General features: G+C 41.1%; 3 protein-coding genes across 11 annotated transcripts; 1 reads left to right on the top strand and 2 right to left on the bottom strand.

The window, feature by feature from the left end:
- Positions 1-4,614: 4,614 nt before the first annotated feature.
- On the top strand, positions 4,615-50,921 carry GNE (glucosamine (UDP-N-acetyl)-2-epimerase/N-acetylmannosamine kinase). 7 transcript variants are annotated; one of them, XM_057498843.1, is made up of 14 exons: positions 17,334-17,553; positions 22,324-22,529; positions 29,795-30,246; positions 33,878-34,030; positions 36,176-36,388; positions 39,697-39,784; positions 40,515-40,725; positions 42,718-42,847; positions 43,215-43,436; positions 45,283-45,465; positions 47,988-48,104; positions 48,637-48,881; positions 49,045-49,081; positions 50,453-50,921. In XM_057498843.1, the coding sequence occupies exons 2-12, from the start codon at positions 22,366-22,368 to the stop codon at positions 48,870-48,872; spliced, it is 2,169 nt and encodes a 722-aa protein (XP_057354826.1). In that variant the 5' UTR covers positions 17,334-17,553; positions 22,324-22,365; the 3' UTR covers positions 48,873-48,881; positions 49,045-49,081; positions 50,453-50,921. The 7 variants fall into 7 exon arrangements, with proteins under 7 accessions (XP_057354829.1, XP_057354827.1, XP_057354826.1 ...); XM_057498846.1 differs by lacking the exon at positions 17,334-17,553 and adding exons at positions 4,615-4,769; positions 29,219-29,300 and having other exon boundaries at positions 48,637-50,921; XM_057498842.1 differs by lacking the exon at positions 49,045-49,081.
- A 4,278-nt stretch (positions 50,922-55,199) lies between these two features.
- CLTA (clathrin light chain A) lies at positions 55,200-75,197 on the bottom strand. 3 transcript variants are annotated; one of them, XM_036888407.2, is made up of 7 exons: positions 74,882-75,197; positions 68,951-68,988; positions 66,763-66,880; positions 62,173-62,284; positions 57,714-57,767; positions 56,585-56,620; positions 55,200-55,628 (listed from the first exon to the last, which is right to left on the bottom strand). In XM_036888407.2, the coding sequence occupies exons 1-7, from the start codon at positions 75,087-75,089 to the stop codon at positions 55,457-55,459; spliced, it is 738 nt and encodes a 245-aa protein (XP_036744302.1). In that variant the 5' UTR covers positions 75,090-75,197; the 3' UTR covers positions 55,200-55,456. The 3 variants fall into 3 exon arrangements, with proteins under 3 accessions (XP_036744302.1, XP_036744304.1, XP_036744305.1); XM_036888409.2 differs by lacking the exon at positions 57,714-57,767; XM_036888410.2 differs by lacking the exons at positions 56,585-56,620; positions 57,714-57,767 and having other exon boundaries at positions 74,882-75,196.
- Positions 75,198-92,345: 17,148 nt separating this feature from the next.
- Positions 92,346-96,303, bottom strand: CCIN (calicin). The gene has a single exon (XM_036888454.2). The coding sequence runs from the start codon at positions 95,678-95,680 to the stop codon at positions 93,914-93,916; it is 1,767 nt and encodes a 588-aa protein (XP_036744349.2). The 5' UTR covers positions 95,681-96,303; the 3' UTR covers positions 92,346-93,913.
- Positions 96,304-101,118: the final 4,815 nt, after the last annotated feature.

Here is a 101,118-nt window from a genome sequence, read left to right as displayed (position 1 = left end):
ACCCAGGGAAAGCTAAAAGCCCCTCCTCCTCATTGGCACAACTAAAAATCCGTCCCCCATGGGATTTTTGAAATATACCCCCACGGGAACAGAAGTGCCTCCCTTGAAAAAGACTGCCACTAGGAGTTGACAGAAATTATCTGGGACATTCAGCTCAAGCTTCCCTCTGCCTGTGTCACACCACTGATTTCACCCCAGCAGCCACCCTGTGTGGATGCGGCAGGGGAGAAGGGGGCCCATCCTATAAGGCTTGTTATGAACTAAATGTTTGAATCCCCCCAACACAAATTCATATGTTGAAACTCTACCCCCGCTCCACCCCAGGTGATGGCACTGGGAGGTGTTCAGGATTAAGTGGGAGGTGATGGGGCTCAGAGGAGGCCATGAGGTGGGGCCCTCACGACTGGGGCTGGCGACTTCATAAGAGTCAGGAGAACGCCAGCTTCCCCTCTGCTCTCTGCCCACCGAGGACACAACAGATGGAGACGTGGACAGTCTGCAACATGAAAGAGGGCCTTCCCCAGAACTTAGCCATGCCAGTCCCTGTTCCCAACCACCAGTCTGCAGAATTGTGAGCAAGAACTTTCCGTTGTCTACACACCACTAAGTGCTATGGCAGCTTGGCACAGCGGCCCCAACAGACCAAGGCAGGCCTACCGAAACCCAAAGGCAAGTGAAGTGTCCTCTTTTTTGGCATTGCTCGTAACCCCCAACAGGCACACTCCAGAGTGCAGCCCGGAGGGGGAGGAACGCAAGTCTCACTTGTTCACCTACTCACGCCCCCCCAGGCTCTCCTTCCTCCCACCACTCCACGTGGCCAGAAGAAGGGGACTTTTTCCTTCTTGCAAGAAATTTCCCTGCATCTTCTCCTTGCTGTGGTGGCATTTATCCTCTCTCCTCCTTTAGGGTCACAGTGGCAGATGCAGTGAGAAGATAAAGTAAGTCTGCAGATATGTAAAATTTTTATTTTATGTTTTGTTTAGAAAATCTTGGTATCACATGTTGGCATTGGCTGGGTACTCCCCGTTTTGGAGGCAGGCTGGGATGGCCGGAAGGTTCTCGCTTTCCCCTAGAAGTGTTTCTACTTGCTTCCCCGGCTGCCTCCTGAGCTCCCTGGCAGCCGGGGTGGGGAGGCCTGCAGGATCCACTGAGCAGTTTCTGTGGAGGGAGGAAGCAGTGGTCCGGAGGGAGCTTCTGAATTGCTGGTAATGTCCATTTTCTCGACCTGGGCAATGGTTACACAGTGTGTTCACTTCATATTAATTCATTGAACTGCGCACCTTATGATTTGTGACACCACCACCCCTTTTTTTGTATGTACATTATACTTAAACAAAAATAATGTGGGTAACTGTTGAACCACTGTGTTGTATATTTGAACCAATACAATTGTATATCAACAATACTTCAATAAAAAAAGGAAAAGAAAATGCAACAGGAAAAAGAAAATCCCATTCACAAGAAATACAAAGACAATAAAGTACCTAGGAATTAACCTAATAAAAAATTTTCAAGACCAATAATTTGCAATCACAAATAAGTTGGTCAAGGGGATAATAGTGGAGCATGGAGAATATAGTCAATGATTCTGTAACATCTTTCTACACTGATAGATAGTTTTTAGAGTTTTAGAGTTTTCTTCATATAAGTCTTGCACATTTTTTTATTGAAGTATAGTTGATACACAATCTTATATTGGTTTCAAATATACAACACAGTGGTTCAACTTAGTTACCCCTATTATTAAATCCTCATTCCAACTACTGCAGTTACTATTTGTCAACATAGAAAGATGTTATGGAATCAGTGACTATACCCTCCATGCTGTACTACCATCCCTGTGACCAACTTATATTATGATTGAGAATTTTGTGCCCCTTTATCCCCCTCACCCTTCTCACCACTGACCCCAATCCCTCCCCCATGGTAACCACCAGTCACTTCTCAGTGTCTCTGAGTCTACTGCTGTTTTGCTCATGTTGTTTTGCTTTGTTTTTATATTCCACAAATAAATGAAGTCATATGATACTTGTCTTTCTCTACTTGGCTTATTTCATTTAGCATAACATCCTCTAGGTCCATCCATGTTTTTGCAAGTGGCAAAACATTTTTTTTAATGACTGAATAATATTCCATTGTGTCTATGTACCACATCTTCTTTATCCATTCATCTACTGATAGATATTTAGGTTGCTTCCGTATCTTTGTTATCATAACTAATGTGGCGATAAACATGGGGGTGCATATATCTTTTCAATGAAAGATTTTGTTTTCTTCAGGTAAATTCCTGGAAGTGGAATTACTGGGTTGAATGGTATTTCTATTTTTAGTTTTTGGAGGAACCTCCATATTTCTTTCCACAATGGCTGCACTAATTGACATTCCCACTAACAGTGTAGGAGGGTTCCCATTTCTCCACATCCTCGCCAACACTTGTGATTTCTCATCTTTTGGATGGTGGCCATTCTGACTGGTGTGAGGTGATAACTCATTTTGGTTTTGATTTGCATTTCCCTGATGATGAGCAATGTGAAGCAGGTTTTCATGTGCCTATTGGCCATCTGTATTTTTTCTTTGGAGAAATGTCTATGCAGGTCCTCCATCCATTTTTTAATCAGGTTATTTGTTTTTTGGATGTTGAGGCATATGAGTTCTTATGTATTTTGGATGTTAACCCCTTGTTGGATAAATTGTTTATAAATATATTCTCCCATACTGTAGGTTGCCTTTTTGTTCTGCTGATGGTGTTCTTTGCTGTACAGAAGCTTTTTGTTTGATGTAGTCCCACTTGTTCATTTTTTATTTTGTTTTCCTTGCCCAAGGAGATGTGTCCAGGAAAAAATTGCTCATGCTTATGTTCAAGAGATTCTTGCCTATGTTTTCTTCTAAGAGTTTTATGGTTTCATGTCTTATATTCAGGTCTTTGATCCATTTCCAGTTTACTTTTATGTATGGAGTTAGATAGTAATCCAGTTTCATTCTCTTTCATGTAGCTGTCCAGTTGTCCGAACACCAGTTATTGAAGAGACTGTCTTTTCCCTGTTGTATGTCCATGGCTCCTTTATCATACACTAGTTGACCATGTATGCATGGGTTTATATCTGGGTCTCTGTTCCATTGATCTATGGGGTCTGTTCTGGTGCCAGTTCCATACTGTTTTTGATTACTGTAGCTTTGTAGTATAGTTTGAAGTCAGGGACCATAACACCCCCCCAGCTGTGTTCTTCTTTCCCATGCATTTTCTTATTAGTTATTACTGGGGATTTTGTACCCAGTCACTTTAGTAAATTCTCATTAATTATAATACTAATTTTAGTTAATTCTCTTGGGATATATAGGTAGAGAACCATGCAGTGTACAGATAAGAATGACTTTAATTCTTACTTTCCAATATTTATGCTTGTGTATTTTTCTTGTGTTGCTTACAACCTTCAGTGTCTGTGAATAGTGATGACAATAGCATGAGATTTGTTCTACCATCACATGTGATGCTTGCTGTAGATTTTGGTAGTTTTGTTTTGTTTTTTTTAATGAGTTTTGGAGGTTTCCAGATACCCTACATGCCAGAAAGAGCTTTGGTTTTGGTTTTGGTTTTTAAAATTAGTAATGGGTATAGCAAATATTTTTTTCAAAATATAACTTGTAATCTGTTGTATAGTTTTTCTCTTTTGATAGTATATCAAAAGATTTTCTAAAACCAAAGGACCCTCATGGTCCAGAGACAAACATTATTTGGTCATTTGGTTTGCTTTTCAAACATTGTTGGATTTTATTTACTAGTATTTTATTTAGGATTCTTCAATTTCATTTTTTTGGTTTGTGCTGGCCTATGCTAATTCAGTAAATGCGTTACCAAAGCTATATGCATCCCATCCTGTTCATTAGTTCATTTTTTGGGGAAGTATCATTGATCTGTTCATTAGTTTTTAAAAACAACAGTATTAATGTTCTCTTCTTAAAAATGGATTATTTTTTATTTTAGCTTCTCTAAAGTAGAATGTAAAGTGTCTAAATAAGGCTAAACTGGTGATGCACTCAAATGAGCATACACAAGTGAAACGGAAACAAGTAGATCATCAGCCTATATTTCTTGCCACAAATCTGGCTGTGGGGGGGGTCCTTCAGCACCAAAGCGCAAGGTACATCCTTTATAAAATGTAACAACAGTTTTCTATTCTACTGTAGCTTAGATAAAATGCAACAATATTGATTTTTTCCCTTCAATCTCATGAAACTAAGAGTTCTAAATATGTTGAGGTCTGTGACTATTATGGAATCTTAAATCTTCCAGTTTAATCTATTTTTCTTTGCACAAAGTAGTATATCAATAAATGTTTTGAATGTACTGTGAGAAAACAATGTGAAAAAGACTGCTGAGATTTTGATTATAGATTTTTGTTTCTACCTTCAAGAAACTCAGAAGAAAATAATTTTCTAGTGGAAATAAACTCAGGTAGAATGGTGTATCAAAAACAGGAAAGTAATGCTGAAACATTGACTGTTCTCCTACTTGGTCAAACTACCCCGTCCAGGAATTCAGGAAGAATTGAGACCCACATTTTTTTTTCCTTCCTTTACAGAGAGGCGGTGCTCAAGATTTTGTCTGCCTGTTAATGACTGCTCTCAGGCAGCTAAATCCAGAGAACAAACAGCTGCTGTGGTCATTAATTCAAACAACGCCGGTAGGCAGCTTGTGCCTACAGAGTGGGTGCTACAGGATGGAAATCAACATATATGCGCACCGGGAGTTCTGTCTTCCAGGACCTCACGTAAGTAACTTAGCAATCTGACAGAGCTTTATCACTGAAATTGCAATCAGAAGAAAATGAGGACAATTACACAGAGGGAGAGGAAAGCTTTGGTTTTAAATCTGTCACAGCCATCATTTTTTTGTCATTTTTTCTTACTGCTCACTCATGTTGGTCATTCTGTGGTTACTACGTGTTTCTTAGTTGCTCTGCTGAAACACCGTCTCATCGCATTTCTAAATTGAGGGCTGAGAGTAAACTCCTTCAGATTCCTGGTGCTTTCATCAGATAAGGTGGGCTTGCTTTTACTTTGAGAATTTTCTGCTTTGTCAATGTAGTTTATTTACAAAAGTACAGTGTTTGCTGCAATTTTTTTTTTCCTTTGCTTTTGAACACGGTATACGGAACTGCCTGACTTGTACTTCTTTTTCTCCCAGGTTTAATTATTGACTAACCATACTGGGGAGTGGAGTGCATTTACTCTGAGTTAATTGGTATCTAAGACAAAATGGAAATTACCATGTTTATCAATATGTCAATATGTCAGTGTGCTATATTATAATGTAGTTTATTTAACCTAAAATTTTTATGGAAGCATATGGAAATCCGGATGTTTCAGGACATCATTATCACATTTCAATTTAGTGATTAAAAGAACATATATATAAAATATTTAACTTAAAGATCATCTTTAGTTGCAGAATGGCTACAAGCACTTTTCAATCAAATGATGTCATTTTTCTATTATTTTTCTATTACCTCTAGCTGGACTTAATGCCTAATTTCAATTTGCCTTCTTCAGTGAGAATTATTTTTATTTCTTGGTAGAGCATACATTTAAATTTGAGGTCAAATTTTCTTAGTTTCTAGTTGCAACTTCTTAGTTTTTCTTTTTTCTTATGTCTTCAGTAAAATCAAAGAAATGGCTGTCTCTAGTTAAATAGTTGCTGGCTCCCATTTTTCATGCAACTGACTTAAAAAATTTTTTTATATACCCTGAAATTACCATTTTATTCATCTGTCTAATGTTTAGTAGGTCTCTGACCACATTCACTCTGAAACACTCTCTATGGCCTTTAAGTCGTCTTAAGGTACTCTCTCAGATAATACAGCCATGTTTTTCAAAATTTCTCAACAAAACTCTCCATCCAGCTGGTTTCCCCCATATGCTATTCTCACTCTCTTATTATTCTCAGTCATATGTTCTCCTTAAGGAAAATGATCATTTAAAATGTAAAATTGATAGGATTTCATTACAGACTGAACTTGAGAAATAAAGGAAGAGGAAAGTCAAGGATGCCTCCCAGTTTGCTGGGTGCATGATAATACTGTTCACTAAGAATAGAATAAAGAGCCCAAGTTTCTGGGGAAGAAAAGTTAATTTGAAGTGCCTGTGGGACACATTTAAATAAAGATGTCCTAAAAGGAGTTGGATATTTGGGTTTAGACTGAAAAGACTAGGTTAGAAATTCAGATTTAGAAACAACTTAAAATGGTTATTTGTTCAGCCACGCAAGTGGTTAAGGTCACACTAGGTGTATATTAAAATGTAGTGTGGATAAAAGGAAGGCTGAAGAGGAAATACTAGGAAATACTAACTTTTAAGTAGGTGTTTGAAGAAATATAGCAGCCAGAGATGTCAGAAGTACGTGGGAAGTCAAGAGGTATCATGGAAGCCCAGGAAGAAGAAAGTTTCAAGATTGAGGCAGTGACCAAGAACATAAAGAAAGGGTTAAGAAAAGAGTCACCGGAGGGCAGATAAGACTAGGTGCGTGGGCAGTTGGAGAAAGTGAGTTAGGAGGAAGCATGGACAGGAAAGCACCATTGCATGTTTAACATAATTCACAACAAACGGAAGTTCCTAGGTTTCTCCAAAACTACACATCCTATAAAATTCAATAATGTCTTAGAGTCTAATTGTCTAAACTTAGATAACTGCTATAATTTCTGAACTTGTCAAGAGTAAAGGTATAACAAACTGGGCTCCAGGAGCCTTAAGAAAATCTGGTGAAACAGGTAGGACAAGAAAGGTAGGGTGGTTGGATGCTTTGGGCTAAGAGTGAGCAGTGTATTTGAAAAGAGGTGTAACTTACCCAATAAAACTTCTATTACAAATATGTATCTCCAGTCCACATCTTTCTCTAGCTCCTCACTCTCATAAAAATGTCCTTTAAGTTATGCAAATGCAACACATCCAAATTGGAGCTCATTATCTTCTCACCTTCTCCAACCCACCCCAAGCCTGCTTACTTCTCCTCTATTCCAGGTAACAGCTTTGCCAGGAACCCACGTGTTTGAATTAGTACCCACAGTCATTCTTTTCCATTATCATCCCTTTGATTTTATCTCTGCCAGCAAGTTCTGGCCATTCTTGCTCTACATTCTTTTGACTCCAGCTCCTTCCACTTAATTTCTACTACCACCCCCTTAATTCAGGTCCTGAAATAGTATTCCTAACTGGTCTCCCTTCCTCCTTCCTCTCTTCTTCCTCCTCTTCCCAATCTATCTCCCACGATTCTAGTTAAACAAATATGATCACATCACTCTCCTGGTTTAAAAAAGCTTCCAATTCTAGTGAGAAGGAAAATCTGACCTCTTTAGCATGACATCATGCAATGCCCTCGCTGACCTGGCCTTACTCCCATCTTAGGGGCATCTCTGGTTTCTTTCTGCCTCCACACATCTACCTTATAACACTATGAAGTTTCTCCTTGTTCAACTCACCACGCCGTTTTACACTTGATTCACTGTAAAGACTGAGCAGAAGTGTTCCGCTACTAGGACCATAAGCTTGGGCCCCTGGAGGAGGGGAGATGCGGGGAACCGGGTGCAATGACTCGGCCCAGCCACAGAGGGGTCAGCTCGGCAATAACTCTTTTCAGAGACGCGATCCCCCAGTCTGACTCAGCACTTGTGAGACTTTCTTTCTTCCATAAGTCATGATTCAAGGAACTATCAGGGAGACAAGATACCTAAGAGAGCTAATGTCAAGGTACTTACGATCTGATGAGAGAAATAGGACATACAGAGTGAGCCATTCAATGTGACTGATATTCTTGGGTTCCTTATAAAACATCAGACCTTTCACTTAACAGTCATAAATATATACAAAGATATTAGGTAATTAATAGTAAGTATGAGATGAGTATACAAGACAAGTACTATAGCAACTTAGAGAAGGAGGGAATTATTTGGGGATAGGTTGTTTAGATTACGTGTCACAGCATAGATAGGACTTGAAGCCTGAGTAGGGTGTAAGTGCAGGATTCAAGGAATAGGCTTCTGATTCTGGGGAATGATCCAGAGGCAGAAAAAGACCTGTTCAGGGCAGAAGGATCTCGTTAGGGAATGATGTTGGGAAGGGCAGAAAGAGGACGGTAAGGGGTCAGGGCGTGATTGCAGGGGACCTTCAATGCCAAAGTTAATTCCCTAGGCACACTTTACCTAGCAGGGAATGGGAGCCATTGAAGTTTTTCCTAAGGAAAAAAATGACTTAATGAAAGCAGTTTTTTAAAGAGATTAATCAGACAGTAGTGTTCAGGACAGATCAGAGAATCAAGGGAATGCAGACTGACAGCAAGTAGAAGGACAATGATCTAGGCCTCAGATGTCAGTTTGTCAGTTCTAAGACATTATTGACAACAGATTTTTAATGAAAAACTTTACATTAAATGTATACATTGATTATAAAATCTTGATTGTAGGTTTGTAAAATCATGAAAATATAGGCATCCCAGAATTAAGGAAATAAGAGAATGAACTAATGTGGTGATGGTAGGAGTGGGAAAAGAAGAGTAGATACAAAAGAAACAATTTGAAGAATTTGAGAAATTGGATGTTAAAAGTCAGAGAAATTAAAATATGACTCCGTGATTTTGAGTCTGAATAGAAGTGGTTAGTTGGTACCATCAAAAGACATGGGGACATCAAGAAGGAAAAATCAAACTCAAGTTTATATACGGAGTTTTAGGTGAGGAAATATCTAGCAGGCAATTGAAGATACAGGCCTAGAAGTAGGAAGATCAAGCGGGAGCGGGCATCCGAGGCGCTGTCTGCACCCAAGTCCAGGTGGGAGGGAGTCTTGAGAGTGAATGAAGCTCTGACACACAGAGGGGGCGGGGCCAGGGGCGGAGGTGTCCCCACAAGGGGCGCCGGCGCGTAGGGATGGGAAGCAGGGTGGGGAAGAAAACCAGAAATGATTTGAAAGGTTGAGTTGGGTTCCTTCCAGAGTAGGGGTTTGAAAGACATGAGAAGAGAGAGGTTGAGGCCTATCTTCATGCTTGCTTCGGGTTTACAGGCCCCAGTTGCATGTACTGGGACGTGCCCTGAGCATTCATACAAGTATTAAGAAGCCCACTTCAGTACTCCAAAGGAGTAGCCCTGTGGGACCCACCTTCATCCTTAGCTGCATGCTGCCTACCAAGTATGGACTAGTCCTCAGCTCTAGGAGCTGTGGGTTCATACTGTGACACATGTTGAGAAATCATGACATTTTTCCAAAGGCTTGTTGCTGGTATTGAGTATTGTTGATCTTAGCCAGATCCTTTAAAGTCCATAAGGACATACTTCCCACATAACTCTCTAATGAACAAGTTATTTTAGAACATAATTTTGTTGATCCAACATTTTGTAATAGAGCCATAGTTAAAGGCAAACTCATTTTTAACACTTTTCTACTTCTCCTGGAACAGCTGTGCCAATTAAACTTTCTGATCTCCAATTAGTCAGGGATGACTGAACACTCTCTGGCTTATCTCATTTTCCTAGCAGATACATAAGAAATAAAATAATTTACTGGTTTAAAATGTGATACTTATTAAACAGAAGTATCCAGCTCAATATAGTAATTGCTCTGTTTTTTCTGTCTTTTGATTTCTTCATGATATTGGCTAAGGTCAGGAATGGCAAGTATGCAGCACCATTCCTGCCTCCCTTCCATCCCCCGCAAGAACAACATGGCAGACATCACAATAGTCTTTTCCTTTGAACTCAACCTCAAAGTCGTTTTCCACATTTCCAATTCTCTAGGTAGCCACTATCAATCGATTGTAGTTGGGAATCAGAATTCCTCCTGACTTGTGGTTTTGTTCTTAATATCTTCTGATTGCAAGGAATAGAATTGGATTGAAATGTCCAGGATCCAAGGAGAGTCAGGGACTGGATTCTGTCCCTCTGGTCCACCTGTTTTTACCTCTAACTGCATATCTGTGTCTGTTTGTAACATGTCCCATTTCCCAACTCACTTCCAACTTGGAATCTTAGTATCTGGCACTCGAAATGCCTCAGAGTGCTACTGTGACATGCTTAATCAGTATCCTTGTGTCTATTACTAAGCACAGCCTTGGCAGTAGGTCTTTTTATGGGTCGTGGGTAGGCAGCCCTTGGATAGGCAGCCTAATGATGCTGGTAATGTTTCCTTTATCTTACTGGCTATCTAGGTGTGTTCACTTCATGAAAATTCAGAATTCAACACATGCTTATTACGTTAGTTTATTTCCATAAAAAATTTAACAAAAAGTGCCAAACTAATCTTCTACATTCTTTATCAAACGAGTATATCAGGAGAATAGAGATGTTCCCAAGGAGCCTGGATGAGTATCGGCCAGGGGTGCTGTGGACGGCTCTCCTCCTTTGAGCAGGTCACGTTAGATGACTTTTATAAGGTCTAGGATTCTTCGATAGTCTAATTATGCCCTGAATACTTGAAGTTATAATTCTGATTATGGAGTAACTGACAGAAAAACCTGATTTTAAGCCATAAATACTTTTTTTGCAGCTTGTAGAGCACTCAGATTAAAGCCAAAGAAAACCAAACCAAACAAACCTTAATGACTTGAGAAGATTTTTTATGTTAATTCACACTGTTTAAATGGCAAAGTAACAGAAATCCAACAATGTAATATGTATACATAGAAAAGGGAAGCCCAAAAAGCCAACAGAAAATGCTTCTTATGCTCCTTGCTGCAACTTTATCTCAAGAGAACACAGGGGAAGTTCTAAAAAGGTCACTTAAAGTTAAGTGACTATAAACATAGAAGTACTTCGATTAACATGTATACTGTGGAGGGGGGCACGGGGAGGGCTGTGCAACACAGAGAAGACAAGTAGTGATTTTACAGCATCTTACTATGTTGATGGACAGTGACTGTGAAAGGGTATGTGGGGGGGACTTGGTGAAGGGGGGAGCCTAGTAAACATAATGTCCTTCATGTAATTGTAGATTAATGATACCAAAATAAAACTAATAAAAAAAAACATAGAAGTACTTGACTACATATGGAAATATAAAATTCTCAGTATTGGTCAAACATACACAAGATCTACAATTGGCTTAATAAGTACACAATTCTCAAAATTTATTACTTATTGAAAATACTTATATTTCTAGTTAATTTTTCCTAGCTATAATCTTTTTTTTGTATCATTAATCTACAATTACATGAGGAACATTATGTTCACTAGACTCCACCCATCACCAAGTTCCCCCCACATACCCCATTACAGTCACTGTCCATCAGCGTAGTAAGATGTTGTAGAATCACTACTTCTCTGTGTTGTACAGCCCTCCCCGTGCCCACCCCACATTACACATGCTAATCATAATGCCCTCTTTCCTCCCCCCACCCCTTATCCCTCACTTCCCACCCATCCTCCCCAGTCCCTTTCCCTTTGGTAACTGTTAGTTCATTCTTGGGTTCTCTGAGTCTGCTGCTGTTTTGTTCCTTCAGTTTTTGCTTTGTTCTTATACTCCACAGATGAGTGAAATCATTTGGTACTTGTCTTTCTCTGCCTGGCTTATTTCACTGAGCATAATACCCTCTAGCTCCATCCATGTTGTTGCAAATGGTAGGATCTGTTTTCTTCTTATGGCTGAATAATATTCCACTGTGTATATGTACCACATCTTCTTTATCCATTCATCTACTGATGGACACTTAGGTGGCTTCCATTTCTTGGCTATTGTAAATGGTGCTGCGATAAACATAGGGGTGCATATATTTTTCTCAAACTGGGCTGCTGCATTCTTAGGGTAAATTCCTAGGAGTGGAATTCCTCAGTCAAATGGTATTTCTATTTTGAGTTTTTTAAGGAACTTCTACACTGCTTTCCACAATGATTGAACTAATTTACATTCCCACCAGCAGTGTAGGAGGGTTCCCCTTTCTCCACATCCTCCCCAACATTTGTTGTTGTCTTTTGGATGGTGGTGATCCTTACTGGTGTGAGGTGATATCTCATTGTGGTTTTAATTTGCATTTCTCTGATTACTAGTGATGTGGAGCATCTTTTCATGTGTCTGTTGGCCATCTGAATTTCTTCTTTGGAGAATTGTCTATTCAGCTCCTCTGACCATTTTTTGTTTGGATTATTTGCTTTTTGTTTGTTGAGGTGCATGAGCTCTTTATATATTTTGGATGTCAACCCTTTATCAGATCTGTCATTTATGAACATATTCTCCCTCCTAGCTCTAATCTTAACCATTATTTTTAAAACATATTGAACTTGTACACTTAAGATGCCTGCATTTTTTATGTATAGTTTGAATTTTCACAAACCAAATACATCCATATAATCACCCAAATTTTTTTAAAAAATGAACATTAAGACTGATTTTGAAATTTCTTTAACTTTCAAGAGAAAAAGCTTATGTTCCACTGTCTTGCCAATGGGTTTCTGCCCTGGGCAAGTTTGCTATGGATTCAATGTGACCAAAGAAATGACCACAAAACGTTCTTGGGGTGAAAGGGTTATACCCAACTTTATTTCCAGGTGGCAGGTCAGTCACTAAAATCCCCTTCACTCAGAGTGAGTTTGCATGCAGCAAGCCGGTCTCTGCCTCTGGGCCCCTCTGTCCACACAGCTGTCCTCTGGGCCTCTCTGCCTGCACAGCCGTCCCACACACCTGTCCTCTGGGCCTCTCTGCACAGCCATCCCACATAGCCATCCTCTGGCCCTCTGTCCTCGGTGCTGCCACCACTCCAGCCTCTGCTCTGCTGCTGTCTTGCAGCTGTGCCATCAAGTCACACTCAGAGCACTGGGCGGAGCTCTTTATATAGAGTCAACAGCCATGTATTGCCCAAAGATCTCTGTTACTTTGCCATTTAAACAGTGTGAATTAACATCAACTTGCCCGGGGTGGAAAATTTCAAAATCAGTGTTAATGTTCATTTTCTTTAAAAGTTTGGGTGATTACATAGATGTATTTGGTTTGTAAAAATTCAAACTATGAATTTCAAACAGTGAGCTAGTCAACCAGGTTCAGGTGAGAATCCTGGCCACAGGAACTCTCATTTTATCCACACTCCACCCCTCCAGGATTCTCTCCTCTCAATCTATGTGCCCTTAGTCCTCTGCAATGGTCCCTGTGCAAGGAAGCTCAAACATTGTTCTCCAGCCTCTCCAGCAAAAAGTCTTGCAGACACACAGGCCAGACTTGTGGCTCTGTCTCTGACTTCTGCTACTTTAGTCTTAATGGCTTGAACTGCTGCACTGGTTTCAGTTGTTGCCATAGCTCCAATAAGATCCTATTTGGCTTCCCGTCTAATTTCCTTCTATCTACTCCTGCCCGTATTAAATCAACCTACTTCTGAGTACTCATAACCTTCATAAGGCCCCTTAAATTCTTCCTGTGAGTGACCTCGCATTTTGTAATTGCTGCCTCAAGGCGGGCTGCACTGTCAGGGAAGACAGCTTTCCCATCTCTGATCCCAACAGAACAATTCAATCCACCCCTAAGTCCCACAGCCACCGGCTCAGCCTGAGTATAGGGGCAGACCATAGAGTGCTCCACGACCTGGGGAGGGGGCCACTCCTCTCCTTGGGGAACTTTCAGCTGCTGGGTCTTTATTTTCTTTACAACCATTGGGTGTGCTTTCAGTACAGGAGGGGCCAGTGCCTCCGGCACCACCCCTTCATCCTTCCCCAGCTCCTCCATTTCTGGAGCTGATGGTACCTTTCTCTCCACTCTCCCAAGTGCCTCCTCTGTTACAGTGCCTCGCAACAATGCTAGCTTAGTCTTCAGAAGCTCTTACCTTCAGCTCAATGCTTCGCAGCTGACATTCTCGCCACCTCCACCTGTGCTTCCCTCAGGAGCTCGTCTTTTTTCCTTGATGGCCTCTTCCACCTTCAGAACACCTGGCAGCACTGCCATATCCTCCAGTCAGGAATTGTTTACCTCTCCAGGGGCATCTTGCTGCAGGCATTCTCATGCTGCCTCCTCTCACATCAAGGCCACTTCCTTCTTCAGGGAATCCACAGAAGTCTGCAGCTCATATTCTCATGCCACCTCCTCTTGCATCAATGCCATTTCCTTCTTCAGGGAATCCACAGAACTTTGCAGCTTGTGTTCTTGTGCTGCCATTTCTTGGGTCTCTTCTGTAGACCTTTTTAATACTGTGAGAAGCAGCCAACCCACAGTCCCCGCTGCCTCACGGGCACTCTGCTTCTCAAAGGATCTGCTTACTATTCTAAGAGCCACCCCTACCCCCTCAGGTGTCACCTCCACTTGCCTCCAGTCCTGGGGTGGGGCCCAGTCCTCTAGGAGGCAAGCCACCTCAGACCACATACCCACTGGGGGACAATCCACTGTTTCCCCATTCACAGGGGCAGCCCGCTGAAGCACCCCTCCCATAAGGGCAGCCTTTTTCTTTGGTCAACAATGAATCCTGCTGACTATGCCAATTGTCTTGCCAATGGGTTTCAGCCCCAGGCAAGTTCACTATGGATTCAATATGATCAAAGAAATGACCACAAAACATTCTTGGGGTGAAAGGGTTATACCCAACTTTATTTCCAGGTGGCAAGTCAGTCACTAAAATTCCCTTCACTCAGAGTGAGTTTGCATGCAGCAAGCCAGTCTCTGCCTCTGGGCCCCTCTGTCTGCACAGCCATCCTCTGGGCCTCTCTGCCTGCACAGCCATCCCAAACAGCCATTCTCTGGGCCTCTCTGCACAGTTGTCCCACACAGCCATCTGAATCTTGGTCCTCGGTGCTGCCACCACTCCAGCCTCTGCTGTGCTCTCCTGCAGTCTTGCAGCCATGCCGCCATGTCATGCCCAGAGCACTGGGCGGAGCTCTTTATAGAGTAAGCAGCCATGTATTGCCCACAGGTGTGCAGTGAGCTAGTCAACCAGGGCCAGGTGAGAATCCTGGCCACAGGTACTCTCATTTTATCCACATCCACTCTGTGTATTTGTTGTTATGTCAGGTAACGTTAAAAGCAATATGCTCACCTTGAAGATCTCCTGGGAGCTACAATACCACTAGTGGTAGGCAGAATAATAGCTCCCCAAAGATATCCATGTCCTAATCCCCAGAACCTGTGAGTATGTTTCCTTACATAGCAGAAGAGACTTTGCAGATTGGATTCAATTAAAGATTCTGGGATGGGAAGATTGCCCTCAACTATCTGAGTGGACTCAGTGTAATCACAGGGGTCTCTTTAAGTGAAAGAGGGAGGCAGGCCTGTCAGACATGTGATTAGGGAAACAGAGGTCAGACGGAGCATGGAATGTGGGTAGCCTCTGGAAGCTGGAAAAGACAAGGAAGCAGATTGTCCCCTGCAGTGTAGGGAAGGCAGACCTACTGGTGCTTAAAAAAAAACAATTGACATATAACATTGTATGTTTCCAGGGTATGACATGATTCAATATACGTATATCTTGCAAAATGATCATGGTAATTCTAGCTAACTGTGGGGACAATGAAGTTCCTATGGCCAGGATCCTCACCTGAACCTAAACTACTTGATGTAACTGGCCTGCTGCTAGGCTACTGCTTCCACACCATAGGCAATAAGCTATTATTGAGCGAGTCACTGTATAAAGAGCTCTGCCCAGTACTCTGGGCGGAGGCAGGGACAAGGAGGATTATGAACATGCAGACTGTTGGATGCGGATGTAATTCTAGTGCTGGACCTATCCCCGGGAGAACAAGCCAGGTAATAAGCCCTTTTACCCCAAGAATGTTCCACTGTCATTCCTCAGTCTCACTGAACCCACAGTGAACTTGCCCAGGGCTGAAATCCACTGGCAAGACACACCCATCACCACACAGAGTTACAATTTTTTTCTTTTGATACCTACACAGCTAGATTTACCTGAAGCCCATTTCAGACTCCTAATCTCCAGAACTGTAAGACAATACATTTGTGTTGTTTTAAGCAACTAAGTTTGAGGTAATTTGTTACAGCAGCAATAGGAAACTAATAAACCGTCTGGTTAATAATCTCTGTGCAGATTCATATATCTAATTACTTAATAGCTTCATGTTACTACCTCATAGGCATCTCACAACATAACATCCCTAATTAAAACTTTTAACTTCCCAAATCTGGTCACCCTCCCAGGTTTCCTCTCATCTTGGTAAATGGCTCCAGTCACCCAAGTACTAATGCCAGACACTTGGAAGTCATGTTTTCTTTTCTGTCATCCACTCACCCTTAATGCATAATTGATTTGCATCAGTTCTACTTTCAAACGAAATCTCATACCCATCCACTTCAACTGAGTCTCACTGCCACCATCTTTTTTACTATTTTATTCTAATAGGGAATATGTGCATATACTGTAAAATACAAAAGGCATTACAAATAGGTATTCAGTAAAAAGTCCATCTCCTCCCAAACCTGTCAGATGCACCTGTGGCACAGTTTTTTACGTAGCCTTCCAGAGCCTTTTTTTTTCACTGCCACCATTCTCGACTTCCACTCAGTCCATTCTCCACGCAGTAGACAAAGTGGTATTTTAAAAATCCGATGGTACTTCCTTGCACAAAATCCCTTAACGTCTGTCCTTTTGTAGCTGATGCGACTATTTAGTGGCTCTAAGTTAAACTGCAGAAGAACAGTTTGTAAGAATTCTGCAAATTAGAGCTTCACCATTAACTGAAATACATCAAGTGCAAAGTTTGGATTTGAAATTCACTTCATAGCAAGAACTCTCAATGACTGTTTAGTTTCACCGGTGGTAAATCATTTAGTGGTTGTAAAAAATACCTTAAATATTTGGTATCACTAACTGATTCAAAGTTCGTCAATGACTCAGAAATTTGAAAAGAACACTGAAGAAGTCTTCACCAGGAGCAGGGTGAGCCCTTTCGTGTTCCGCTCCGGGGATCCGGGCCAAGTCTGGCTAGAGGCTCCCTAAAGAGGAAGCCGGGGCTAAGCCCATTACAATGATCACCTGCTGTCTGCCCCATTTCGGTCCTCAACATGCCATCAGAGCCTTCCAGCGCACGTGGTCCTAGGAGGCCGAGGCTTTAACCGCAGAAGGCTTTGGGGTGAACCGGCTACAGGGCAGTATTGTTTTGGTCATGGCCTATGAAATGACTGACAGGATGGAAAGCTTAAGTAATTCCACCGTCGGGGCGAAGCCGAGGCAACCACCCCATGGGCGGCCCGGGGTTTCCGCGCAACCGCGAGCACAGGGCCAGGCGGAAAGGGCCGCGCCACGACGACGGTGGGCGGGCGGCCTGCGCGCTCCCGGCCGCGCAGGCGAGCCCTTCGGGGAGGGGTGGGAGCGGTGGGGCACCGCCAGTCACAGCATTCCTCCCAGGTGACGCAGGCGCGCTGCTCGCCGAGTTGGCGCTCGGAGTGGGTGTGCAAGGCGGGGCGGGGCTGGGGTCAAGCGAAGAGTCATCGATCCGCGGGGCCGAGGTGCGGAAGCCGGGGGGCGCGCTTGCGCCCGGCCTGCTTTCTGGCTCAACCTTCCGCGGTTGCCGGCGAGGCGCGGTGGCGGCGGCGGCGGCGGCGGCGGCGGCGGCGGCGGCGGCGGCGGCGGGGGAGGGAGCAGCGCGCCAGCGTCTGGTGAGAGCCGCGCGTCCGTAGGGGTCTCCGGGCACTGGCTGGAGCAGAGCTTCTCCCCGGTCCGCTGGGCGCCTTCTCCCGCCCCTGCCTCGAGGTCCGTTCCCCGGGCAGCGGCCTGCACCCGGCCCGGGCCTCGCCCGGTCTCTCCTGGGCCTGCCCGCCCTCTTTAGTCCCGTTACGGGCTCCTCCTGGTGGCCGGTGAAGCAGACAGGTTCATTACCGGCCCGTGTGAAAACCCGGGGAGCTGGGGCGGGGATGGGGATTAGGAGTGGGAGGCCCGGCCTGACTCCATCCCCAGTGCTGTGTAGTGAGGAAGCGGTCTGTCCTGAAAGCGAGTGTGCTGGTACGGGGGTGTGCAAGAGAGGGCGCAGAGCTACTTGGCCGACAGGTTACCCCGTGATGTAAACCGCTGGACAGAAAGATAATCTTGAAGGCCTACGTTCTGAGTCTGGGCCGCCTTGGAAGTTCGATATGCGTTTATTGTTTTCTTCCAGTTCTGAGCCCACTTGTAAAATTTTAGAGCATGAGAAAGTATTCCTTGCTCTTCTGATGGAGAGGAGGGGTGGGGTACAGTTTAGCAGTGTAGAATAACTGGTTAACTCAGCTATAGAAGACACTCTGGAAGAAGCCAAACCGAATTATATCTTGGGAATAGGGTTCTGAATTTCAGATCACTTATATATAGTCCCTTCTTTCTTATTCCTGTGAATGTCATCCCCTCTGTACCAAGGGAAGAATGACACACCAAGTTCTCTTCGTTCCCATGGTGTCTGGCGGGACCTGGCCACAAGCAAGGTTCTCACTCATGGACGTGGACAGACAGACGCTAGGCAAACACTGGATGTGACAATATCCTGAGTGCTGGGTAGGATTTTTGGTTCCAGCAATTAATTGTGATTTGGGGCAACTATATTATTTTTTCTGTACCTCAGTCTCCCCTTCTGTAAAATGGTGCTAACAGGGCTGTGTAGATGAAATGGTTAATGCTTTTAAAGCTCTAAACGCTGTCAGAAGTGGTTAGCAACTGTTTACTGTTACTGTTTCTTCTGCAATCTTGTTTACTGTTACTGTTTCTTCTGCTCCGTGATTGCTTCAGCCAAGTACAGTTGAAGTGGGACATTACTTTTCTGGAAAAGATTGATTGAGTGCCTCTTGTCAGTATTTAAAATAGTTTTGAGAGAATTCAGAAAGGAGTCTTCAAGAATTGGGCTTCTCAGAAATTGCCAGTGAGTTCAAGATGAAGGCAAACTTTTCTGTGATCTATTTTAGTGGTTCTGGTTACAGTTATGGAATTGATTAGTGAAAGGGGTACAAATATACAATCCCTCCTGACTTTCTGAGCTTTAGGTTTGAGGGGACAATGGAAAACACACCTACTTCACAGTCTATTTACATTTTTATTTGAGACTTCTTGTTTTGAATAATGAAATATTTCAAATATGCTGAAAAGGACAGAAGAAAATATGGCACCCTCTGTCAGTCACCAAGATTTAACACATATTAACATGTTACCATGTTTGTTTCACATCCTGCTTATGATATGATTTTTAAAAATAGGTATTTATATGGATAGCTAAAGCCCTTTCAACTCCATTTCCCATTCCCTTCCCTCCCTCTCCAGAGGTGACTACTTCCCTAAGTTGCTGTGTAATTTTACTGTTGATGAATAAACAACATAGAGTAGTGTTTTACACATTTTCAAAAGCTTCCAAAAAATGGCACTCTGTTGTATCTAACTTTTTAGATACCTAATTTTAGATGCTGTTTTCCTCTAATGTTATTCTTTTGAGATATATCAGCATAGGCATAGAGATATTCTATTTGTTTTCATTTACTAATATTCCACTATATGAAGAAACTGGTTTTATCTTGTTTTCTTTACATTGTACTTTGTGCAAGTTAAATTCTCCTATTATAGTTTATAAGTTCACTTTGTCACCCTTTTCATTCCATACTTACTGGTCTTGGAGACTCTGGTCACAGTTCTCAGTATAAAAGTGTATCTTCAGGCATGGCTCTCAACCAGAACAAGTAACAACTTACACTGGGCTGAGAAAAAAGTATGTTAATTTCATTTCTGATGACTCTATTTGGGACAGTGAACTGGTTAAGATCTATTATGTAGTCTGGTGTCATGTACTAGATTTTAAGTTTCTAAACGTCAGAGACTAGATCTTTCTCAGCTCCACGTTTCTTTGTTTTCTTTACATGCTCTGTACAGGGCATATATTCAATGAATGTTTGTGACATTGATTATTTTTACTTTTGGGGTTCATAACCATAGTCCTTCATGTGTTTGAAAAGTCGATGGCCAGCAATTTTCAAAACTATGCACGTTTAGGTTTGATATTTCCAAGGTCTTTAAACTTTCCCATTTTACCATTTAATTTGGAAACATAATTAAAAGCATTTTGAAAACAGGACATGCAACAAGTTTGTAGAAAGTTACCAATTGCATAATATACACTATAAGTAAATCCATATGTATCTATTTACATATGCATAATTTACAGAAGGATAAGTAAGACACTAGTAACTCTTGTCTTTGAGGAACAAGAACTGTGTGGCTGTGGAACACAGATGAGAAGACTGCTACATAGACTGTTGTGACTTTTCGATTTTAAACCATTGGAATGTACTACCTAAACAAAAAGTTAAACATTTTTAAGAAACAAATTCTCCCTTTAAAAAGGCATTTTACCATTATTTTCTTTTTAAGATTTAATTTCTTTCCTTACAAAAAGCTTTGGCCTTAGTAACATTAAATTTTTCATTGTTTACTTATATGGCTGGCTTATCCTTAGTTTTGGTAGAATAACCTTTGAGTTACTTGGTAAATACTAAGCGTTTTAGTATTGTGAAATGAAAAGTTTACTGTTCTTTTAAAATAAATACAAATTGACCAACCATGATCGACTTGCTTTACCTCATCCAGCAAATTAAAATTTATCACCAATCTGTTTAGCTCACATTTAATGATCAGTGTAAGAAGGTTATGTACAAGAACTCTAAAGACAAAAATATTTTTGCCTCTAATAATTATGTAGTGTTTAGATCTTAGGAATACAACTCTTGGTAGAATGCTCATTTCATTATTTTATAAATGCTTTCCATTGGGTGGAACTAGTTTTTACTGGAGGTTGTTGAGTTCAGAATGGACCTAATAATGGGGCAATTTATTGTGCTCACAGAAGTAGCCTAAGAGAGATGAGATGCCAACAGCAGAGGGTTACTGATAGGATTTCCAATTATTTTCGGCTTTAAAGGGCAGCTCCCCTTTTACTGCCATTCTTATTCAAGCTTTTCTTTATGCCTGATTGCAAATCCTAAATATTGATACACTTTCTGAAACGTAAGCTTTGAGATCAGCCCATGAGGTGGAATTTATGTTGCTATAGAGAAGTTTAAAATGCTCTATTAAATATATCTCTTACCCCATGCCCTTTGATTTTTACTGTTTGAATGGAAGGTATAGGTGGCCAGGGAGTGGGTACATGGGTGGGAGTGGGCAGAGGAGTTAAGCAGTAGGATATATATGTATGAGGTAGGGCCATATAGGGAGGCAGCAGCTGAAAGGGGTGGGGTGAGGAGGAACAGAAGTTTACAAAGGCTTTCCAGAAGAGATGACACCTAGACTTGAGTTTTGAAGGATGAGTGCAGGCAAGGAGGAAAGGAAGTTTTAGGTAGAGGTTCTTGCATCTAGAAAGGCACAGAGATCTGGAGACCCACTGGTTGAACTGCAGGGGCTTCAGTATGGCTTTGGTACAGAGTAAGGGTAAAGGAGGGGAGAAGTGATTGGGAGGTGGACTAGGTCCAGAACAGCAATTTGGATATCCATAGGTGGTGTATTGTGTTAACATGGTATCGGATTTATGAACTTTGGAAAGATCACTCTGAAAGTTGTAGAAGGCAGGGCAAGAGTGGAGACAGGCAAACAATGACAGCTTTTCCAACATTTCAAACCTAAAATGAGGGACTGGACTAGGGATGTCCCTGCTGGGGATGAAGAGGAGATATATCTGAAAGATATTTAGGAGGTGGAATTAACAGAGCTTAGGAGATAGAGGGGGAGAAGACAATGATGTCAAGGCATTTGGATGAAAGGAAGCTCTTAACTGAGAGAACAGGGAGGGAGAGACAGGTTCAGAAAATAAAATGAGTGCAGTTGGGAACAGTTACCTGTGGGCATTTGGAGTTGTCAGGTTTGTAGGCACTGGCTGTAGGTGCCAATGAGGCTTAAAGGCAGGGTTTTTAATCTTACTCTTCTTTGTCTTCCTCAGCAGTAATCACTGTGCTTTGATGTAGGAGGTGTATAGTATGAGAGTGACGATCTCATCCCTTACAAGTAATTTCCCCTCTCAAGACCTTTGTTTCCCTTTTTGTAAGGGAGTTGAACTAGATGGTTTCTTCTCAAAGTTGTGCAATAATCTGGTATGTTGGGATCCGTTGTGTGGTATGGCAAGTTATTTTTAATAATAAAGAGCTATGTTTGCTTGCCTTTTAAATGAGAATTGACTCATGTCACTTCTTAACTGCATTCCAGTGTGCTTTTCTAAGTACTTTCTCCCGGGAGAAAGGAATGGTGTTGCACTCGACTGGAATTTCCTAACTCTGGATATACCAGTGCGTATTTCACATGGAGGGGTGGGATGGGGAGGTTAAGAATCACTGTACTGAACTGTGGTTCAGGACTTAAAACTGTAAAATTCCATGTTTATATCTAGGACCTGTCATTCTGATTATAAAGAATTTTTATTTTCTCAACTGCAGGAGCTCTATTTTAAGAACCTCTCAAAACAAAGGAAACAAATCATGGAAAAGAATGGGAATAACCGAAAACTTCGGGTGTGTGTTGCTACTTGCAACCGTGCTGATTATTCTAAACTTGCTCCGATCATGTTTGGCATTAAAATGGAACCTGAGTTCTTTGAACTTGATGTGGTGGTACTTGGCTCTCATCTGATAGATGACTACGGGTAAGAAAAAAACATTTTCTTCTGATACTCCTCTTTGCAACATGGGGTACTAGAGAGAGCTTGGATCTTGGCACCCTGTGGGCTAAGCTTCAAATCCCAGTTCTACCACTTAGTTTTGTGTTTTTTCCCCCCCTTCAGACATTTTATTTATTTGTTTGTTTGTTTGTTTTCAGTATCATTAATCTACAATTACATGACCGACATTATGGTTACTAGACTCCCCCCATCATCAAGTCTCTACCCAATACCCCATTACAGTCACTGTCCATCAGCATAGTAAGATGATGTAGAATCACTACTTGTCTTCTCTGTGTTGTACAGCCCTCCCCATGCCCCCAACCTCCTATATTATGTCTGCTAATAGTAATGCCCCTTTTCCTCCCTTGTCCCTCCCTTCCCTCCCACCCTCCCCAGTCCCTTTCCCTTTGGTAATTGTTAGTCCATTCTTGGGTTCTCTGAGTCTGCTGCTGTTTTGTTCCTTCAGTTTTTGCTTTGTTCTTATACTCCACAGATGAGTGAAATCATTTGATACTTGTCTTTCTCTGCCTGGCTTATTTCATTGAGCATAATACCCTCTAGCTCCATCCATGTTGTTGCAAATGGTAGGATTTGTTTTCTTCTTATGGCTGAATAATATTCCATTGTGTATATGTACCACATCTTCTTTATCCATTCGTCAACTGATGCACACTTAGGTTGCTTCCATTTCTTGGCTATTGTAAATGGTGCTGCGGTAAACATAGGGGTGCATATATTTTTCTCAAACTGGGCTGCTGCATTCTTAGGGTAAATTCCTAGGAGTGGAATTCCTCGGTCAAATGGTATTTCTATTTTGAGTTTTTTGAGGAACCTCCATACTGCTTTCCACAATGGTTGAACTAATTTACATTCCCACCAACAGTGTAGGAGGGTTCCCCTTTCTCCACATCCTCCCCAACATTTGTTGTTGTTTGTCTTTTGGATGGTGGTGATCCTTCCTGGTGTGAGGTGATATCTCATTGTGGTTTTAATTTACATTTCTCTGATGACTAGTGATGTGGAGCATTTTTCATGTGCCTGTTGTCCATTTGAATTTCTTCTTTGGAGAAGTGTCTGTTCAGATCCTCTGCTCATTTTTTAATTGGATTATTTGCTTTTTGTTTGTTGAGGTGCACGAGCTCTTTATGTATTTTGGATGTCAATCCTTTATCGGATATGTCATTTATGAATATATTCTTCCATACTGTAGGATATTTTTTTGTTCTTCTGATGATGTCCTTTGCTGTACAGAAGCTTTTCAGCTTGATGTAGTCCCACTTGTTCATCTTTGTTTTTGTTTCCCTTGCCCAGGGGGATATGTTCATGAAGAAGTTGCTCATGTTTATGTCCAAGAGATTTTTGCCTATGTTTTTTTCGAAGAGTTTTATGGTTTCATGACGTACATTCAAGTCTTTGATCCGTTTGAATTTACTTTTGTGTATGGGTCAGACAATGATCCATTTTCATTCTCTTACATGTAGCTGTCCAATTTTGCCAACACCAGCTGTTGAAGAGGCTGTCATTTCCACATTGTATATCCGTGGCTTCTTTATCGTATATTAATTGACCGTATATGTTTGGGTTAATATCTGGACTCTCCATTCTGTTCCACTGGTCTGTGGATCTGTTCTTGTGCCAGTACCAAATTGTCTTGATTACTGTGGCTTTGTAGTAGAGCTTGAAGTTGGGAAGCGAAATCCCCCCCTGCTTTATTCTTCCTTCTCAAGATTGCTTTGGCTATTCAGGGTCTTTTGTGGTTCCATATGAATTTTAAAACTATTTGTTCCAGTTTGTTGAAGAATAGTGTTGGTATTTTGATAGGGAATGCATTGAATCTGTAGATTGCTTTAGGCAGAATGGCCATTTTGACATTATTAATTCTATCTAGCCAAGAGCATGGGGTGAATTTCCATTTCTTAGTGTCCTCTTTAATTTCTCTTAGGAGTCTCTTGTAGTTTTCAGGGTATAGGTCTTTCACTTCCTTGGTTACGTTTATTCCTAGGTATTTTATTCTTTGTGATGCAATTGTGAATGGAATTGTTTTCCTGATTTCTCTTTCTGCTACCTCATCGTTAGTGTATAGGAAAGCAACAGTTATCTGTGTGTTGATTTTGTATCCTGCAACTTTGCTGAATTCAGATATTAGTTCTAATAGTTTTGGAGTGGAGTCTTTAGGGTTTTTTCTGTACAATATCATGTCATCTGCAAATAGTAACAGTTTGACTTCTTCTTTACCAATCTGGATGCCTTGTGTTTCTTTGTGTTGTCTGATTGCCATGGCTAGGACCTCCAGTATTGTGTTGAATAACAGTGGGGAGAGTGGGCATCCCTGTCTTGTTCCTGATCTTAGGTGATCTATCACTTAGTTTTATGTGGCCTTGGAGAAATTGCTTAGCATCTTGAAGGCTCAGATTCCTCAATTACAAAATGGAGTGAAAAACCTATGTTGTTGGTTATTTCGAAGAATGGTGATAGTTATATGAAATATTCATCTTGGATAAATAATAGCTATAAATGTTTTTGTTATTTGTTTCTACATTCAGGAGAAATGCCACTCATATATATTGTGTGACTATAATAATGTGATTCCATGTAATCTTGTTTGTGAATTCTGGTAATTCTGTGTTAAAACTAGTATATAAATCAACAGCACATAACGTAGTAGATAGGGAACAAGATTTAAAAAATCTAACTGATCTACAAGGTGAAGTAGAATGTTATATTACCACTATTATTGATATTTTGGTGACATTAGGCTTACTACTGATTTTCCAACTACTGATGAAAGTTGGGAAATCTTTGAGGGAATAGAATGTATAAACCAAAGGTGAGCATTCATTTTGTTCTGTGTAGTAAGGTGGCGCTTAGTGCGCCCTTGTGGCATGAAGACATTGGTGCAGCCACTGTCAGAAGCACATATATGAAGAAGTTTGTGTTAAAGTACAGTTGTCTTTTTTAGACTGTTCTTTAAAAACAGACAATAACATTAGCAAAAACAAATAAAAACCTGCCTCTGTAAACCAATTTACTTTAAGAAAATACTTAAAGAGTTATAGAGAAACTTAAGGATAGCCCAGAAAGTCATGAGTTTTAAAAATGTTAAATCTGGCTAAGAAAATCCACTGGTTTTTCTACATAACATAGGACAAAGAAGAAGAGAAATTTTAGCTAGAGATGAAAATTCTCTAGTCTAAGCGTGTTCTTTTACTTCTGTGAGAAGAGTTTGACAGGAAGGCTAGTGGGAGGGAGGATCTCAAAGAAACTGTGGTAGGTGTCTTCTCTGCCTACCACAGTCATAGGGGTGGAAAGATATTTGTCTGGCGAGGCTGTTAAATAAATAAATGAAACGACTAGTACTTAATGGAAATGTATGTTTAAAGTACATTCTAACATGAAATTGGTTGCTTCTGAGGAGAGGAACCGGATGACTGGGAAAAAGAAGTGAGAAGGTAGCCTTTTCACCAGAGAATCTTTTCTATCTTAAATTTTAAACCATGTGAATATATTAGCTATTTAAAAAAGATATAATAATAATAATAATAAAAGCTACTTTCTATTTCAACTAATTGGATATTTTTTAAAAAGCATTGCTATACTGCTAAGAATTGGGCAAAAAAGGAAATAATTAACAACAGACTGCTTAGAAATTCATTTGTTCATTTATTTCATATATGAGTTGGTGGTACAAACTATTAAGACATTTTAGAGTGGTTTTAAGTCTACAACAAAACTGAACAGAGGGTATAGATGTTTCCCATATACCTTCCTGCTCCCACAAATATACAGCCTCCCCTATTATCAACATCCCCCACCAGAGTGGTATTATTTGTTACAGTTGGTGAATCTACATTGACACACTAAGTCTATAGTTTACATTAGGGTTAAATTTGGTGGTGTAAATTCTGTAGGTTTGGACAAATGTATAGTGATATATATCCACCATTATAGTACCCTACAGAGTTGTTTCACAAAACCCTAAAAAGCTATTCATCCCCAACCTCTGGTAATCACTGATTTTTACCATCTCCAAAGATTTCCTTTTGCCAGAACATCACATACTTGGAATCCTATAGTATGTGGCCTCTTCAGGTTGGCTTTTTTCACTTAGTAATATGCATTTGAGTATTCATGTGTTTTTATGGCTTGATAGTCATTTCTTTTTAGTGCTGAATAATATTCCATTGTCCAGAAGGGCCACAGTTTATCCATTCACCTAATGAAGGACATCTTGGTTGCTTTCAAGTTCTGGCAATTATGAATAAAGCTGCTGTAAGCACCCATTTTACAGATTTTTGTGTGGATGTAAGTTTTCAGCTCCTCTGGGTAGATACCAAAGAGTACAGTTGCTGGATTGTATGGTAAGAATATGTTTAGTTTTTTAGAAACCACCAAGCTGTCTTCCAGAGTGGCTGTTATCATTTTGTATTCTGCCAACAGTGAATGTGCATTCCCATTGCCCCACTTCCTCACCAGCATTTGGTGGTGTCAGTGGTCTATATTTTGGCCATTCTAATAGATGTATAGCAGTATCTGATTGTTTTTAATTTGCTTTTCCTTGATGATGTGTGCTGTGGAGCATCTATTAATATTCTTATTTGCTATCTTTATATCATCTTTGGTGAGGTGTCCATTAAGGTCTTTACCCTTTTTTAAGTCAGGTTGTTTTTTTTTGTTGTTGTCAAGTTTTAAGCCTATAGATTAAACAAGATATCCTAACAGAAATTAGAAAACCTCTAAACTGAATAATAAAATTACAGTGTATCAAAATTTGTAGGTTTAGATGTCTTTTAAAAAAGAGGTTTAGAGTCAATGATCTGTTTTCACTTAATTAAACAAGAAAAAGATGAAAAAATTAACCCAAAGTAAGTAGAAGGGAGGAAATGAGTAGAAATCAGTGACATATAAAAATAGATGAAACATTAGAAGAAATTAACAGAGCCATAGTTCTTGAAAAAGTTCTTCACAAACTCCTAGTAAAACATAAAAAAAGAGAACACAGAAATTACCAATATAAGTTGACAAAGAGGATATCACTACTGATCTTAACAGCCATTAAAAGAATAATGGGAGAATATTAGGCCAATAAATTTGAGAATCAACTTAGCTAAAGCAGACCAACTCCTTGAAAAAAACATTCCTATAAAACTGACACAGAAGAAACTGGAAATCTCAATAGTCCTGTATCTGTTCAATTGAATTTATTATAAAACATTTTCTATAAAAATAATTTCCCACAGTTTCTGTAATGGCTGCCCTTGTACTGTTCACCATGTAAGAACTTATTCACTATGTAAGAATTTGTTCTCCATGTAAGAACTTGTTTGTTATGCCTCAGAAGATTGGAGACTGATGAAAATTAGGCTTGGGGTGGATTAATGATTGTGCATTGAGCATTGACTCCCCTATACAGAGTTTTATTGTTGTTAACAACCATTTGATCAATAAATATGAGAGATGCCCTCACACACACACAAAAAAAGTACACACTTCCAATGGTAAAATAATAAGTAACCGGGATGTAATGAATATAGTCAAGATATTGTAACAGCTTGGTATGGTGATAGCTGGTACCTAGAATTGTCATGTATATAAATGTTGAATCACTATGTTGTACACCTGAAACTAATGTAATGTAATACTGTGTGTCAACTACCCTTCAATAAAAAATAATAATAATAATAATAATTTCCCACAAAGATGGCTTCACTTATGAATTCTATCAAACACATAAGGAAGAAATAACACCAGTCTTACACAAACTCTTTCAGAAAATGAAACTTTCCCAGACTGTTTTATAAGGTTAGTATAATTCTGATATTGCAACCTGACATATACATAAGTTCAGACCAGTAGCCCTCATGAGTACAGGCATAAAATTGAAAAAAAAATAACATCCAGTAGTATAAAAAACACATGATCATGACCAACTGGGTTTCTCTCAAGAATTCAATATTGATTTAACACTTGAAAATCAGTGTAATTCACGTTAACAGAATAGAGGAAACACATGATCATTGCAAGAGATGTCAAAAAAGCACTTGACGAAATTAAACAGTTATGATAAAAATTCTTAGCAAACCTGGAATAGAAGGAAAATTCCTCAGTTGGGCAAAGGCCATATGTGAAAACCCCACAGCTAATATAAAATTATTCTCTCCCCTACCTGAGATTGGAAACAAGATAAATATTTCTACTTTTCAACTTGTACTGGACATAAGCAAGAAATTGAGTAAAGACACGAAGATTGACTTTACTTCCAGAAAACATGATAGTTCGTGTAAGAAAATCCAAAGGAACCTATAAAATGACTACTAGAACATCTCTATGGTGTAAAGTAATGTATGTAAAGAATACTTGATGATTTGAGAAAAATATTACAGTGTTAAATGGATTATGTAGATTACAAAATTATATGTATGATATGTTCTCAACTGTGGTAAAATATGTATAAAGTGGCTGGAAAGGAATAAAAAAAACAGTGGGGTTTAGGAATGATAATTTTTTATATTTTCCGATTTTAAAATAACGTATTATATTTAGAAAGAAAGCCATATCTTTTAAAATCTAGTCATATCAGACAGGCAACTATAAGGCATTGAGAATTGCTATGGTTATTGAAGCATGAAACAGCCAATTTAATGTTGTGAAACCTACATTTTCACCCCATTCAGAATTACGCTGTATTAATGGTACCATACAAAGAGAAATCAGGAGATGATTTCCGTCATTCGGAAATTTATTTTATAGTGACAAGTCAGGTATTTTTCCTGACTCCCTATATATATTTTTTGGTACAAAATAGCAAAAAAAAAAAAAAGAGCTTTGCTTATAAGTAACATTTTTCTGTTAAGTGGCATATTTCTTTGTAAAGATTTATAAAAAAAGAAGAAAGTCATAAACACTGTTAAAAGTTTGGTCTTTTTTCCTAATAGAAAAAAATTCTCCCTCAGACGTTTCTACCTCCAGGTATTGACCAGGAGGGGCACAAGTGAGACTTCCAAGATTATTTTACATCCTGATCTGGATGGAGGCTATTTATGTAGAATAATTAATCAAGGGGTCTGTATATTTATGACCTATGCTTTTAATTTCTGTGTGCAAGTTACACTCCAATTCATTAACTTTATTTTAACAAGTAAATTTTACACATATTTTTCCCGTCAGGGTTGTTAAATTGCTTTTCTCAATGTTTTTTGGCCCTATGTTTAAGAACATGCTCTTACATCTTTATTTCTCTCCTGCTTTAGAAACACGTATCGTATGATTGAACAAGATGACTTTGACATTAATACCAGGCTACACACAATTGTTAGAGGAGAAGATGAGGCAGCCATGGTGGAGTCAGTAGGCCTGGCCCTAGTGAAGCTACCAGATGTCCTTAATCGCCTGAAGCCTGATATCATGATTGTTCACGGAGACAGGTTTGATGCCTTGGCTCTGGCTACATCTGCTGCCTTGATGAACATCCGAATCCTTCACATTGAAGGGGGGGAAGTCAGTGGGACCATTGATGACTCTATCAGACATGCCATAACAAAACTGGCTCATTATCACGTGTGCTGCACCCGAAGTGCAGAGCAGCACCTGATATCCATGTGTGAGGACCACGATCGCATCCTTTTGGCAGGGTGTCCTTCCTATGACAAACTTCTCTCTGCCAAGAACAAAGATTATATGAGCATCATTCGGATGTGGTTAGGTAAGTCTCAGACTTACGCAGTCTAATGGTTGTTTCTGTCAGTGTTGAGTATGTTTCAATCCTTTCAGAAACTACTGTGGATAGAATATTCTGTGAGCAATCAGAAGGCACAGGTTTTTTTGTTTTGTTTTGTTTTTTTTATTGAAGGGTAGTTGACAACAGTATTGCATTACATTAGTTTCAGGTGTACAACACAGTGATTCAACATTTATATACATGATAATTCTAGGTACCAGGTATCACCATACCAAGCTGTTACAATATTTTGACTATATTCCTTATGCTATACATCACATCCCGGTTACTTATTTATTTTACAATTGGAAGTGTGTTTATATGTATATTTTGTGAGGGCATCTCTCATATTTATTGATCAAATAGTTGTTAACCACAATAAATTTCTGTATAGGGGGGTCAATACTCAATGCACAATCATTAATCCACCCCAAGCCTAATTTCCGTCAGTCTCCAGTCTTCTGACGCATAACGAACAAATTCTTACATGGAGCACAAATTCTTACATAGTGAATAAGTTACATGGTGAACAGTGCAAGGGCAGTCATCACAGAAGCTTTCGGTTCTGCTCATGCATTATGAACTATACACAGTCAGCCCAAATATGAATACTCATTTGATTTTTAAACTTGATTTATATGTGGATACCACATTTCTCTATTATTATTATTTTTAATAAAATGCTGAAGTGGTAGGTAGATACGAGATAAAGGTAGAAAACAGAGTTTAGTGTTGTAAGAGAGCAAATGTAGATGATCAGGTGTGTGCCTGTAGACTATGTGTTAATCTGAGCTAGACGAGGGCAATAAACATCCATGTATGCAGAAGATTTCTCTCAGAACATGAGGGGGGAGGTTCTCAGAAGGCACAGGTTTTAGTTCATAGATCTCACCCTGTGGTATGACCTCACTCCATGACTCTCACCTTTTCTGTAAAACAGGCTTAAAGGATTGACTTTTTAAAATCTATAATGTATAGAGTGAATATTTAGATGTAGGTGAGTATTTGGTTACAAGGACAGATCTTGATACAACAAAAAGGAAAAATTGTATGTATAATATGCCATTTTTATAAAAACTGTAACATAATGGAAAAGTTAGGAAGTAGGTACACTGAATCATTTGTGATACTTATTTCTGGTTAGTAGAATTATGAGTGTTTTTGTTTTTCTGTATTTTGTTTTTTAGTACAATGAAAAAATTACTTTTAATTCCTTTTTTATGGCATTGTTGGAATACTCAGGTGATATAATGAATTTTGAAAACAGTAAGCTGTAAGTACTTACTAATACAAGGGATTATGATGATAAATGTTAAAAATCAAAAGTCATAATTGTACTACTAGATTTTTTATTTCTATAAATAAGCCTTAAGGTCTGAAATCTTCACTGATCAGTGATCTAGCTTCCTAGAAGTGATCTTTTGCTAATCAGAGGAAAAGAAAATAGGTTTATAAACAGAATGTCAATTAGTTAATTTATTTTTAGAGTAATATCTTGAGGACAAATGGGACTAATCATCTGTTTAAGTATTTATGGCTCTCCTTTTTTAAGATATAACTTAAATAATAAAATTAATGAATAGAAAATTGACTGAGTGATTGTGTATATTTTTAATCCAGATCTCATTAGAAAAGAATTGGGCTTTCCTACCATATAAGTTAATCCAGTCTATGTATTTCTTATCCTTGGACAGATTTGCAGTTACATGGAAGCTGTCTAAATAATGCGGGAACAAACTTCTGTCTCTTCAGTCTCTCCTTTCTGTATGCTTCTAAGTAAACACTCTTGCATTCTCTTCTGATTATACTGTTAGCTCTATATGTATTCTGAAAACATACTTCTGAAAAACTTGCAATTAATGAAAAATAACCCTTTTAAAGCTGAATGCAGCAAGACTGTACCTGTAGGGTTTAAAGTACTATCTGGAACCATTTCAGCAATTTATGAAAAGAAGGATGATAAAATAGCAAAAACTATATATTTTTTTAACCAGTGAAAAAGAAAAGGCAGTGAATCCAAACTATCTATCCCTGGCAATAGACATTTGTGATAATTCTAGGTACCAGGTATCACCATACCAAGCTGTTACAATATTTTGACTATATTCCTTATGCTATACATCACATCCCGGTTACTTATTTATTTTACAATTGGAAGTGTGTTTATATATATATTTTGTGAGGGCATCTCTCATATTTATTGATCAAATAGTTGTTAACCACAATAAATTTCTGTATAGGGGGGTCAATACTCAATGCACAATCATTAATCCACCCCAAGCCTAATTTCCGTCAGTCTCCAGTCTTCTGATGCATAACGAACAAATTCTTACATGGAGCACAAATTCTTACATAGTGAATAAGTTACATGGTGAACAGTGCAAGGGCAGTCATCACAGAAGCTTTCGGTTCTGCTCATGCATTATGAACTATACACAGTCAGCCCAAATATGAATACTCATTTGATTTTTAAACTTGATTTATATGTGGATACCACATTTCTCTATTATTATTATTTTTAATAAAATGCTGAAGTGGTAGGTAGATACGAGATAAAGGTAGAAAACAGAGTTTAGTGTTGTAAGAGAGCAAATGTAGATGATCAGGTGTGTGCCTGTAGACTATGTGTTAATCCGAGCTAGACGAGGGCAATAAACATCCATGTATGCAGAAGATTTCTCTCAGAACATGAGGGGGGAGGTTCTCAGAAGGCACAGGTTTTAGTTCATAGTTCACTGTACACGCTTTGTACAGTGGCTTCTTGACCTGCAACTTCTGATGTTACCACCCTGCTTATAGGAAAATAGGTTGGGTAAGGCCACTCAGGACATGCAGCCTTGTATTCATAATATTAATAAGTAGTAGCCCTAATAAAAATGTTATCAAAGTTAAAAACACATGTTAAATTCGTAATAAAGAAACAGCAAATGCAGAACTTTACAACACAAGACAAAATGATACCTTCGTGAAAAGGGTTGTGTGGGAGGGCTGAAGCTGCTGAGTTCTGGAGACAAGGGTAGAGAATGTCAGAAGTTGCACATCGAGAAGCAACAGATTTCATGTTTAGTCTTTTCCATCCAGTTTCCACCAATCAGAAAACGCAATAGCCAAGAGACATAAACTTCAGAAGGTGAAATAGTGTCTCAGGAAGTCCTGATCCTGCTGACCACAGTAAAACAACCATTATTGTTACTTCTTACTCTCTTACTTTTGTTAGCTGTACCTTAAAGTAAGAAGCTTCTTTAATTCATTAATATTGCTGATAATTCATTAGAAACACTAGTTAGAAATTGGGAAGATTCACATTTTTCTAATGCATTGAAATACTTTGGGTTTTAAAAGAATGAATTCTTGTGTCTGTTATTTAAAGTTATTTATATATTTTGCTTGAGGCAGCATGTACCTTTGTAAAATTTTAAGTTTGCTGAATTACTGGACTTGTTTTTCTGTAAGTTCATATGATTTGATCCTAATTTGGATGCTTTGCTTAGGATTTTCGTTTTTCTTTATCATTTTTAAAAGCACAGGCTTTGGGGTCTTGCTTTTTAGAATTTGCTTCTTCCTCCTTTAAGATTCTTAACTAATGAAGCAATGTGGTTTGGTTTTCTTTAAACAGGTGATGATGTAAAACCTAAAGATTACATTGTTGCACTACAGCACCCTGTGACCACTGATATTAAGCATTCCATAAAAATGTTTGAATTAACATTGGATGCCCTTATCTCATTTAACAAGCGGACACTAGTTCTGTTTCCAAATATTGATGCAGGTAACTGAACTTGAAAATGAAATTATGCCACTTATCTTTCCAGTTTTATGTTTCTATTATGTCTTCTTTTGACTGCCCTTCCTGTCTTACTCATCTTATCATTGAAGGCCACTTTATTCTGAAATACATTTCAATTTTCAAAGAATCACCAATTTTGTAGTGGATAGTACAGGTTGTGAGGTTTTTGCAAAGTTTAGTAGAAATTTAAAAGGAAAGAAATACTATACAGTTATCCAGTAACTATTGTGTACATTTGAAACCAACATAATATTGTACATCAACTTTATTACAATTAAAAAGTAAAAAATTTATCTAATCTGTACTCTAGTTTCATGTTTAACCTCTTCTCTTTAGTTTCCACCAACCAGAAAATGCAATGGCCAAGAGGCATAAACCTTAGAAGGTGAGAGAGTGTCTTTACGAAAGTTAACGATCTCACTGACAATAAAACAGCCATTATTATTTCTTGTTCTCTTGTTTATTTATGTTAGCTGTGTTAAGGTAATCTTGAGCTTAAGCAGCTCAGATCTTGAATTTCCAACCACTTGATCCTCAAGCCTGACCTAATTGAGCACCTACTTGTGGATGGTATTGTAGGCTTTGGTGCTAGTGAGACCTTACCCAGGTTACTGGGGATATGAGATATCAGTAAGAAATGCCAGAGCAGGGCTTGGCACTGAGGAGCTTTCAAATACTGGTAATTTTTAGCTGACACCACTCACTGCTGAGTAATTCAGCATTTTTTGTTAAAGGAGGCAGGACCCTTCTTTGCAATGCCAAGATGTCACCATCTTACTCTGAAAATTTCCCTCTTTTAGTGTCTCGAATAACCTTTTCTCTTAGAGGAAGTAAAGGGTGTTAGTTGGGAAAAAAAATTAAGAACCCCCAACACAGATTTCATCCAGGTAATGTATCACTATTTCAAAACCCTTAATAATTATTCTTTCCTAATCCTAAATTTAATTTTGTGTGAATTTTATAATGTAATTATGTATCTGTCTTACTAAGTATTCATTGCCAATGATACTGTTTGTAATATACTTTTCTGATTGTATGCACTTTAGAATGAGAGATATTTTTCCCCTGTGACAATAAAGGGTTCCAGGAATGCCTAAATCATGTCTGCCACTTGCCTCTCTTCCTCACAGGGTTTTTGATAAAGTATACAGAAGGCATAATAGGGAAATAAGAGCCAAGGCATCTCTTTATCTTTATCCGGCATGGTATGCACTTTCCCCAATGTAAACAGCATAAGTGCCTGAGGTTTAGGCTTCAGGCCAAAGAAAAGCCTTCAGTGAGCCCAAATCTGAATCTTGGAAAGGTAGCACCTTCTGCGTACCATGTAGTACAGTAATTATAGGTGATGACTAGCGTGTGCTGGCAGGATTGGATATAGAGAGAAGTGGCCGGGCCTCCTCTAAGGAGTTAGACCCTGCGTCTATTACCTACCTTGCTACATAGAGAAAGTTAAAAAAGAGACACAACGCATGCATGCCCAGCCTCTACATCAGTGGCTCCTGCCCACTGGTGAACACGATGTGGTTGCTGTCCTGCCATCTAACCAATCAGAGTAGCAACTTTGCCTCCTTTGGTAGGTGGTAGCTTTGGGTGAGTAGACAGGCATCAAATATTGTCTTCCCTTCTACACCTGTAACATTGTTTAAAAATCATGCATTTCAAATAAAATACCAGCCACAGTGTCAGAATTTATCATTTTCTTAGAGCTTCCTCCCTGTAAAGTGGATCTGACATACACTGAGCTATATGGTTAAGTGTAAATGTGAGCACAGCTGAGGCAGAGGCTCTCTGATCAGCTTGGGATGCGGAGGGCAAGACATTTCCATTTAGGAACTTCTAGCTTTTGAGACAAAGACTGCTGGCCTCTCTTGAGCCTCTTAATTGTTGTTTAGGTAAAGACTTTCCCTGGGGTGTTAATAAAGGGAATTTACTTTGCTGAATGCTGTTTGAAAAAGTCCCAGGTGCTGCTGTTTAAAGTTCTTAGATGAGCTGAAGCAGAGAGCTGACCAGACATTTTAGATACTCATCATGAAGAGATCAGTGAGTTTTCATAGGGAGATTTCTTTAAGTGGGGTATGTTTCTTTATATCATAAACCATTTAACATTGGTTCTTTTCATTTTCAAAGGGAGCAAAGAGATGGTTCGAGTGATGCGGAAGAAGGGCATTGAGCATCATCCCAATTTCCGTGCAGTTAAACACGTCCCGTTTGACCAGTTTATACAGTTAGTTGCCCACGCTGGTTGTATGATTGGGAACAGCAGCTGTGGGGTACGAGAAGTTGGAGCTTTTGGAACACCTGTGATCAACCTAGGAACACGTCAGATTGGAAGAGAAACAGGTATTTACCTTTGCTTATATGTCAACTGACTAGGCTTGATACATACATAGGAATTACTAGAAGGCATGCATGTGTCAGTACTGGCATATATTTTTATGAAGAAGTGAATGAAGGAGGTTAATGACCAGTTGTAGCTTAAAATCTATAAATAGCACACAGTGATTACCAAATTGTTTTAGGGCTCTAACTTACATGTTTATTGTCTTTGTAATATCAGAGCTAAGAGTTTCATAGTTAATTATGGTCTTTGATGGCTGTGTTTAAGAGAGAATGTTCTTGAATATGTTCTAGGTATATGAATGCTAGTCTTTCATTTTCTGGACCCAGTAGAATCTCTTTAATCAGTACTTTTTCATTTCTAATTGAAATATAGTTGTAAAATGTTATATTATTTCAGGTGTACAACATAGTGATCTGACAGTTACATACATTACTAAATACCACAATAAGTATAGTTGCCATATGTCACCATACAAAGATATTACAATATTATTGCCTAGTCAGTACCTCAGAGCATGGCAGTTCTAAGTAAGATGCCTCCTTAATAACTACATGTAAGTAGGATCATTATTAATAAATTTGCTGACTGAGCTAAATCTCATTACTAACATCAGTCCAAGTTCTAATACTACACATGCAAATATATTTCTGTAGCTGATGGAAAAATGAATATAGTTTATGTAAAAAGAACTGGACTAGAATCAAGATGAGTTCCAGTTCTGTTCTTTCTCCATTCTCCATAATTGCTACCCTATTTTCTATTATATTCAAATATTCTTCCCCTTTTATTACCAACATATTACTTGGCTCCCCACTTTGCAGAGAAAATAGAAGTCATCAGGTGGAAATTCTTTCAACTTCATCAATTCATTCATTAAGAAAATATTTAATAAGCACTTACTATGTCCTAGGCACTGGCATTTGGCAGTAAACTAGACTAACAGGGGCTGAGATTTTGTGTAAGTTCTATTCTAGTGAGAGGGGAGACAGATGATAGAAAAGAAAAATACCAGGATTTCTCTGTACTGTGCTATAACACAAAGTAACATGATGGACTACAGTAGATTGGATAAGGGAAGGTCTCTGTGAGGAGATCATGGATTCTTGTTAATCAGTTCTTTAAGCTGAGATTTGAATAACAAGAATCTGTGAGGATCAGGGAGAAGAGGGAACAGCCAGTATGAAGATCCTAAGATAGGAATAAGCTTGATGTATTTGAGAAACAGAAGGGCCAATGCAGATGTCAAATAGTGGGCAAGAGGAAGTGATGCACAGTGGTGCTAGTGAAGGAAGCTGACCTTTGTAAGGTAGGGTGAATAGTCTGGAATTTTTTGTAACGATGAGAAAGCTGTTTATGGGAGAGGATCACGCCATATGACTTGGCATTTTGGAAAGATCACTCTAACTGCCATGTGGAGGGAAGGTAGTGGAACAGGAGGGGAAGCAGGGAGATCAGTGAAGAGGTTATTTCAGTGCATGTGAGAGGTTACTGTGGCAGGCTGTGTGGTAGTATCAGAGATGGAGGAAAGTTTGATTTGGGGTTTGTTGCGGTACTTGCTGATGCTTGGATGTGAGTGATGAAAGGAAGAAGGCAGTCAACAATAGTTATTAGGTTTTGTATTGAGCAGTAGGGGTACTCTTTCTTGACCTGGGGACACTGAGGAGGAATAGATTTGGGAGGGAATGGAATTAAGAGTTCTGTCATGGACATGTTGAGATGCCTATTAGATATTAAAGTGGAGATGGCAGGTAAGAAGCTAGATAGTTCCAGAGAGAGTTTGACTTGGAGATAAAAATTTGAGAATGACTGGCATACAGATGGTGTTTAGTTAGCCTATCAGTTAGGCTGCTGTAACAGAGAGACCTGCGATAACAGTGTCTTACAAGTAAGTTAGATTTCCTTTGTTTCTCACTGGTAGGGGCAGTTCCACACTCATCAGAGACTTAACTTCCATCTTCTTGATGGTTCTCCAGTTCTTCCTGGAAAGAGGAAGGTGTCCTTCCTTTTAAAAGTACAGCCTGGAAGTTGCAAGTATCTCTTCACACATCCCAATGGCACATAGTCTAGCTTCAGGGGAAGCTGAAGAATAAGTACGTAGTCTTTAGCTGGGTGATCAAATGCCCAGCTAAAAATTCTGTTACTAATACAGAGAAAGGATATTGAGGATAATAGAGCAGTCTACCAGAGGTGGTATTTAAAACCAAGAGACTAAATGAGATTCCCTAGGGAGAGCATGTAAATAGGGAAGAGAATGGAGCCCAGGACCAACCTCTGGAGCCCTTCACCATTTAGAGTTCTGGTGAGGAGGGAAGGCCAGCAAGGAGGACTGGAAAGGAACTGCCAGTGAGGTCAGAGGAAAACCAGGAGGGTGGTATCATTAAGGCCTAGAAAACGAAGTATTTAAAGGAGCTGGTGTTGGATGCTGCTGAGAATTTACGATGTGAACAGAGAACTACACTGATTTGGCAATGTGGTCTTTTGTCAAAAGCAGTCCCTGCACTTTCTGCCACCACACTTACGTCAACACAAAGCCACCCATCCTTTTCTTACCTTCTTTAGATTGGCAGGCATGGGGTTTTCCTGCCTGTCCACTGCTCAGCTTTCTACCTGTGTTAGTCTAAGTCCCCACCCTTCCTGCCTTCTCAGGGACCGACCAGTCATCCTTTTCTACCATGTATCTTTAGCTTTCTCACCATTTAAAATGTTTAGGTCTCTCATATCTTAAAAATAAAACAGTATAAATTACCTCTTCCTTGACCCCATGCCTCTCTCCAGCCACCACCCTCTGCTATTCTCTTCTCAGCCAAGTCTATTGAAAAAATATAGCCATTTTCACTGTATTTACTCCCTCACATTGGTCAGAAAAATGTATGGGAAAAAGTGTCTGAAGATTTGACTGGCTAATTGACTATTTGGCCAACCTGGCCTGTCCGCTGATTTGCCAAGTTGGCTGAGTAGATGGAAGGCATGGCAAAGTGGAAGAGTGGACATGCTAGATGACTAGATGGGTGGTAAGTGGGTGTTACATTAATCTACCTTATTTATTTCCATAAACAAACAAAAACTTGATTTATTGTCTTTGGGAATAAAGGACCCTAGTGTCCTTAAATATTCAGTATATGGAAGTCTTGCTGAGTGCATAAAAAAGGTATAAAGTAGAAAAGCTGGTGTTTCTCTAACAGAAGAAGACTCATTTGAAGTTCCCTGAGTTTCAGGGTTAATTATGAGCACAATACACTGCTAACTTCTTTATTCTTTGAATATTCCCACTTCTGAATCATTGCATTGTGTCACTGGATTTACCTAGGGGAGAATGTCCTGCATGTCCGGGATGCTGATACCCAAGACAAAATACTGCAAGCGCTGCACCTGCAGTTTGGTAAACAATATCCTTGGTGAGTACACACCCTTCTAAAAAAGGGATTTAAAGGGGGTGCTGCCTTTAGGACCATTTTCAAGCTGTGACAATTGTTTAGTCATCCTAGCAGAGCTCTCATTCTGTGTCCCTTGGGGTCTTTAGCTGCTGGTGAGACAGGGCTTGCTAAGATAACCCTTATTCCAATGGAGAATGACGTTTTTGTTTCAGTTACTTAGTATATAGCACTTCCACTAGGAAATAACTTCTTTAGCTTACTAAATATTAGAAAGTACTAAAGCTGATTCTCTTTAAAAATAGTTTAGGTCAGCATTTTAATTAATTTAGATTGACCTCCTTTCCATTCCAAAATAACAAGATTTTCCTGGATTTGAATGTTTTTACTGAAAATACCTTTTCCCCCCAGGATGTAAAGATTAAAGAAGCAACAAGTAAATAAACAAATAAATTCACGGCCCCAAACTATGTTATATTCTGAAATTGGTTTAACAAATATAATTCTTCCTTGATGACTGAAGTATGTTGTTAATGTAGCTCAGACTGGAAATAGTTGTATTTCAAACAATGGAATTAGGCATTGCATTGGTAATGTGTAGGTACTTAGCTACTATGTTGCTGAGGAGATCCAGATATTATTTTGAGAAAGGCACAAACTATTACCTAAAGTTTCAGATTCCATTAATATCATATCCTCAATATCATTTAACATGTATGAGAGAAGCACTTAATTGACTTTTGGGATATTGCAGTTCAAAGATTTATGGGGATGGAAATGCTGTTCCAAGGATTTTGAAGTTTCTCAAATCTATTGATCTTCAAGAGCCACTACAAAAGAAATTCTGCTTTCCTCCTGTGAAGGAGAATATCTCTCAAGATATTGACCATATTCTTGAAACTCTAAGTGCCTTGGCAGTCGATCTTGGTGGGACAAACCTCCGAGTTGCAATAGTCAGCATGAAGGTAAAATAACTCCTGATGTCTTAACTTTATATTCTGTATGAATAAGTGATTTTGAAAAGTATGGTTGGAAGGTAAGACTAGAAACATACATGAGAACTTACAATCATTTACACACAGTACTGACTTTTGGATCCACTGCAGTGTTTGTCTCTGTGTTGTACTAACCATTAACATCTCAAGAAGTAAAATTCTCAGGAAATCCACGTTTGTAAACTTGACTATGGGAGATGCACTAGGCCCCACTGAGGGCTTATGCTACCCAGGAGACCTGAGATTCTATACTTGGTAACAGCTTGGAGAATGGAGTAAGCTGATTACTGTTACCACCCAGAGGGCAGTATCAGCAAATGGTGAGGGGGATTGCAATCCTCTAGAATATGACTTTAGTTGAGAACAGCATACTTTCAATCCCTTAACCCTCACCACTGTGTTGACAGGTTGAGAGAGCCTTCAGAAAAACATGAAATTGTCCATGTTAAAAATGATCTCCAATGACTTAACAAGGAAGAATGAACCTACCAGGAAAACCTTTGAAATACTGTAGATGTATAAAATTTCAGAAGTCCATGAGAAATAGCAAGGATTTTAAACACAAGTTGGTTAGGTCCAATAAAGTAAAGCAAAAGAAAACATGATTTCTCAAGAGAAGGCAGACAGGCTCTTTAAAAACTATTAATGGAAGAATATAAAGTAACAAAGATGTCAACACCCTTTTTAGTGGTGAAATTCTAGAGACATTCCTATTAAAATAAAGAAGGAAAGAAGAATGTTTTTCTGCAATATTATTTAACATAATTCTGGAAGTTATGAAGGGAATAAAGCAAGGAACAAACAGCAAAAAGGAGACTGTGGACAGGGAAAAACAAAATATTATTTATAGGCAGTATGAATAAACCAACAAGCTAAAGAGTTAAGATAATTGAATAAAATGTGTAGATATAATAATTAATATGTAAATACCAGTAAATCTCTGCTTAAATAATTGATTTTCCCTCTAGGGGAATGTTTATTAACCCTGACTGCACATTAGCATTACCTGGAAACTTTAAAAAAATAGACAGATGCCTGGCTCCCACCCCAGACTAAGTAAATTTGAATCTCTGCGGGTGGGGGCCAAGGCATCAATACTTGCTCAAAGCTGCCCAGGTAGTTCTGATGTACAGTGAAGGCTGAGAAGCACACTTTTGGTTTATTTTTAATGACAATCATTAATGACATCTTTAACCCTCGTAAACAGATAAAATCCATTAACAAAAGAATGGAAAAAGATACCATATTCAGAACAACAAAAACTTTGTAATCTAAACCAGAAAACTATGTAATCTGTATAAAGAAAATTATAAAACTTCATTGTAAAACATAAAGGCTTGAATGTCCTGGATGGGAATGTTGAGTATTTTTTGAATGTCAGCACTTTCTTTTCAAATTGAATTAAAAGTTTAACATAATTCTAGTCAACATTTCAGTGGGATTTTAACAGCATTATTCAGAAATTTACTTAAAATAATGCACAAGTGAGAAGAGCAAAGAAACATTTTAAAAACAAGATATACCACAAAGTGCAGTAATGTAAACACCACTGTCTCATACCACATCTGACTACAGTTATAGGAGATGATTAATGCTTAACTACTTAGGATATTTATTTACTTGCCTTAGTAATTAAGCGAGGAAATTTTATCAACGTGAAAGTGTGAAATAAATACAACCTCTTAATGAAGATTTGGATTAGCAACATTCACCTTACACTTAAGAGAGGGGCCCATCTGGTTGGCTGTGCTGTATGCCAGGATGGCTTCCCCAGAAACTACTTCTTAGTGTGTCCCAGGGCTGGCCCAAGCCAGACAAGTAGCCCCTTCCTGCACTGTCGTCTAAATCTGCAGTACTGTCCTATAGCAAAGTCTGATTTATAATGAAAAAGGTCAAAAGAGTTACTGTATACTCCTTAGCTACTAAGACCAGGAAGACAGGTCTTGCTTTTTTCTCTTTCAGGGTGAAATAGTTAAGAAGTATACTCAGTTCAATCCTAAAACCTATGAAGACAGGATTAATTTAATCCTACAGATGTGTGTAGAAGCTGCAGCAGAAGCTGTAAAACTGAACTGCAGAATTTTGGGAGTAGGTGAGACTATGAATTACTTATCCAAGAAATGTTCATTTTAATGTACAGAATGCATGAGTTCTACATGCTTCATTGAATATCAAGTCACTGCCTGCCCTGTGTGTAGATGGCTCCAGGTCCTGTCTGGGCCCCAGGCATGGGGACTTCCTGGGATACCAACATGGATTATGTGAAAAGCATTGATGGTACTGTAAATCTGTGAGGAACTACAGATTCAGCTCAGAATTGCTAGACATTTCATTGCAGTCCTTGGTAATGTTTGTCTTAGATCTTGGGTAAATTAATTTATGTTCAAAACCCAGTAAGTTGACACACTTTTCTAAGACTGCCTAATCAGAATTACTCTCTTGTTTGTGGTGGACCCCAGGTATTTCTACGGGTGGTCGTGTAAATCCTCGGGAAGGAATTGTGCTGCATTCAACCAAATTGATTCAAGAATGGAACTCAGTGGACCTCAGGACCCCCCTCTCAGACACTTTGCATCTCCCAGTGTGGGTGGACAATGATGGCAACTGTGCCGCCCTGGCCGAAAGGAAATTTGGCCAAGGGAAAGGCCTGGAAAATTTTGTGACACTTATCACTGGCACAGGTAAGGGGAGTAAGAGAAGGTTGTGCTTTAGGAGCTACAATGTGTGTGGGGCCATGCCCTGCACACTCAGCCAGGCAGTTTATAACTCTGCCAGAGTCTTCACTTCCTCCTTCAGTAGAGAATGAGGGTGAGCCACACATGAGAACATAGAGCCTTGGCTCTTTTCTGAGTATGTTCCCTGCCCTGGGCATGTATGTGGCCTTTTAAATTCCCAGGAACTTGTCAGAACTTTCAAAGACCTGATTCCCCAAAGATTCTCATTCCCTTTCCTCCCAGTGTTTTTGGTTACTATATTGTTTGCCCCAACTGTTACCCATTGTCTTAGGCAGCAGAGACTCATAAATATATTTTGCCTTTAAATGTTTTTGACAACTATCACCTGGGTAGCACCTTCTGAGGTAGGTGGGACCAAAGCAAGCCCTTTGAGCAGGTCCTCCAGGAGCCACCAAGTGGGTCAGAAGAGCCAACCAGAGTTTTGAAAATAAGGTTACTCCTGCTCACTCCAGTACTGCCGTCTGTCCTGGGGATGTGGGCTGCTATTCAAGGCCACTGCCAAGCTGGGGAGTGGTGTGGGTGGTGGGTACAGAAAATGCCAGAAATCTCTCTTACTAAATGTTTTTTTCCTTTAAGCATTCCTAATTGTTGCAAACTCTTAGTTTCCAGAGTTCCAAAAAAGTAGATTCTGACAGTTTCTGCTGGTTTATTAACTACTCTATTAGAAGGATGGGCTTTTGTTTGGAGTTCCCAACTCTGCCATTATTGCTGATGTCCCCAATTTATATTTCAAATAAGGAAATAGACTGAGCTAGTAAGTGGTCAAGCCACCATTTGATCCCAGATATGTCTAACTTCAAAACCTGTTTTGTGCTCCTAAACTGTATACTTTACTGCCTCCCCTTTAATAAGCTACTGCTCTTCTTTTCTTAGTCTTGGGCATAGTTTTAGTAAGGTTGGTATCATTTCCAAGCTCATGGCAGATAATAAACTGCAAATTGAGGATGAAGAGTGGGTGCCACAAGAAGTAATAGATGGCAGGACACTGAAAAGCAGAACCTTTTTGTGCTTTACTCCTTAATAACTCCTAAACTACATAGCAAAAGATAGTCATTGATATTCATGATTACTGAATCATAAATTTTTAGACATGGATTAAGAAGAGGTAGATCATATTTCATATTCTTTGTTTGGGAAAGCAGGTGGTGTGTGATATGTTTTGGAAAGCCTATTCTATTTTTGTTCCCCCAAAAGGAGCCGACACAAGGATTTAGATGTGCATATTCGATTGTGGAGGTGATCCTGAGAGGCAAGAGTGAGGAAGTGGGAGAGCAGAACAGAGGAGGAAAGCCAGTGGAGGCAGCCTTGTGGGAGGTGCTGTGAGGGCAGTGGGGGCTGACGCCTGTCAGCACCTCTCAAGCCTGCAGAGTACCACCCAGACTTGCCCACTTGAATCTGCTGGCTCCTGTCTTGCCTTGGTTGAGGACAGCCTCTGGGCCCTGTGCTTGCATGGCTGACGAGGGCTTTACTGTAAACGGAGGCCCTGGTGAGGAGGCAGGCAGTATGTGCTGGGGATGGTAGGCTGTCACTGCAAGGTGAGGCGGGGCCGGCATGGAGCTGTCCGCCACAGCTGTGTTTGGAATCAGTGAGCCAAGCAGATGCAACAGGGCATGCAACAGGCTAAAAATATTCCCTCTGGAATGCTTCCAGGTGAAGTTTTGGGACTTAACTAAATTTCAGTTATCTAGAAAGTAGGCATCACACAGGGCCTCACATTCCAAAGCTCTGCCGAGCAGATGACCATTTCTGTTTCAGGTGGAGAGCCACTTCTGTGCCTATTGTCTCATTACAGGAATTGGCGGGGGGATCATCCATCAACATGAATTGATCCATGGAAGCTCCTTCTGTGCCGCAGAACTTGGCCACCTTGTTGTGTCTCTGGGTGGGCCTGATTGTTCCTGTGGAAGCCATGGGTGTATTGAAGCGTATGCGTCTGGAATGGCCTTGCAGAGGGAAGCAAAAAAACTACATGATGGTTAGTTTCTTTCTCCTGAGAATTAAAGAGCCTGATGGTAGACAAGTACTTTAAAGTAGCTATTCCAGAGAGCTGAACACTGAAGCTACTAGAATTTTTAAGCTTTTCATTTGCTAGAGGAAAAGCAGGGCTCCCTCACACCAAAGCTCCAAAGCCTTCTTGGTCCTGCCCCACAGTAACGCCCCTCTTCAGCAGGGGAGGTGGACGGGTTTGGAGCTCCAGCATTGCAGGGAAAATTTCTTTCATTTTTGTTTTCTCAGCTGCTCACACTGGGTGGGTAGTTAATACACATTTTAATGAAGAATTACATGGATGAACATATTACAGTTTTTGAACTCTGAGTGTCTATTTGAATTACAGCTGTTTCTAGACATGTTATGAAAGTCGGTATGGTTTCCAGTCTAATGCAAGAGGGAGCCAGTGTCATAATATGGTTTGGCAAGTGCAGGGGGAATGGTGGCCCAGCAGTGTCAGCGCACACAGGAGGGACAGCAGTGTCCCTTCCGGGTCCTCCACACATGGAGGGGAGCGTGAGGTGCCATCCTGGGGGCTTGTCAGAGGATAGATTAGTGAGGCAAGTTTGGAAGAGCAGGGGAGTGCTTCCTGGCGGGTGCTGTGCAAAGGGCTTGGCAGGGTAGCGTGGAGCAGGGAGGCCGCCAGGACCAGCAGCTACTGAAGAACCCACTGAAAAACTAGGAGAAAAACACGGTCAGATCTGAATTTTAGATTCTTCACTACACTAACATTTTGCTTTCTGAGGGAAATGGTAGTTTACAGAGGATGACTTTTAGGTGGGACAGTTCTAGCATGACTCCACAGTTTTCTGGCTGGACAGCTCAGGGTTGGGGCTCTGAGGAGGAAGAGGTTTTGGCAGGAGTTGATGGTTGGGGACCCGATGGGTTCCCAGGCGGAGGTGCGTGGCGGGCAGCTGGCGACAGGGCTCTGGTGCTCAGGAGAGAGGACTGGACTCGTGGGGATTTGGGGATCCCCAGCACTGAGGTGGGAGTTAGACCTAAGAATGAGATGCGGGGGGAGGCAAGAGTCTGGGATGGAATCCTGTGACATGTCGGCACTTGAGGGGCAGGGAGGTAGTCACGGAGGTCAGAGGAGAGTGTCTGAGGGGAGTAGTCAGTAGCGACAAGTGCTGCTTACGAGAAGATCCGAGAGCCCGCCAGCTTTGGCCATGAGGACGTCCTTTGAAGCCCTGAAAACTGTTTGTTTTTCAACATCCTTTTCATTATCACTCCCATAAGCAGCCTGTTCAGACATTTTTCCTAATCATCCCACCCCATGAAACACTAATGCCACATATATATTATGAATATTTGTATGAAGAGTAAGACTTTTTTTTTGCTCCGAAGAACCAGATTTTGCCCCCAAGGGGGCAAATGCGTATCTTTTAAGAGTTCAGTCAGTGGGAGCAGAAGCCTGACAGCACTGAGAGGGAAGAAGCGCTTGGGGACGTGGAGTTGTGAGCATGTCCTGAGGCAAAGCGGACCGCGGGAATGGGAGTGATGCTGAGAAGGCAGGAGAGGAAGGGTGTTTGAGTCCCCACAATACGCCCAGAAGAGGGGGAGAGGTGAGCTGCAAAGCCCGGGCAGAGGAGGGCCTGAGGGAAGGAGGAGCAGATACACACTGAAACCGATGTCTAGCTGGGAGCTGAAAATTCAGGAAATTCCTGCCTGGTGGTGTCCTCACCGGTGAGGTTGGAAGCACAGAGGTCTCTCAGCAGTCAGGCGGAGGGTGGGGGGAGAATGTGAGGCGGTGAAAGCTTAGAAGAGCCAAGAGGGAGAGGCAGGGAGCCAGCCAGGCCTAAGGGGCACCAGAGCCCAAGTGTACTAGCAGGTGCAGTGGCAGGGGCCTGTGTTGGTGAGGGGCAGGAAAGACAAGGGCTGTACACGACAGAAATACCTACCATCTGGTCAGCACTGAACAAGATACTTCATGCCCATTATGTCATTTGATCCCTGAAATAGTCCAGCAAGGGTAGTGATTATCACCCTGACTTTATAGAGAAAAGAAACGTACAGAGGTGATGTGACAGGGACAGGGTCATGCAGTGAGGAGTGGCAGAGCTGGCAGCTGGACCCTGGTCTGTCTGTTCTTTAGGTGCTGTGACTTCCTGCCATAGAATGTGGGGTGCTGGCAAGTCATGTGCCATTGTATCTGGGATGGGTAAGGAGGGAGATGAAGGCAGAGTCATCTAATAATTGGGGGTAAGAAAACCACACAAGGACAGTTTCATATGGAAGTGAGAAGGAAGAAGCTAGAGGGGTGGGTAAGCGGCTGTCAGAGTTGAGGATTTTCTAGTTAGAGAAGTTCTGGGTGATGTTTAACCGGCAGCAAGAGGGCAGCAAGGGTCTTTGGGGCAGTGTATGTGGGCGTTTGTGAATGATACCAATTTTGCAAACATGAAAAGAAAATGTCTTCCCACTTGAGGGCTTGCTGCCTGTAAGCACAGTGGGTAAGCATGGCCCCCCACCAGGCTGCCCTAACCCTGACCCTTCTCACTTCACAAACAGAAGACTTGCTCTTGGTGGAAGGGATGTCAGTGCCAAAAGACGAAGCCGTGGGTGCAGTCCATCTCATCCAGGCTGCCAAACTTGGCAACGTGAAGGCCCAGAGCATCCTGAGAACAGGTGAGCGAGTTCCAGGCAGCTCTGCTGCGGTGGCGGCCTGCAGACACCCTCAGGCCTGGGGCTCTGGAATGTCTCTGCAGAGGTATTTTTCCTGCTTACTGAGAAGAAAAGGGAATTGCATTCTAGGTATTTGGCACATTGCCTTTTTAAACAGATTTTTAAATTTTTGTTTTACAACTATGAAGAAACTACTTGTTCATTTTATAGGAAATTTATAGAAATGTTGGAGAGTAAGAAAAAGTATCACTTCAGAGTTTTACTGTTCAGAGATATCAACCGTTAACATTTCCTTCCAGTCTTTATTTTACATGGTTGAGACCATATAGTACATAGAATTTTGTACCCAGTTTTCATTCCAAAACATCATGTGATAATTTCTCATACTAAGAATCAATCACAAACAGCTTTAAAAGTACTGCTTCTGTTAGGCAGTGTGAATGTACTATTCCTGGCTCCTGGCTCTTTCTGTCTTCCTCTGGCATTTTGATCAGCTCTGGCCCTGAAACTTACTTTCATTTTTCTTTTCCTGTAGCTGGAACAGCTTTGGGTCTTGGGGTTGTGAACATCCTCCACACTATAAATCCCTCCCTTGTGATCCTCTCTGGAGTCCTAGCCAGTCACTATGTCCACATCGTCAAAGACGTCATCCGCCAGCAAGCCCTGTCCTCGGTTCAGGACGTGGATGTGGTGGTTTCGGATTTGGTGGACCCTGCCCTGCTCGGTGCTGCCAGCATGGTTCTGGACTACACCACTCGCAGGATCTGCTAGGCCTCCCAGGTGTGGATGTAGCCTGAGACTCGACAGCCCCTTAGTGGAATCAGGTGGTCTTTTAGATGAGCATTTCTTAAAAAAGCAAATTAGGTATTTAAATTTGTTATTTGGCAGGTGACTTAGGCAGTTATGTTTTTGCTATTTAGTCTCCTTGTCCTCATTTTTGTAGATGCCATCCTCTCTGGGGTCTTTTCAGCTCAAATCCTGTAAGTACCAGTCACAATTTCTTTGTGCCAAAAGGAGCTATGCTAGTAAACAAGGAAGCCTTAAGACTCTGTTTTCTAGATGTACCCGCAGGCCTTGCTTGGGATGTGACCTTGACTCTGGAGTTTGAGTTACTAATCCTCCTCAGACCCTATAACTCAGATTGTGGAAAGGAATCCAATCAGGAAACAGAAGGAAATCTGGCTATGAAAAGCCTAAGTAAACTTAAAAAAAAGCAGCTTTATTGAAGTATTTTTTAAGTACACAATTTGATAAACTTTGACATATGTGTATACCTGTGAAACCATTACCACAATCAAGACATTGGACTTAATCTGTCACCCCCAAATACTTGTTTAAAGATGTTATAACACTCACAGAACCTTGATCAACTTTAGGGATCTGAATTACTATGGCCTTATGACCTTGTCCTTATCTTCTTGAGGACAGCTGAGAAGCCACTAAGATTTATAGCCTCTGAAAGGAGATTAACCATGCCAAAAGGATCTTTGCTACTGACAAGCAGACACCTCTCCCTTCAATAGCTTTCATACTAAGTGGAGTATGACCCTGGGGTGTCTACTTTCACTGCTGTTGAGATACAAAGGCCAAGGTTCTTGCTGTCAATTTCAACCTGGAAGAATAGCCACCATTTATTAAGTGCCTACTGTGTGTCAGGCTCTGAACTAGGTGCTTCATATACATTATTTTAAATTCTTATAACCTGTAAGATAGCTGTTTTGATTCCCATTTTATAAAAGCCCAAACTAAGTCTTAGTGTGTTGAACTGACATGACTAAAGCTACGTGGCCAGTGAGTCTTAGAGACAAGGTTTGATCCCAGGTCCCTTTATGCTTTTTCTAAGCCACACAATCTCTCAGAGCCAAAACTTTGAAAATGCAAGTATTTTCCAATTTGCTCCAGGCTACCTAAAGCTTTATTTAAAAAATGCCACTAGCAAGTGACTTGATTTGTCCCCTCAGCAGTGAATTCAATCAAATATTCTTTTATGCTGTGGAACTTCTGCCAGTCAGTATTTGGTCCAGACAGGCTTTTATGGGTACTTTAGGATGATCTAAAAAGGCATATGCATACTTTTCAGATTATTATTTTAGGAAATCAAAGGTTTCTACAGCCTATTGATTCAGTGTTACCATATAAAATAATCATTTTCTAGTTAGGGAAGTTCTGGGTGATGTTTAACCCGCAGCAAGAGGGCAGCAAAGGTCTCTGTGGGCGTTTGTGAATGATACAAATTTGCAAATGTGAAAAGAAAACGTCTTTCCACTTGGGGGCGTGCTTGTAAGCACAGTGGGTAAGTGTAGCCCCCCACCAGGCTGCCCTAACCCTGACCCTTCTCACTTCACAAACAGAGACTTTACCGCATTTGAATTCCTTCCTTCCTGGTGGGTTAAGATGAAGACAGTTTGGTTGGTTCCTAGAACTCTACCAGCCCTGAAATAATAATCTCCAGGTCCTGCTTATTGTTGAAAAATTCCACAGGTGATTCACAGGAAGGCAGCTAGTTGGCTCGACCATCAGTGTCTGGGGTGAGATGGATGGTTCACTGTATTAGTTCCTTAGTGAAATCTATAACCACTTTATACACCAGATAACTGCATTGCTGTCAAGTTTCATACAGGATAATTGAAGAATGGTACTGAATGTAAAACAAAATTTTAAGTTTTTAATAAATTCATGCAAAGGGTAATATATTCCAACATAATTGTTAGCTATAGTTAAGTAATTACATATTATTTTATTTTAATGTAAATATTTTTGTTACTGTTCTAGGCCAAATTCTAAAGAAAAAATAAATGTATTTCCTTGTGGAAATCCTAACACTTTGGTATTTTGTTTTGTTCTTAATCTCTAGCTAAAAGCATTTCCCCTCCCAGAAGAGATTTATATTGTTGTTTATATTGTTGCACTGCTTTTTGAAGGTGATGTAACTTCTTTAAGGCATCAATACTGATTTCTTAGCAAAATAAATCTTAATAAAAAGAAAGCAGTTAGAACTTTTTAAAAATAAATTATGAAATGATCACCATAGTAAGTCTAGTTAACATCCATCACCATATAGCTACAGAATTTTCTTTCCTTGTGATGAGAACTTTTAAGATTTAGTTTCATTGCAACTTTAAAACAGACAATACAATATTATTAACTAGTCACCATGCGATATGTTGCATCCCCATGACTTACTTTATAACTGGAAGTTTGTACTTTTCCACTCCCTTTATCCATTTCACTTGCTCCTACCTCTGGTAACCACCAGTCTATTCTCTGTATCTATGAGCTTGGTTTTTGGTTGTTTAGCCTCCACATGTAAGTGAGGTCAATTGGTATTTGTCATTCTCATTCTGTCCGATTTATTTCACTTATTGCCTTTGAGGTCCATCCATTTGTTTGCAAATGGCAACATTTCACTTTTCTACGTCTGAATAATATTCCTGTGTGTGTATGTGTGTGTGTGAATACTATTCCATTTCCTTTATCCATTAACCCATTGGTGGACATTTAGGTTGCTTCCATGCCTTGGCTATTTTAAGTAATGCTGCAGTGACCATGGGGTTATGTGTATTTTTTTGAGTTACTGTTTTCATTTCCTTTGGGTACATGCCCAAAAGTGGATCGGTGGATCATATGGCAGTTCTATTTTTAATTTTTTGAGGAACTTCCAATAGTGTTTTCCATAGTGGCTGCACCAATTTATATTCCCACCAGCAGGGCACAAAGGGTTCCCTTTTCTGTACATCTTCACCAACATTTTTTATTTTTTGTCTTTTTGATAATGGCCATTCTAACAGGTATGAAGTGGTAAATCATTATGGCTTAGATTTGCATTTCCCAGGTGATTAGGGATGTTGAGCATCTTTTGCATGTACCAGTTGGCTCTCTCTCGTCTTTGGAATAATGTATATTCAGATCCTCTGCCTTTTAATTGGATTGTTAGGTTTTTGCCTTTGGGTATGACTTTGGGTTTGTATATTTTTGGATATTAATTCCTTATCAAATATATATGATTTACAAGTATTTTCTCCTATTAAGTAGGTTGCCTTTTTATGGTTGTTTTTGCTGTACAGCTTTTTGGTTTGATGTAGTCCTGTTTATTTTTGCTTTCATTGCCTTTGCTTTTCATGTCAAATCCAAAAATCATCACTAAGAGATCGGTATCAAGGAATTTCCTGTTTTTGTCTTCTAAGAGGTTTATGGTTTGACATCTTGAATTCAAGTCTTTAATCCATTTAGTTACTTTGTATATGTAAGATAGTGGTCCATTTTCATTCTTTCACATGTGGCTGTCCAGTTTTCCCAGCACCACTTACTGAGGAGATTATCCTTTCTAAAACTATATTCTTGGCTCCTTTGTTGTAAATTGATCATACATGTGTATGCTTCTTTCTGGGTTGTCTGTATGTCTGTTCTTATTCCAATAATGTACTGTTTTGATTAGTATAGCTTTGTAATACAGTTTGAAGTCAGGGAGTGTGATGCCTTCAGCTTTATTATTCTTATCTCAAGATTGCTTTGGCTGTTTGAGGTCTTTTGTGGTTTTTCTGTGGTCATTTTTTTGTGGTCATTTTCTGTGAAAAAATGCCATTGAAATTTTGACAGGGATTGCATTGAATCTGTAGATTGCGTTGAGTAGTGTGGACATTTTAACAATATTCTCCCAATCCATGAGCTCAGAGTATCTTCCCATTTATGTCATCTTCAATTTCTTTCATCAGCATCTGACAATTTTCAGTGTAAAAGTCTTTCACCCCCTTGGTTAGACTTATTCCTAGTTACTTACTCTCTTTGATGCAGTTGTAAATGAGTTTTCTTAATGTCTCTGACAGTTTATTAGTGTATAGAAATGCAACAGATTTCTGCATATTGATTTTGTATCCTGTAACTTTACTCAATTCATTATTTCTAACAATTTTTAGGCGGAGTCTGTAGGGTGTTCTATATATGTCATCTGCAAATAGTAGAATCCTTTCCTTCCAATTTGGATGTCCGTAATTCTTTTTCTTGCCTGATTGCTCTAAGACTTCCAATACTATGTTGAATAACATTTAAAACTTGACATAAAAAGCAAAGTGGCCCCAAGAAAAAGGTTAGAAATAAATGTTGACCAGTGAGCCCCTGGAACAACTCCCTCCTTTTTATGAAGCTCCACAAGGATAATGTAGGCATTAGAAACAATTCCTAGTTACTGTTGCTGTGTAACAAACCATCTCAAAACTTAGGCAGCTTAAACAATAATCATTTTCTTTCATGGTTTCTGTGGATCAAGAATTTGGGGGATTCTCTACTTGGCAGTTCTGACTCTGTTGTCTGACACACTTGCAGTCAACAGTGGCTAGAGCGTTAGGGCAGGAGGCTGGATACTAGGCCCTGGCCAGGAGTCTCTCTCTGCTGACAGCTCGTGTCTCTCCAGGTCATCTCTGTATGGGCTGGTTTGGGCTGCCTCAGCATGGTGGCTTTGGGGTGACAGAGCTTTTTACATATTGACTCATGGCCTACCAGCTGTTCCAACAAACTAGCTGTAAGCTGTGTTGCCTTTTATGACCAGCCTTGGAAGTCACAAAGCATTACTTTAGCTGTATTATCCAGTCACTCCTTCATCTGGGGCATATCAGACTTTACTGACAGTCTGGATGGCGCCACCAAGACAATACCAAAAGGCACACGCTGCCTCAGGTAGGGGGCCGTGGGAGCTCTTGGGAGGAAGGAGCAGCTATGTGGAGGTGGCCTTTGAACTAGTTCTTAAACTGGATTTTTGTCATTCTGAATGGCATTAGCAAAGCCCAGAAGTAACAAATGGTCAGTGAACAACAGTGAGGGATTGCCTGATTGCAGTCAGAGGTGGCTGAAGGCAAAGAATGAGCAGAGACCAGAAATGTTGGCCAGATCAAGAAATGCCCAATTAAGCGATTAGAAAGGGGGAGGTAGGTGGAAAAGTAATGAAGATTCCTCTCCCCTCCAGACATAATTACCCTAGGAGAGACAGTGGACTTTCCTTGGCAATGGTAAACATTACCACCTTCCTCTGTGTGCTATTCCAGGAGTTTACATCAATTTCGAACTTAGAAATATCAGGTAACTATATGCAGATTTCTGAAATATGGCTTTATTAGGTACTTGAACCATCATCTAAAATGTGATTGATAGGTTGAGGGCAGATAATGAATGAATGTGTTGATGCCTGAATGGAGTACCTATTGTGTAGATTAGTATGGCTGAGAACTTTCTGTGATGATGGATATGTTCTGTAATCTGTTATACAACTCGGATGCTACTTAACTACATGTGGCCACTGATCATGTGACACCTAGGGCTAGAAATGTATTTTAATTAAATATAATCATATGTGCCTAGTGGCTACCATATTGACAAGCAAGGTCTAGATGGATTTGACAATAGAAATATGAGCAGAAAGTGCTAGAGATGGCACAGAACCCAGTGTATGCTCCAGCAATACAGAGTAATGGGGCTATAGCCACACACTAATGCCATCCTGACCCAGATTTAGGGGCTGAATCCAAAGGACTAAAGGTCTCACTTGGGTCTATATGCCCCTGAGAGACCCCTGCTAAAACAGTTGACCCTTGAGCAACATGGGTTTGGACTGCACGGGTCCACTTTTACACTGGGTTTTTTTTTCCCCAATAAATGTTAGTAGAAAAATTTTTGTGATAATTTGAAAAAAAACTTGCAAACTGCATTGCCAAGAAATATAAAAAATTAAAAACTTATTTCTAATAACCTACTGTTGACTTTTTATGGTAGTAAATGATATTTTTAGGGAGTCAGTGTTACCATGCTGATTGTTGACCATGAGGGTCGGCCTACATCGTTCAAGGGTCAACGGTACTACCCAAGACCCTAGAGTAAGGGACAGGGACAAACGAGCCATCTGGGGGACACAGTTCAGTCTTAGGTGGGTAAGGAGGGGTTAAATTTTAGCCACGGAACTCCCTTTTCAAAGAAAAACATCCACAGAATCCTGCTGAAAACTTAAGTGTAGAGCTATTTTAGTTCAAAGCAGGAGTGGGTGCCCAGTGGCTGTGCCTCTTCATCCCTTCCAACCTCACTCCAAACCCTGAGGTCAATAATGGAGCTTCATGCTTATTGTTTGAAACAGAAATTTATTCTCAGAACAATGCACAGGTTGAGGCTACTGTTGGGAGGCTCCCCTCCCTTCCTCCTCTCTGAGTGCCAGGGAGAACACAGTTGAAGGAAACATGCAATCACAAACAGTGATCAACTCTTAAGACAAAAGATTTGGTCCAATAGAACTCAACGTAATTAATCCAATTACTGTGAAGAGCTTCACTGAGTAGGACTGAAATATTGCAGGTGTCGTGTTTCCATAGGGACACTCTTCAGTGCACCAGGGGGGCCTGCTTGAGAGAGATGAGCACAGAGCGCATGCGGGAGATGTCTTTGGCCTGCTTGCTGGACTTGGGGTTAAAGTCACACAGCCGGGCCACCCGTTCCCACTCAGTGCCTGGGGACGACTCATCAATGTCGTTTACAAAGGCTTCTTCTGCTGCCCTGGAAGCAACAACAGAACATGTTGGTTTAATGTGGAAGCCCCTGTGAGCTCCCGAGCCATGTTAAGGAAGTGACGGCCTCTTCATGCTCAACCTAAATAGGCATTCTGATATTCCAAAGAGTAACAGCCCCTGGCCGGGATCAGACTCAGGACCAGACATGTGGCCAGCTTTCCTAGGCACAGGGTGCCTGGACTGCTGTGTAAAATGTTGGAATACAGGTGTTTGGTTCTCTCTCTCTCTCTGTCTCTACTGAAACAGAGCATTAAAAAAGCAGGTCCTTAGCCAGCTATGCACTGCCTTCATTAACAGGAGCAAAGCAGCAGGCTGGTCAAGAACTTCAACAGCAGTGGATGTTGGGCTGTTCTGAGTTTCAGTCACTTTAGAGACTTCTAAAAAGCCCACAGGTCACTGCACGATAGCCCCTGGATTTTTTCCTAAGGCTGGAGAGAAACAGGGCAGATCAAAAGGAATTCACAACAAAGCTCCCATGCTGGCAGGCACTAGAGACAGCCATTCTGGAAGGGGATTTGTTAGGACATTCTCCAATTCAGCCGGAAGTTGGCCCTGGTCCCTCCAGCCAGGCATGCTGGGCCACACAGGGCACACACACTGGCAGGGGTGGGCACCCAGTGGCTGGAGAACCAACCAATGTTAGTTGCTTTTTGGTAGGATGCTACTCCAACCCCTTTGATGTCAAGGTCAGCCCACCCACCCCCAGGCTGGGAACTAACTGGTGGGAGCTACAGCCCAAAAGGACAGTGGTTAAGAGGAAGAAAGACACACTAGTCATCTACTCCAGCAAGCATCACGGGCAAAGCAGAAGCAATGGAGATGACTGGTCTGTGGGGACAGGGTGGCACTCTCACAGGGATGGCCGTGGCAAACACTGCTGAAGCGCAGAGCCACTACAACATGGCACACACAGTTAGGGGCAGGGAGAAAGATTTACTTAACTGTTCTAGGCTGTAGCAAGGATGGTTTATGTTTGTGCTTAAAGGTGAAGAGAAGAGAACAAGGAGAGAAACTTTAGGTCAGATACAGAAAATGAGAATGAGCTCAATGCAGATGGTCAGTAAGCTGGACATGCCCTTGCCACACTCTCTGCCTGGGAATGTGCAAGCTGGCTCTGCTGGGCCAGCCTGCTGGCCAGCAAACCCAGACTCGGCCTTTCCAGTCTCCATTGCTACTCCAGAGAGAATGTGCAAAAATCAAACCCAACACCACCTGTAAGTCCAGCATTTCACAAGGCTCGTTGCCAATGTATGTGGGGGCCCAGGAAATCCAGTTCTTTCAACAGGATGAACAGCTCAAGGTCACAGACTCTACAGACAGCCTGTTGTTCACCCTCATCTATCTTATGTATCAAAAGCTGGTCCTAATTTTTGAGAAGGGAACAGCAAAAAGTGTTTCCAAGTCTTCAGCAATATTGCTTTGATATCAAGAATCCTCAGAAAACAAACTTCCAGAGAAGATGTAGTTTTCTTTGGGGGTTGGGGGGTGCTAAAGTGGCCCATATCAGACAGCTCTGGCTCTCGTGACCTCGAAAAGCTGGGGGCCTCTTTGTGCCTGGGTAAGCGGACATGGCCTCAGAAGCCGGCCACTGAATGACTGACATGTAAGAACACAGAGCCAACCCTCTCTGCTCCGACTCTTCTGCCCTGAGGGAGGGGCAGTCAAGCCCTTGGTTCTCTGAAGGAACCAATGTAGAAAATGCTGTCCACACTGGCTCCTAACCTGGCCTTCCACCCCCACGGGGCAGCAGCCATGGTGGCAACACCAGAACAGCGCCTACCCCAGGCCCAAAGCCTTCCCAGACAAGATCACAACTGACCCAGTTTGAAAGGGAGTCAGCTTTCTTCCTTCCCTCCAAAATCCTGAATACAAAAAATGGCAACCCGAGTTGCAGGGAGTTGTGTTCTGCAAGACAGTCAATGCATACCCCCAGCTTATCAACTCTTAGGCAGTCCCCACAGTGCCAATTTGAAATAATTTAAAAAGCAAAGCAACTCTTGACATAAAAAGCATTAACTCTAAACAAAAAAGTTAAATCAAAACAAGAAAAGGAATTAGTTTTGCAACATACACATAACCAATCACGTCAGCGAAGGGTTGTTTGTAGAAAGCTTCGTCTGCCACCCTAGACAGCAAGAGGTCCAAAAGGCAGGCAAGCAGGCAGGAAAAAAGAGAGAACATTGAGAAGCAGAAACATCTCAAATGCACAACAGAGGGAGCTACTCCCGAGGCACCATCCTAACCCAACACGGCTTCCAGCACTGTGGAGTCCAGTGGGCACACTCTCCTGCTGGCTTTACCCACAGGTTCTCCAAGGTGAGAGCTGCCAGCCTCTTCCCCTTGGTCTTATCCAAGCAACCACCAGCATTTCCTGAGCACCCACTTATGGGCCTTTTTATAGCCACTGTGTCCATTCACTCCCCAGCCCCAATAGCCTAGGATACCTAGTGTTCTCACCAGCTTTACAGACGAGGGAAGGTGGCCTAGAGAACAATTTTCTCAGCAGCAAGTAGAACTCATAATGAAGGCTGCCTGGCTCTTTTCACTTAGTGTTCACACTGCTTCCCAGCCTGTGTGCTCAAGAAGTCATGCCACCTTCCTGCTGGCCTCCATAACCCCTGTGGGTGCATGAGTGCCAGACACCACACAGCCTGGATTACCTGACCACTGCTTCGCCACACTGGCCAGGTGGGATCAATTTTCTGTATCCTGGGAACCCAGGCTTATTTCAAAATCCCCACCTTAGAGAAGAGCAGCTGGAGGCAAATGGTCTGGTAGAAAGAATGCAGCAGGGGGCCTGGCTCCAGCACTGCATTACTGTTCCTGAACACAGAGCTGTCTGCTCAGTCCATGGTGGTCGAAAGAATGCAGCAGGGGGCCTGGCTCCAGCACTGCATTACTGTTCCTGAACACAGAGCTGTCTGCTCAGTCCATGGTGGTCTTAAAGGGGACAAGGTGCAGCCCAGAAGCCAGAACTTAATCCTTCCCTAACTCACATCAGGAATGATCAAAATGGCAGGGCTCTGGGACAGGAAGGAAAAAGGGACATACAGAGTAGAGGAGCTTACACTGAAGGGGACACGCTGGCCAGGCTGAAAACCTGGGCCCAGACAGCCCACCTGGTCCACTGTGGTGGGCTGGGACCTTCAAGGAAGTCTCACCCTGTCCTTTGCCAGGCTGGTTTGGGGCACAGGAATAGAAGGGACATTTTAAAAATATAATCATGCCTGCTATTAACTTAAGCTCACATATTTATTTGAAGGGAAATTCTAGTAATTTTAGCTTCAGTTTATTTTTAAACTCACACATTTCCTTCCTTGTTTCCCGTTTGTTTACACATAGGTGTCTGTGGAAAACTAAAGAAAGCAAAAAGAACAGCCTTATTTTAATTCAAAAACGAGTCCACAGGAAAACAGAGGTTAGTTTTGAGCAGAATGAGGGGAGGGAAAGGAAAGGCAGGCCAGCTTGTAAACCAGGAATCCTTTTGGTTTACAGAAAGGGCTAAACATAATCAATATGAACTTGCCCTCACTTCTATAAGAGAAAGTAAAAGCTTAATGACTCCTGTCAAGGCAGCACTAAGACAACAATAGCTTGACTGTCAGGTTCTGCACCTTTGCAGCCAGTCCCAAGACTCAAGAGCTTGGGGGTAACAGCCTAGCCCTGTCAAGGCCAGAGATCCAGAACCAACGGACATCACCCCCCCCCCCCCCCCACAGGCAGCCCTTCCACCTGCTGGCTCTTCGCCCATCAGAGAAGCCTGAATGCGGCAACCTTGAGTCAGGCCAGCAGGAAGGGGGATGAATGCCTGGGCCTGACTGAAGGTGCTCAGGAGGCCCACACATACAAGCAGCCTGGAGTGGGCATGGAAAAAGCATTTGTCATCACTGAGATCATGGATTCCCCAAACTTTTACAAGTCTTAGAAGAGGTGAAACGTCTGCACCAAAGCTACGTGTCAACAGGGAAACGTTTCCACTATGGTTTTGGAAAGAAACATGGTTGGGATTGTTCTTGATGAGTAAACTGGTCTAACTGTAGAAGCCAGTCACCAGCTCCTTTGCAAAGAATTCTTTTCCACGGGTTGTCAATAATTCATGGCTCCTGCACAGTGGTATTTAGGCCCCAATTTGGGGTAAAAAGGAGGGATATTCATTGTATGGACTGACAATCACCCCACACAGTGCCTGGCACAGATAAACTCCTGAAGCTTTAAGGGTATGTGGAAGGCAGGAGGCCTGATGAAACACTCAATCAACAGGCCCTTGCTACTCCCCTGGCCCTTCTTAGGAAGGTCTGTGCCTTATCTCTGTGATCACTCTAAACATCTAGCTCCTGTACAAGTCTCCCAGGAAGAATGACACCTGCCTGAAATGAGCATTTTCTTTTCTCAAAATAGTCACTATTTAGGCGTAGACAGACAATGAGAAAGATGAGTCACTTTACATATATAAATGGGACTTACTCCTTTAGTCCCACAGGACTCAAATGTTCAAACATTAAAGGCAAAGTCCCCAAAACCAGACTTCTGATGGATAGAAGAGAAGGGGGTGCAGTCTGCAAGGCCAGAGTCCCCAGGGGAGGGTAGTGCCACTGGAAGAACCCCCAAAACGGTTGTGTAATGGCTTCCACCCCAGACCACCAAAGACTGGAACAGGAAAACTATTCGTTCTGTCTTGGGACTCTGGTGACAGGAGCTAGTGTGCCACTAGCTTTGCACACCCGCGGTCAGCCCTGTGCCATAAGGCTTCTGCAAGCCGAGTGACCTGGTTTCCAAACAGGTCTGCATTCTCGATGAGCAGTGAGTTTAAGTTTCTTCCCCCTCTGGAACTTGAGAGGTTCACTTATGAGAGCATCCAAGCAAAACCCTCAAGCAATGCCTGGAGGGACTAACACCTTTCCGATTGAGGTCCTAACAGGTGTGACTATCTCTCCAAGGACAACCCATCCTGTACACAGACAATTTAGCAAAACTGGCTTGAAAAAGTTCTGCAGTGGGAAGCCTGCTCCCAACACAATCATTTTTAAAGGCTCAGAATCTGTATGTCAATTTGCTTAAGCACGAGGGGCCCTGAACATAAGAGGGTCAGCCTGGTCTTACCAAGCACTTTAGAGAGATTAAGGAAGCAATTTCATTAGAGTAAACAGGGCCTTATATGGCGCTTGCACAAAGCATTCCTCATCTTTCTTTAAAGATCTGAACATGCATCTAAGGGAAATCATCTTGAACAAGCACAGCATAAAGGAGCCTGGACCTGTCAGCACTTCAAACTGACCACAGGTCCAGCAGCAGCCTGATAGCTGATGCTATCCTCAGGGACTCAACACCCAGACCAGACAGCAGATCCCCACCATACTCTTCACAGAACTGTAAATGGAACCCAACAGGCACCCCTAGAAAGTACAGCCCCCCAGGAAGGTGGCCAGGACAGAGGTGCCAGCCTGACATCTGAGGGGAAGCTGGCAGAATCCAGGACGGCCTAACAGGAGACAGGTAGCTGAAGGCTGCTGTACACAATATTCCCTCTGTTCTGCCGCAGGTGCCCCACAATGGCACAGGCTGGCTGGCAAGGCCGTCAGCTCCCTATTTTCTGGCAGATTTCCATCTCAGAGTTGCCAGAGAGAAGGGCATTTAAACTAACTTCTGCCTCTAAGGACAGGAACCTAAGACTCTTTACCCTGAAAATTAAGAATGACCCCAGGCCCAGTCTGGCCTATCTTTCCACTGAAGTGAGTGAAGTGACCATTTCATCAGAGCTGGGCTGAATCCAGCAGGGAAAGCAAGCCCATCAGCCTACTGCAAGGCAGGCAGCCCTTCCTCTGGAGGCCTCATTCTCTGAACTACTTCCTACTGGATGTGAAGTGCAGAGCATTAAAGACCACAGCTGCTGGTTGGTTGGTATGAGAATCAATGTGTTTTCTCCCCACCACTACTTAACCTTCAGTGAGTGTGTAAATTTGAAAAGAGCATTTTTAAAAAGTCAATTCAAGGTTTTCTTAGACACAGTCAAGTACTCAGAACCCTTAATTCTGAAGTCACTGTTTTGGAACATCCTCGGCTACCTAATTACAAAGCACATTTCCCTGCTAACAGACTCCTTTGTGCAGCAGCTTTCAGAGGGCAGAGCTGCATTTAGGTGATGCAACTTGACCAAGTCTATAATCACCTCCAAGTACTGAGATCCTGGTATCTGCATGAAAGCAGCCTCTCATTTCAGGGTTACATATTTACACATGGACTTGATACATGCTAACTTTTCCTTCTACTGCACCATACCATTACAGGTGGCACATACTAACCAAACTCTTAGTTGCAAAGCAAAATTCACTACAAATGGGATGGCTAAATGACAGGATGAATTATGTTCACAAGATCCAAGAGACGCGCAACACTGCTTCAAGCACTTCTTTGAAAACCTGCAAAGGCATTTTCACATCAAGAGTCAGCATTTGAGAACCTACACTGGCTGTTGGAAATGGATTTGATTCAATCTTGGAAAACAAGCTGTGCTAGAAGCACCAAGGACCAACCTGTTGTTTGCTTTTGTTTTCTGTAACTGCTCGTCCTGCCTTGCATACCACTCTTCCAGCTCCCTTATTGCTTTTTCCTTCCACTCTGCTTCTTGCTTCCGAGAATTGGCATCTTTGAAGGCAAGAAAGAGACAGACAATACACATGAAGCAAAACACAAACTAAAGTTCATTTTGTCAGTTTATTTTGGTCTTCAACTTATGCTGTGTGCACATGTGTGTGCTGGAGGGAAAATAGCCGGGAGGGAAGACAGAATTCTGTTTTCCAGATTTAATCCCAGTCCACTGACACTTCAGTGAATCCCAAGTTTTGTTTTCTTTTGGTTTTGCTCTTTCAGAGAGAGAGAGAGAGAGTGTGGAAAAAGCAGTAATGGATGGTTCTTTAATAATGCTGCCAATATTAGTTCAGGGAGGACTATTCATGTCAGATAATCTTATAACAAAAATCTCACAAACTATATTCTACACTCCAGGTTTGTTCATGGTTTTATAAAACACAAGGTGGCACTCACTCTCTTGACTATGGTAGAATCACTTCTATGAAGCAGGGAGTTATTAGGAAAATTAATAGAGGTAGAGATGATTCAGGAACAGGGAATAGTAGAAAACTGATATCAGAGTTGGAGAGACCACAAAAATACCTATTCCTGCTTAGACTGCAGAGTTCATGGCAGAGTTAAGACAGAACTAAAGAAACTCCAACAGAAAGAAGTGCAAGGGGTGGAGTGGAGTGGGGAATCATTATCAATAGTTACGCAAGAGGTTCTAGAAATTAGAGAAAGTGCCCACCTAGCAGGTTTGCCAGACTGAAGTCCCAAACACAAAGTTTCTCATGACAAAAGTGAATTTCCCTAAGCCATTTAGCTCAAGAGATAGATGTATGTCAGTAGATAGTGGGAGAGAAAGAAATACAGGTCATAGCTATTGCTGCGGCTGACACTTGAAGTTACCCTGATACTTTAACCATGTTCTTAAGAATGTCCTCTCTGGCAGCTGTTTATACCTCACTGAATTATCTTATTTAATCTTTACAATAATCCTAAGAAGGTAAACTCCAGTTCCACTAATTCAACAGTGAAAAAAACTACAGCTCAGAAAGTCTGGGTAACATTCCTCAAGTTTACAGTAAGTGGCAGAGCTAAGACCCAAACCCAGCTCTGATTGTAAAGTACACATTCTTACTCAAAGAGAGAGAGAGAAAGGGAAGTAAACCTAGAAACAATCACAAAATGTGACTAAAAGGTGGCCATCAGTGACCCAGATAAAAGCAGACAGTGCAGAGCTGAGCCGGTGGTGGAAAGTGACCACCTGAAGGGAAGGAAATAAGAATGTGGGGGCATTTTTAGGACCTTTGCAAGGAAGGTCTTGTAGTAACAACCTACAGAAGGCCGGGTCTGGAACTACGAGAAAGAGCCTAATGCCAGCGAGAAACTCAAAGTTTCAGATTATAAAGAACTTTTTACCTTGTTATCTAACTTAGCAGAAGGTGAACCTATCGCTCAGAAGAATATTATACACATTTTCCAATGATGACTCAAATACATACAGTAAACTTCTAATGCGTGTCTGCCAGCGGCAGGAAGTGTATGTGGAATGGAGGGCGCCATGCAGCAACAAGAGATGCTGCAGCTGTCGGTGCCATGTGGATAAGACACTGAAAAACGTCAAAATTAAAATGTGAAGCCTGCTTTTCAAGAGTAGTGAAATTACTTCCAAAAAATTGCTTTTTGACTGGAGAGTATTGTCTTTGGGTGTAAAGTAATGATTATTTTTTAAAATGTTATATATTAGGAACAGAAAATCATGGAAACTTATCCCTGCAAAATTAATCTAAATAAAAATTGTGACCATCTGCACAGATTGTAGTTACTGCATAAAACAGTCCCTTTAAGTTGTCTTCTTGCTTTTACACATTTATAAAGTGACACTGACCATAAGAATTTTAGAGTTCTTAAACGCTTATGTAGTTTGATGGGACAAAGATCCAAGTAATAATACAAACTCTCTGTGTCAGGGAGGGGGGAGAGGGAAGGCAGGATGAAGAGGCCCCTTGGTGGGCAGGCATGCTGCCCATCCTCATTAGTAGGTCATACTGATTACACTGTACCTGAGAATGCAGCCAGCAGGTAAGCGGAAACCCACGGACACAGGGTCTCTATCTTTAGCACCTTGTGCTTTCTCATAGTGCTTGCAAGGAAAAAAGGTGAAACTGAAGAAACATCTAGTTCATGACCAGCTTAATTTGAATCAACTGGAATGCAAAGCCAAATGTTTGACTTCCCTCAAGAAGCATCTTGAGTTAAGAAAACACCACTTCATGCAGTATTCCCAAAGTGCCCAAATTGGACACTGACAAAGAAAATGCCATTTTCCGGGCACTAAAGTGTACTCTCTCCATGAAAAAGACAAACTGCTAAACTTGGGGGAAAGAGAAAAGCTAAAGTCGGGTTCTGTAACATAAAAAAATACTCCAGTAGTACTAACACCAGCTAAGTCTTGCCTCCAGCTTACTCAGAGATACAGAAGAACAAGCCAGGACCAATGCTGCCAGCCCCGGGAAGACCTATTTTCATCTTTCTAAAGCAGCACCATCTAGTACAGTAGCTATGAGCCACACGTGGCTATTTATTAAAATTCAACAAAATTTAAAATTCAATGTCTCAGTCATACTAGTCATATTTCAAGTGCTTAACTGCCACATGTGGCTAGTGGGTGCTATGATGGACAGTAGAGAGAGAATATTTCCATCACCAAGAAATTATTACTGGGTAGTGCTGTGAAGATCCAAACCTAAGGGTGCCCATTGTTCTGAAAGCCACACAAACTGGGCTTGAGAGAGAACAGACTTGGCCCTACAGGCAGACATCAGTTTATTGCCCTCCACATTACTGCACTTTGCAGTTTTTTTTTAAAAGACTGAAGGTTGGTGGCAACCCTGCTTCTAATAAGTGAACTGGCACCATTTTTCAAACAGCATTTGCTCACTTCATGTCTCAGTGTCATATTTTGATAACTATCACAATATTTCTAACTTTCATTATTAAATTTGTTATGGTGATACATTAGCAGTGATTATGACTCCCTGAAAACTCTGATGATCAGCATTTCTAGCAATAAATTTTTTAACTGAGCTACGTCTGTTTTTTAAGATGTAACGCTATTGCCCACTTAATAGACTACAGCACAGTAAACTCATAACTTTTATATATACTGGGAAACCTAAAAATTCATTCGACTTGCTGTATTGGGATACTCACTTTATCTCAGTGGTCTGGAATCAAACCTGTAATTTATCTCCACAGTATGCCTGTAACTGGATGTTATCTGTGCCAAGTCCCTCCCTATTTCTAGGTATCAGTTACCCCATCTGAAAAATGAGTCATATATTTAACTAGTTCAGTGGTTCCCAAAGAGGAATAATAATGCAGACATTATGGTCACATAGAATGTTGTTATTTCTAGATGTACAATAAAATATTTAGGTATGAAGTATGTATCTTAAAGCAGATCAGAGAAAACAGTTGTGTGTGTAATCACAACACGTGTGTGTGCATGTGTGTGTATAAAATATACAACACACATACATGCCTCATTTGTATAAAGATAACCCAGTATGGCAAAATGTAAATTACAGAATCCAAGGGGTGCACACTTGTTCATTTTACTCTTTCAACTATTCTGTTTGAAATTTTATGTTGAGAATATTCTGTGGATAACAGCCCCACCTTCTGCCATATTTCTCCAACCCACATGTAGATACCAAGTTTTCTCTGATCTTGACCAGTAAGTAGCTGACACTCCATCTACACAAGCTCCTCACCAAAGCCAAGCTGGCTGGGACTGTTCTCAGGCCGAGCCTGCCTGGGAGATGGTGTATACTGAATGCACGGTGGCTATGGAATGGGTATGGACTCTGAGGCAGTGCAGACATAAGCTGAAATTCTTACTCTACCACTTCTTAGCTGTGTGATTCAAAAACATTCTGTGAGCCTCAAGGTGCTTGGCCATAAAAATGTAAAAGCTTACCTTACAGTGATATTAAGGTAAGAAAACCAAATTGTACATGTTTCCTAACAAACCTCGTTACCTCTTAAGCGTTACCTTAAATTCAGCCTTCAAATGATAAGTGAGCTATGAAGTCTCTCACATGGATAGAATACCTTCCAGTTTACAAAGCACTCTCACAGATATCATCTCAGATGACCTTTGGGGATGGTAACACTGACCTTATTCCACAGATGAGGCAACAGACTGCAAGATTTGAGCAACCAAATGCCCACAGCTACTAAGAGTTAAGGCTGGGCCTTGAACCCAGTCTTCACTCCAAGTCCAGGGCTCTTCCCAGAGCACAACTGTGCTTCCTGAGAGGAGGCACACAGTGGCTCTCTGGGCTGCCCTAATCCTCACACAACGGCCTGCGATTAAGCATTTCCTGGTGGGTGGCCTGGTGACATTCAAAATGAGAAAGGTATCTTCCCAAAGACTAAACAAGGACATGATGGCTAATTCAAGTTAAAAAAGGACAAAAGTAGAGTCAAGGTCAACTACTGCATGGAAAACAGACATCCAAAGAGAGAAAGGGATTCCTTACCAAGGGCTTCCAAGCGCTCCATCTGCTCTTCTCTCCATTTACGGATACTTTCAGGCTCTGACTGCAATCGATCCACTTGTGAAATAGCTGCATAACTGTCTGTTGGACCATTACTCTCCTTAACACAAAACATAATTGTGCTCTATCAGTACCAGAACCTCCTTTCTGAAATGTGCTTCATTCAAGTCAGAACCCCTGGTTAACAGCCCTAAGGGCTGTTGTAAGATGTTAAAGGATTACCTTAAAAGCAACAACACAACCTTTACACACCAACAGGGAGCTCGTGACATTACCGCACTTAATCCTTACAACCTCGCGGCAGGCAGGGTAGTTATTATCCCGCCTGTTATCAAGTGGGACATGAGTGGGAGAGATGAAAAGTCAGGGAGGTGTCTAACAGCTCACTAGGAAATAGTGTTATAAGTTTTAGTTTCCTCACTTAACACACAGATTATTATGCGCTTTCTTCAAAGTAACAGGTAAGTACCCAGCACAGCAAGGCCTAGATCCTAGAACTTCTAAATGCTATCATACAACACAGGAAAAAGGTCACTTAATACCACCTAATCAAAGTATAGTGAACTGTAGGGGGAAAAAAGTCCAAAAGAAAACGCATAGTTTAACTAGAGTCACACCAAGGAAGAATCTTTAAAAAGCAAACAAATGGGAGTCACAATACAGGGGGTAGGAGGACAGACTCTCAATGGCAGGTTAAGATCTAGGAGCTAATAAACAAACTGACAAAAACTCAACTATAATTGTATTTAACTTTTAGAGAATCTTTCACCTGTTGAACTAGGGAACAGTATCAGGTTTACCTAACCAGACAACAACGACGGAAAGAGAATTATTTAAAGTATTAATAACTAACATATTAGCACTTTCCATGTGTTGGGCACATAAAAGCTTTATCTCCCAAACACCTTGCAAAGCAAATTTTTATTCACATTTCACAGTTGGGTAATTAAATTGAGGCTCAGAGAAATAACATGTTCAAATTCACGCTAGACAGGGTCAAAGCCACAGTCTGAACCCTTCTGTCTCACTCTGAAGGCAAAGCACTAAACCTGGGATCCAGAAACTACAGTCCAAGCCAACCACCTGTTTTTGTAATTAAATTTTACTGGAACACAGTCAAGCCAGTTCATTTACATAACTTTCTGTGAATGCTTTCACTTTATAGTAACAGAATAGTCTGACAGAGGCCTCATGACCCACAAAGCTTAAAAAAGCTTAAAACAAAGTTTTACAGAAAAAGTCCACCCCTGGTTTCAACCAGTTAGGCTAATTGTGCCAACTGATTGATTGAAGAATGAGCAGAAACTCAGGCATAAGTAAAGTGCCACACTATTCCCCCAGGCTACAGATTCCTCCTGGTTGGTCTACAGGTAAATGCAGGGCTTTTGCTGGGAGGCTGGGAGAGAAGAAACCTCCATCTGGTTCCAGACTACATGACGTGCGTGTGAGGCCTGGAAGTGCTGCAGCCAGTACACCACTGTGAAAAGCGAGTGCAAATATACTCAGCAAGCACAGCCAGGAACCTAGAGGAACTGAGTCCCAGTCCCAGTCCCAGTCTGAGGACACCTCGCTTACCTCAGAGCTCTTTCTGTTACATAAACTAGTAACTTGTCTAGTTGAAGCCAATGCAACGTGGGCTGGCAACCAAAAGCTTCATGATACAGAGGGACAGTAACAGTCATCATCACAAAACAGCAGCCACCCCGACCCCCAATACGATCTAAAAGGTTCAAATGTGCTGGCCTCACCACATACTACCTGCTACTTTTAGATTGCTGATTTAACCTGTGTACCCCATTTTATTCATCTGTAAAACAGAAGTAACAGGAGTATAGGTCCCTTGGGTGGTTTTGAGAATTAAATAAAATGAAGAATAAGCAGTGCCTGACACAGTACATGGCATATAGTGTTTAAGTTAGCCATCCCCACCACCACCACCACCACCACGGGTCATTTCTTCAGATGAAGTTAACACTAGGGCCAAATCAGTAACATTTGAAAAGAATGCTGTCAATGTTGCTTCTCTTCAAATCTTTCCAACTTGGCAGGTAATATACCAGCTACTAATAAATAAATCCAGGAAAGTCAAATTCTAGGTCAGTCAATTCATATCACAGGAAAGGAAGACTCTCAACCCCTGTAATTCAGTATAATCAAGAGTACTCTGTACCTGGTAGTATTCGCCATTCATCACACCATCAACAGCATCTGTAAGACATAAGATTTCAATCTGTTACTCAGGGCTGGTCAAATGCTAAGCCAAAGGGTTATGGAGTGAATACAGTAGTGTAAGTTCCTAAATGCTGCCCCTGTGCTAGGTACTAGACATACCAATGAACAACTTTCTAGTTAATGAAACTGAGATGTGCTTATATTGTGCACAAATGACTTCACCAACATGGATAAATCTGCCCCATGCTTCCAAGTCCAAAAGCTTTTGACATTGTTTTCTGGCTTAGAGGAATAGCACACGGGAAGCCTGGCCAAAGAGCCTCATAAAGCAATAGTGTGTCTATGTAAGTTATAGAAAAGGCAAAGTGTGGCTGGAATCATTTCCACTGAGCAGACATGCAACTTCATGTGCTCTCTGGGGGAGTTAGGACTGCCTGTCCTGTGCCTGGAGTAGTTTGGCACCTAGAGATCTATAGTTGAAACTTCTTAGTGATTCCTCTGACCTCCTTGGAATCAGTTCAGAACATAAGATTTGGGCATACCGAATTAAGCCAGTGTTTTCAAGGATGCAAGTTACAAAAACCCCAAGTGCACTGTACAGTCCAGTCTTATGGGCACAATTAATTATTCATGAGCTATCTCAAAGTCCGTTTCAGCAATATGTAAAATGTCTAAGACTTAGAGCCTATCAGTCCTCACAGTACAAAATGGTGATCCACAGGCTAAACATATTTCATTTAAAATACAAAGTACCAGATCAATAAATTTTACAAAATCCATATTTCCAGGTTTTGGCAAAGAGAGGCAGGCAGGCAGAAGGTCTGGCAATACTGGGCCTATGTTCCTGAACTGGCAACAACTGTGTGAACTGAAGGTAGCCTTTACAGGCAGCAAGCTAGATCAATTTGTCCCCAATAGCCCCATTACAAAAAAAACTCCATTGTGTCTCACTAATTCAGTTACCTGATGGGCCTGTTTCTAACCCCTCCCCTGACCCAACAGCCATCACTGAGAGGCAGTCTGCCGAGGGTGGCACACCATCCTTCTGGGATGGTTGCTCTGCTTTACCCTGAAGCCTCAGTAATGGTACCGTAAGAATCTAGCATCCACCTACAGATTGTTTTCTGTAATTATTGGTGGGCCCACATTTACTACCGACTATCCGGGTAGGACCTCTATCATTTTGTCCAAATGTTTTCAAACTGCAGTGATCATCTATCTTACTGCATGGGGCGGGAGAGGGAAGAGGAGAGATGAGCCTGCAATGGACAGGAAGGCGCCGCAGTTAGGAGGCCCTCAGAGGGCAGGGCAGGTAAATAGTTTAGCTGTCCTAAAGGCCTGGGGCAGGGTGCTCTCAGCCTCATTCTTTCCTTTTAACCAGCAAAGATTTCATCAAACCACTCCTCTGGTCTTGGTTCTCCAATTAAACCCAAAGAACTACCTATTTTCCAAATAAACCCTAACATTTTATCCATTCTTTTGGTTCTCTTGCTTCTCCCAATCATCCTCCTGTACGTTCCAGCACTTTGACCTCAGAATACACACCTAGTTCCTTGAAAGGTGATAAGGTGTTTCTGAAAGGGCAGATAATTAATGACAGTATTTTCTCTCTTAAAGTTATGTTAAGATATGGAAGGAAAATACTATATGCATTTATTATGAGAGAATCAACCTTTAAAAAAGTGGTGCAATACCTGAGCAGGCCAGGAAGCCAGAAGAAAGATCATCTGATAATCCGATACATGAATACAAATCACAGGACCTAAGCATTTACCAACCGACCTTAACTTTGATCTATGTTTCAAATGCTGATTATGTATCTTGATTATTTCAACTATTTCTCATACTTTTCTTAATTTCCCTAGTTATTTTACTCCTATGCTTTACATACAATAGTACAAAAATGAGTTTCTTAGAGTTCTGTCGGTGGTTTTTTTACTACAAGCTGTTAGTGTGCCACCTATATATAATTTTTAAAGTATTCTACTAAGTTTTAGAAGTACAAAATTTACCAAAAAACTATTAATAGTACTTGGAGGGCATATTCAATTGCTCCTTGCTAATGAATTCCTTGATGTAGAATTGCTGGGTCATAGGATATACATTTAAAAGACTTCTAAACACCAAATTTGCCCCTTGGCCTACCATTTATATTAATACCATCAGCACTTTAGGGCCCCATTTCTCAGACATTCACTGATACTAGAGACTGAGTTTTATAGTGTTTTAAGATTTTTGTTAATAGGAAAAAAAGTCAAGGTGGCTTTGCTGTGCCAATCTTATGTCCTGTGAGGTGATTTTATATCTGACATTTGATTTTCTTTCTTACTGTGTTGGAGTTTTACACATTTTTCTGTCTTGACCTCCAAGTATTCTCTCTGTGGTATTATCTATCTTCTCATATTGAAAATATTTTCCCCACTGTCTTTTTATATGGTTTATATGTAACACCTAGAACTAACTGTATATAGACACTACTGATTTTTCCTTTATGATTTCTCTATCTGCTTTTATGCTGAACGTCTTCCCTACTCTAAGATAAGGATTTACTTTTCCTTGGGTACTAAAAAAAAACCACCTCTCTTTAATCCACCTGGAATTTATTTTTATGTAAAATAGAAGAGTGTGAGATCATTTTAAATCCTAGAGCCTACAATGACTGGTCTGGCCAGGCCTACATTCTGGTCAATATATTACACCTAATACACCAACTATCCAGTTAATGTATTCCAGCCTAGGGCCATTCCCAGTAAGAGAGACTTTGATCACTAGTTCCCACACAAAAACTAGAACAATTCTCATCCCATGCCTTCTTCTAAGTCACATGCTATACTGGTCTGTAGGTCCGAAAACTCATATCCTGACCCACTGGCAAGTGCTTTGTGCTCTTACTAGTAACTGTACTACTGTACTGACATTCGAGGGGCCCAAGTCAAAAGGTTTGTCTGTTGCTACAGAAACATGCAGAAAGGACATCTAGGGCCTTTATTTTTTAGGACAACTAAGCTAAGCAACTGGTTGTTCCAGAAGGAAAACTTTCCGGGTATCTCAGGAACCCCAGACAGAAATGAGAGCCAGAATATGTTTCCAGAGAGTAAAGACAGTCCCAAGCCCATCTTCAACTTCCCATGTTCCCCAACCACTGGAGGTTGAGCAGAGGGTCTGAATTCCAGCGAGCCATGTACTAGCTTGTACCTTAGGACTACTACGTAACTTCCATGATAATCAGTTCTCATCTGAAACAGGACACTACCACTCAGCCCACAGTTAACTGCATGGAACAAGAAGTGCAGAGAGAACCTAGTATACTGTAATGTATAGTATTACTTAATAGCATGCACGAGATTTCCCTGAACTTCTCTCCACTGGTACCAAGAATTACTCTCCTTCCTCAGAAAGCCTTCCTTTCATTCATGTTCCACTCTGCCTTCTTCTCCTCCAAGTCAGGACTTGCCAGAAACAAACAGTGGTGCCTCATTGCCCTACCCTCTCAGTAGCTCCTTAACCATTCTAACTCTTCCCTCCTTAGCACTCATGACTGAGGGCTTTTCAACAGCTCTACACTTAGGCTGCCTCTTTCCTGCCCACTTGTTCTTTGTCAATACTTCCCCCCACCTCCCCACAGGCCACTGCACCCAGCTGGTTACCTCCCACCTTCACACTTATGTCTCTTCTCCAGATCACCAAACAACTAAGGGAGTCATCCAAAGCTCGGGCCTTCTGGTTTTTGCCTGCCCACATCATCCATGGGAGTTTCCCCAAGGCTGGGAGATAGTTTAGACATGTTCCTCTCCTTTATCGCAGAGTCTCCTGCCTCTCTCTCTCTGGTAATAACACATCAGATACAGTGCTCCCTCCTCACCCCAAAGCCCACAGGCCTTATAATGCCTTTCTCTCCCTACTCCCAAAGAGTAAAAGCGGCCAGGTACTCCGGGCTAATGTAATCCCAGCAACCCTATGTGATGTGGTGCGGTGTACATTTTTGCACCTTGAGGTGGTGGTGGTTATACAAGTTGCCCAAGGCCCAAATCTTAACCACTACAGTGCCAAGATAGTGTCCGACTAGTTCTGTAATCCCCAAAGGAAATGCTGACCACTGCATTATTACAACTTCAACTACACTGTCAGAGATCAGTCACTAAATGCTTAGGTCACTAAGAAAAGGCCTTCCTAGGAACTAACTCAGCAGTCATTCCTTCCTTCCCCTTGCTGATAGTTCAATGCACAAGGGGCCCACATATCCAATTCTATTCTCTCCCTTTTACCTCTCCAAACTGCCCATCACCAAGCCCTGCCAGTTCCAAACAGGACCCATGGACCTGACATTTTTTGCCCATTCCTTTGTGAGTATCTATTCTGTACCAGATGCCGTGCTAGGCACTCGGTATACATCACATAAGGAGCAAAAGGAACTGTTCTCAAGTCAGGACAGTCTTCTAACTGTACGTCCTGATTCTCCCAATTCTGTCCTACCCAGGGCAGCCACAGCTGCCTTTCAGAAATGGCAACTCTTATCCCACAACACCTCTGCTGAATCAGAATATGGGGCCATCTAGGGGTGAGTAAACTTGGAGCTTGGCTATTAACTTGCCCTTTCTGCTTAAGCAAGTCATTTCTCTGTAAGACTCAAGTTTTCTATGAAACCAGGGAGGTAAACTAGGCCTCTAAAAAATACATTTTGATTCTCAGGCAAATATTAAAGAACACCCAACAACAAAACTCTCATCACTTAACGCCAACTTCATTTCCCAGGACAACCCAGTTCAGTCCAACCAGCTTGCTATAAATTGCATTTTCAGGTATATGACGTTTTTAATTAAATTCTTAATGGGGGGCTGATTTGCCTAGGAGACAGCTAGCAGTATCACCAACTCCACTCCCTAAAAAGCACTCACTGCTCTAGTGCACCAAAGCCTCAGCATGTCTCATTTGTTACCTGCCTGCCCCCGTAAGGTTTGAGTTTAGGGTAGTATAAACACTCCTATTTGCCCCACCAGGGCCTTATTCTCCTATAATTGGAATTTCTTTTAAGTAAACGAAACACCAACCCTTATTTCTTCTAATTTCCTACTTCCTTGTATTACTGAAAAAGCCTCTTTCACACATCCCTTCATCCACCACGACAATCCTAAGCATCACACGCACTTAAGGCATCCAAAGGTCAAGTTGGCATCATACCATGTGGGCTTTTTTTGTTTGTCTGACTTTGGGAAAAAGCCACACTAAACTCTCTAGTCACCTCTTGGAAGACTAGCCCAAGCTAATCTTAAATTCTGCTCAGGCAACACTGCCTACCAAAGCTGTTCCTAGAGGAAGCAGAGCTCCAGAAGTCCTAGTAATATATTCGACGATCAGTAAAACTTATCCCTCTTTGGCCAGAGTGTCTTTCTCCAGGGCTGGACCATCCTTCCTGACTTGGTCTTTTTCTCCCATAACCCGACATTCTGTACACTGTGAGTGTTTAAATGCTGAACGGCATTGCCATTTTTGTCCGTATGTCTCAAAAACGTTACTACTTTTCTTATTTTTTTCTATCCTCCCTTCCTAATAACTGGTACGTGCCGGGCTCAGACTTGCCCCTAAGTCCGGCCAAACTGCGCCAATGCGGCGGTTCTTCAGAGTCCAGGCTTTAGGCGCACCAAGCGCTCGATGAAAAGTTCCTGAATTGAAAGGGTTTCTTCGGGATCCTCAGCCTGTCACACTATTTTCTTTGCTTCCTCGCCCGGCTCGCGCCAGGAGCGCTCACACACTCAGAACAAACGGGCTACCCGGGCCTGGGTTTCGGCATGACCGGGCCGGGGGCTAGTTTCCTCCCCGCACTCCTACTCAACCTCCCAGTTCAGCAAGGGGCAAGCTACGGAGGTCTCAGGCCCACGCTGGACCGAGATTCCAAACAGGCCTTCCCGCCCCAAACGCGCCGCCCTCTCACCCGGACCCCCCGGCGGCTCTCCGTGCGGCTGGGGCCCAGGGGCGCCGCCGTCCAGGATGGCGAAGGCCTCGTCGTTCTCGATGCCCGCAATTTCGCTCTCCTGCTGCGCCAAGAAGGCCGCGGCCGGGTCTTCTTCGCCGGCACCAGCCACCCCGTTCCCCAGAGCGGGGCCGCCGGCGGGGGCGCCAAACGGATCTAACTCAGCCATGACGGGCAGTCAAGCGACAAACCAACCGACCCACCGACACCACGCCCCGCAGCGGCAGCTCTGGTGCCGGCGGCTACCAGACGACAGGCGGGAGGAGGGGGAGGGCGGAAGCGGAACCCTGCTCCTATATCCGGCTGGTCGAGGCGGAGTTAGAGGCCCGAAGAGGTAACCACCAATCAGAGGACAGCAATGGTTTATGAGCTATCCAGTCAGGCGCAGGAGGGGCGGGTCCCTGAGGAAAACTCGTGACCCCGGCTGCGCCGCTGGGCTGGGCGGTAAGCTCCGCGAGCCGCCCGGAGGCGGAAGAGTTGACAGCTGACAGCGGGCGTCCCTGCTCAGCCTTCGGGGCCGCCGCCTCTGAGGGCACTCCAGTGCTGAAACCGAGGCGAGGTGACGTGGGGAGGTAACGAATGGTCGATTACGGAAAAGGCAAAGTTAGGTTTTCTGAACATCAGTTTTCTCATTGGTAAACGGAAACGAGAATCAGCGCTGCCTCACTCCCAGCCGAACCTCACTTTCCTCATTTTAAAAATGGGCATGAGAATTCTGCATTAATTACCTCGCTAACAGGATTGATGGAAAGACTGCATTCTTTTTACAGCTGTGTACTGGCTTTAGAAAAAATTGTATTTGTTAACTTACCCAGCCTGGATTATTTTCTCCTTTAAAACTGCCTGACCTAAATATAATTGATTCAAATCCACTCTGATTTTTCTCCCCCATAGTATTTTTATAAAGAGGCGAATATATCTCCTTTTACATAATAGACTTTTTGGCAGCCAATACACCACCTTTTCAGAGCTAGACAGACGTTTCTAGAGCTGGAAAACCCCTTAGGGATCAGAGTTCATAGGGACACTCAGGCCCCTGTGTGGGAAGATCATGCAGGGTGTCAATGGTCAAAAGGAAACTCAGGTTTCCTGGGTACCTCCATAATGATACTATTCACAACCTCTTGTATGTACACACCTTTCCCACCTAAGAACAACAAGAACTTTATTGACATCCCTAACAAATCAACACTCTATATTTTCACATTCATCACATTCATCACTGAAGCCCTCCATGATTTGATTCTAACACACTGTCTTCAGCTGTATCCATTTACTTTCAGGAGAGAATGTGGTCTGTCCCTCAGCTACTACTGTTGGGAGCAGCCATAAGTTGTCTTCCTTAGACCCTCTCACTTCAGTGCCCAGGTGAAGATTACAACTTAATTGCAGAGGCCATGAAGAGCCTGTGAAAGACTTTAAGCATGCAGTGACTTGGTCAGAACCCTGTTCTGGAAGAATCGTCCGGCAGCTCAGGTAGTATATGAAGAGGGTTCTGAAAGCAGGGAGGACAGGTTAGACCCTGCTGCAGTGGTTTAGGACAGGAATGAGGGAGGCCAACAGAGCAGTGGGTGTCTTGCCAATGGGTATCAGCCCCTGGAAAGTTTGCTATGGATTCAGTGTGACCAAAGAAATGACAGTAGAACGTTCTTGGGGTGAAAGGGTTTATTACACAGCTTGTTCTCCAGTGGTAGGTCAAGCACTAGCATCTCTGCCTCTGCCCAGAGCACTAGGCCAAGCTCTCTACATAGTGCAATAATAGCTAATTCTCTATGGGTGTGGAAGCGGTAGCCTAGCAACAGGCCAGTTACATTATCAAGTGGTTTAAGTTCAGTGAGGATTCTGGCCATAGGAACCCCAACTTCCCTCCAGTGGCCTCCAATGGGAGGAAAGTAATCGAGGTAATGTACACAGTACTTGGTAAGTAAAAGCAATTAGGAGGCAGAGAGGAGATTCACAGATAATATTTATAGTTTGGAAAACCATCAACAGAAATAACCACAACAGGAAAAGCCAGTTGAGTGAGATGGAATAGGAGATAAGACAAATGAAGAATTCAGTGTGGACATACTGAGCATGAGGGAGCTGTGGGATACTCAGGACACATTGAACAGGGTATTGGAAACCTAAGGCTGAAGTTCAGGAGAGAGGAGGTTCTAATTCCAGCAATGGTGGAAAAAGTTGTTTAAGGCCACTTGTTTGCTGAAAACAACTATAAGAGTTGGTGTGGATAAAGTGAAGGTTCCTATGGCCAGGTGTCTTGCCAATGGGTTTCAGTCCCGGGCAAGTTCACTTTGAATTCAATGTGACCAAACAAATGACAGTAGAACATTCTTGGCATGAAAGGGTTTATATCCAACTTTATTCCCACGGAGGCAGGTCAGTCAGTACAATCCCATCCACTTAGAGCAAATCTGCATGCAGCAAGCCGGGCCTCTCTGCCCCTCACAGCCATTTCAGTCTCTGTCCTTGGCGCTGCCACCACTGCAGTCTCATCTCTGCTCTGATGCAGCCATGCAGCCGTGCCACTGTGTCTTCCAGAGCACTGGGTGGAGCTCTTTATATAGAGTCAATAATGACATATTGTCCACACATGTGTAGTTAGCTAACCAACCAGGGCCAGGTGAGAATCCTGGTCACAGGAACCTTCACTTTATCCACACCAGGATTCTTGCCTCTCAATCTATGTGCCCTCAGTATCCTGCAACGGTCCCTGCACCACAGGGCTACAAGGCTGCAGGAGAGCAGAGACTGGAGTGGTGGCAGTGTTAAGGAAAGAGACAGATGGCTGCAGGGGCAGAGAGGCCCAGAGGCAGAGACTCGCTTGCTGCAAGCGGACTTGCTCTGAGTGAACTGGATTCTAGTGATTGACCTGCAGCCATGGGAATAAAGTTGGGTATAACTCTTTCACCCCAAGAATGTTCCATTGTCATTTTTCGGTCTCTTTGAATCCATAGTGAACTTTGGCGGGGCTGAAACCCATTGGTAAGACAATTGGCATAGTCATCAGGATTCATTATTTACCAAGGAAAAGAACAGGCTGCTCTCATAGGAGGGGTGTTTCAGTGGGCTGCACCTATGGATGGGGAGACATTTGAGTGTCCCCAGTGGGCATGTGGTTCAACATGGCTTGCCTCCTAGAGTACTGGGCCTCAGCCCAAGTCTGGGAAGGGGTGGAGGTGACACCTGAGGCAGTAGGGGTGGCCCTTGGTATAATAAATAGGTCCTTTGAGAAACAGAGTGCCCGTGAGGTGGCGGGAATGGAGGGAAGTTTTTTCTCACAGTACTAAGAAAAGCCACATAGGAGAAAGATGTCCTCCTGCAGGAAGCATGAGAAGAGGCAGCACAAGAACGTGAGCTGTGAGGTGCTGTTGAGGAGGTAAAAAATTTGTTGGTGACTGAAATGGCGTCACTACGAGGTGCTGTGGAAATGGTAAAAGATGTCATGGTAGCCTGAGAGGAAGTGGCACAAAAAGGAGCAGCAGCATGAGAAGCAGCAGCACAAGAGTGCAGGCTGCCAGGTGCCATGGAGCAGGTGAAGGGTGTAGTGGAGCCATCAGCCCCAGAAATGAGGCATGGAGGTTTGATGAACAGGTGTGGGTGGAGGCCCTGTCAGTGCTAGAGGCATCAGCCCCTCCTCGGTTGAAACCCCACCAGGTTGAAAGTTGGTGGAAAGCTCAAAAGAAAATAAAGACTTGACAACCACAGGTTCCTCCAGGAGAGGTGCAGCCCCCTCCCAGGTCGTGCAGCACTCTATGATCTGCTCCTATACTCAAGTTCAATGAAAGCACAAAAGGAAATACAGTCTGCTACTTGAAGGAAGAATTTAAAGGGCCCCATGAAGGTCACGATGACCCAGATGTGGGTTGATTTGATAAAGGCAGAAGCAGACAGAAAGAAATTGGTTGGAAAGTCAAATACAATCTTTCTGGAGCTGTGGCAACAACTGACACTGGAGCAGCGGTTCTGGCCACTAAGGACAAAGCAGCAGAAGCCAGAGACAAAGCAATAAGACCAGCCTGTATGTCCACAGTACTTTCTGCTGGAGAGGCTGGAGAAGGTGGGTATTGTAAGGCCCACCCGTGGTTCTTTGGGTTAACTCATTTGAGTAGAACTGGTTTGAATACAGCCAGGATGACCACTTGGTGGCAATGGATCTCCTCAGACTTGAGGGTTATTATAATCTGTAGTAATTTTTGTTATTTGTATATTTTCATAGCCTTTGTTGTTATTATGTTATGGAATTTGGTGTCAATGTTCCAGCTTCCTTGTACAGAGGCCATTGAAGAAAAGTGAGGGCACATAGATTGAGGGGCGAGACTCCTGGAGGGGTGGAGTGTGGATAAAGTGAAGGTTCCTATGGCCAGGAGTCTCACCTGGCCCTGGTTGGCTAGCTCACTACATATGTGTGGGCAATACATTGCTTTTGACTCTATATATAAAGAGCTCCGCCCAGTGCTCTGGGCAACACTGTGGCTGCATGGCTGAAAGAGAGTAGAGACTGGAGTGGTGGCAGCACCGAGGACAGAGACTGAGACGGCTGCAGGGGCAGAGAAGGCCCAGAGGAAGAGACTGGCTTGCTGCATGCAGACTGTCTCTGAGTGGATGGGATTCTAGTGATTGACCTGCCACCGTGGGAATAAAGTTGGGTTTAAACCCTTTCACCCCAAGAACGTTCCATTGTCATTTTTCGGTCTCATTGAATCCATAGTGAACTTGCCTGGAGCTGAAACCCATTGGCAAGACAGCTGGGGAAAAGTTTTTAAAATCTCTTTGAAGGTGTCAGAGGACTACCAAAGCAGTAAGGAGTTGTGGGCCCAAGTTCTAGGATAGGAGGGAAGCCAAGAAAAGCGAGCCTAACATTGGAGCCACTTTTCCTCTCAAAGAGATTGTTAGTTCTTAAAAGCAGGGACTGAGAAGCTGAGTTACCTTAAATAAGAGAGGCTAGGGAGAAGAAAATAGTAGAGGGCCTACCAAGAAGGAGGCTTTTTGGGGGGAACCTGAGGACTGCACAGTAGGAATAAAGGTAAAAGTAGACCAAAATCTAGTTTTGAATGATAGAAATCCTTGATGGAATTAAAGTGAGCCAGGCTTGACTGTCCTTAGTCTAGAGCTTTCTGCCAAAAGCAGAAGTAAATTCTGATAGAAAATAATTTCATCCAAAAATAAGCATGTAAAGACAAAATATGCTCAGACATTTTTAGGGACATACAATGAAATCCCTGGGGATTCAGATAATGGAGTTATCATACCTAGACTTTTAAACAGTTATGAGTAATGAGTTCAAGGAATTAAAAGGAAATCAGCAGTTTGAGAATTTGAGAACTAAAATTTACAGTATTTGACACTAAGAATTCAATGGATAAATTTAATACAGGATTTGACATGGCTGAAAGAGAATTAGTGAGCCAGAAGATACAGCAGAAAAATATCCAGGCTGAAACATAAAATCAAAATGACAAAAAAACAAAAAACAGCAAAAAAAAATGTGGGATATGGGGAATAGGTTTTATAAACATCAATTTTGGCTAGGAGAGAAGAGAATGGAGCAATGTTAGAAGAGAAACTGGCTAAGAATTTCCCAAAACTGGTGAAAGAAATCAAGCCATAGATTCGAGAATCACCATGACTCCAAACAAGATAAAAATACCCTCTGTAAAAGAATTACATGCCTCTTGTGCATTTTCAAATCAACATCCAAATTTGTTTTCATAATAATTAGTTGCAAGGGGATGTAATTTCTAATAGGTTGTAGATATTGATCCTTTCAAGTGAAGTTGTTGCATGCTCTTTTAAATGTATGCAGTGGTATCTAAATATTATAGTGATTTGATACTCACCATCACCCATTAAAATAATACATGACAAAGCTTTTCATTAAGAAATTTCAGAGTTTTTTGCTGCATGGACACATACTACCATTCCAACGTTTGCCCTAAACGTATCCTATAGAATTTTTTTGTGCTTGAAAAGACTTTCACTGGTGAACTAATCATAATTCTTTGTAACAAAAATATGTAATATAAATATAATTGTTTTAAAAAAATATCCCATGACCATAAGGCTCTGAATATTAAAATTTTGTTTTAGATTGACATAATTATTAGTAGTATACAGTTAATCAAAGCAACAAAATATAGAAAATCTCACAAATAATTACAAAATTTAACAAGTAAAATTTTATTAGAAATTCCTGTCTTAAAGTGATAGATGGGCTTATATTACCTATTGCAGTATAATAAATTATCTTATAACTTAGCTCCTTAAAATAACATATCACAGTTTCTGAGGGTCAGGAATCCAGGAGGATCAAAATGTTGGCAGGGGTTGCATCCAGTGCAAGCCTGATGGGTAATCCACTTACAAGGTCACTCACACGGCTGTTGGCAAGAGTTTTAGTTCCTTGCCAGTTGGGCCTCTTTAAAAGTTAGCTCATGACACCGAAGTTGGCATTTCCCAGAGCGAGTAATCCAAAAAAAAAAAAAAATGACCAAGACAGAGGCATGGTATCTTTCTACAACTTTACTGAGATACAATTCACATTGTATTCATACAATGTACCACAGTATAACCATACAATTCACCTATTTAAAGTGTACAGTTTGATGGCTTTTAGTATATTCACAGAGTTGTGCATCCATCACTACCATCAATTTTAGAACATTTTCATGACCTCCAAAAGAGATATCACACTCGCCACTCCTCAGTACTCTCACATCCCCCAGCTCCAGATAACCATTAATATTTTTCTCTATATATTATACCTATTATGGGCATTTCATTAAAATGGAACTATACAATATGTGGCTGGCTTCTTTCACTCAATATTTTCAAGGTTTATCCGTGTTGTAGTATGCATCAGGACTCCAGGACTCCATTCCTTCTTATGGCTGAATAATATTCCATTGCATGGACCATACCACTTGTATTTACCAGTTGATGGATATTTTTGTTGTTTCCACTTTTTCACTATTGTGTATAATATATTGCTATGAACATTCATGTGCCAATTTTTGTGGGCACATGTTTTCCTCTTGATTATGTATACCTAGGAATGAAATTAATGTGTACACATACCCAGTATATATATTACTGGGTCATATGTTAACTCCATGTTTATTCATTTGAGAAATTACCAGACTGTATTTCAAAGTCATTACACCATTTTATAACCCCACCAACATTATATGACGGTTCCTATTTTTCCACATCATCACCAACACTTCTTACTGTCTTTTTTTATTATGGTCATCCTAGTGGGTATAAAAGTGACATCTCACTGTGGTTTTGATTTGCATTTCTCTGATAGCTAATGATACTGAGCATCTTTTCATGTGCTTTTTGGCTAAGTGTGTATCTTCTTTGAAGAAATGTCTATTCAGACTCTTTGCCCAATTTTAATTTTTTTGCCTTATTCTGTTGAGTTGTAAGAGTCCTTTATATATTCTAATATAAGTTCCTTGTCAGATATGTGCTTCTCAAATATTTTCTCAATTTGTGTCTTTTTCACCTTCTTGATGGTATCCTTTGAGGCATAGAAGTTTTTAATTTTGATGATGGTTGTTTGTGTTTCTGGAGTAATATCTAAGAAACCATTGCCTATCCAAGGTCATAAAGATTCATAACTATAACTTTTAGTGGGACTGATAAAAGATTTTTAAATATTCAAAATCAAGAATAAAAATGAATGACTGAAGATGCCAAAGACATTATAAACATAAGACATACAAAAAAATTGTTAATAAATTTGATAATTTAAATGATAGAGAAATTCCTAGAAAAAAATACAAAAATAACAAAGAATTTAATATTCCTGTAACTAGTAAAACCAATTTAATAAACGAAAAACCTTCCCACAAAGAAAACTCCATTTGGCTTCATTAGTGAAAATTCCAGTCTTACAAATTCTTCTATAGAATTTAAAAAAGGAGTATATACTCCTCAACTTATTTTATGGGAAACATAATCTTGGTACAAAACCCAACAAAGACAGAGAAAGGAAAATACAGTCATTCATGAATATAGTTGAAAAAACCCTGAGTGAGAGTAGGATGGAACAAGCACATTCTTCCTGGCCTTTCCTACTGAATGCAGCAACAAAACCTAGCCAGAATGCATGGAGCACTATTTAAGGACTCTGAAAAGTAGACAGTGGCAGGCAAATTGAGGAAAAGACCAAAATGTGCAGCACTGAACTGGCAATGAATTCACCATTTTTTAATCCTCTGGTCCTCTTGCCACTTGGCCTCAAGAAATGGGCATGACTAAGAAAATGTGTGGCAGAGTGGGCTAAGTAAACCTCTAGTTTTTTGGCTGGAGAACCAGAAAGAGGTACCCCAGGGAACTGAATACTAAAGGGAGATTTTCAAGAGAGAGGAGCTTGGGAAAGTGTTTATAAAGTTGTTTATAAACTCCTGTACTCAGCGCTGAGCTGTACAGTTGATCTGGACTTACTCAACATATAAAAGACTTTGAGTACTGAATTTTATCACCATTCAGGTTTCACACTGGCCACTCGGTGGCGCACACATGAGACAGCTCTGAATTCCATTACACTCTTAGAAAGTGGAAATGAAATTCTAACACAGCCCACAAAAGGTCTGTTGGAACTTATGGCCTGATCAACTTCATACTGATACAAAAATAATCAACATTCTTCATAGGATTTAACCAAGGGTCAGCATCTCATAGCATAATATTCAAAATGTTTAAGATACAATCTAGAATTACATGGCATATGAATACTAAGGAAACTCTCAACTCACAAAAAGACAATACACATAAATACCAAGATGACTCAGATACTGGAATTATCTGACAAAGACTTTAAAGTACCTACTATAAAAATTCCCTAACAATTATAAACACCCTTGGAATAAATGGAAAATAAGATGTTACAGTAAGGAAATGGAAAATATAAAGAAGAAAAAAATGAAAATTTTAGAATTGGAAAGTGAAAAAACAAAAACAAAAAACAAATGAAAAATCCCCTGGATATGGTCCAAAGCAGAATGGAGATGACAGAAGGAAGAGTCAGTAAACATAAAGATTGATTAGTAGAAATTAGCCTAAACAACAGTGAGGGAGAAACAAAAATGAGAATAAAAACCTGAAAAGAGCCCCAGGGACAGTGGAACAATATAAAAATGTCCAGCTTTTGTTCCATCAGACTTACAGAAAGAAAGAAAGAGTGCAGAGCTGGAAAAATATTTGCAGTCATAGCAGCTGAAAACTTCCCAAATATGGCATAAATCTAGATTCAAAAATTCAGTGAACCCCAGACAAGATAAAGCCAAAGAATGTATACCCATAAAAACCAAAATAAAACTGTGGAAAACTAAAGAAAATAAATTCCAGCCAGCCAGATAAAATTTCTGCCTGAAGTAGTAAAATTTTCATTTAAAATAGACTATGAAGTTCAGTATGTATGTTGCAATCCCAAGAAGCACTAAAAACTTTTCACAAATAAATATAGTCAAAACACAGTAAATTGAAATGGAATACTAAAAAATATTCAAATAACCCAAAAGAAGGCAGGAAAGAAAGCAGAAGAATGAAAGAAGGGAAAATGGAAAACAAATAATAAAATGGTAGACCTAAATCTAAACATATCAAAAATTGCACTACGTTTCAAACACACCAATAAAAAAAACCAGAGGTTGTGAGAATGAATGGTAAGACATGAACCAATTATGTACTGTCTACAAGAAACTCACTTCAAATATAATGATACAGTAATTTTTCCAAAAAATATACAGAAATGGCCAATAGACACAGGAAAAGATGTCCAGCATCACTAATCACTAGGAAAATGCAAATACAAATCAATGAGGTATCACCTCACACTAGTCAGAATGGCCACTATCCAAAATATAAGAAATAACAAGTGATGGCAAAGATGTGGAGAAATGGGAACTCTCCTATGCTGTTGGTGGGAGTGTAAATTGGCCCAGCCACAGTAGAAAACACTATGGAGGTTCCTCAGAAATCTAAAAATAGAAATACCATACAATAACCTAGTAATTCCACTTCTGGAAATTTACCTGAAGAAAACAATCAGTAATTTGAAAAAACACATGCATGCCTATGTTTACTGCAGCACTATTTACAGTAGCAAAGATATGGAAGCACCCAAGTGCCCACTGGAAGATAAATGTATAAAGATGGGGTATATATATACAATGGAATATTACTCAGCCACTAAAAAGGAGGGATCTTGCCATTTGCCACAGCATGGATGGACCTAGAAGGTATTATGCCAAGTGAAATTTGGCAGGCAGAAAAAGACAAATATCATATGATACCACTTACATGTGGAATCTAAAAACAAAGCAAACAAAAAAGAAACAGACCCATAAATATAGACAACAGATTATTGGTTACCATGAAAGGAGGGAAAGGGATGGGTGAATTAGGTGAAGGGGATTAAAGAGGTACAAACTGCAAACTGTAAAATGACTTAGTCATAGGAATGGAAGCACATCATTGAGAATATAACCAATAATAGTGTAATATCTTAGTATGGTTTGGGGTAACTACACTTATCATGGCAAGCACTATGTAATTATTGAGTCACTATGATGTACATCTGAAACCACTATAATATTGTATGTCAATTTTATTCTGATAAAAAGAAGAAAAAGAAAAACAAATATAATGACATAGATAGGTTAAAAGTAAAAGGACAGAAAAAGGTATACCATACAAACACTAACAACAGACAAAGCAGATGCATAGTAAGGCCAATTACAAGGGATAAAGGAATATGTTACACAGTGATAACAATTCAGCAAGAAAACATTACAATTTACACAGTGATAATAACTCAGCAAAAAAAAACATTACAATCCTAAATGTGTACATAAGTAACAATGACCTCAAAATACAGGAAGCAAGAACTGGAAGAACTGAAAGGAGAAGCACACAAATCCACAGTTATAGTTGGGAACCTCAACACTCCTCTCACAAAAACCTAGAGAACTAGTAGAAAGCAAATTAACAAGGATATAGAAGGACTGAAGAAAGCCATCCACCAACTGGGCCTAACGGACATCAGTAGGACACTTTATCCAACAATAGCCAAATACACATTTTTTTCAAGTGCATGTGGGACACTCACCAAGACAGATCATCCCGGGTCATAAAACAAACCTAAAATATAAACTAATTGCAGAAAAGTACAATATATGCTCTCTGACCATAATAGAATTAAAGTAAGTATCATGAGCAGAACGATACTAGGAAAATTACAAAACCTTTGAAAATTAAATAAAACACTTCTAAGTAATCCATGAGTCAAAGAGGAAGTCTTGAGGGAAACTTAAAATATTTTGAACTGAATGAATGAAAATACAAATCTAATATGTGGGATGCAGTCAAATCATTTTTAGGGTAAAATCTATAGTACTGAATGTTTATATTAGAAAAGAAGAAAGGTTGCAAGTAAATAATCTAAGTTTCCACCTTAAGAAACTAGAAAAACAAGAGTGAAATAAACCCAAAGCAAGCAGAAGGAAATAAACAATAAAGAACATAACTCAATAAAATTGAAAACAGAATAATAGAGAAAATTAATGAAGTAAAAACTGGCTCTTTGAAAAACATAAATAAAATAAAGCTCTAGCAAGATTGACAAGAAAGGAGAGAAGACACAAATTACAAACATCATGAAATGAATGAACCTGCAAACATTCAAAGGATAACAAGAGATTATTATACACAACTGTATGCACACAGAATTGACAACTTGAAAGCCACAAACTACCAGAACTCACCAAAAATGAAATAGGTAATCTGAATAGTCCTATGACTATTTAAGAAATGAATTTGTAGTTAAACACACCCACACGCCCTCCCAAAAAATCTCCAGGACCAGATAGTATTGCTGGCCAGCTCTACTAAATAGTTAAAGAAGTAACACCAATTCTACACAATGTTTCAAAAAAAAAGTGAGACAGCAGGGAGAACTTCCCAACTAATTTAAAGGGCAAGCATTACTCTGACACCAAACTAGACAAAGGGAGGAAAGAGAGAAAGAAACTATAGATCAATATTCGCTAGGAAGAGCAATGGAAAAAAGCAAACCAGAATACAGATGGTCCTGTCTTACAATGGTTTGACTTATAATTTTTCAACTTTACACATTCAGAAATTTTCTATAACCAATAGAAACCATACTTTGGTTTTTGAATTTTCATCTTTTTCTGGGCTTGAAATATGTGATACGATCCTTTCTCATGATGCTAGTAGCACAGAGAGCAGCAGTTCCCACTCAGCACGTGATCCCAAGGGTAAACTACTGATACACTCACAACCATTCTGTATTCATACAATCATTCTGTTTTTCACTTTCAGTAACAGTATTCAATAAATTACTTTATCATAAAATAGGCTTTGTGTTAGACAATTTTGCCCAAGTATCCACCAATGTAAGTGTTCTGAGCATGTTTAAGATGGGCTGGGCTAAGCTATGATGTTCAGTAGGTCAGATGCATTAAATGCATTTTCAGCTTAAAATATTTTCAACTTACAATGGGTTTTTGGGGAATCTAACCCCATCGTCAGTCAATGAAGTTCTGTGTTAGTAAATTGAATCTAGCAAGAAGAAAAAGAACAACATACCACGACAAAGTGAAGTTTATCTCAGGATGCAAGGCTGGTTCAACTTTTGAAAAATAAATAAATGCAAACCACCACACTCACAATCTAATGAGGAAAAACCATACAATTAATTCATGAAGAAAAAAATTTGATAAAATTCAATATCCATAGTACTGGAGGTGCTAGCCACAGCAATCAGACAAAACAAAGAAATACACAGCACCCAGATTGGTAATGAAGAAGTCAAACTAAAAAAAAAAAGAAGTCAAACTGTCACTATTTGCAGATGACATGATATTGAAAACCCTAAAGAATCCACTCCAAAACTACTAGAACTAATGACTGAATTCAGCAAAGTTGCAGGATACAAAATTAATACACAGAAATCTTGCTTTCCTATACACTAGCGATGAACTAGCAGAAAGAAAAATCAGGAAAGCAGTTCCATTCACAATTGCATCACAAAGAATAAAATACCTAGGAATAAACCTAACCAAGGAAGTGAAAGACCTGTACCCTGGAAACTATAAGACACTCTTAAGAGAAATTAAAGAGGACACTAACAAATGAAAACTCATCCCATGTTCTTGGCTAGGAAGAATTAATATTGTCAAAATGGCCATCCTGCCTAAAGCAATATAGAAATTCAATGCAATCCCTATCAAAATACCAACAGCATTTTTCAACGAACTGGAACAAATAGTTTTAAAATTCATATGGAACCACAAAAGACCCCGAATAGCCCAAGCAATCGTGAGAAAGAAGAATAAAACAAGAAGGATCTTGCCTCCCCACTTCAAGCTCTACTACAAAGCCACAGTAATCAAGACAATTTGGTACTGGCACAAGAACAGACCCACAGACCAGTGGAACAGAATAGAGAGTTCAGATATTAACTCAAACATATACGGCCAATTAATATATGATAAAGGAGCCACGGATATACAATGTGGAAATGACAGCCTCTTCAACAACTGGTGTTGGCAAAACTGGACAGCTACATGTAAGAGAATGAAACTAGATCATTGTCTAACTCCATACACAAAAGTAAATTCGAAATGGATCAAAGACCTGAATGTAAGTCATGAAACCATAAAACTCTTTGAAGAAAACATAGGCAAAAATTTCTTGGACATAAACATGAGCACCTTCTTCATTAACACATCTCCCCGGGCAAGGGAAACAAAAGCAAAAATGAACAAGTGGGACTACATCAAGCTGAAAAGCTTCTGTACAGCAAAGGACAACATCCATAGAACAAAAAGACATCTTACAGTATGGGAGAATATATTCATAAATGACATATCTGATAAAGGATTGACATCCAAAATATATAAAGAGCTCACACACTTCAACAAACAAAAAGCAAATAATCCAATTAAAAAATGAGCAGAGGATCTGAACAGACACTTCTCCAAAGAAGAAATTCAGATAGCCAACAGGCACATGAAAAGATGCTCCACATCACTAGTCATCAGAGAAATGCAAATTAAAACCACAATATCACCTCACACCAGGAAGGATGGCCACCATCCAAAAGACAAACAACAACAAATGTTGGCAAGGATGTGGAGAAAGGGGAACCCTCCTGCACTGCTGGTGGGAATGTAAATTAGTTCAATCATTGTGGAAAGCAGTGTAGAAGTTCCTCAAAAATCTCAAAATAGAAGTACCATTTGACCCAGGAATTCCACTCCTAGGAATTTACCCTAAGAATGCAGGATCCCAGTTTGAAAAAGACATATACACTTCTATGTTTATTGCAGCACTATTTACAATAGCCAAGAATTGGTAGCAACCTAAGTGTCCATCAGTAGATGAATGGATAAAGAAGATGTGGTGCATATACACAATGGAATATTATTCAGCCATAAGAAGAAAACAAATCCTACCATTTGCAACAACATGGATGGAGCTAGAGGGTATTATGGTCAGTGAAATAAGCCTGGCGGAAAAAGACAATTATCAAATGATTTCACTCATCTGTGGAGTATAAGAACAAAGAAAAAAGTGAAGGAACAAAACAGCAGCAGACTCACAGAACCCAAGAATGGACTAACAGCTACCAAAGGGAAAGGGACTGGGGAGGATGGGTGGGAAGGGAGAGACAAGGGGGGAAAAGGGGCATTGTGATTAGCACACATAATGTAGCGGGTGAGGCGGGGCATGGGAAAGACAGTATAGCACAGAGAAGACAAGTAGTGTTTCTATAGCATCTTACTACGCTGATGGACAGTGACTGTAATGGGGTATGTGGTGGGGACTTGATGATGGTGGGAGTCTAGTAACCATAATGTTGCTCATGTCGTAATTGTAGATTAATGATGCCAAAATAAAAAACAACAACAACAAAGAATGTAAGATAATGCAGCTGCTTTGAAAACAGTCTGGTAGTTCCTCAAATGGTTAAATGTACAGTCACCATATGATCCAACAATTCTACTACAAGTTATATACCCAGTAGAAATGAAAAATTAGAGAACACAAAAGCTTGTACACAAATGTTTGCATTATTCATAATAGTCAAGAAGTGGAAACAACCCAAATGCCCATCAATTAACTGATAAATGAATCAATACATGTGATATATCCATACAATGGAATATTTTTCAGTCATAAAAAGGAATGAAGTACTGACCCATGCTACAACAAGGAAAGTTGAAAACACTCTAAGTGAAAGAAACCAGATAAAAGGTCACATATTATATGATTCCATTTATATTAAATGTCTAGAATAGGCTAATGCAGGAGAGAGAGAGTAGACAAGTAGTCACCTAAGGCTGGGAAGATGAGGGGTTAGAGAGTGACAGCTAAGGGGTGTGATGATTCTTTTTTGGGTAATGAGAATGTTTGAAAATTGTGGTAATGGTTGCACAACACTTGTGAATATACTAAAGGTCATTGAATTGTGTACTTTGACTGCATTGTATAGTATGTAAATCATATCCCAATAAAGATTTTCAAAATGCCATCATTTCATTTGCTACTTAAAATTTCTGAAAAACTGAACTTGGACCAAAATACTCCAGCTTTTAACACCAGACTTCACACCTTACAGAAATACTGTATAGATAAGACAGAAAAATACAGCAAACTCTTCTTTGGATGTTGGTGTCTTGATGAAAGGAGGCTTCAGTGATGCTTCATTGATAACAGTTTATACCCCAAAGTGGCTTCCTGGGGTAGTGCATCCCAGGACGAGCTGCAAGGGGCAAAAGTTACTTTCTCTGTGTGTGTAAAGTGTTTGAAGGATAATTTTGAAAGGGAAGGTCAGAAAAGAGAACTAGAATGAAATCACCACCACAGGTATATTCTCAGGTATATCAATTTGAAGAAAAAAGTCGACACTCTAGAAACCCAATTCCCTTAAAACTGTACATGTCTGAATTTCCCTTGAATCAGGCTTCCTGTGCCCAAGATTGAAGACCTGAGTTGTAGTTCAAAAACCTTGTCTTTCAAGACCATAATCTCTGCTCTGATTGCTGAAGCTTCCCTGGTAGCAAAAGCCAGGAATCTGACTCTGATGCCTACATTCAGCCATGTCAGCCTCCTCAAGGTGGCAAGCTGCTTTTGCTTCTGCCTTAGAGTCTAGTTTCAATGTGGAAGAGGAAAGAGGGAGGGAGGGAAGGACCACAGGTAAAAATATCAAAGGATAATCCTACTATGCCAAGGAGCTCCCATTTTCACAGTCCCCTAGTGATTCAGTGGCAGGCGGGAGTGGCTGATACTATCCAGTACTGCAAGGGGAAGGAACATGACTGAGAAAAAGGACAAAGAGGACAGTGTTGTCAGGAGACAGCTCAGGGGCATGGGAGGAACAGATGGTTAGAGACTGATCTGGAAGTGAAAGATGGAGGCAGAGACCATTGACAACATTTAGGAAGCTCGACTGAGGAAAGAGATGGGCCCATAGCCGGAGGTAGGCCTCAGAGCTCAGGAGAGCTTGTTTTCAGAACAGGAGAAACTTGAGAATATTTATGGGCTGAAGAGCAGAGATCAGGAAGGAGATGTGGCCAGAGAGGGAATGTAGGAGCCTGAGAAGTTATGAAGTGACTGAATGGAGAGATGGGAGGGGTCAGCTTTGATTCATGGAATCATCCTCTGAGATGCAGAAAAGCAGCAGAAACTCTGGAGAGACTTTTGGTGAACATGGGATTGTTCATGGATCTCAAGTCATCTGACCTTTATTTCTCTAGAGAGCTGGCAGCACAATGAGAGTTAAGTGGCTTGAGAAAGAGGGGAGAGAAGGAGAAGGTTGGAGAATCAGCCCTGGGGAATGGCATCTGGAGTCGGGAAGAGTGGACTCAGTGGTCAGCTCAGCCTGGTCGGTGGAGGTGGGGCAGCCGGGCTTAGAAGCATGAATCTGACCCTGTTCTTCCAGCTAGGGGATGGCAGTGAGGTGAGCAGAGGCAGGGGTGGCCCAGGGCTGGAGCAGTGAGAAGTGTGGGAGAAGTTCCAGGGCAGAGAGGGTCAGCTGTGAAATCCAAGGTCCTTCCTTGCCTGGAAGGAGGAGAGTAAGACCTGGGCAGTAGGGTAGGCTCTGAAGCAGAAGCCACTCAACAGAGAGGTCATGGAGACGAGGCTGAGCAGGCTGAGCAGGACTGGGAGGGGGTGGGGAGTGGAGCAGATCTGAACTGTGAGACTATCTAAAATGTGCTGCACTGTCTAATACACGAGCCACTAGCCTCCTGGGGCCCTGTGTGTGTGGTTAGTACAAATTGAGTGTGCTGTAAGTGTAAAATACACACCAGATACCAAACTTAGCATGAAAAAAGAATGTTAAATATCTCATTAATAAGTGTTTACATTGCTTAAGTGATATTTTGGAAAAATCATGTTAAATCAAATATATTATTTAAATTAACTTCAGTTATTTTTACTTTAATGTGAGTACTATAACATTTTTAATTACATCTGTGGCTCACATTGTATTCCTGTTGCATGGCACTGGTATAGATAATCCTTCCTGGAGCATGGATTGTCTGTGTCAAGACTGTGGTCCTATCACCTCGACAAGGAGCTACACAGAGAGGTCTCCGTGAATGGTGTGTGTGTATGCGTGCATGTGTGTGAGAACTGATGAGTGGATGAGTAAGTAAACTCATGAATGAATGAGTGAATGGATAAATAGCATTATATATGGTTTTTAAGGACTTGCTCAGTTTCTTCTAAATTGTTGAGGATTATACATAGGTACACAAATACATGGAAGGGAAACAGAGGTAGTTAAAATTGGGGAAAGCTCACCAAGGTTGTGAGTTAGGGAGTCTCAGAGAGCATTTTAAGGGAATTTACTTAATATAAGGGTGCAAGAACCTGGACCATTGCCCCACCTCCAGGCTTAGCTGACCACTGAGTCCCTTGATTCCGGATGCCACCTACCACAGCTGATGCTCCAACCCTCTCAGGTGTTTAATGTGTAAACTAGGCACAGTAAGAAATTAATAGTAACCAATAGTCAAACAGAACAAGTACAACAAAACAGTGTAGCAAGTGTGAATGTGGTCTCTGTATCTCTCTCAAAGTATCTTCTTGTACTGTACTCATCCTTCTTCTTGTGATGATGTGAGATGATAAAATGCCTACATGATGAGATGAAGTGAAGTGAATGATGTAGGCACTGTGATACAGTAGCATACATTAACCTTCTGAAGACTCATCAGGAGGAGGATCATCTGCTTCCGGACCAAGGCTGACCGTAGGTAACTGAAACCTCTCATAAGGAGCAACTCCCTTTACTGACCTCTCTTCACTCCAGATCTTCAGACATTTATATTCCCGGAGAAAGTTCTCAATGAACCCTGCTTACTGGGTTGCTTAGTAACGTCCCACCTTTACCATAAAATGAGACACAAACACATCATACCTGCCTGGTCTGACATGTACATAAATACAGCAGTCTAGTAGCCCTGCCTCTGGCCTTCCCTCTGCCCTCATCCCTGAGCCTTGCCCACACCACTTTCACCTGCCAGTGGGCATGAGGCTCTTCCCCAGACCTGCCGTGGGCTCTCTCCTCCCTTTCCGGGAGGACCAGTGAGTGCTGGAGGAGTCTGAGGCTTCGTACTCTAAGCAAGTGCTTTACCTGTTAGTTTAGCCAGTGTCAGTGAGTGACCACAGGAGAGATAAGACAGGGGGCTTACCAGATACCACCTTGGCCAGTGCTCAGATGTCACCGTCCCACCCACGAGGATTCCTTTCCAGCTTCTGCTTGGATCCCTCCAGTCACCGAGGACCCCTGAATGTCTACCCACTGGGAGCAGCCTTAGCCCGGATCACCACCTTCAGGGCAAAGAGACTAGAACACTAAGAAGGAAACAACAGGCCATCTTCCTTTCTCTCTCATTAAATTGTGAATAATAAAGCATTTGCTTATTCTCTCACTTAAAAAGTTGTTTAACGCCTTTGAAGAATCTTGCAAGGTAGCTTAGCTAGACAGCAGGCAGGACAGTCTAGTGCCTCTGGTGGGGGGGCCAGGGTCTTCCACTTGCCTGTGTTTTGGTCCAGCAAGTAGGCGTTGGGATTAATGATGTAGTCCTTCGTCTGCGCATCTCTGGCTGTGGTGACACCCCCACATACAAACACTCTGCTGTCACCAATGGAGCAGATAGCATGGGACACATCCAAGGGGCAGTTGTTGGGCAAGAGTGGCACAGAGGTGGTCATCTTGCTGGCCTTTACCTTCTGCAGGTTGATTTCCACACTTTGCCGATGGCTGTGCACACAGAGGATGTTGTCCTCATGGAAAGAGAGCAGGGGCTGGTGGTTGAAGTCAATGGGGAAGGTGATGCACTGGGCTACATCACCAGTTATGGTGTCAAAACAGTCCACCACTCCAACCCGGGAGATGTAGCCCTTCACCAAGCACCGTCCAGTGACAATGTACAGGTTCCTGTCACCTTTGGTGATCACAGCTGTGGCATCCATAGGGATGCTCATCTTCCCCGCCAGGCACCAGGCTTCCTTGCGCTCATCATAGCGATAGATGTTGGAGACATACCGCCTTGGGGCAATGCTCCCACCCACCGAGTACACTGTCCCCCTGCATGTCACCATGGTGTGGAAGACAAGCCCAATGGGCAGGTCAGGCAACTTGGTCCAGGAGTTGTCATCCATGTCATACCGCCAAGCCGTCTTCAGCCCTGAAATCTGCTCAGTGGTGCCACCAGAGATGTAGATGAAGCGACCAGCACAGGTGGCACTAAGTGCTGCTGCCCGATAGGGCATCTCTGAGAGCTTCAACCACAGGTTCTCCTGGATGATATAGGCAAACATTCCATCATTGAACTTGCCATGGGCCTTTTGGCCACCGAGGATGACCAACGAATCAATCAGGGCTCCTTTCCGTTGGTAGCCCAGCAAACTGCATGGCCTCTCCTGCTTCCGGTCCATGAGAACACTCTCAATCAGGGTTCCATGGGATGAGCTGTTCTCTATGCCCATCAGCTTGTTGCTAGCAAACATCAGCATCTTATTGGAGACAGCATTAAGATTAATGTAATTAAAGAACTTCTTGAAATACTTTTCCCGCTCATCCTTCTGGAAGTACACCCAATTAATGAGTGTGCTGAGAGCCTGGTCCTCATTGAGCACATGCAAATTTTCATCTTGGAGCAGGCGGCCAAAGATGACAGGTGGACAGCGCATGAAGTGCATGGAGCCCTCAGGACTAGCCCAGTAATGGAAATTATCGCGAATACCAGAGTAGGCCAAGTCTGATACCTGTTTGAGCTCAAACAACTCGGCCAAGAAGAGGTAGCGCAAGCAACTGGCATGGTGGATGGTCTTCATCAGGAAGTCACTGCAGTGGATTCGAAGTCGCGGTGTGTTAAAATACTGGGCCCCGCGAAGGAGCTCCTCCACGTTCTGCTCTGAGATGACCACCTTGCCGCTGTAGAAGTAGTCCAGGAGCTGGTCCACTGTGGTTGGACTCAGGTAGTTGGGGTTAATGGTGATAAAGAGCTCATCGGTGGTCTTCATGACATTGCTGGAGATGAGGCTCTTCACCAGTGGAGAGACAGCAGCCAGCACATTGCGATGTGCAAAGAAGACATGATGGTCCACAGTCAGGGCCATGTCCCAGTACTCTCTGTGTTTCCTCTGTTTGTTCAAGTTCTGCAGCACAAAACTGTTGTAGTTTTTCTCAGCGAATTCTAATTTCATGGTGCCTCTTGCTGACTGAGGCAGAAGATCAGAAGCAAGTACTGGAGAACATATTTTCTCAGGCCTTTGGGATTCCGACTGATGACTGTTTCAAGAGCAGTTGATCAGAGAGGCATGGAGTGGGAGGGAGGGTGATGTCATAGAGTGAATGAGGTCATCACAGTGCAGTCCTCCCTGAAGCCCTTCTCAGAGGTACAGGGCCTCCCCTCTCTTGACTCTAACCTGCCAAGGCCAGATACCCTGCCAGGATCTACATTCCAGGGCCCAGAAGAAAATTCAGAGATGGGTTGCAACTACCACCTGGGTCTTTCAAATCTGAATTCAAGGCTTCTGGAATGTCAGAGCCAGATTGGGCTGGGGTGGTTTAGAGAGGGGTAAGAGGAGGCTGAGGGAAGGGAAGAAATTATTAGATCATCTAGAAGAATCCTCCCCTTGTATAGGAGGGAAACTGAGGCCCAGAGAAGAGAAGGGACTGGCTCAAGATCCCACAGCCATTTGGAAGCAGAGCAGGGTCTGGAATCCAAGCCTTCTGTAACTTTGTGTTTTTCACCCTTCCAGGAAGCTCCTGATTACTCAGCTTTCCTCAATTTCTGATTCTCAGGCCTCAGATATCCTTCTCTACAAAGGCTCCTGATCATCAGAGAAAAAAGACTCTGTCCTTTGGCTTCTGACCTTTGCAGCCATGGACACAATTCAACTTTAAAATAGAGTGGTGGATAATCAAAAGACATAGAGTCACTGAGTGGATAAAAAAAAAACAAGACCCGTCTATATGCTGCCTATAAAAGACTCACTTCAAACCCAAAGATATACACAGACTAAAAGAGAAAGGATGGAAAAAGAGATTTCATGCAACTAATAAGGAGAAAAAAGCAGGAGTTGCAGTACTTGTATCAGACAAAATAGACTTCAAAACAAAGAAAGTAACAAGAGACAAAGAAGGACATTACATAATGATTAATGATAAAGGGGTCAATCCAACAAGAGAATACAACCATTATAAATATCTATGCACACAACACAGGAACACCTACATATATGAAACAAATACTAACAGAATTATAGGGGGAAATAGATTGCAATGTATTCATTTTAGGAGACTTCAACACACCACTCACTCCAAAGGACAGATCAACCAGACAGAAAATAAGTAAGGAGACAGAGGCACTGAACAACACATTCTTCTCAAGTGCACATGGAACATTCTCCAGAATAGACCACATACTAGGCCACAAAAAGAACCTCAGTAAATTCAAAAAGATTGAAATTCTACCAACCAACTTCTCAGACCACAAAGGTATAAAACTAAAAATAAATTGTACAAAGAAAACAAAAAGGCTCACAAACACATGAAGGCTTAACAACATGCTCCTAAATAATCAATAGATCAATGACTAAACTAAAATATAGATGAAGGAATATATGGAGACCAATGACAACAACAGCACAAAGCCGCAACTACTGTGGCACGCAGCGAAGGCAGTTCTAAGAGGAAAGTATATAGCAATCCAGGCCTATTTAAAGAAGGAAGAACAATCCAAATGAATAGTCTAAAGTCAAAATTATTGAAACTGGAAAAAGAAGAACAAATGAGGCCCAAAGTCAGCAGAAGGAAGACATAATAAAGATCAGAGAAGATAGAAATAAAATTGAGACAAGTAAAACAATAGAAAAAATCAATGAAACCAAGTCATGGTTCTTTGAGAAAATAAACAAAATAGATAAGCCCCTAGCCAGACTTATGAAGAGAAAAAGAGACTCTACACACATAAACAGAATCAGAAATGAGAAAGGAAAAAACACGACGGACCCCACAGAAATACAAAGAATTATTAGAGAATACTATGAAAATCCATATGCTAACAAGCTGGAAAACCTAGAAAAAATGGACAACTTTTCAAGACTGACCAAGGAAGAAACGGAAAATCTAAACAGACTAATTACAAGCAACGAAATTGAATCGCTAATCAAAACACTACCCAAGAACAAAACCCTTGGGTCAGATGGATTCACCGGTGACTTTTATCAGACATATAGAGATATAGAGACATAATACCCCTTCTCCTTAAAGTTTTCCAAAAAATAGAAGAGGAGGGAATACTTCCAAACTCATTCTGTGAAGCCAGCATCACTCTAATACCAAAAACAGGCAAAGACCCCACCAAAAAAGAAAATTACACACCAATATCCCTGATGAACATAGATGCAAAAATACTCAAAAAAATATTAGCAAGCCAAATTCAAAAATACATCAAGAGGATCATACACCATGATCAAGTGGGATACATCTCAGGGATGGAAGGATGGTACTACATTTGAAAACCCATCAACATCATCCACCACATCAACAAAAAGAAGGACAAAAACCACATGATCATCTCCATAGACGCTGAAAAAACATTTGACAAAATTCAACATCCATTTATGATAAAAACTCTCAACAAAATGGGTATACAGGGCAAGTACCTCAACATAATAAAGGCCATATACAACAAACCCACAGCCAATATCAAACTTAACAGCGAGAAGCTGAAAGCTTTTCCTCTGAGATCGGGAACAAGACAGGGATGCCCACTCTCCCCACTATTACTCCACATAGTACTGGAGGTCCTAGCCATGGCAATCAGACAACACAAAGAAATACAAGGAATCCAGATAGGTAAAGAAGTCAAACTGTCACTATTTGCAGATGACATGATATTGTACTTAAAAAACCCTAAAAAATTCACTCCAAAACTACTGGAACTAATACCTGAATTCAGCAAAGTTGCAGGATATAAAATTAATACACAGAAATCTGTTGCATCCCTATACACTAATGATGAACTAGCAGAAAGAGAAATCAGGAAAACAATGCATTCACAATCGCATCAAAAATAATAAAATACCTAGGAATAAACCTAACCAAGGAAGTGAAAGACCTGTACCCTGGAAACTACAAGACACTCTTAAGAGAAATTAAAGAGGACACTAACAAATGGAAACTCATCCCATGCTCCTGGCTAGGAAGAATTAATATTGTCAAAATGGCCATCCTGCCTAAAGCAATCTACAGATTCAATGCAATCCCTAACAAAATACCAACAGCAGAAACGAGAAAGGAAAAATCATGACGGACCCCACAGAAATACAAAGAATTACTAGAGAATACTATGAAAACCTATATGCTAACAAGATGGAAAACCTAGGAGAAATGGACAACTTCTTAGAAAAATACAACCTCCCAAGACTGACCCAAAAAGAAACAGAAAATCTAAACAGACCAATTACCAGCAACGAAATTGAAGTGGTAATCAAAAAACTACCTAAAAACAAAACCATCGGGCCAGATGGATTTACCTCAGAATTTTATCAGCCATACAGAGAAGACATAATACCCATTCTCCTTAAAGTTTTCCAAAGAATAGAAGAGGGAATACTCCCAAATTCTTTCCATGAAGCCAACATCACCCTAATACTAAAACCAGGCACAGATCCCATCAAAAACGAAAACTACAGACCAATATCCCTGATGAATGTAGATGCAAAAATACTCAACAAAATATCAGCAAACCGAATTCAAAAACACATCAAAAGGATCATACACCATGACCAAGTGGGATTCATCCCAGGGATGCAAGGATGGTACAACATTCGAAAGTCCATCAACATCATCCACCACATCAACAAAAAGAAGGACAAAAACCACATGATCATCTCCATAGATGCTGAAAAAGCATTCAACAAAATTCAACATCCATTCATGATAAAAACTCTCAACAAAATGGGTATACAGGGCAAGTACCTCAACATAATAAAGGCCATATATGATAAACCCACAGCTAACATCATACTGAACAGGGAGAGGTTGAAAGCTTTTCCTCGGAGATCGGGAACAAGACAGGGCAGCCCACTCTCCCCACTGTTATTCAACATAGTACTGGAGGTCCTAGCCACAGCAATTAGACAAAACAAAGAAATACAAAGAATCCAGATTGGTAAAGAAGAAGTCAAACTGTCACTATTTGCAGATGACGTGATATTGTACATAAAAAACCCTAAAGACTCCACTCCAAAACTACAAGAACTGATAAAGGAATTCAGCAAAGTTGCAGGATACAAAATTAACACACAGAAATCTGTGGCTTTACTATATACTAACAATGAACTAATAGAAAGAGAAATCAGGAAAACAGTTCCATTCACAATAGCATCAAAAATAATAAAATACCTAGGAATAAACCTAACCAAGGAAGTGAAAGACCTATACCCTGAAAACTACAAGACACTCTTAAGAGAAATTAAAGAGGACACTAACAAATGGAAACTCATCCCATGCTCCTGGCTAGGAAGAATTAATATCATCAAAATGGCCATCCTGCCCAAAGCAATATATAGATTTGATGCAATCCCTATCAAATTACCAACAGCATTCTTCAATGAACTGGAACAAATAATTCAAAAATTCATATGGAACCACCAAAGACCCCGAATAGCCAAAATAATCCCGAGAAGGAAGAATAAAGTGGGGGGAATCTTGCTCCCCAACTTCAAGCTCTACTACAAAGCCACAGTAATCAAGACAATTTGGTACTGGCACAAGAACAGAGCCACAGACCAGTGGAACAGAATAGAGGCTCCAAACATTAACGCAAACATATATGGCCAATTAATATACAGTAAAGGAGCCATGGACATACAATGGGGAAATGACAGTCTCTTCAACAGATGGTGCTGGCAAAACTGGACGGCTACATGTAAGAGAATGAAACTGGATCACTGTCTAACCCCATACACAAAAGTAAATTCAAAATGGATCAAAGACCTGAATGTAAGTCATGAAACCATAAAACTGTTAGAAAAAAACATAGGCAAAAATCTCATGGACATAAACATGAGTGACTTCTTCATGAACATTTCTCCCCAGGCAAGGGAAACAAAAACAAAAATGAACAAGTGGGACTATATCAAGCTAAAAAGCTTCTGTACAGCAAAGGACACCATCAATAGAACAAAAAGGTATCCTACAGTATGGGAGAATATATTCATAAATGACAGATCCGATAAAGGGTTGACATCCAAAATATATAAAGAGCTCACACACCTCAACAAACAAAAAGCAAATAATCCAATTAAAAAATGGGCAGAGGAGCTGAATAGACAGTTCTCCAAAGAAGAAATTAAGATGGCAAACAGACACATGAAAACATACTCCACATCATTAATCACCAGGGAAATGCAAATTAAAACCACAATGAGATATCACCTCACACCAGTAAGGATCGCCATCATTGAAAAGACAAACAACAACAAATGTTGGCGAGGTTGTGGAGAAAGGGGAATCCTCCTACACTGCTGGTGGGAATGTAAACTAGTTCAACCATTGTGGAAAGCAGTATGGAGGTTCCTCAGAATGCTCAAAATAGAAATACCATTTGACCCAGGAATTCCACTTCTAG

Source organism: Manis pentadactyla, chromosome 3, assembly GCF_030020395.1.
Source record: "Manis pentadactyla isolate mManPen7 chromosome 3, mManPen7.hap1, whole genome shotgun sequence".
Classification (NCBI taxonomy): domain Eukaryota; kingdom Metazoa; phylum Chordata; class Mammalia; order Pholidota; family Manidae; genus Manis; species Manis pentadactyla.
This window is presented reverse-complemented; position numbering and strand designations above follow the sequence as displayed.

Coding starts and splice junctions, on each gene's coding strand:
- GNE (XM_057498844.1), top strand. CDS start 4,719: ATGGAAATCAACATATATGCGCACCGGGAGTTCTGTCTTCCAGGACCT. Junction 40,726..42,717: donor TTGCAATAGTCAGCATGAAG/GTAAAATAACTC, acceptor TTTCTCTTTCAG/GGTGAAATAGTTAAGAAGTA. Junction 48,105..48,636: donor CCAGAGCATCCTGAGAACAG/GTGAGCGAGTTC, acceptor CTTTTCCTGTAG/CTGGAACAGCTTTGGGTCTT.
- CLTA (XM_036888407.2), bottom strand. CDS start 75,089: ATGGCTGAGTTAGATCCGTTTGGCGCCCCCGCCGGCGGCCCCGCTCTG. Junction 57,768..62,172: donor AAAACAAAAGCAAACAACAG/GTTGGTCCTTGG, acceptor CTTGCTGTCTAG/GGTGGCAGACGAAGCTTTCT. Junction 55,629..56,584: donor CCTTGCTACAGCCTAGAACA/GTTAAGTAAATC, acceptor TGTTGCTTCCAG/GGCAGCAGAAGAAGCCTTTG.
- CCIN (XM_036888454.2), bottom strand. CDS start 95,680: ATGAAATTAGAATTCGCTGAGAAAAACTACAACAGTTTTGTGCTGCAG.